The following is a 144,179-nucleotide window of genomic DNA, read 5'->3' as shown; positions in this document are numbered from 1 at the left end:
GGAGTCCCTTTTCCCACTCACCTCTGTTGAAAATAGTAGAGTGGGCGGGGCTTTGATAGCAAAAAACAGCTTGCTGTTCTCAGGTGTGGTGAAAGATGCTGTTGAAATTAGATTCAGTTGCCAATCCACCTGGGTTCTCTGTGTGGAATAAGGGGTGGAGTTGCCATGTTGTCCTTCACTTCAGGCAGAAAAATGTTTTGTGTCAGCAGTGGCAAAAACAGTCTACAAGGAAAGAGTGAATTACCCTTTCCTTCAGTGCTGCTGCTATTATCAACTTCATGACCCTCACACACTTGGTACCATCCCGTTAAAAAAAAAAGTTCTTTGAAACTCAAGGTTGTTACATTGTGTTTTAATATTAAGAAGTAGACGTTATTACTTCTCTTTTCTCCACCAGGGGTGCTTTCCAGATGCACAGCTGCTCACACCAAAAATCAAAAAGTACATTGTGCACCTATCCCTTTTTTCCTCCTTGATGGATTTGTTCCTGTTAAGAAGAGGGAAGATGAAAAAAATCATGGGAGGGTTACAAATAGAAGACAATGATGTTAAGGTTGCCAGAATCACCCATCAAAACACACCCCTTCTGTTTTCATATAGGCAATAATGGCAAAGTGTGTGTGTGTGTGTGCTTGTGTGCCTGCTTGCCTTTGTAACTTACCTGGAGATACTTTCAGCATTTCCTGGCTGGTTGTGCTCCCAACCTTCTTCCCCCTGTGTGCAACTGCCTATGGGAGGCAACACAGCTACCTGGGCGGCCCAGAACATGCTCTCCTTTTCCAACTCACTGCCTTACTTAACAAGTGCTTTTGCTGGAATACTCTGCACTGTGGCTTATGGTTACATAAATATAGTGATCATGATCTTAATAAGCACATATTAGTGCCAGGCTCTTTTCCATGAATGGTGCATTGTGGAGTCATTTGAGCTCTCTCCAAAGGACTGATTTGATTGTGGTGCCCCTTTGCTTGCCTTCTGCAGCCTCCTATGAGGTTCATCCCACGTACACTTTTGTTCTGGTTTACCCTTGAATTATCCCATTTTGGTTATATAGTGCTTATGTAGCATATGAAAACTTGTAAACTTACACCTCTGCTGTGGCGCGTTGCGGAGATCCGTTGAGGTTCATTCACACATGTTGTTATCCCCACCCCCCAGATCTTCTTTGTACCTCCTCCTGCCATTTATTGGTTGTTTGAAGTGGGGACAACTCCCCCTCAGACAACAGGGATTGGGATTTGTTTCTCTTGTTACTGAACACCAAGGTAGAACGTTAGGTAAGACTGCAGTCAACTCTTTTGCATGCTTACTCAGTAAATAAATCCCATTGAGTTCAACTGAATGCATTTCCAAATTAGAGCCCCTTGGATTGCAGTCTTAATTTTTGCAACTTCAAAAAGGAAAAAAATGGAGTGGGTGGCTGGGAGGGGGAGTGAAGCGAGGTAGGAAGTGGCATCTTAACTCCCAGTGTACGGAGGAGGAGACTTCAAATGCAGTGCCAGGACCTCCAATGACAGAGAAATCAAGAGGGAAATCACAGTTAGTGAGAGGTTTAAGCCATCCTTTCCCATGTGGTGGCTCCCAATAAAAACTGGACCCCCCATTGTTAAAAAAAAAGAAAAAAGAAAAAGGTGTGGAGATGCAGGATCCCCCCCATGGAGAATGTTCCCATCTCTGCTTACCCTGTTTGTGTCTCCTGCCATCCCCCACTCAGTGTCACATGCTCAAAGGTATGGAAGTACAATCTGTGTCCTTCCCCCACCAACTCCCGTTCAAATAAGAACAAGAGCAACACATGTTTTTAGGGAGACGAATCAATAATGGAAGAGACACACAGCCTGTGTCTGTGATGTTGGGAGGAGCCCCAACCCCATGGAGAGCGAGGAGGGGGAAGGGGAACGGGACAGAGTAGGATGGAAAAGTGTGTGTGTGTGTATATATATATATATACATATACACACACACACACACACACACACACACACACACACACACACAGAGGGATTCAGAAGCAGCCAAAGGACTTTGCTTGAAACTGACAAGACATTTGGGTGAAACTGACCAGCCTTGTATTGCTTTGAATAGTGCTCTTATGGACCTATGGACCAGTGGAAAACTATAAACTGTAAGGGTTTAAGGGAGGAAAATTTAAAAAATCATATATAATCTGATTAAAAATTGGTATACTGAAAGCCCTCCTTAAGACCTTCCACTGTGCCAATTTGGATCTCTTTATCTTTAAAAATGAGGGTGCTGCTGGCAAGAAGGGTGCATTTTCCACATGATTTGAAGCAAAGGCTCCATTAAAAACACACACAGAGATCTAAAGAGTCTCTTCCCCCCCCACACACACACCTTCCTTTCCTCCCTCACAGTCCTGTATATATGTGGGTGAGGGTTGTTGCTGCTGCTTTTTGCTTGTTAAACTGTGGATTAGCCGGTCCTGTTTCCCCCACAAGGAGAGAATGCAGGATTTTGGAAGCAGAAGAAGGAAAGGTTTTCAATTGGCACACCCCTCTCTTTCGTCAGCAGTACCCCCCTTGAAACCACACCCACAAAACAGCGCAATGGAACGATGTTTGAAAATACATTTTAAAGTTTGAGCGATGTGCTTTCGCACGACCGGAAGAACCAGACTTTCCGTGCACCAAAATATTTCACTATGAGGGGCAAAAGAACCGCAATCACAGCAGGACATAGTCGATGTCATCAGAGTCCTTCGCAGGGAAAGTAGACTATAACGTCTGCGTCATTTGAGTCCATTGCACAGAATTCGCTGCAGCAGCACAATATAAGGCTGGTGGGATGAAGCTTAGTGAGGGGGATTGTAACTCTTTCCTTCCCTGCTCAATCCTGAGGAAAAACCCTCTTTTTGCCTTGGAAGGAAATCCCTATTGGCACCAATTACTTGAGTTTTCTATAGATGTGGTGAAAATTTGAATGCCACAAAGAGAAAAATAAAACCAGCTGAAACGTCAAGAAAAATGTCGTCCTTGAAGACATTATTACCTAAGATTCAGAGAGAGGAGACTTCCACCATTTGATCTGGGGTGGGGGTGGGGTGGAATACAGAAAATGTACTGGAGAGAACATCTTGATGAATCAAGCAAGCTATTTGGATCAGACCTTTTCTTGGTTGGTATAAACTTTTTCTATTTAAGTGCTGTGAAATGTTTGTATCCGTTGTATAATCTCATTTGTATTATACCTCCAATAAAATATATTTTAATGAATAAATAGAAACATGTTTCTTTGTAACTGGCAAAGCAGCAGCCAAACTGAGTCAATGGCTCTGTGAGGAAACATTTGGCTGACTACTCAGTTTGTTTGAGCAGGGGCTTATAATTTTGCGGTTCTCCCATCATGCCTTTTTGGCTAAGAAGTCTTTGTTTATTGATGTGATGTCTGGAAAATTCCCATAGATGGTAGGTCACTAGAAAAGGTTGAATGTGTTATTTGCTAGGAAGGGTTTGTCACAGGGATTCTACACACTGGTGCAATATGTTCTCTTCGGAAGCACAGCCAGAGTTTCAGCTATGTTGGGGTTGCTTATACAAAAGTCTGGTTATGTGTGTCCTCCTGTGCCCTTCAACGTTACATTAATGAAAGGCAAATCACTATCATTATTATCTGCTGCAACCCAGGAATGGTCACTGGGTACTCTCTGAAACAATGGTTCTTTATTAAATAAGTGGAGGGTTTTCTTGGCAGGAGAAATGGAGAGACCGGTGCTAACAACGCCCTCACTGCAAGTGACAGTGGCATCCGCCCATTGTTGACAGGACCCGGCTGAACTGTTCCGTGCCAGTTAGCAGCTCCAGTTCTCTGTGAGGAAGCTAGAGTCCCCACTAAAGCTTCTGTAAACAGGGTAAACACGACCTTCCATGTTCCTGATGAAGCCACTAGAAGTAGTGGCACCATACAAGAAATTCAGAATGTGAACATGGCCAGTAGCAGATATAGTGTGAGGCTGATATCGCCCAAATCACAATACTCTTGAAAAATACAAAACTTCCACTATATCATGCATTTGTGTTGTGATTGCTGGGTGGAATGTGCATCTGTGGGTGGGTGGAGGTTTTCTGTGAGAACCGGAGACAAATAGTACAACTCATCCTTTCCTCCTCCTCCTCCTCCTCCTATTACTACACACACACATGCAACCTGCACCACACACTTCATAAGCTAAAAAACAACAACCAACAGTTTAGAGACTTTCCTCATTTACCCATTTTCTGTAGAAAAGCACAAAGGGTGCCCCGACTGTTACCATCCTTCGCATGGAGGTCCACTATGAAAACCTTTCCTTTTGTACAAATTCTTTGGAGGTTCTGCTACACACACACACACACACACACACACACACACTTTCCTAGAGACCATTTATAACTTAACTTTATTTTTAAAATATATTTATTTTAATAGTGTTCCCCACCATTCACCTGCACACAAAACACTTTGCACCCTACTGTCCTTCCAGAGTGTGTATTAACAACAGCAAGGCCACCTCCCTGCCCCACTTCAGTGTGTTGCCTGACGCTGTGATGTTCTACTATTGCAACTAAAAAGGGGGGAAATGAAGATGGGGTTGAGAGGCATGTTCTGGATTATAGAACCACCACCCCAAGCTTCAGCCTCGCCTCCCTCACAGGTTTAATGTCTAAATAAGCCAGTTTCCAACATTTTGAAAACGTTCAAGATAGGGGGAAATTGTGTTTGAAACGAGCTGAAACGACACGGGGACGACAGCAGCAACCATGTGGCTTGTATAGTTCCATGCAGTTCAATGGGACAGTACCCTCTAGTGGGAGTTTTATAGCGCAACTTCACCTGCAGACAGCAGGAAATCCTGACAAATCCTGACATATCTCAGAAGAGTTGGGTTTTCTGAGGATTAATTATCACTAAAACTGGGAAATGGAGTGAGAGCCTCACAGGAGCCTCACAGCGTCTCTCCCGGCAGGCCACTCCCAGACTGTGAAATGGCCTGCTGGGAGAGATCCACCGACTCAATAGTCTTTCTGAATATAAAAAAGCAATAAAGACTGATCTCTTCCGGCAGGCCTACTCAGTCAAATTTTAAGAAGTCTGTCTGTTATTTTAACAATGTATTAGTTTTATATGTTTTAATCAGTTTTATGTATTTTATAATAATTTTGTATTCTTTGCTGTTCCCCGCCTCAGTCCAGAAGGAGAGGCGGTAAGAAATAAAATTATTATTATTATTATTATTATTATTATTATTATTATTATTATTATTATTAAATGACCTGTGAGTAGCCAGTCACAAGCTTGCTATAAAATGCCCATTTAAAGAACCCCTCTGTCACCATCTAATACTTATTCAGTCACTAAAAAAGGGATTAAAATCAACTTGTGAAGGAATGTTCAGGCTTGGCCCTCGTTCTCATTGTGTTTGTTGCCCTCTACCCCTGTAGGGCAAGAGTCTGATGAGGAAAGCCTCCGCTTCGTGTAATTGAGAATCCTGACTTTCCAGCATTCACAATGGCAGGCAGAGCCCCCATTGAGGAGGTGAGCAGGGAGAGGGGCAGGGCTGGAGTCCTCACTGTCCTCACGGGTTGATTTTAACCCCCCTTTTCAACTCCTGAATAGGTCTCTATTGTGACTAAGAAACACAACATCTCCTCAGTGCCAATGGCCCTGTTCAGTTTGAGAGAGCAGCAGGGCATCAGGGCCTTTTTTCAGGAAAGCAAGTACTCCTTGGTGCTCTTGAATGCCTGAGACCTCAATGGTGGTTGAGAAAGCGGGTTGGAGGAGGAGGAGGAGGAGGAGGAATGGCAGCGAAGGGGCAGAAAGAGAAGCATTGCAAAAGCCTCTCTGTCTTTCAGGCCTGGGCTCCTCCAGGCTTCACTGATCAGGAATCCTCCAAATCTCTTCAAATTTTGTCTCAGTAATCCAGTTTTCAGACGGGGCTCCACAGTATGTGCTTATACTTGACTCTTATCAGAGAGGAGAAGTAACTTGACCTCTTTGTACTTTGCAGCCTTTGTATATTAGCTTAAAAGTTGAAAGCATTTTTATAAGGGATGCTACAAACATCTTGTGAATATAAGATAAGAAGTAGAAGATAAGCAGAAGATATATGAAGCAGTTTTAATGAAAAGCCTTCAAATTACAGACCGCTTTAACTACCTCCTTGTTTAAAACAGCCTTCACAATATTTGTGGCTCCCAGTGGTCACTTTTTGTATTTTGTCTGCTGCCAAAGGTAGTCATTGTAACAGCTGGCAGTCTGCACTGTCTCTGAAAGAGAGAAGAATCTTGCAACTCCAAAAATAGATAGCTGAATGTTTATGAATTCAGTTCTCAGTATTTATACGAGGGAGGGCAAAACACCAGCTAGTTGTGACCATGGGAGTACTTCTCCCAGAATGGGTTCTCCTTATGCAAGTAATTTTTCCCACACAAAAGTAAGCAAAGTGAATGAAAGGAGCACTGCCTTTGATAAATCCAGAAAGACTGCCTTTCAAGCTGGAAGTGAAGATATTGTTCACTTCCAAACATGCCAACATGTCACCAGCTCAACACATGTAGCAAGGCATACTCTAGACCTGTTTTTGCAACTAGACATGGAGATGGTGATCTGACTCAGATGTAGCCCAGAAGTTCGCAAGTGCTCACACCACGACAGAAGCAAGTGTGAACTCTGTGCTTGCACCACAGTCTGTGGAAAATGCCCTGCAAGCAATGAAAGACTACAACATACCATACTGCGAAGTTTCAATGGATGGAAGCAACCATGGTGCAGTGAAAATATTTCCAGTTGTAGTTCAATATTTTAACTGGAAGAATGGTGGTTTGCAGTCCAAGCTCATCGAAGTGAGCAACACACTTATCATGAAACAGAAGATACAATTGCTAACTATGTGAAGGACACTCTGGAGAAGAAAGGCTTGTTGGAGAAGTGCATAGCCTTCACAGGTGACAACTGCAATACCATGTTTGGTGGACTACAGTGTGCTGAGGAAGGGAGTAATGTCTTTGTAAACTTGAAAAGGCTGTTGCAGAAGACTACTCTGATTGGTGTGGGTTGCCCAGCACAGACAATTAAATAATAGCAAGCATTATGTGGAGTGTAAAAACAACAACAACTCACGGATGATATCAAGAGGGAAATGTTAGGATACTGGATGACAGCTTGCTGGAGGGACAAGTTTCCATATCTGCTTATGCTCTTTTTGTTAGACACTGAGGAAAGGGTCCCTCAATTCTACCTCCTACCAAAAATCTACAAAAAAGTACCTCCTGTACCAGGACGGCCGATCGTTTAGGGTTGTGGCTCCATTTTTGAGCCTTTGTGCAGTTTTGTTGATTATTTTCTTAAACCATTTATACCAACAACAGGCTCTTGCCTATGGGACACTATGCACTTTTTACAGTGTATAAATCAATTAGACTTAAAGGAACAAACAGTTGTACTGGTCACTATGGGTGTGGTGTCTCTGTACACCAACATTCCACAACCACAGACTATGGAAGTGATCGAATATATCCTTAACAAGAGAATGGCTGGTTCTTCTCCATCCGTGGCAATTTGTTCTTTGGCTGAATTAGTTCTTAAAAAAACTTTTTCTAATTCGAAGGGAAATATTATTGGCAGATATCAGGCACTGCTATGGGTTGCAGATTTGCCCCAGAATTGGCGAATCTATATATGAATCAATGGGAATGTCAACATATCCTATGAATATGTAGAATATATAGTACAATACAATAGATTTTTAGATTATATTTTCATGATTTGGGGTGGATCACAGGAACAACTTAAGGGATTTGAAAGGTATGTGAATCATATACAGGAGTCTATTCAGTTTGAGGTTAAGCACCATCATTCCAAAATCCATTTTTTGGATGTGGAGATTAGACTATGACAATGGCAGTTTTCATCCTGGTCACTTGAAAAGAAATCTGCCCTATTCCCAGATAATCAGATTACATAGGAACTGTAGCAATACAAGAGAATTTTGTGCACAAGCTATTATTCTTTCAGAACAACTTAAACAAAGGGGATATCCCAATAGGGTCCTAAAACATGCATTATATAAGAACTTGGACAGGAGGACGCTATTGGAGCTAAAGCTGGAACAAGTCAAGCAGGAGGGAGTGATAGTGCCCTTGATGGTTATACAACTCAAATAAGGGCAGTATTTTGCAAACACTGGCATCTTTTCAACAACAAAGTTGTGCTTTGTCCCATGTAAATGTGTTTTGTCCATTTTATTCTTGTACTCATGATGGTATTATGATTTAAGTTAGTTTAAGCAGCTGTAAAGCATAGAATGGCACACCTTATGGCATCTTGAAGGATCTATAGCAGTAATTCATATCCTTTTCATAAAACGACAAGGATAGTTCAACATAATGAAGCTGTGATCCAAATCACAGAACTGCTTTGAATTCTCCTAAGGTTTTCCAATGCATTTTGGATCTATTAGGTCTTGCACCTAATAGACACAACTATTTTTTTTATTTTATTTTTTTATTTTAAACATCACAAACACACTATCTTTACACCACATACAAAGGTATACACAAAACAACTACACTAAGATACAATAAAAAAAATTTAAGGATAAGGTTAAAGTATATTTTTGGCCCTCTTCATGCCAGAAATGCTAACTAACATTAATATGTTAATCAAATTCAATTCTTTCTTATGACTTATCTGAATCTCATGCATTGGATTCACAGAATCATACTCTATTTCTTTCTCTTTAATTACAATTGATACATCAATCAAATTTACTTCGTCTCTTTTTTTCTTTTCTCTTTTTTTCTCTTTTCTTTCCCTGTCTTAATACTAAAATCCACAAACAAAGATGTCATTTTTCTCTGTCTCTTGCAAATATTCTATTGAAGGTTTCCATTCCAACATAAACTAGGGTGACCATATTTTGGAAACCAAAAAGGAGGACAATGTGGCCAGTCCTCAAGGAGGTCATGCCCAGCCCCCAAGGGGGCATGCCCATCCTGACATAATCGCCCCCAAGGAGGCATGGCCTGGATCACATGTCTGATTTGACAGCTTACAATTAAGACAAAATTGTTCAACATAATATGTAGTCAGAGTTTGGATAAAGTGAGAAGAAGAGGCAGGACTATGACATAATGCCAAGTTCTACACTTAGGAAAAAGAAACCAAATGCACAGTTACAAGATGGGGGATACTTGGCTCAGTAATGCAATACTACAAGTGAGAAGGATCTTGGAATTGTTGTAGATCATAAGCTGAATACATATGAGCCAACATTGTGATGTGGTTGCATAAAAAGTAAATGCAACTTTGGGCTGCATTAATAGAACTACAGCTTCTAAATTGTGCAAGGTACTGGTTCCCCTCTATTCAGCACTGGGAAGGCCTCATCTTGAGTATTTCAAGAAGGATGCAAACAAGCTGGAGGGGTTTCAGAGGATGCACAAGTATCATGAAGATCATGCAATTTGGCCAAAACCTGTACATATTAAGAACATGCTGCACAGTAACAGTAATTTAGTCTGCATCCATATATTGAAAAGCCAGTCTCCATCATACTTCATCCTGACTCCAGTATGATCAAGAAGTAGAACATGAGATGGGTAGAACATGAAATGGGTCACTTGATTCTCAGTGACTAAGGTCACTAAGCATCTTAAGATCTGCCCTGCCATGCTGGAACTGATACTTGAACTAACAGGGGATTGATGTCACCTTTCTGCTATTTGGGGGCTAAAGCCAGTGGAGGAAAATGTAAACATTTCGTATCTGCCGTGATGCTATTGTTTGATCATTTTCTGGAAATTCATTATACCAGAGAAAATTTGGATTCAAGGAGAAAATGCACTTTGAAGCAAGGGATGCTCATAAGTTGCAGAATGATCCTTCTCTTCACATACATGATGAAAGATACATGATGACATCATCCCCATCCATGCATGGGCTGCCCTAGATGAGAAGAGGTTTGTTTAGCTGGAATTTTGTCCTCCCCTCACCTAACAACTGAGCATTCAGTTTATACATTTTAAAAGATTTTGTTCTTGCTGTTATAAACACATAGATTTTAAAAGCTGAAACATTTTGGTACCAAATGCCACCTTCAGTCTTCGGTGACTGAGGCATGGCATTTGATGCCAAAAGGTTTCACATTTTAAAATCTGTTCATTGAAGAAAAATCTTGTAAAATCTGTAAACTTCTCGATGATCCGATTTCTCGTGATCCGATTCCTTCTCGAGTCTTTATTAATCTTATTCCCGCTATCCTCCCTTCCTTGCTTCATATTATTAATTTTTCTCTGTCCTCTGGTTCATTTCCTTCTGCTTTTAAACATGCTACAGTCTCTCCTATTCTCAAGAAACCTACTCTTGATAGGCTATCTCTGTCTAACTACCGACCTGTCTCTTTGTTGCCTTTTGTTTCAAAGATCCTGGAGCGTGTGATCTACTCTCGTTGTCTTGATTTTCTTTCTACTAACTCTGCTCTGGATCCTTTTCAATCTGGATTCCGTCCTTTGCATTCCACTGAAACAGCCCTTACTAAGATCACCAATGATCTTCTTACTGCCAAGTCTAAAGGCCTTTAATCCGTTCTTATTCTCCTTGATCTAACTGCAGCCTTTGACACGGTTGATCACGATCTTCTCTTAGATTCCCTTCATGATCTTGGACTTTGTGGCTCTGTCTATAACTGGTTTGCCTCCTATCTAGCGGGTCGCTCTTTCAGCGTGTTGGCTAATGGCAGCTCGTCTTCCTCTTTTCCCCTTTCAGTAGGGGTTCCGCAAGGCTCGGTGCTTGGCGCGTTGTTATTTTCTTTATACATGTTGCCCTTGGGTAATCTCATTCAATCTCATGGCCTCCAGTATGCCGATGATACACAATTATATCTTTCATCTCCGGAACTTTCTCCTGATGTTCACGATCGTATCTCGGCATGTCTTTCAGATATCTCAGCTTGGCTGCTTCATCGTCGTTTGAAACTTAATATGGCAGAGACTGAATTGCTTGTTTTTCCTCCTAAACCTTCTCCTCATCTCTCATTCTCTCTTACTGTCAATGATGTCACGCTTACTCCAGTCAAGGAAGCTCGTAGTCTTGGCTTTATATTTGATTCCTCGCTCTCCTTTATTCCTCATATTGAGGCAGTAGCTAAATCCTGTCGTTTTTTCCTGTATAATATTGCCAGGATTTGATCATTTTTGTCTGTCTCTTCTGCCAAGACGCTTGTTCATGCACTGGTTATTTCTCGGTTGGACTACTGCAACCTTCTTCTCTCTGGCCTTCCTTCTTCTCACATCAGTCCGTTGGTTTCTGTTCACCACTCTGCCGCGAAGATCATCTTCTTGGCTCGCCACTCTGACCATGTTACTTCTGAAATCTCTTCATTGGCTTCCAATTCACTTCAGAATCCAATATAAACTTCTCCTGTTGACCTTCAAAGCTTTCCACGGTCTAGCTCCTTCCTATCTCTCCTCTCTCATCTCACACTATTGCCCCGCTCGTGCTCTTCGCTCCTCTGATGCCATGTTTCTCGCCTGCCCAAGGGTCTCTACTTCCCTTGCTCGGCTTCGTCCATTTTCTTCTGCTGCCCCTTACGCCTGGAACGCTCTTCCAGAACATTTGAAAACTACAAGTTCAATCGCAGCTTTTAAAGCTCAGCTAAAGACTTTTCTTTTTCCTAAAGCTTTTAAATCTTGATGTTGTTCGGACTTTATACTGTTAGTTTTACCCTACCCTGTGCCTGTTTACCCTACCCTGTGCCTGTTTGCATTCTCTTCCCCTCCTTATTGTTCTACTATGATTTTATTAGATTGTAAGCCTATGCGGCAGGGTCTTGCTATTTACTGTTTTACTCTGTACAGCACCATGTACATTGATGGTGCTATATAAATAAATAAATAAATAAATAAATAAATAATAATAAACTGGATGCTTGATTGCTGGTTGCTTATTGTGGTTTGGAGGAATGTATCATCTGAAAAGCACCAGGTTAGGGGAAACTGCCCTAAAAAAAAGAAAGTAAAAAAAGGGGCACTACATTGCCTAGGTTTCAGTTTTGGCACTTTTGGGAACACTCACACATGTTGCAATGAAGGCTGGTGGCTCTGATGTCAACGGGGTTGAGAAATTATCTCTGGATTTCAGTCAGAACTTTAAAGAAGTCTTCCAAGGTGTACCTAACATTCTTACTGGTTCTTACTGAAATCCACAGCAGATTCATTGCCTCACTGACATCGGATCCACCAGCTGAAGAGCTAGGAAATGAAGGCTTTAGTGGAGGGAGGCCAAACTGGTGAACGTGAGTGGTGAACCAAAGGCACTACAATCATCCTTAAAACATTTACCCAAGTCAAGGCCAAAGGCTTGCACATAATGAGTGCTGATTGGATCATTAATATAACTAGGGTGACCAAAAAGGAAGACAACATGGCCGCCCCATGGGGGGTGCCCACCAACATGCCCAGCCCCCAAGGGGGCATGCCCACCCAAATATGGCCTTGGTCACAGGTCTGATTTCACAGCACACAATTAAGACAAACCTGTTCTATTTATTTATTTATTTATTTATTACATTTCTGTACCGCCCAATAGCCGGAGCTCTCTGGGCGGTTCTACATAACATCTTAATGTTAAAATCACTGGAATAAAGTATAAGTGAGACATTCAATGTATCTGAAATTAACTTCACTCATTCCTACTTTTGTAACTTTTGCTGTACGTTGAAGATTTTGCTATACTGTGTGCTCAGCTACACCAAGCAGGGTATTCCACTATGAAAGCAGTATATAAAAGGCTGGAGCCATACTATTACTTTATAGAGGTCAAGAACTGCACTGCAGGATCTACACTACTGCGTTATAGTGGCACTGAAGTGCACTGACAACTGTTGGGGCCCATGACACATCGACACCAAGCAGGATATAGCACTATGAAAGTGGTATGAAAGTGGTATATGGTATGTGTCATGGGCCCCAATAGTACACTTCAATACTGCTATAAAGCAGTAGTGTGGCTCCTGGCTTTTCTATACCGCTTTCAAAGTGGAATTTCCTGCTTGGTGTAGATGAGCCCTGTGTGTAATACAGTCTTCCCTTCCCTCAAATATCTTTTCTGACTGCAAATCCTTCACTGGATGACCATAGTCTAACCTTTCCTAACATTTAACACTGTTTCCCCATCACCTTACTACATACTGCTACCACTGAACAAATGAAGCAGCTGACAAGTATACAACAACCAAACAACCAAGCATTCAGAAGGAGTATAAATAAAACTACTATTAGCTTGCAAACGTTAGCCATGGAACAAAATGGACTAAAGGCTACCACCTCTTAGCTTGTTTCAACTTCAACCAGACATAACAGTCAAAAACAACCGAGAAAAACACACCTACATTGAAATTGCAATACCTAACGACAAAAATGTTGCAGAAAAGGAAGAGGAAAAGAGAGAGAAATATACACCACTGGCTATGGAAGTTAAAGAACTATGGCAACAGGAAAAACTTACAATTATTTGTTAGTCACATCAGTCACCAGCATGACATCGTTGTTGTTTTTACAGAAAACCTTCAGAAATTAGGCCTACCAAAATACATGCATGCCAAAATCCAGAAAGAAGTCATACTTAAAACATGTTCAATAGTCAGGAAATTTCTGAATCAGTAAAAGACAGCATGACTTGGCAAAGCCCATCATGTTCATCTAGAAAAAACCACCACAAGCAAGAAAAGAGAGATAGATGATGATGATGATGATGACGATGATGACGATAGCAACCCTGTTAATTTTTTTTAAGTTTCTTTAAGAAGGATGAACAATTGTCAGCCAGTTACAAAATATACGTCATGCCAATTATAGCAAACAAATTGGAAAGAAGGTCTATGGGTCTAAAGTATAGCTTCCAAATCACGTGAGGTACTGGTTCCTCTCTATTCGGCCCTGGTTAGGCCTCATCTAGAGTATTGCGTCCAGTTCTGGGCTCCACAATTCAAGAAGGACGCAGACAAGCTGGAGCGTGTTCAGAAGAGGGCAACCAGGATGATCAGAGGTCTAGAAACAAAGCCCTATGAAGAGAGACTGAAAGAACTGGGCATGTTTAGCCTGGAGAAGAGAAGATTGAGGGGAGACATGATAGCACTCTTCAAATACTTAAAAGGTTGTCACACAGAGGAGGGCCAGGATCTCTTTTCGATTCTCCCAGAGTGCAGGACACGGAATAACGGGCTCAAGTTAAAGGAAGCCAGATTCCGGCTGGACATCAGGAAAAACTTCCTGACTGTTAGAGCAGTGCGACAGTGGAATCAGCTACCTAGGGAGGTTGTGGGCTCTCCCACACTAGAGGCATTCAAGAGGCAGCTGGACAACCATCTGTCAGGGATGCTTTAGGGTGGATTCCTGCATTGAGCAGGGGGTTGGACTCGATGGCCTTGTAGGCCCCTTCCAACTCTGCTATTCTATGATTCTATGATTCTATGAAATGCATTATTTAATAGGAACATCACCTCCAAATCATCCCCCCAACTCACAGAAAACTACAGCCACCCCCACTACAAACATTCACATGCATTCATTCAGTCGAACAACCAGGCATCCCATTCAGACATCAATACACTCACACTGCCAGCACACGTGTGCGTGTACGCGCACGCACACACACACACACTCAGTATCACTCACTCCAAAAACACGCATGCACACGTGCATTCACTTAAAGACCCCATGCACCCCATTCACCCATACATTCTCTCTCCCTCTCTCTCTCTCTCTCTCTTTCTCACACACACACACACAAACACACAAACCTCAGTCTTACCTCCTATTCGACTCTTCTCTTCCTTCTTCTTCTCCTCCTCCTCCTGCTGCTTGCTTCTCTTTGCTGCTTGCTGCTTCTTCTTCCTTCTTCTTCTTCTTCTTCTTCTTGCTCCTGCACGCAGCCCCCAACCACTCACCTCAGTCTCGCCACCCACCCCTCACGGCGGCCATCTTGAATCTCACCCGAACTCACGTGAGATCTCGGCTGTTGGCTGGGTCTCGCAAGAGTTCCCAGCCAGCTGCCGAGATCTCGCGTGAGTTTGGGCGAGATTCAAGATGGCCGCTGCCACTCGCCGGGAAACAAAGGCCCGGTAAGTTGGGGTTGTGATTGCTGCGGGCCCAGTAACCACAACCTCGGTATTTTGGGCCCTAACTCCGGTTCCTCCGGACCCCCAGATCTCCCCAGAGGTTTCCAGAATTTTCCGGAGGGTCTGGGCACCCTAATATAACACCCCCACCATGTACTCCAGCCACTTGGAAGATTGAAGGTAGGAGTTGTCTTCTCCTTTGCTTCCTTTCCTCTAAACAAGCTCAGGGAGTAGAGGCAGTCCCAGGGCTGTCCCAAGTCATTTTGCTGCCTGAAGCAATCCAGAAAATCCCCCAACCCACCCCAGCAATCAGTGCCAGTCATTCTTCCTCCTCTTAATCAGCCTTCCACAACCTGGTTCCCTCCAAATAGCCAATTAAACATGTTGGGGTTTACTTCTAAATAAACACCCATAGGATTGTGTGATAAATCCTAGAAAATGCCACAAACCAACTCTCAACAAAGCTCTCCAGGCATTTCAGTACAATTAAAACAACAAAATACATCATAAAATTAAATTATTTTTTAAAAAATGCAATTAGGAAGAGAGGAAGGATGGGGTGTTTAAAACCTATTGCTACCAGTCCCAGCCAGTCTGCCCCTAAATCAGACTTCCCCAACCTGGAGCCCTCCCAATTGCCAGTTAAACATGTTAGGGCTTACTTTTGAGTAAAGACACTGATCCTCTGCTCTTAAGCTGAATCTTGCCTTTGATAAAGCAGCACATGTGGCTCCTTCTCAAAAACTGCAGCAGCAGCAGGAGGAAGAGGATGACGAACAGCATCGGCGAGGGCTGTTAACCCTTGCCGACCAAGGCTGCCTTGCTCAAAAGGCAATAAAATAATTTTTAAAAACAGTTTTTTAAAACTGCTTGTGCTGATATGTACGTGGGGCAGGGGTGGGGGCGATTCACATGAGGTGCCCCCCCGATATAGGCATGTGGGGGGCAGGGCAGGGATGCCCCATGACCTTGGTTCCATATCTCATTCTCCTGCACACAATTAAGACAAACCTGTTCTACATAATATGCTAACACTAAAATCACTGAAATAAAGAACAAGAAAGGCATTCATTGTCTCAGAAATTAACATATATTTAGATAATTAGGTAGCAGCAACTTCTATTTTTATACAAGAAAAAGCAGTTTTCCGAGGGCAGTTCTTGGACCAGAGAGGAGACAAGCACTAATAATACAAAAAAGAGATGGAAGAGGGAGGGAGAAAGAGAAGAACGGGAAAAATGACGGGGTGGAGTGGGGAAGAAAGACCCATCTGCCACCTGCGCACATGCAGCACTCGCTCTCCTCTCCCTCAAACTCATGGGGCTACTCAGGAGGATGAAGAGCAGGAATCTCTTGTGCATGCATGGCAGCAGGGAGGGAGCCTGCATCCCAAGAAGAGCTTGGCCACCACCATTCTCGGGTCTCTCCTTGCCTGTCAGCCTGCACACACATGAAACTCACTCTCCCCTCCCTCAAACTCACAGGGCAGGCGGCCACTCACCCTTCTTGGAGAGGAAGCACATGTTGCTGGCAAAGGGGCTGGGCCCTTCCTGGATCCCTCCTGCGGCCAACTGCAGCCCTTGCCCAGCTGCTCTCCTCAGCTGGGTTGGCCCAAGAGGAAGTGGTGGCGGTGGGGACAGCCAGCAGCAGACAAGTAGCCTGAGAGCAAGAGGAAAATGTGTGCTGTGCAGCGATCCAGGCTTCCTCTTCTCTTTAGATGAGCCGTGGGAGGGGTGGGGAGGCAGAAGCAGGGCACCCCAGCCTCTCCCACACAGAGTTCCAGGAGGAAGCACGTCCTCCCATCACCTCCCCCACAATGCTGCAGGCATTTTCTTGCCCTGCGCAATTGCGCCGGGTAAGAAAGGGGGCAGAGCAGTGCTGCAAGGGGGTAAAGGCCGCGTTTCAGGCTGTGCCAGAAATGCGTCTTCCAAGCCTCTCCCCCGCACCACTCTGGGAGTTTTCTTGGCCTGCACGATTGTGCCAGCAAAGAAAAGGGCCAGAGCGGCGTGGGGGAGATCACAACTTCCTGGACATTTTAATAAATTATTGTATTTCCCACTGAACGCTGGATTTCTTTCTCATTTCCAGGCTTATCCGGCAGAAACTGGACGTTAAACATAGTTGTTGATCTTTCTTTCTATATCGCTGTGAGTTTTGCCATCTCTGCCAATTCCAGCATTTTCAATATCCATTCAACCATTATTGGTATTGTTTCATTTTTCCAGTTTTGTATGTATAACAGTCTCACTGCCGCTATCATGTACAAAAATAAAGTTTCCCCCTTCTCTTTTAGTTGTTTGTCCATTAATCTGAGTAAGAAAGCTTCCGGTTTCATTTCTATATTTGTCTTTAATTTTTTTTTGAATTGAAGAATGTATTTGGGTCTAAAATGTTTTGGCTTTTTTACAAGTCCACCAAAGATGATAAAAAGTCCCTTCTTCTTCGTTGCATTTCCAACATTTTCCTGAGGCAACCTTATACATTTTAGCTAATTTTACAGGTGACTTATGCCATCTGTACATCCTCTTATAAAAATTCTTTTAAAGTCAAATCAAAGCTGGAAGAGGATGTTGGTATCATGGGTGCCACAAGTAGAGAATGAGACTGTTTTTAAAACCAATTAATGATGGAGTACAAATTTTTAACATGGAACATGAATGGAGCAAAGAAAGAAAATATTTCATTATTTAAAAAAGTTAAAGCATTTGACTACAAGAGACTCACATCAGGAAAAAAGATACCAAATATATAATTAATGAAAAATTAGATGAAGAATTTATATCAGCAAGTGGAAAAAAGAAAAATGGAGTGGTCTTATATATTAAATCATATCTAAATTCTGAATTAGTATTGACAGATGAACAAGAATGATTTGTGGCAGTTAAAGTTCCCTTAAATGGAATGTCAACGTTGATGTGCTCCCAACAATCATATAGCGGAATTTTACGAGAACCTCCTGACCGATCTGACTGACTTATTATATGAAAATTGGTGTTTGATGGGGAATTGGAATGCAGTGATTTCACCACAAATAGACAGGACATCCGATAAAAAGATTAAAAGTCATCAAGGCAAATTACCCAAAAGTTTTTTTGATCTGATGGGCAATTTGGGGCTAGTAGATGTATGGAGACACAGAAATGGTAGCTCAAATGAGTATACCTATTTTTCAGAAAGGCATAAATCCTTTTCAAGAATAGATATGATCTTGATAAATAAAGAATTTCTTACAGAAGTTAGTAAAATAGAATTTTTGCCAAAATCTTTTTCAGATCATAACCCTATATCGATGGTATACAGGAAAAGAGGCAATATATTCAGATGGAAATTAAATGAAATTTTACTGCAAGATTAAAAAAAATAGTGGAAAATGGGAAAAGAAGATTGAAAGAATACTTTGAATTGAATTTGAATAAGGGAACTGATTTGCGAATGGTTTGGGATGCAAGTAAGGCTGATATACGAGGATATTTTATTCAACAAAACAGTCGATTGAAGAGGAAAAGGGAAAAGAAAACACAAAACATCTTGAATGAGTTTAAGAAAAAAGAAGAAGCTTTAAAGAAAACATCCAGAAAGACAAGTATTAAACGACAAATTAAAGTGCTTCAGCAACAACTATGAATGTTATCAACACAGGACATTGGGGGGGGGGGGGGATTACATTTTGTGAATCAGCAAATAAGCCAGGAAAATGGTTGGCCTATAAATTAAGAAAAGAAAAGAAAAGAATAGCTAATATAAAAGAGAGTGGAACAGAATTAACAGAGAACAAGAACTCATACATGAGGATCAAAGTGGATTTTTACCCAAGAGGCAGATGAGAGACAATGTAAGAATGGTTTTAAATGTGGTGGAATATTTGGGGAAACATCCAGAATAAGGCACCCTCAGGGATAATACTGGTACCTGAAGAGTACAATCAATGAAATGAAATGATGCTAAAACAAGTGGTAGAACTGGCCTGTACTGATGGCAAAGGAAACAAAAAAGAGTTCTGTAACCAACTGGAGGAAGTAAATGAGGACAGTACTTTGAAAGTACCATTTGCAAGTTGGTTTCTTTTGGTGAACATATTAAATCTTTTCTGACAGAATGCAACAACCTCCTAACAACATTGGTTGAAGTATACACAAAAGATGCCCCTGAGCTTGGATGAGTGGTTTCAGAAACGGAGATGAGTAAAATTGGGGCACAAACAAACAACTCTATGCTGAATTGGAAGGTGAGCAGGAGATTGGCTAAGAAGAAAAGGGGCAGTAATTTAAAGAAGACCAAAAATGTAAAAAATGCTAACCCTGCAAGATACAAGAAAATGGAATTCAAGAAACTTTTCAAACTGCTTGACAAAAGTCCTAAGCAGAAAGCAGGTCTAAAAGTTAAGAAGGAAACAAAGAACAAGGAAACTATTGGTGATACTGGCAAACACCAATCTGAACTTATATCTCATACCCCCCTACAGCCCATCTCTCTAACATCAGTACAGGATCAGATCCAAGTTTCTGATATGCAGGATCCTTGGACACTAGCCCCACTGAGAAAGAAGCTCCACCAGACAAAGAGTGTAAAATATTCTAATTAGAACTTAATATTGAATCGTCAAAAGTTGGTATTAGTGAATTATCCTAAGCCCGCAGGGCTTTTAACCCAGCACGAACACAAACTGCACTTAACGATAATCTTGGATGCAGTTCTCCCAGGGCTGGTTACTTTAGATAATATTGCCCACGTGGAATACTTATACTATAATTATACACATACTCATGCTGTGGTTACCTTCAGTGAGTGGGGCAAGGCCAAAACTGTATATGACAGCAGAGAAGCTTTCGCTGGGAGCAGTATTTTTATCTCAAGATTTTTTGAAAATCTGACACCTCCCCTGGCTTTACGTCCCTCCCGTTCTTTATACCCAAAAAATACCTATGAGAAGGAGACATGTGTCACTACAAATTTAATTGACTTTGATACCACAGAAGGAACCCTCTTTAGCCATAAAGGTATAAACACCCAGAAGTTCTCGGATAGTAACGAAGATCTTATTTATAAGAGAGGTCCGCCTGGCGCCTACACTGTACTGCTTTCGTCTCCAGCTGACGACCTTTTTATTCTCTCAGTATTTTAACACTTCATTTTAACTTAAATTTAAATTTTACTGTTCTAACTCTGTATTTTAATCTTATATCAATTTTGCTGCGTGGTTTTATCCTGGTTGTGCTTTTTATACTGTATTTTGTAATTGTGCTTTTAACATGTTGGTTGTTTTATTATGGTTTTAATTTTTGTGAACTGCCCAGAGAGCTTCGGCTATTGGGCGGTATAGAAATGTAATAAATAAATAAATAAATAAATAAAATTATAGCAGTATAAGGGTGTCAAGATCTCTTGAAAACCAAGAATCACTGCTGGACTTAAGAGGATATAATACAAAACACCCAGAGCACTGTGGAAAGAAGCAGGCCGACAACTCAAAAAGCTTGAATAATTCCACAGATCCAGTGGCGGCCCGTGGAACTCCCATTTTTCACATGGCCCATGAAGGGGCTCCTACTCTTAAAGGCCCAGCTGATCAAAAAACAGCATGGGATCAGTGGCACAGATGCTATAAGGATGATGAACCCTATACTAATGAGGAGATAGCTCTCTTGGACTCTTTCTGTGCGTTGGACCTAGAAGCACAGAAAGATATCCTGAGGCGTCTGACGTCTTTGAGAGAACATTTGATAATCAGGCAAGCAGAATGTGCAAGCCCGTTGGCTAAGAGAGAAGCACCCGAGTCAGTAGAGGACCGTGCCCTAATCCACCAGAAAAACGATCAAACCAGGGGGAGGGGAGTTGGAAATGGCTCCAATGGAGGGGAGAAAGGTTCGCAGAGAGGTCTGGGTATAGTAGAAATTACTCTCCAGGATAATAAACTTGTGCAACGTGACCCAGCAGCCAAAGAGATCACTGCAAGTGCCAGCAGACTAAAATCTCCAATATGGGCTGATATGCGATATTTGGAAGAAGAGGAACTAGGATCTCCGGAAAGGCCTGCTGAACCTGTATACCCCCTCATAAAGGTGATGGGACCAGTGAAAACTAATGTTAGCAAGATCATGACACAGATGGAATTGATTGAAGAGCTGGAGGAGGACTCGAAGCCATCAACAGGGGCTGAGGAAATTGCAAAGGAACACCAGTCACTTATAGGGGGAGTAACTTCATCTATTTGTCCCAGAGTGACTAACAACTCAGAGCTTCCCGCAAGGGGGGTCTGCACCAGTTTGACCAAAAAAGTGCCACTGTAACATGTCACAAATAAGTCTTCTTTCCTGGAATATTGCAGGTTGGCTACGTAAAGTGGTAGATCCCCCCTTTATAGAATTCATCAAAAAACACGAGATTTTACTTTTCCAAGAGGCATGGGCCAGAGAGCATCTATCCATAAATGGCTTTGCCTCCTACTCTTTAGAAGCAACTCCTAGTAACAAAGGCCCAAAGGAGGACTGGGTATTCTAATAGCTACAAGCATCAGGGCCTCCCTATCTAGATTGAAGCCCCTGACTTATTTGGTCACTGCATTAATTTTAAAGTGTAATTCATTTAATGTACTAGTAATTAATGTATATATGCCACCACATAGGGAAAAGCAATTGGTTAAAGAAGATTGGTTAAAGTTGGAGGAGTATATCAATAAGCTGACAGATTTGTATCCTGAAGCTTCGGTGATCTTAATGCTCAAACTGGTCAGAATGATGCTGCTTTGTATGCCCATTTCCATGAACACCCACCTGCACTAGACGAGGCCCACTCCCTGCCTGATAGGCAATCTAATGATAAGGGCTGTAATTACGCAGGCTTATGCCTTATGAAAATGATGAATAGACTTGATCTAGTCATTGAATGGCGGTGTAAAGGGTGATAGGAATGGGGAATTTACCTTCCTGTCTAGTTTGGGTGCATCAATGATTGATTATATCATAGTCTCTTACAATTTGTTAAATAGGGTGACTGGGTTCAAGGTGGGTAACTGTGTTGACGGTAACCACCTGCCCTTAATGCTATCCCTAAACCTGAAAAACCTTAATGAGCACGCTGATCACAGTTTTCCAATGATTGCAGAGGTAGAAATGAGATCCTCACAGATTAGGTGGTCTGCTAAACTAGACAAAGCAACATCTGAGATGTTATACTCAGATTGCATTCTCCACCTTAGAGATGTTTTGCTAAATGCAGTATCCCTCGAAAAAGCAGTATCATTATTCCAATTATTGATCTCTTCCCTTCAAAATTGCTTTAAGCATAAAAAGTGTGAATGACAATTTCCCTTATCCAAAAAATCTAAAAGGTGGTTTGACCATGGCTGCATTGCTTTAAAACACCATTTAGTTAAAAAAAAAATACAGGCAGTACAGGGAACAGAATCTGCCAGTACTTCCTAAGGAATGGTTTGAGCACAAAAGGAGATATAAAGCTCTGATTAAAAAGAAAAAGAAGCAAGCCCAAACGGAAGCATTTAATAGATGCATCGAGGGTGCGTGATTCTGCCACTTATTGGAAAGTTATTTCGAGGGGCTGACCAAATATAACAGCTGGACCAGAGTATCTTATCCCTGCTAAATTTTGGGACTCCCATTTCTATACTATGTATGCAAGTGGGCAAGTCTCCCAACAGTTTCAAAGAGCTTTAATTAATAGTGCTCCCAAGTGGCCCCCTGTATCTGTTTCTGAAATAACCTTATCCTGTAACTTAAACAGGTTAAAGCACCAGGTGGAGACAACATCCCTCCAGAACTGCTTAAAGTCAATAAAGAGTGTTCAGCTCCAGTTTTGGCAGCCCTATTCACTTGCATTGATAGTTCAGCTTGCATCCCAGAAGATTGGGGGCTTGCAATTATCATCCCAATATACAAAAAGGGAAAAGATCGGACCCCCGAATTATAGACCTATCAGCCTTCTAAGTATAATGAGTAAATTGTATGCCAGCCATCTTCATGAAAAACTAGTTATGTGGCTGGTTCAAGAAAATATTCTAGAAGATAAACAGGCAGGATTTAGGTCTGGGCGATCTACTATTGACCAGGGCTTGGTTCTCCAACACCTAGTTGAAAAATATGCATCAAAAACTAGAGGAGCTCTTTATGCAGCCTTTATAGATTTCAAATCAGCCTTTGACCTAATTTCAAGAGAGGGGTTATGGGGAAAATTTGTGGATACAAATATTGATCGACGTCTCTTAACTCTCATATGCTGCTTATATGAGAACACTCATCTTCGGATAAGTTGCGATCGGGTGGGACACTTAACTGATCAAATCCCAACTTTTAACGGAGTAAAGCAAGGTTGTATACTTGCACCTACTCTATTTAATTTCTATATCAATTCATTAGTTAAAAATGTGAGGGAAGTATGTTCCCATCCCCCAAATTTGGCAAATAAGCCCGTCAGTACTTTTGTATGCCGACGATGCTGTGCTGCTTTCTTTAACAATCATAGGATTAAGACGTCTCTTAAAAGCGTTAGACGTCTATTGTAAAACCGAATTACTGTTGATTAACCATCTTAAATCTAAGGTTATGGTTTTTTCCAGAAGAAGGTTAAAGCATAAATGGCAGATTAACAACCACTCCATTGAACAAGTTTCATTCTTTAGATACTTGGGTATAACATTTCATTCTTCTGGTTTATGGAGTTTACAAACTAAAAATGCTATTGAGAATGCACAGAGAAGCATCAAGGCTCTCCTCCACTTTTTCTATATGAAAGGAGGCCAATATATTCCTCCAGCCATTCAAGTTTTCAAGGCAAAGGCCATCTCCCAGATGTTATATGGTTCACAGTTCTGTGCATACAAAAGTTTTGCCCCCTTTGAAATCACTCAGACTAAATTTTTGCGTTTAGTGTTGGGAGTCCCAAGTTGGGTTCCCAATGTAATTGTCTGTTTAGAGACAGGGCAAATCTCTATTGAGGCCCGTATATGGATGCTTAGGATTCATTACTGGCTGAAGTTGATTTTCTCCCCAGTGGGCCTGGCTCCGTTGACATTAATTGATACATTCCAGACAAAATGGAAATCTACACTATATGAAAAACTGAGAAATCTGGTCTTCTCACCAAATGCCCTAGTTGCTCTTGGTTATGAAACAGATAAAATGACAATTCAACAATGTATTTGGGATATGGAATTGCAAAATCATTTGAGTTTGGCCTCAAGGTACCCTGAATTTAGAGATAATGGGATGATATTTGCTTATGCAAAATATCAGGTGGACTTGAATATTCCTAAATTCAGGAAAGCTTTCACTCTGGCCAGGTTTAATGTTCTGCCTTCAGCCCTTTTGGATGGAAGGTTTGGAAATATGCCCTACCAAGAACGGGTATGTCCCTGTGAGATGGGTAAAGTGGAAACAGTAGGCCACGTTCTGCTGTATTGTTCCTTTTACCAAGATTTGCACCAAACATTTATAATCTCTGTCTTGCAGCGAACTCCCGGTAGATCAGATGAATATTATATAAAACATCTTCTATTGGATCAGAATCCTCAGGTTACACTAAAAGTGGCCAGTTTCTATGTGGCTGCCATAAGCCAACAGAAATTGATGTTGAAGAATTTTATTGCACCTTAGACTCAGGCTGAGACTGCCGTGTTTTTTGTATTTTATTGTATATACCTTGTTGGGGTTTTCTAATATTAGTGCTGATTATGTTTTCTGCTGTGCTGGTCGATGACTGAAATAAATAAACAGTCTACAGTCTATCTATTGTAACATCAGACTTACCATTTAAGCAGTGAGAGAGAGAGATCTAAATTTATTTGGCAAGCAAAAAACCCAAGAGTTAAAATTAAAATATTGCAAGATATTTATATAAGATATCTGCTTATATTCAGAAAAAGTATTCTCCTCTCATCTTTTTGCCATTTTTGCCTTTTGCCTTGTCTGTTACGTTCAGTCAAATCTGGCAGGCCAATTTGATGGGCTCCAATAGAACCAGTCTCGTCTCTCTGACCCTTAATGAAAGCAAGTTCATTCACAGGGTTCTTAAACTCTGTACGATATATACATTGAATATGAGCTACCTTTTTGCAGTCTGCAGCACAGCCTGCTTCACAACAAAGCACAATTTTACACTTGCAGTTAAGCATGTCAAAAAGCTTGTCAAGTTTTAATGTGAAAGCCTCTTTGGTTTCTAGCTTTCCCCTACCGAGCGATATATTCTTAGCCTGCTTCCAGCTGTCTTAAATCTTATGTAAGATTCTAATTTTTGAATGTATAACAAGGACTACAAAAGCACTGTTAGCAAGTTCCCACTTCTCAGTCACTTTGGGATAAATGTCCTTTGCAAGACTGATTGCTGGATAGTTTCTAGCATCATCAGCACTTTGTTCTTGTAGCAATAATCCATATATCAGGACATCTCGCAGAGTTGGTAGTTCAGAAGGCAAGAGGACTTGACCAGTTCAAATAAATTTGCTCATATGAGTGAATGTTCCTTGTCTAGTTTTTCTTTTTGAAGCCATTTTATCACTCCAAACAAAGATTTCAATACAGTCACACTAATAAAATTTTCACTTGCATTTCCCCTATCACGCAGACATGCATTTAGACACGCGTGTCCGCACATGTGTACACGTAAGCACCCACTCACATACACGCACAAGCACCCCCACCGGACACTCTACTGAGAGCTGTGTCCATCTCCCCTTTCGTGTTTTCCCCTTCATGTTTTCCCCTTTAGCACACCCCGTTCCTGTCAATTTCCCATTTGCGGTTTGGCTCCCCTCTAACCATAAACAAAGCTGATACAAAGTATCCTCCTGCCACACACTCTTATCTGTTGTTAGGGAACACCTCCATGGCCAATTAGCTCGATTCCAGGGAGGACCAGTCTACTACCATCGGAAGCCTGCGCAGGAGAGAAAATGGGGACACCTGGAGAAGATGAACAGGTGAATGAAGCAGGGAGGGGGAGTGGCCAGGTGCCCCCCATAAGAACTCCATTTACTCCCATGTAAGCAGCACATAGGCAGATATCAAGCCCCTTAGCCTTGTCAGCCCCAGAAGACACTGATTAAGTTAATCCTGCCAAATCCACTCCACCAGCTAGCAGCCCAGACATCGCCATATAAGGGAAGGGTTACGTGCAGGTCTGCGGTGCAAAGCACATCTGGGAACAGGTATTTCACACGTGGTGATGGTGGCAGCCAGATGTTTTCTCTGCTGCAGTTCCTTCCCTGATCACCGCTCCAGCACACCAACACACCTGTGTTTGCCTGGGTGATGTGACTAGTGAGGTGGACCAATAAGATGTGGGCAGATGACATGTAACATCTGGACTATATATGCTGTGGTTTGAATGTAGCACACTGTGATCCTGCCTTTGCTGCATGAGCGCCAGGTCATCACCCTATTCTCAAGAATAAATGTTTGGAGCCCAACGCCTTGCCTGTGATCTTTTGCAAGTGTCTCAATATTGATTTGAACACACTCGGAATTAGCATAATTTATGCAACAGGATTTGCAGTCAGAAAAGATCTTTGAAGGAAGGGGAGGCTGTACCACACAGAGTATAGCAAAAACTTCAAAACACAGCAAAAGCTACAAAAATAGGAGTGAAGTTAATTTCAGATACATTGAATGTCTCATTTGTCCTTTAACATTAAGATGTTATGTAGAACACGTTTGTCTTAATTGTATGCTGTGAAATTAGACATGTGACCAAGGTCATGTTTCTGTGGGAATGCCTCCTTGGGGGCTGGACATGTTGGTGGGCACGTCCCCTTGGGGGGTGGTCATGTTGTCCTCCTTTTGGTTTCCAAAATATGGTCACCCTACTGGAGAGAGATTCCCAACAACCCTGTTCATTAAGGACCATTCAGATTCTTTTGTTAAAAGTTACTAGATGCTCATCAGTGTGCTGTGCATTCAAAGATGTCCTGACAGTGGCGAGAGCATATTTGATGTTACACAAAGGCATCCAATGCAAATGTGTGTTTTCAAAGTGCCAGATGATATACCAGGAAATGGAGAATCATGGTAGCTGCTTCCTTTCCTCCTTTTAGAGCATGCTGCCATTTGCCTGTGAAACTGTAGCTTCCAATCTGTATTATTTTACAGATTCGGCTCCTTTTCAGAATAGTGTTACTTCTTGAATATTGTGCAACATGCTGACAGATTCACCCTGGATTCAGATTACTTTGCAAGTGATTAATTTACGTCACCCAAATTACATTGAAAGCATCCTGAAGCTTAAATAAATTATTATACAGTAGTGGGTCTCTGTGAGCTGTCTGACAGAAAATCTTGTCTGAACCTGCCTGTAAGTTTTTAGAAATGCTTTTAAAGTTGCAGCCCAAGTTGAGTCAAGCCCAGTTGCCACACAGCACAGACCGTTTCTCAGGTGGAGGGGAGGGGAGGTGGGAGGTGAAAACGGCAGGCCCCAGCATGAAGAGAATCCAGCTAACCGGAGTTATTCCTGTGTCAGCCAGACAGAGCCCTGTTTGGTCAGGAAGTTATATCCCCCCCTACAGGTCTTTCCCCTGAAACAATTAATTGTCAACTGCGTGAAGCAGAATGCTTGAATGGCGCTAGAAAAGCCAGGAAGCCAGGCAAGAGGGTGGGTCTCTAGGGAAAGAAAGGCTTGTAGTGTATCCCAGCACATAGGCAGTGGCACTCACGGCAGCGGGTGGAACGGCTGCAGGCTGGCATTCTGTGTTTTGGCCCAATCAGGACACAGCCACAAGAGCCTTCATCAGTCCAGATTGATGTGCTCACTTCCAGCACACTCCCACTTGTCCGTAGAATATATATTCAGTTATGCAAATCTTTTGGGAGACAAGCCTTTAGTATGTTTTTCACATAATGAGCATGGAATTCCCTGCCACAAGATATGGGAATGACCACTAGCTAAGGTGACTTTTTCAAAAGATAGCGCCCTTTCAATGCCTAATGCCTATGATAGCTGAATGACTACCAGCAGTGAAGACCAGATCTGAGTACCAGCTGTTGGGGACAAACAGCATGGGAGAATGGTTGCTTTTTGGTGAACTTTCCAGAGAAGTATGGTTAGCAGTAGTTGACAAAGATAGTTCTGGACTAAATGGACCTTGGTTTGATCCAGCAGAGCTGTTCTTACATGTTCATTAACATTTGTATAGGTGTATAAATTAGTGTGAATTCTTCCATGCTTGTGCTTTTAATTAAGATGATATGGACAGTCTTTTTTGGCAATGAAATGAAAATCATAGAACAATAGAATAGTAGAGTTGGAAGGGGCCAATAAGGCCATTGAGTCCAACCCCCTGCTCAATGCAAGAATTCTCTAAAAGCATTCCTGACAGATGGCTGTCCAGCTGCATCTTGAATGCTTCTATATGGGAGAGCCCATAAACTCCCTAGGTAATGGGTTCCATTGTTGTACTGCTCAGGAAGTACAGATGTCCAGCCGGAATCTGGCTTCCTGTAACTGGAGCTCATTATTCCATGTCCTGCACTCAGGGAAGACCGAGAAGAGATCCTGGCCCTCCTCTGTGTGACAACTTTTCAAATACTTGAAGAGTGCTATCATGTCCCCCTTCAGTCTTCTCTTCTCCAGGCTAAACATGCCCAGTTCTTTTAGTCTCTCCTCATAGGTTTTTGTTTCCAGACCCCTGATCATCTTTGTTGCCCTCCTCTTAACCCTCTCCAGTTTGCCTCCATCCTTCTTGAAGTGTGATGCCCAGAACTGGACACAATACTCAAGATGAGGCCTAACCAGTGCTGAATAGAGGGGAACCAGTACCTCACACAATTTGGAAGCTATCCTTCTATTAATGCAGCATGCACATAAATGACATCTGCCCACTCCCAGCATGTATTTCAGGGATCTTTGTAACACAACTCATCTATACTCCTGATGTAATGAGATTCTTCTTTCCACTACCCTTGTGAAACATTTGCATTGACATAGGTAGCACACACACACACACACACACCACATAATGTCTGTGAAATAGTAATACCTTTAGATTAGAGAGGGTGGCTTAACAAGGGTGAACATATGGAAAGGAGGAAAAGGCTCCTGCATCTTTAACAGTTGTATAGAAAAGGGAATTTCAGCACTCCAGCTATACTAGAGTGACCAGATACAAAAGAGGGCAGGGCTACTCCAGCTGTAGCTGCTGTGATGAAGAGGGAATTTCCCCAGGTTCCCCATATATACAGATGACACCTGCTAAAATTCCCTTTTCTAGACCACTGTTAAAGATGCAGGAGCCCTGCCCTCTTTTTCATATGGTCACCCTACCTTAACTTACTTTTTAGGATGAGGTGGCGGAGGGGGTTATTTCCTTTAATACTTAAAAAAAAAAAAGCTTCCTTGTCTGCTCCTCTCAACTGGGAATGAGCGATGTTCCTCATCCTGGCACAGCAACATGTATAAGCATGATTGAGTTATCTCTATGAAAGTGTGCACAGCCCGAATTTGGGATCATGACAATTGAGGAGGGGGCATTTAAGCTTTCCCCCTTCTATTTCCATGCTGAAATCCCCTCCACACAGAGGCGATTTAAAAAATAAAATGAGTCTTTTTCTTTCTTTTTTAACTGCCTCCCGTGTGTGTGTGTGTGGGGAGAATTTCAGGGAAGCCTAAATGCCCCCTCCTAGGGTGACCATATGAAAAAGAGGACAGGGCTCCTCTTCGCTGCGGAGCTCCGGATACGGATCGGAGCTCCGCTTTCCCCCTCATAGACTTGCATTGAAATCCAAAAATGCCTACAACTTTTTTTCTGTTAATGTTAGAAACCGCAAACTCGGCACCATGATAGCTTATCTATGTATACACATGCATGCCAAGCCTCAAGCAAATCCAAGCATCCCCTGATTTTTGCAGGATTTTTGAAAATCAGACACCCTATTTTCAGAAATGGGATTTACTCCGACATTTTTACAGATAAAAACTTTGAAGCAGGCACCCTCACAGATGCCATCTAGATCCACATTCATGGCAAGTTTCAAGCAAATCCCATCATCCCCTGATTTTTGGTGGGGGTTTTAACCTTTGAAACATCACCCTTAACCCCAATTCACACCCCTTTTGATATCTCTGTCAATTTTCATGTTAGAAATGTCGAATTAGGCACCATGACACCTGATCCATGTATACACATGCATGCCAAGCCTCAAGCAACTCCAAGCCTCCCCTGATTATTGGGGGATTTTTGAAAATCTGACACCCCAGTATCTCAGGGATTTTTAAAGCTGCAGACAGCTCAATGGGCTTTATTCATGGCCATTTCAAAGGAAATCCCAACATGCCATGAATTGGGGAGTAGATAAACCTAAATATGAATCTTCTTCCACACTTGAAAAATTTATTTGGAATTTCAAAAAGTCTAAGTGAGCGCAGGAAGGACTTATCCCTTGAGTCAAAGCAAGACACACACAAACCATCCCTGCGAGGCAGGCACAAGGGAGGACAGGCAGCAATGGGAGCAAGCATGCCAGAGGCTTGTGGGGTTGAACCACAAAGTCCATCATGTAGTACAGCTCCCAGGCACCAGGCGGGCAGAGAGGCAGGCAGAGATGCCATAGATCTATGGGGAAGTCAGTCCCAGCAGATGCCCCACCACAACAGCACCCAGGCAGAGGAGAGAAGGCAGGCATGCAGCAGACATTTCTGGGGGCACAACGAAGTGAGCCAAGGATTGTTTCAAAGCCAGTAATGCAAACCATCCCTGCGAGGCGGGCACAGAAGAGGACAGGCAGCACTGGGAGCAAGCATGCTGGAGGCTTGTGGGCACGAACCACAAAGCCCATCATGTAGTACAGCTCCCAGGCACCAGGCGGGCAGAGAGGCAGGCAGAGATATGCCATAGATCTATGGGGAAGTCAGTCCCAACAGATGCCCCACCACAACAGCACCCAGGCAGAGGAGGGAAGGCAGGCATGGAGCAGATATTTCTGGGGGCACAACAAAGTGAGCCAAGGATTGTTTCAAAGCCAGTAATGCAAACCATCCCTGTGAGGTGGGAGCAGCACAGAGAGATGCCTTTTCTTCTGCATCCCATAGCTAGGAGGCTAGGAGGATAAGAGTAAAGCTTTGTGATCCTTGCTTCAGAGTTGATTGACTGCATTATAATCACAGCCATTATTAAAGAACAACAAAATAATAACATTAATAATAGCAGTACTAATTAATATTAATAGCAATAACAACAACAACAACAACAATAAGGAGTTGAACCACAATGAAAGCCTGCTTGACTTCACTGAAGAGGAAAAGCCAGGAGAGCTTGGGCTATAGGGTGTATAAATATAAAATGTAATAGATAAATAAATAAACAAAGGAGGGGTGCAATTAAAAGCAGTAGTGTTGCTGAATAAACAACAAGAAGATTTTTTTTAAAAAAAGGCTATGTCTGCCTTTTACCAGTAAGAGGAAAGTGGACGTGCCCAGGGGGAGGGGGAATTATGCCAATTTGACTGGCCCTAAGTAAGTACCAGTCTTTGAGAAGCTACCTGACACTTCAACTCATGACAGGCATAGCTTCTCCACTGGTTAATCTTTGGATGACCCTCCAAGGACAGGAGTGTGTGCACTGGGCACGTCCACATGCCCTAGGGGACCTCATCCCCTTGCACCACATCTATTCAGTTGTTCACCAAGGTTAGGGTGGGTAGCAGTGCTGTGTTTCCTATCTGTTATTTATTTGCTTAGTATATGATTTCAGGTTGTGTTTGTGCGTTTGGTGTGGTTACTGTTTAAAAAAACACTGGGAAAAGTCCGTTCAGATACTAAGAAAGAAAAGTTTCCCAGTATCCCAAGTTACTAAGTATCCCATTTTGCTTATCCCCCACCCTCCAACTTTGGGATTGGAGGATGCTTCATCAGGCGATCATGATTGGGAGTTGAATCTGCCTCTCAGCACTTCAAAAAGGTACCTCTCCCGCTTTTTTTACCCTATTTAAAAAAAAATTATAGCAAGCAAACTGCAGCACGCAAAGTGCTGAAAATAGGCTAAAAATGACCCCCACCCACATCTCTCTAAGCACAGCGAGTTTCAAATAGATAGCTTGAAAAACAAAAAAAGGTTATCCACTAATCTTTTCTGCAATGCAATCCTATGGGCGAAAAAATCCGAAATGGCAGGCAGAGCACTCCGCGAAAAGAGAAGCGATCCGCTTATGGTTGCTTCTCTTCGCCATGCTTTTCCAGCCCCTCGATCCGCTTCTCCTCCGCCTGTAGCAGAGGCAGATCACCCCGATCCGCTTCTGCTTCTCCGATCCGAGGAGAAGTGGATCACACCCCTAAATACAATACAACTGTTAAAGATACAGGAGCCCTGTCCTCATTTTCATATGGTCCCCCTACCCCCTCCTGAATTGCCATCATCCCAAATTGTGCTTATTACCCAGAGGTAATTTGGGTAACTTGGTTCACAAGTGGAGTTAGGTCTCAAATGAAACAGTAAGCTGGAGGAGGACGGGCAGAGGGCACTGAGAAAAGAAGTTGGGCTTTTCACTATTCTTGCCAGGCACCTCTGTATCTTTTTCAAACAAACCATACAGAACCCATAATGCTCAGTTCATACTTCATGACAAGCCACCCTGGACAAGCCAACAACAAGTCATGGATTCTAAAGGTGGCTTGTGTGTGCTTAACAACCCATGCTTAAGCCATCGTGTCAGGTTCAGACAATACTTCATGCCACAAGGGTGACAACCCACCATTGGTTGTCATATCATGCAGACCAGGTTGTCTGAGGGTGAGTTTGCATGACACAATAACTCAGCCTATATGTAAGCTATGCAATATGGGTTATTTTCAGAACAATCCATGGTGCCCCCAATAGATTATTGGGCTCCCCTTCCTTCTCCCTCAGGTACGCCAGGGTCCTGCATGGCAAAAGTCATTTTGCCTGCCTGTTACATCTCCCTCTCTGCTCTGATCACAACCCCATTTTCCTTACCTGGCTTTTTTAAAAGGCTTTCAATAGTTGTTCAAATGATATATCAAACCCAGGAATTTGTGCAAATGTCTTTGTAATTTTTAAAATTATTGTTTGGGGTTGGTCTTTCATGGTTATGCAAGTGGGCACTTGGAGCTGTCAAATTTTGTATACTTTTAATGCTTACTGTTTTTAGCTTTTGAGAACCGCCTAGAGAGCTTCGGCTGTGGGGTGGTATATAAATGTAATAAATAAATAAATAAATATAGATGGCCTTGCCTTGTAAATGGAAAGGAAATATGAAACTTATGAGGAAACTGACAAAACAAGGCTGCTTATTTGACAGCCATTGACAGTGATCACTTAGTAATGTGATCTGCAGGATTTTAAGCACTGAACTGACAGTTATGGGTGCTCTGCTTCCGTTCCACAATTCCCTGGGTCTCCTGCAAATCCTGAAGCAGAATTAAGCAACTTGTGGCCCTCCAGATGTTTTATCAAAACAACAAAAGATAAAATGTTCTCAAGTGCCAGAAAAGTTTTTCAAAAATGTTATTTCCCTCCTTGGGGCCACTTGTCTTTCTCCATGTATGTCTTGACAAATCTTGCTACTTCTTCCTCTGTTTTAAACTACTTGACAAACTTCCTCCAAATGTTTTGGTCTATAACTCCCTCACAATCTATGACCATTTACTATACTGGCCAGGACTGATGAGAATTGTAGACCAAAACATCTGCAGGACCATAAGTTGCCCACCTCTGCCCCAAAGCTTTATGAGGAGAAAATAGAGATACTAGTATTGTGCAAATTCATCAACATAAGATTAGCAAAACTGCCTTCCTCCAAGGCATGTCATCACCCAGCTTGTGTAGCATCTGTAGAAATCCATATTCTAGAAGTAGACATTTGCATAACCATGTGGGAAAAATACTAGATTGGGCCCAAACGAGGTTCTACTTGGCAATAATGCATGCTTGCTCAACAAGATGGAGATTTATGTGTGAGGGTGACAGAGCCCATGACATACCATATATCGCTTTCATAGTGCTATATCCTGCTTGGTGCAGATCTAGCCAAAGTCAGAAAACGGGAAGAGGTCTCTACTGCCCTGTGGCTGCTTAAATGGCAGGCCAGGCAGGGTCCTGTATAAAGAGTTAGCAATGTAATCATAGCGACATTATCTGTATACTGAATATAAACTCTGGAGTCATGAGTGTGTATAGAGAAATCTGACCCGGAAAAGGCTGCACCTTTGTTTAAACACATGCTTCAGCTGTGTGGAAATCCCAAGCTTGGCAAACTCCAACTGGTCCCTGAGGGCCAACTGGTTATTGTTCTGAGCTCAAAAATTGTGCTGCCTTTATTCATTCATTGGGAATTGGGAGAGGGCATTGCTCGTATTTTAAGCATTATAGTTGCGTATTTTCTTCAAGTGATCCAGAAATCTTTATTTAAGGAAGTATTTCTGCTGCAACAAATGAAACTACATTTCCCCAGCACTCAAATCCCAGGCTTTCATTGTTGGCAAAGTGCCCACAGCTACAGCTTCCATTGCCACCAGGTTGCCCTGTTTCCAGAGAGAGGGTTCCCTCCACTTCCAGTCAAAAATGGCTGAACTATTCTCTCCTTAATGGATTTTGTTTTGTAGGGAAAAAGACAAGACGTGGTGGGTTATAGGAGGCTTACAAATGGACAAGAAGACATTGACTGGGTTTGGATGACACAATAGTCAACGATTGATTAAATAGTCCATGGTAGAGTAAATAGTGCTGGCAATTACAAGAGGATATCGCTCCCCCACCTCCTTCTTGCTGCGGTGACAGCAACAGTGAAAGACGTGCCACAGTAGTCACCACAGCAACAAGTGGCATCTCTCCAGACCTCCTCACAGAATGGTGGTGCCCCGATATGATAAGCAGGAACCAGCAGTGCTATTCGATGGGGGAAGTGACGAATAGTCAACCCTGTGGGCTCAGTGTAGACCACGGCTGAGTATTAGCAAGTCACGTTTAATTATTTTGCCTAATCAATGGATTTTTGCCCTAGCATCTGTATCTGAAGCTTCTAGGGATCTTAGGCTATGCATTACTCAGCAAAAACAAAAATTGTTTTGGGTTTATTGGACTCCACAAATTTTTTTTTAATAAGAGTTTATCTACCTTGCATAATTGTTGGAGATGCAATGCACCTAATACTTCTTTAATGCATATGTTTTGGCAATGCCCCATAGTTGCCCCCTTTTGGGAGGAGTTTATAATAAGGATAAGCTTTGAACTGAAACAATTTTTAATATGGAACGATGTACATGTCCTCTTAAACTACCGGCTTCTTGGAAGTTAACTCAGGGTCAGCACAAATGGAATTTCAAAGCCCTTCTGACAGCTAAAAGACTTATATTAGCACATTGGAAAGACAATGTGGGACAACCTCCCATAATGCAATGGACTGAGGACTTAACAACACTATCAACATTTGAACGGTTATTATATAGATGCAACTTGCAAATAGATTAAGTACGTGGATATTTGGTCTGTTTTTCTTGAAACCTATACATAACTCCCTCCTTTTTTTATGAATGGTATATCTGATGAAAAAAATGATGATATTCCTAGGTATGTAACGTTTCTTTGTTTTTGTTTTTCATGATTTATTTTTGTTCTGTTTTGTTAAATTCACAATAAAAAAGAGAAAAGAAGGGGGGAAATACTCAGCTGTGGAGTGGACTATGCCCATAGGTTTGACTATTGTGTCGTCCAAACTTGGCCATTGTCTGGACCTCCACCAGTAAAACTCCCTGAATAAAGCAGGGCTATTTTAAAATAAATAGCTGTCTGGAATCACAATTGTTGCCAGTGCCATTCATACTGATAAATAACACAACCTTTTCCCTACCAGAATGTGAAGTTTTAATGTGACTTTTTGTGTAGTGCTATTCTCTTCAGTGGCTCTTTTCTAGCAGACAGTGTAAAAGCTGGAATGGAACAGTTCAGAAAGAACCCTTTATTTAAGAAAAATCATACTGAAAACAGTGGCATGTGTTAGACACATGGCAAAACAACACTGAAACCTTTGCAATATTATATTATTATTAATGTCGTAATGTACAGAACCTAGAACAGAATAATAATAATAATAATAATAATAATAATAATAATAATAATAATAATAGCTACCCGCCTCTCCCTTTGGATCGAGGCGAGGCACAACACAAGTGCAACATCATACAACTAATTAAAACATTTAAAACAAATACAACATCACTAAAAGCAGCACATCATTAAAAGGCAAATTTAAAATTCAAGTGGGTAGGCCTGCCGGAAGAGATCAGTCTTTATGGCTTTCTTAAATTCCGGAAGACTATTAAGTTGATGAATCTCTCCCGGCAAGCCATTCCACAAACTGGGAGCAGCAGAAGAAAAGGTCCTTTGGGTAATAGTTGTCAGTCTTGTTTTTGCTGGCTGGAGTAAATTCTTCCCGGAGGACCTGAATGTGCGGGGTGGATTGTACGGGAGAAGGTGATCCCGCAGGTAGCCTGAACCCAAACCATGTAAGGCTTTAAAGGTGATAAAAAACACTTTATAGTTCACCTGGAAACTAATTGGCAGCCAGTGAAGAGATTTTAAAACTGGACAGGAACACCAATTTTCAAGTAAGTCAAGTCAATGAAATTCAGTAGACCCACATAGCTAGATGGGAGTGATGCAATAAGCCCTCAATTCTCCACAGAAACCACATTCTGATACCCATATTCTGGACACTGACCCGGACCATTTTCCGGAATACAGACTATTGCCTGGAACAGATACCAAAACATGGTTTCTGTGGATGTTTTGCAACTTATTGCATCAGTCCCAAATAGTTATGTGTGACAGATGAATTTGGTTAATTTAGTTCACTTGTAAGTTGCCCTTCTGAGCCTTTTTTCCAGAATATGAACTATTGGGACATGATTTCTGTGGAGATTTTGTGGCTTATTGCATCAGTTCCATGCAGTCATGTGCAACTGGTGAATTTGGTTGGCTTGGCTCACCTGGAAATATTCCAGGCCATTCCAAATGGGTTCTGGACATTATGGGAAAGATAATATAATATTGTAAAGTTTTCAGTCCTAAAATTTTGTTCTCAAGTGACTCTAATATATTGCCATTGTTTCTGGCGCCTGTTTGTTCTCTTCCAGCTTTTACACCATCCCTTGTGGGGTGGGGGAATCAGCAGAGAACACTCATAAAATTTACATCTTTCTCTCTTCTCATCTTCCCTGGAAAAGTTATCAAGGATACAATCCTATACACACTTACCTGGGAGTAAGACCCATTGAATTAAGTGGGTCTTACTTCTGAGTAGATCAACAATAATTTGTGTCCTAATTGTTTAACCACAGGAACAGTTAACATGCACACAAACAAAAGAAACAGAAAGCTTTGTTGAAAAACGATGAGCGGATTTTTGTGTGAAAGGATTATAAACTCAATTTTGGAACTGAAAATAAATTATTGGGTGAGCATGTTCAGCTCACTTGTTTATTTGTTTTTTGTTTTTTTCAAAATGTTATTATACAGACAACAAACACAGACAAAAAGGACGTCATCAGATGGATAACAAAAAGGGTACCAAACTACATGCGTAAGGTGACCACACACCCAGATTGGGGGGGTGGGGAACTGGGGTCCAGGGGGAATTCTTGGCATGTGCTAAAAGGCAAAAGCTCCCTGATCCCCCATTGCAATACTCGTTTTTATGCTGAAAAATGTGCCACTTGGCATATTTGGAACCAGGTGTAAAAAGTATCACCAAGCTGCATCCAGATTTGTTCCCCAGATTTAGGATAAGACCCAACATATAGATACTGAAGCTTGTTTCCAAAGTCAAAACTGTAAACATTGATATGTATCACAAAAGAGCCAGTGATTGAGGAAAGGGTTGAGGATGATGGTGTAGGAATCAAATATTTCTGCATGCTTTCCAAATCCCAAAATCATTACAAAGGAATGGATTTGGGATTTTTTTTCTAGTTTAATTTTTTTTGGGATGGCAGAAAGGAAAGACCTATAATCTACAACTTCCAAAGGTGCCCAAGCACATTTCTGGGAATGCGCTATAACTTTTCAGGACCAGGTAAAGGCCTTTCTGTTCATCCAGACTTTTCGAATAACTCATGTAGTCCGGGAAACTCTCTGCTTTAAAATCAGGGTGTTTAATTATGGAATGCATCTTGTTTCATTGTATTTTATGTTGCTTCTGAATTTATGCTTTTATTTTTCATTCTGTATTTAAATTGTTTCATGTTTGTTTATTGTAAGCCATCAAGATAACTTTGTTATGAGATGACATACAAATGGCATAAATAAAAATAAATACTGGGCTACTCTGATTTGCGAGCAGGACAGCCATGAAAATTAGGTTGAAGAAAATGCAAAGCAAGTTGGAAAATGTGCATTGAGCTGTCACAAAGATAAGGAGAGGAAGAGTGAAAGTGACCTTCCATTTATGGAGGGTTACCTCTTTCAAATCATGTTCGACCACTTGCAAAAGGGATGGTGCGGTGCAAGCTTCATAATTCATAATTATGTATTCATAATTCTCTTTTAGTTTGTTTTTATTACACATCAATCCCTATGCTAGAGAAAGTAAAATACTGCCCATAGAATTGGTGTGTGTGTCAGCACCTTATTTTGTAATTAAATGAAACAAACTGACAACTACAAGGTGTGTTGGCTGGTAGATTTGATTCTGTGTTATCTCAGGAGGCCTTGGTCTTGCCTGCTTTGGGTAATTCAGAAAATGATTTTTTAGACTGTGAACACTTAAAAAAACAACAGGCTGGAACTGCCCCAAGCTGCATGAAAGCAGAATCAGCCTGAACAGGCAGAGGCCTATGAACGATTGCCTAGCAACAGGGTAATTGGGAACATACACCCAGCCAGGTCTGAACAATAGGTTCTAATATGAACGGCAGAATGGCCTGAGGCAAAGGCTCAACTCACTCACAAGTAGCGTTCAGATTTCAAATAATGGGAGTGAGAGAAAAGAAAGGAGGCAAGAGGAGCAACAAAACAAGTCCAGGAATGCTCAAGCCCTGTTCTATCTATTAGCATGAATGCCTGCGGTAGTCTGATTGCCCAGCCTCGAATGTGCATGCCCAACCTTGCGTATGGCCAGCCACTAATTATGCACTATGAAGAAGGAGAGACAAATGTGTTGGGGGAAATGTGGACCAAAGGATAACTTGGTATATATGTGGTGATTTTGCCCCTTCGACATAAGCATTTTGGAGATAGCAAGATAGATAAAAGAAATAAGTGCCCATGACATACCATTGGACATAAGAACATAACAAGAGCTCTAATGCTTAATCAGACCAAGGGTCCATCCAGTCCAACATCACACAGTGGCCAACCAGCTTTTGAACCGGAACCCACAAGCAGAACACGAGTGAAAGAGCACCCTCCTATCCATGTTCCCCAGCAACTAGTCTATGCTTACTGCCCGATACTGAAGGCATCACATAGTCATCAGTACTAGTAGCCATTGATAGCCATCTCCTCCAGGAATTTATCCAACCCCATTTTAAAGCCATCCAAATTGGTGGACGTCACCACATCTAGTGGTAGTGAATTCCATAGTTTCACTGTGTGAAGAAGTACTTCCTTTGATCTGTCCTGAATCTCTCACCAATCGGCTTCATGAGATGACCCCAGGTTCTAGTATTTCTCTCTATCCACATTCTCCACACTGTGCATAATTTTGTACACATATATCATGTCCCTGCGTAGTCTCCTTTTTGCCAAGCTAAACAATCACAGCTGTTGTAACCTTCCCTCATAGGGAAGATGTTCCAGTTCCTTGATCATTTTAGTTGCCTTTTCCTGCCTTTTCCAGCTCACAATTTTTTTTTTTTTTTTAAGTATGGTGACCAGAACTTTACACGGTAGTCCAAGTGTGGTAGCACTATAGATTTGTATAAAGGCAATATGATATTGGCAATTTTATTATCAATTATTTTCTAATTATGCCTAAGAGAGCTCCGGCTATTGGGCGGTATAGAAATGAAATAAATAAATAAATAAATAAATAAATAAATAAATAAGAGGGAGTTAGCCTTCTTGACAGCAGCTTTTCCACCACAACCCCAAGATCTCTTTTTTGGTTGGTTATGTCTAGCTCAGATCCTATCAAGTTATACTTGAAGTTGGGATTTTTACCCCAACGTGCTTTATATATGCTTACATTGAAGTGCATTTGCCATCTAGATGACCATTCTCCCAGTTTGAAGAGCTCTTCACAGTCCCTTTTTGTTTTTATCACCATAAATATTTTGGTGTCAACAGCAAACTTGGCCACTTAACTGCTCAATCCAATTCCAGATCATTTTTGAACAAGTTGAAAAGCATAGTTCCTAATACAGTTCCCAAGTCATGCTGCCTTTTACAGATTCAGGAATTTCCTGACAATTGAGCATGATTTAATTATGACTGCTTTCTGGATGTTGTTGTGGATGTATTTTGGTAGGCCCAGTTTCTGAACTTTTTCTGTATAGTTTTTTTGATGTGATGCTGGTGACTGATGTGACTAATGGAATAATTGTGACCTTTTCCTGTTGCCATAGTTGTTTGACTTCCATGGCCGGTGGTGTATATTTTACTCACTTTTCCTCTTCCTTTTCTACAACATTTTTGTCATTAGGTACATGTGGCAATGTGGTACATGTGTTTTCTTTTTTGTCTATGACCGTTATGTCTGGTCGGTTGCAAGGTATTATCTTGTCTGTATGAAGTTTTGTCCCAGTATATTTTATGACCTGCACTTTCCAAGATTGTTTTAAGTATGTATATAGTGTAGGTTGTTTGATGAGGTTGAATTTGATGGCCAGTTGTTGAATTATTTTTCTAGTTGTATTGTGTCTGTCTGTGTAATCCATTCCTGCCAGAATTTTACATAGTCTATGGTTTCTTAGAACTGATGGCATTTCCTACTTTCTATTTTCCATGCGAGTGTGAGTGGTCATGTTTGGTCTTTGTGTTTTGCAGTGCTAGGTTGAGTAGGGTGTAATTTTTATCTGCTTTTACTATGGCTTTATGAATGGGGTTGTTTTTAGTGTGAAAGAATTCTCTGAGTGATTTTATTTGTTTAGCATGCATTGTGTTAATGTCCAGCAGACCTCTTCCTCCTTCTTTCCTGCTGATTCTTATTCTTTCAGTGCATGAATTGGGATGGAGCATGTGGTGTTTCGTGTGTTTGGTGAGATTGAGTCTGTTTATTTCTTTGAGCGATGATGATGATGAGTGGCTTTGTGAACCCCCCCTTTTTTTGTACTCATGCTTTTAAAGTCATAGAATCATAGAATAGCAGAGTTGGAAGGGGCCTACAAGGCCATTGAGTCCAACCCCCTGCTCAATGCAGGAATCCACCCTAAAGCATCCCTGACAGGTGGTTGTCCAGCTGCCTCTTGAAGGCCTCTAGTGTGGGAGAGCCATTTGATTCTTTGTGCAATGGAGGTTGTTGGTTAATCAAGCTCCAAAGGAGCACTTTTGTGTGGCTGTGTGGATCTCCTCTTCCTTCCCCCTGCACTCATGTTCCTCAACGTTATTTCCTTTTAAAAAAAAATAAGAGTTAGTAGTTTGGTAGACCATGGGAATGTTGTGGATATAGCCTCGTCCTACTTTCCACCTTAAGACTGTAACCAAGTACAGACATCAGGGCTTTTACATCAGCCACTTTTACCTGCTTCTCTCCCCACTTTTGCTTTATTTAACATCTTACCTGATGCAGAGTTCTAAAGACCTTAAAAGCTTGCACAGTATTTTGTGAGCTTTGAGTTGGCTTAATGAAGGTATTAGGCACACCCTTATATCTTCGGGTTTCTGCTTCCACCACCCCCACTCCCATTGGCAGCGACATGAGGCACTTTCCGGAACTAAAGCCATTTCGGCAGCCATCCCTGCCAGTCTGCACTGCCTCTTTAAGACCTGGGAAGCAGGAGGCTCATTCCCAATGCAGGGCCTCCGGCAGCCCTCAGTCCCCTCCACTCATCCTCCCTCCCGCATGCGTCCAAAGGTGCAGTCTGCAGCCAGCTACTCGAGGCGGGCGCCATGGCTTGTCTCGTCGCCTCCTGACCCTGCCTGCCTGCTGCCAGGCAATTGTCTACTGCGCGCTTGAGTTCTCTGCACACTTTTCCAGGAGAAATGCTTCTCAGGGTGTTACTTCCAAGCCAACATTTAGAAGGTGAAGCTGCAAAGGTCTCCTTTCCAGAGCTTTATGGAGATTTAGGTTTCTTGATCCTAAGCTCAGTAGCAAATCCTGAGTTTGCCCAATTTTGAATAAATTACATTAAAAGCATGGAATAACCCCCAAATTTCTGTCTATGAAAATAGGAGCTCCTTAAGTATACAGTTCACTCTATTGCAAAGGCTTGATAATAGCAGCCTTTATTTTGGGAAGATGTGATATGATGATGATGATTTTCAAATTCTTCTGTCCAACTCCATAAATGATGACTTGAATGTCTCATTCAGCCTTCTGATTCTAGTGGGAAATATTAGGCTATTAGGCTGAATGCACCTTTTACATATCTGAATGAAAATAGTGGGACTTGTACCACCAATTTTGTTCCAAGGTAGGAGGTACCATCTGCCCACATCTTCAGCTAGGCAGTAGCATCTTGGAAGATTTTTACTCACAGGATTGAAAAGTAAGTTTCCATGTGAGATATATGTAGTAGATACAAATTTGTATATATAAAAATAGAGGCAATGTGATGTAAACCTAATTCCCACTGACATTTTCATGCAGACACTATATTGGTACTCTTTAGCTGGTTGAAATTAATGTGGATGTAAAGTGTATAGGCACATTATTTCTAGATGGCTTGTTATTTCTATAATGTTCTAAGTGGTTTATAATACTTAAAATTCCCAACTGTTCCTAGTCTTAATCTAATGAGATGAAGTCAAAAGGAACAGAGAAATAAAGGGAATAAAAAGATGTGATGTCAATGCTAGGCAAAAAAGTAAAAAAAGGGGGATTCTGAATTTCAGTTCTCGCGCAGAGATAAGGAGACACAAGTTCATCTAAAGATTTACAGATGAGAAGAATATTCTTAAAACTTTATACAATATAAATAAATATCTAATAATGGAAGCCAGGAAAGAGAATAATAAAGGGGGGGGTCATATTGGAAAACAGTGGTTCCCAATTGGTGGTCTGCGGACCCCAGGGGGTCCACGTAACCCACCCAGGGGGTCCATGGCACCATTCACCTATTAGCTCTGCAAGGTCTGCATTTTAATAAAAGAAAATACAATACGCCGTCTCCCGCACTCTGTTTGCTTCGATGGTGACATCATGCGCAAAAGCACCTGTGTGATTTAGTGACTAGCTTCAGAGATTACTTCCTTGCACCTAATCCTGAAAACTCATGGATAAGGAATCGTTTTGAATGTGGTGATGTACAACTAACAACTCTATCTGTGGAAGAACAAGATGCACTTGTTGACGTGACTTGTGATGGTTCATTGAAATTATTTTTCAAAGAATATAGACTGGACCAATTGTGAAGGTTTTTCCTGATTATAAGAAGTTAGGTGAAAAAGCTTTGAAACATCTAGTTCCCTTTTGTTCCACATATCTTTGTGAACAAACATTTTCGACATTTTGTTATATGAAGAACAAGCATAGAAATCAGCTCGATGTTGATCCAGATTTGAGATTAAAAGTAGGAAATATTGAACCGGATGTGGAAGGGATTGTTTGGGACAAAAAGAAGCATGATTTCCCCCATCACTTTTAGGTTTAGTAGCTGCTAGACATGTCATAATTTGTTCAATTGTAAACTAGACATTAGTAAAATTAAATTCATCTTTATATTTCTAACGAAATCATTGTCGTTGTTGCGTGGTAATATCACAAATATCACAAATTTTATGGTGTTTTTTAGTATCCCTAAAACCCTTTGCTTATTAGGAGCTACCCCTTATTTTCTCCAAAAAATTGCTTGGCACAGGTAAATACCATAGAGATAAAAAAAAAAATTCAAATGTAGGGGGTCCATGGCTTGGCATTTGAAAAACAAGGGGTCCACAGTACTTAGCTAATTGGAAACCACTGGTGTAAAACATTAGAAACTGTTAAAAAATTAGAAAGAATCCTTTTTGGTAAACATTTCCAATTTAAAGCAAACAAAAAGAAATAAGAAAAGTAAATTTTCCATGGGGATGCAAACTTAATTTAGGACGGAGCTTTTAAATTGTGCTCCTATTGACCTTACAGTTACAAGATAGGGGATACTTGGCTCAGCAATACTACAAGTGAGAAGGATCTTGGAATTGTAGATCACAACTTGAATATGTTGAGCCAACAGTGTGATGGAGCAGCAAAAACAGCTAATGCTATTTTGGGCTGTATTAATAGAAGTATAGCTTCCAAATCGCGCGAGGTACTGGGTCCCCTCTATTCGGCACTGGTTAGACCTCATCTTGAGTATTGTGTCCAGTTCTGGGCACCATACTTCAAGAAGGATGCAGACAAGCTGGAGGGGGATCAGAGGAGGGCAACGAGGATGATCAGGGGTCTGAAACAAAGCTCTACGAGGAGAGACTGAAAGAATTGGGCATGTTCAGCCTCGAGAAGAAAAGAATGAGGGGAGACATGATAGCACTCTTCAAATACTTGAAAGGTTGTCACACAGAGGAGGGCCAGGATCTCTTCTCGATCATCCCAGAGTGCAGGACACAGAATAATGGGCTCAAGTTACTGGAAGCGAGATTCCAGCTGGACATCAGGAAAAACTTCCTGACTATTAGAGCAGTACAACAATGGAACCAATTTCCTAAGGAGGCAGGGGGCTGTCCCACACTAGAGGCATTCAAGAGGCAGCGGGACAGACATCTGTCAGGCATGCTTTAATGTAGAGCAGGGGGTTGGACTTAAGGGCCTTATAGGCCCCTTCCAACTCTACGATTCTTTGAAAAATTACTGAGCTTTGTTTTCTTGTTTTCCAGCCGTTCATGCCCTATTTTCAGTTTGTACTCTTCTTCCAGGCACATTAAAAATAATAAATAAAATTCCCTGGGGGCACACCCTAATGAAATGTGCTGCGCATATCTATGAAACTACAGCTGTCCATGCTCTGATAACCTCTCATCTGTATTACTGTAACATGTTATATGTACGGCTGCCTTTGAAAATGGTCTGAAAGCTTCAACTATTATTATTATTATTATTTATTATTATTATTTATTTATATAGCACCATCAATGTACATGGTGCTGTACAGAGTAAAACAGTACAGGGCAGTGAGATTGTTAACGGGGACAAGCCAATGAGATTATATTATGCCAGTACTTTTCCAGCTGCACTGGCTGTCATTCCATGCATGGCTGGGCCCGATTCAAAGTGCTGGTATTAACATTCAAAGCCCTAAATGGCTTGGGGCTAGGTTATCTGAAGATCATCTCTTTGTACCTGCCCAGGCCCTGAGACCATCTTCAGGAGTCCTTCTCCCAGAAACCCTGCCAACGGAAGGGAAGCAGGTGGCTCCCAGACAGAGGGCCTTTCCTTCTGTTCCACACTGGCTGCAAAATGAGCTTCGTAGAGAGGTTCTTGCACTCCTTTCAGCACCAGCATTCTAGTCTTTTAGCTGTGCTGTTTTAAATTTGTATTTTGAATCTTTGCATTGCTGCTAGGTTTTATTCTGGTATTTTTATACTGTAGTTTTGAGCTTTTATATTTTATGTTGTTTTACTCTGTACCTTGAGGTTTTAATTTTTGTGAACCACCAGAGAACTTCAGCTATGGGGGAAATATGGGGCAGAATAGAGATGTAATAAATAAATAACACTCAAAAGTGCACAGGTGTGTTGTAGCAGGACACACTATGCATGTGAGCTGCAACCACAAACTGCCGTGCAGCTTCCCTCCCACCCCCCAGAAAAGTTCTTGTGGATGCCCATCTTACAGACGTTGTTTAACTGGCTGAATTAAAAGAATACAAACCATCAGGGTCCAGAGCTGAGATCAGTGGGCTTGACACCAGCTAGTTGTTGTACACAGCATGGAAGAGGTTGAAGCTCTAGCAAGGCTACAAGGCCACAGAGGGAAGGCTGCCGTGCTTTGACTGTCTCACAATAGACACTGCTCTCTGCTTAAAAGTATGCAGCAGCAACTCGTGCCAGGCTACGGATTATGAGAGATAACAGAAGCTGGGAAACGAAGTGGAGGAAAGATCAAAAGGAGCCAGCAGCCATTTCAAGTTCTGCCCATTCAGAGGATCAACAGAGAAACAATCACTGTCTGGTACCTCTCGGACTAGATTCATTGCTCACTCGGTTGGGAAAACTTTATTGGCTGCTGCTGAGCCACACTAAGCTTTCTATATTAGCAGTGCCTGAAAAAAGAATACACCTAAGGATTTGATTCAGGGTGATTGCTCTCTCTCTCTCTCTCTCTCTCTCTCTCTCTCTCTGTGTGTGTGTATAGTACTCTCCACCATACAGAAAACTGATTTGCAAAGGGCAGTTTGCTTGAAAACTTCAGCAAAACGTCAGAGCTTCTCCCATAAACTGCTTGCAAAATCTATTAATTTAAGGAGTAGAATAATAAGTTTGTGCACTCAGAACTAGTAAAAGTGCTGGGTCTTCAGCATCGCGCCGTAATATATTAAGACATGTTGGTACAGTAGGATTTGCCAATGCTTTGTGACCACCATATTCTTGATAATAACACTTAACATTGAAATTTTATTTGTATTTTATTTGGAAGCCCTGAGTGTGATTTTACTCATATATGGCTCCTAGACAGTGTTGGGGGTGGGGGCATAGGATAGCTCAGATTCCTGGAATCAGGCAGGAAGCACCGCTCTGATGATGATGATGATGATGATGATGATGATATTTATTTGTATCCCACCTTTTGCCCAATACTGGGCCTCAAGGCAGCCTTACAAAATCTAAAACATATACATTTTAAAACCTATAAAAATAAATATACAAAAGACATATATATATATATAATTTTAAACCTTTAAAATACACACAACACAATAACCAATGGTGGTTGGAACAGCCAACTCTGCACTGCATTTGTTATTTAAATCATAGAATTGTTGAGTTGGAAGGAACCACAAGGATCTACCCTCTGCAATGTGCAGGAAAACCAATTAAACTTTCCATGAGAGGTGGCTCTCTGGCCTCTTCTTAAAAATCTCCAGAGATAGAGAAGCCACACTCTCCATAGGTAGACTGTTCCACTGTCTTACCATCAGACCTTACCATCAGGAAGTTCTTTCTTATATTTAATTGAAATCTAGGTAGTTGTAACTTATACCCATTATTTCGGGTCCTAATTTCTGTGGCCATGGAAAAATAGTTCTTGACTGTCTTCTCTGTGGCATCCTAACACATCTCCCCTCAGTCTCCTTTTCTCCAGACTGAATATCCCAAGTTCCTTTATCCTGTCTTCATAGGACATGTCCACAAGTCCCTGTATCATCTTTGTTGCCCTCCTCTGAACCTGTTCTAACCTGGTGATGTCCTTCTGGAAATGTGGTACCCAGAATCATAAACAATACTCCAAGTGTATTCTCACTAGTGCCAAGTAGAGAGGAATAAGGGCTTCACGCATCTTTGATGCAATGCTTCTTCTAATGCAGCCCAGAACTGTGCTAGCCCTTCTAACAGCTATCTCACACTGTTGACTCATGTTCAGATTGCTTTCAATGACCACACCCAAATCCTTCTTTGATGTAGTGCTTCCAAGCCATGAATCCCCCATCTTGTATGTGTACCCTACATTTTTCCTCCCTAAGTGTAATACCTTACATTTCTCTCTGTTAAACGACGTGTTGTTCCTCTCAGCCCAGTCTTCCAACCCATCCAAATCAGATTGCAGTCTCATTCTGTTGTCATGGGTGTTGGCTAGACCACCCAGTTTTGTATCATCCTCAAATCTGATATTTATTTATTTATTATTGCATTTATATCCCGCCTTTTTCCCTGCAAGCAACCTAAGGCGGTATACATAATTATCCTCCTCTCCACTTTAGCCTCACAACAACAACCCTGTGAGGTGGGATGGGCTGAGAGTCACCCAGTGAGTTTCCATGGCCGACTGGGGACTAGAACCTGGATCTCCCGACTCCCAGGCCTTAGCTAGACCTACTTTATAATCCAGGACGGAGGAGGGAAGATCTCGCATCGGGTTTAACGTGAGATCCCTCCTCTGTTTACACATGAGGTGCAATGACCTCAGGAGGAGAGGCATTGCACCCGCCATTTTTTTTTATTTTCTAAAGGAGAAGCAGTGCACGAATGCCTGTGCGCTGAAGGTAAGTTTTTTTAAATTTAATTTAATCCCGGGACTGCGGAAAAAGCGGTCCCAAAGGTGAGGGCTCTATCCCGGGGCAAGGGAGGCATGATCCCTCCCTGATCCCGGGATCCCCTGTGCGTCATGTGGATGCACAGGGACGATCCCAGGGTTCGCCCCGTGATAAAGCCCGGTCTAGCTAAGGCCCCAGTCCAACACTCTAGCTACTACACCACACTGGCTATGAAGCCCATCAATCCTGTCATCTAGGTCATTAATAAAAATGTTGAATAATGTCAAAATAATAATAATAATAAAATAAATGTTGAAAAATACTGGCCATGCGGGTTACTGCTCTTGAATAGTTAACCCTGTTAAATATTGTCTTGAATATTTAACCCTGTTAATTCTGCTTGATCTCTCATTGGCTTTTGATCCATCGTCTATGGCATCCTCCTCAATCAATTCTGTGGGGTGGGTGTTGGGGGCACTGTGTTACAGTGGTTCCAGTCCTACCTACAGGGTCAATCTCAGAGAGCAAGATTGGGTGACAAATCATCAGCCCCTTGCCAATTGAGCTACGGCGGTCAGGCAGGCACCAACACTGTGCTGCTTCTGGCCTCCTGTCCTGCACTGACTGTAGCATTCTTGGTTATACAGCCAAGTAACACCCCGGACTGATGTTCCAGCAGACAAGCTTTAAGGTCAGGCAAATGCAGAAGTAGTCCAGCTAACAGGCACAGGGTCAAGGAACAGGGAACCAGTCCAAGATATAGAGTCAGGCAAGGCAGGAGTGGTCAAACAGGCAAAGGGTCAAAAACAGTGAGGCAGTCCAAGACATGCATACTCCAGTAGCAGAGTCAAGCAGAGGTCCAAGGTTGTAGCATAGAGGCTCAGGCACAGAGGTCAGGAGACAAGGCAAGAGAAATTACTCTCAAAGTCGCAGTTTAACATTTCTTATTGTGCATTAAATCATAAGTATATATTCAACAAAAGACATCAATATAACCAAAAATATAACTAAAGGAGAAATTACAGCACCCATTCTCTTCATTTATAAAGGAAAAGAAAGAAACAATGTTCATGCTAAGTTTGTAGCCAAAGATATGAATTATATCCACGGAATGTCTAGCTTCACAGTTCATAGAATAGTAGCGTTGGAAGGAGCCTATAAGGCTATTGAGTCCAACACCCTGCTCAATGAAGGAATCTACCTTAAAGCATTATTTGGAGCAGAATGGTCACTCATTCTGCGTCTGCCTACTATTTATTATCTGTTCTGCCCATCTGCCTACTATTTATTATCTGTTCTGCCCAATCTATACATGGATTCAGCTGATTAGCATCCTGTTTGCTGTTAGACCACCTGTGCCGGTCAGTACCTGTTCTGGAATACTTTCCCCATTTCTGGTTCTACTTCTGTTCAAAGGACTGGCAAGCTAACAAAAGCCAGCTTTAAAAACTCAATTCAAATCAGGCATCCCTAACAAGCAGGAGTCAGAACAGGTGAAAGGAACTCCTTCTCAGCCCTACTTCAGGAGAGCTTTTGGTTTGCAGAATTTGCCCTGTATCGGTAAGGACTACAGATTTGGGAGCCTTTTGTTTTTTAAAAAAATCAAAGCTAGGATTCTCACGATTTTGTTAGTCATTAGATTATATGTTCTTGAGACAAGTCCAACTACCTACAACTAGATGTCCAAGCAACTGACAAACCTCAACAGACAATCTTAGGCTTCCATTGATGCCTACTCTTCCCTCTAACTCCCCTCCCGAAAAACTGTTTGACCTGTTTTGAGTGTCCCCAAATTCCTTTTGGGATATAGAGGCAAGTGTAGGAGTCTGAGTAATCCTCTGTGTGCTTCATCCTGACCTACTTAGTCTGTGGAGTATGTTTCAGAGTCCATAATCTTAATTTTGCTACTAAGAATGTAGTGCCTGAATTTGCTTCGCTTTCCCCCCTCCTCCTCCCTCCCCATCCCCTTTCCTTTTGTGTCATGTTTTTTCAGATTGTAAGCCTATTGGCAAGGACTGTCAAAAAATGTTTTTGCAAGCCGCCTTGACAGCCTTTTTGGCTGAAGGGCGGGATAAAAATGCTTAAATAAATAAATAAATAAAGCATCCCTGACAGTTGGCTGTCCAGCTGCCTCTTGAATGCCTCTAGTGTAGGAGAGCCCACTGCCTCCCTTCCATTGTCATACTGCTCTAACAATTAGGAAGTTTTTTCCTGATATCCAGCTGCAATCTGGCTTTTTGTAACTTGAGCCCATTATTCCGTGTCCTGCACTCTGGGAGGATCAAGAAGAGTTCCTGGCCCTCCTCTGTGTGACAACCTTTCAAGTATTTGAAGAGTGCTCTCATGTCTCCCCTCAATCTTCTCTTCTCAAGGCAAGACATGTCCAGTTCTATCAGTCTCTCCTCATAGGGCATTGTTTCCTATGAGGAGAGACTGAAAGGACTGGACATGTCTTGCCTTGAGAAGAAAAGATTGAGAATAAGCCTTAGCGTGTCAGTTTAATAATGTAGTTCTCCAGATAAATTCATACTTAGAAGGTATTTGCCAATTCATGTGATTGACGACTCAGATATAATAAAGTCCCACCAGGTTGCTGTAAAATCTGATAGATCAATCTCACCCTGGGAAGCACATATTGTATGAGTCAATTTCTCAGAGATGGCAATAAACCATAAATCCATAAACCATAAACCCATAAATCTATGGAGTAGAAGGACTCATTTTTCCAACCTTGAGCGATGACTAATTGTGCAGCAATTAAGAAATAGGTCACTAGGGAAAGAAAAGTTCAAATTAGACCCCTCAAACAATGATAATAAAGACAAGTTGGGGATAATTCTGTGTGTTGATCTGTGATCATACTAATCACTAACCTTTCCCCCAAAATCTTTGGACATGAGTGCAACTCCACCACATGTGCCAGTACGTCCCCCTTGCCTGGCAGCCTCGCCATAAGGCATAGTTGCTGCCTGATCTAGTAATATAAGCCAAGTGGAGTTCTTACTGATATATGCCAATGCTGAATGAAATAGATGGAAGGACCAGAGATTGGAGCATTTGACAGGGGCCTCGTCTATATGAGGTTGTATTGGCTCCTCGTTATCTGACATCCTGCCATTGTGCCCCTCCGCGGTAATACCCATGGAAAGGAGTGCAAATGTGGGTTTTGGAGGCTCACAGGGCTGTTGCTGCCGCCACCCCTAGCGCCACCCGTTCCGACACAGACACAAACACACATCGTTGTTTCCCTCCTCCTCCCAATGTGTGAAAATGAAGGAGTCGTGGAGGGGAGTCATGGATAGTAACAAATTAGCAGCCTCATCAAAGTTAGAAGATGCAAGTTTGCATGCTTCAATATATCTCATAGCTGTCCAATTACTGGAAGTTGGTGAATTCAAAAGTTTCCTAATCCAGTCTTACCCAGATGGATGAAGGTTCAGAGAAGAACAATCAATAATCCGTTCTTCAGCCGTAGTGTGAGATTCTAGCTTCTTATCTAGAACTTCCATAAGATTAGGGTGACCAGATGACCCTGAAAACTCCAGAGACCTCTGGAAAAATGGGGATCTCTGGAGCAACTGTGACTGGGCCACAATTTACTGAGGAAAAGGCCCAGAGGATGCATTTCCGGACTTCCGGGAACGCGTCCTCCAGCCCCCCTGCCCCCCAGCGCTGATCTGGCCTGAGAATAAACAAGAGAAGCAAGAGGAGAAGCAGCAAGTAGAAAGTGAGACTAAGGTGTGTGTGTGAGAGAGTGTATGGATGAATAGGGTGCCTAGTTGTTTGAGTGAATGGGTGGGTGGGTGGGTGTGTTTTGGAGTGGGTGATCCTGAGTGAGTGAGTGTGTGTGTGTGTGTGTGTGTGTGTGTGCTTAAACATCTTTAAAAAAATTAAGAGGGTTGCAATTATGATCATCATCATCATCATCATCATCTATCTCTCTTTTCTTGCTCATGGTGGTTTTTCTAGATGAACATGATGGGCTTTGCCAAGTCATGCTGTCTTTTACTGATTCAGAAATTTCCTGACTATTGAACATGTTTTAAGTATGGCTGCTTTCTGGATTTTGGCATGCATGTATTTTAGTAGACCTAATTTCTGAAGGTTTTCTGATAATAATAATAATAATAATAATAATAATAATAATAATAATAATGATGTTGTTATGCTGGTGACTGATGTGACTAATGGAATAATTGTTATTTTTCCTGTTGCCATAGTTCTTTAACTTCTATAGCCAGTGGTGTATATTTTCTCTCTTGTCGTCTTCCTTTTCTGCAACATTTTTGTCATTAGGTATTGCTATGTCAATTAGATAGGTATGTGTTTTTTTTACTGTTATGTCTAGTTGAAGTTGAAACAAGCTAAAAGGTGCTAGCCTTTAGTCCATTTTGTTCCATGGCTAATGATTGCAGGGTAAAAGCAGTTTATACTCTTTCTGAATACTTGTTTGCTTGTTTGTTGTACTAGATTTTTCTGTACTTGTCATCTGCTTCATTTGTTGCAAAACCTACGAAAGTAGGAATGAGTGAAGTTAATTTCAGATATATTGAATGTCTCACTTGTTCTTTATTCCAGTAATTTTAACATTATGTTATGTAGAACAGGTTTGTCTTAATTGTATGCTGTGAAATCAGACATGTGACCAAGGCCATGTTTGGGTGGGAACGCCCCCTTGGGGGCTGTGCATGTTGGTGGGCATGGCTGGTCATGTTGGTGGGCATGCCCCTTTGGGGGCTGGTCATGTTGGTGGGCATGTCCCTTTGGGGGCTATGCATGTTGGTGGGCATGCCCCCTTGTACAAGAAAGCATTTGTACAATTGTACAATTTGTACAATTAAGCCATTGTCAGCCTGCTGTCAGCCAGCACAATGGCAATAAACAAATTCTGTAGGAAGGATATATGATTTTGTTAAATCTGTTCCATATGTGTTTCCCACATAGTCACACATCTTTTATTCCATCAGACACTCATTGATACAATAGGATTTTTTAAAATGGAGTTTCGTTCTGCATGTGCTACTTCACATTAACTTAAAAAAAAGAAGAAAGACAAAAAAAACCTGAGTTGCTGTCATGTGTGAACCCAAGCCTCTCCATGTGTCTGTGTGCTTACAGTACCATTCCCTTCCCAAGTTAGAACCTGGCCCATTGCCCTTATTCTGAGAGAACCTTTCCAGTCCAGATCAGTAAAGGATTAGAGGTCCCTAATCACCTCAGGATATATTAATTTAATTGGTCGGAATGAAAGGGAATAATTGGGGCAGGTGGCATGCCAGTTGTTTAGGGAACAGCCTCAAAATTGAAAAGTGAGATGTCTCCCCCACCTCCTCCAGCTGTTGTTCAAAGTTAGGGCAATAATGTCCACAGGATTTGTAGGAGGGAGGAACCAATAGGATACCTAATTGAGCATCAAAGCCTACTAGGCCGAGCCTACTTTTTTTTACACCAAATAAGAGTGTCATCCTGTGGGGACTGCCGGCAGCCTCCAAACGTGAAGGCTGTCAAGTATCCGATGTGGGGTGGGAATACAGCAGAGGAGATCTTGGCCTTGGCGCTCCAGCTGCCCTGCATTTCTGCTAGATGGGTGATTTCACCCAACTAGGTTGGGGAGGGGTTGGGGTGAGGGAGAAGAAGAGTTGCAGTTGTAGAGGCCTTCTCTCTGCTGTTCCACCCCCTACCTGTGCAGCATCAGCTGACCAGCTGCTCTATCTTCCTCTTGCAGGTACTAAAGGGCAAGGCTGCCAAAAGCAGCACACTTAGCATCACATAGAGGAGCCCACCATAGACCTGCCCTATTGCCTGTGCGATCGCATAAAAAGGAGTTATTTTCGAGAATATCTCCATTAACACCTGTGATAGTGTTAAGGAATTTCCCTTGGAATTTAAAAGAAAGATTGAGTAAAATTTTAATAGAGAAAAAAATAATGAGGTTAAAAGATTGGTTGAGAGAGACGAAAACAGGTGGGAAATTAGAAGAGGTGTTTAAGGGGGAGAACTTAACTTGGTTAAATTATTGCCAATTGGAGCAATGGTCGAAAAAATGGGTAAGAGATAATGGAGAATGCAGTAAAATGACGAAGTTTGAAGAGTTGATTTTAAAGAAAGAAATTGAGAAAGGAGAAAATAAAAGGATAAAAGGTTTAACAAGTGAAATATATAGAATTTTGGTTGAAAAGAGGGAGATAGAAAAAATGGGGAAGATGGTTTGGGAAACTGATTTGAGGGTGCAGATAGGGCAGCAGAGTTGGGAGGGAATATGGAGACAAAGAGTGTTGAGAATATGTCTGTGAGAATAAAAGAAAATTATTATAAAATTGTATGGAGGTGGTATCTGACCCCGGTGAGATTAAATAGAATAAATAAGATGAATTCAGCAAATTGTTGGAGAGGATGTGGGGGGAAAGGAACATATTTGCATATGTGGTGGGAATGCGAATTTGTGCAAAAATTGTGGAAAATGGTGTTTATTGAGATAAAAAAAAATGTTGGAATAGAGATTGAAGAGACACCTACAGTGGTATTACTATCATTATATGGAAATTTAAAGTGTAATAAAGAGACTAAAAAATTGATTTGTTGACTGCAGCAAGGTTAATCATATCTAGGAACTGGAAGGTTCAAGGAGACTATCATATTGAAGAGTGGTATAAGGAAATTTGGGATATAGCTATTAATGATAAACTGACATGCAATATAAAGTTAAGAAAAGGTATAACAAATGTAAATGAATTTGAGGGAATTTGGAAACAGTTCCTAGAATATGTATTCTCTAAGAGGGGCGGAAAACCACCACCAGAAGAAACAATGAGATTTTGGAAGTAGGAGTAGATCCCGAAGGGTGGAGGGGAGCACTTATGTTATGTTATGTGATTATGTAAAAATGATAATTATAAATGTGGAATTGTAAGCAATTTATGTTTTGATTTATGTGTTTTAATTAGTATTATGTTGTTGTATTTTAAGATGTGAAATTAATAAAAAATAATAATAAAAAGACACATATACTGTATTTTTAGTGTACATTATATTTTATGTGTGTGCATATATTACATATTAGAAGGCTTACAAAGCTTTCAAATGAAAACTCGATGACCTTAATAAACAATGGCAAGCCACTGTCTACAAGCTAATTAATGCCCCCATTACATAAGTGCATTAAAAAATACTTATAGCAGACTTATTTTGTGCACGTGTATGTGCCCAAACCAAAATGCAGACATGACTGGACTTAAATACGCAGCAGAGGAAGGAGTTTGATGACTGTGTCTCAAATGTAGTCTGAAAATGAGTATAGAGTCAGAACCATTCCAGGTCCAGCTCTGCCTCTAGAGCAGAATCTTTCAATAAGCTTCTGAAATATTCTTATCATTCCCCCAGATAAATCTCTAGTGTATACTTTCCCCCTCTGTCATCTACTTGTTTATTTTTTACCATTATTATGGCCTCCCAAAAACCATTTAGGAGCCTGGAACTCAGATTCTTCAGCACATATTTCTTTTGCACTGCAGATGTGTAGCCAAGAAGCTGTGTTGATTCCTAGGCATATTTCACAGAAACTCATCTACAAAAAGCCAGTGTCAAAGTACACTGGAAAAGTACATAGGATAGATGCACTGGGTGATATTATATATATATATATATATATATATATATACACACACACACACACACACACACACGTTTTAATTGCATTGCTAATTTATTCCAGAGCTTTGTGACCTAAAGGCCAGGAAAGAAAACACTTCTCTGTGAGAAACAGCCTGATGTACAGCTGCTCTGCCCTTTACAAATGCAACTACTTCACCTTGTAAGTGATGCTAATTATCAGATCGGATCGCAAATACAAATGTGGCTCTGTGTATGAAATGTGTTAGCCTTGGAAAGTGGGAAGGGGGGTAACTATTTTTAAAGCTGATTTACAGCTCCAAGGAAACTCTGTCCGCCCTTGGATTCAATGCAAACTTGGATTCAATGCAAACCTTGGATTCAATGCAAAATTGCTTTAGTTTTCTTTATTCTAGCCAGCCATGCAAGTATGTTTAAAAAATTGGTTATTCTTTAACCATGCATTGGTTATTTCTCGGCAAATAACCATGTATTGGTTATTTCTCGGTTGGACTACTGCAACCTTCTTCTCACTGGCCTTCCTTCTTCTCACATCAGTCCATTGGTTTCTGTTCACCACTCTGCTGCTAAGATCATCTTCTTGGCTCGCCGCTCTGACCATGTTGCTCCACTTCTGAAATCTCTTCATTGGCTTCCAATTCACTTCAGAATCCAATATAAACTTCTCCTGTTGACCTACAAAGCTTTTCACTGTCTAGCTCCTTCCTATTTTTCCTCTCTCATCTCACACTATTGCCCCGCTCGTGCTCTTCGCTCCTCTGATGCCATGTTTCTCGCCTGCCCAAGGGTCTCTCCTTCCCTTGCTCGGCTTCGTCCATTTTCTTCGGCTGCCCCTTACGCCTGGAACGCTCTTCCAGAACATTTGAGAACTACAAGTTCAATCGCAGCTTTTAAAGCTCAGCTAAAAACTTTTCTTTTTCCTAAAGCTTTTAAAACTTGATTTTGTTCTGACTTTTATACTGCCTGTTTGGTGCATTCTCTTCCCCTCCTTATTGTTTTATTATGACTTTATTAGAATGTAAGCCTATGCGGCAGGGTCCTGCTATTTATTGTTTTACTCTGTACAGCACCATGTACATTGATGGTGCTATTTAAATAAATAATAATAAATAATAATTGTAAGAGCAGAGCTATAAATGAACAAAGAAAGAGGAAAATGCAATCTTGACTGGGATTGTTCCAGACAATCATTTTGTAAGATTATTTGCTGCGCTTGGTATTTTGGAGTGACTGGGATGTCCAACGAAGTGCTCTCTTCTGATAGTGACATAAGCCTCAGCCACAAGGAGGAAAGCACACAATCGAGTCATCAGATGAACTGTATATGTACGTACAATACTGAAGATATTGTGGGACCCTAAGAAAGTACAGCGACACGGTGATGGGAGGTGCTGGAAGAGCACTTTCCGGAAACACAGAAAAGAGTCCTCCGAGCCCCTCCCACACAGCAATCCGGGCCTTTTCTTGCCTGATGCAATTGCACTGGCCAAGAAGCAGCCTGGATGGGCAATGGGAGGGACTGGGACAATGCGTTTCCAGAAATGTAGCAATGCGCCCTCCAAGCCCCCCCGCCATGTGGCCATTCAGGCTTCTTCGTAGCTATCGCTATGACAACAGCCACAAAAAGGCCCAGATGGCCATGTGAGAGGAGGGTGCAACTTTCCTGGACATTACAAATAAAGGTTGGAATTTTCCCCTGGACCCTGGTTTGCCCCCCCACACACACATTTTCCAGAATCCCTAATCTGTCCTGTGTACCCAACACAATGTACAGACACTCAAGACCTGCATTTCAATGAACAGGAAGCCAAGAGAGGGAGATCATATTCCTACAGATCTCAGTAAAAAAAAACCACCTCCCTCCAACCCTTGAGTCGGTGTTGGTGCTGCATTGAATGTCCAGGAGAGCACAGCTTGGAGAGAGTAGCCATTGATCTTATTAATGTTTTGTTATGTTTTATGGTTTTAAATCTTTTTATACACTGCCTTGTGGCAGTGTATAACAAGGCGGCTTATGAACCATCTGGTTTATAAACCTTTCAAACAAACAAAATTTGCTCTTTATTGCTTCAGAGGGTAGTCCCCAAACTTAAGAAGTTTGAATTACAGGAAGGGGGATTTAAAATCAACATTAGGAAGAATTGATGGCAGTGGAACAGATTGCCTCAGAGCCCCGTGCATTCTCCTTGGCTGGAGGTTTTCAAGCGGAGGTAGGGTGCTATAGTAGTGGATTTTCAGCATTGATGCAGGTCAGAGTAAATGACCTTTATGGTCAACTCTATGGTTCTATGCTCCACCGTTGCCTTTTCAGAGGATTAATCTATAAAACACACACCCCTAAATCATTTAAGGGTATGCATGTTTAGACAGAAATCCAATGCATGTTTAAGACAGAAAAAAGTCCTTAAACTCCCAGAATGGCTGGCTGGGTAATCCTGGGAGTTGTAGGACTTTTTTTTATTAACATAACATAACAGCAATAACAACGTCCATAGAACAAGCATGCATGTGACGGTAATGAATAATTGTGAGAGTAAAGTTTTGACATACACAGGTGGGAGATGCTGTCTAGGCGGCAAGTGTCTAGGTCCAGCTCCACGGGGTCTTAGCAGTGTGGAGCAGGAGCCCCTTAATTACATGGCTAAAAGGAGAGGGTGGCCCAAATGATAAAGACACTTTGATGTTCAGTTCACTGTTCCTCCTCAGGCAATGCCTCTTGGATTACATTTTAGTCCTTTATAACCTGGAGAACCTGAAATACAACAAAGCTACCCAGCCAGTTTTAACAATAATCAGGGATTCTTTTCTCTAGTTATTACATTAACATTGCAAAGCTAGAAGATTGTGTATCAACAAATAACTGATGCGATTGGTCACTGTTCTTACTTAGTATAATTTGAGCTTTGCATAGGAATGTTGCAGGCCTCCTGTACTACTTGCCTTTCTTTATGACAGTAAATCTATTAGTGTTTGTGTGCGTAGGCCAGGTGGTGCAGAGGTTACTGCTTAGCGGGGATGAAAGTTACCTTAGCAATTACGTTGTTCCCAGTAAGGTTTTTACTGATTTATATAGAGCACATTTGAAGATATGTTATTAATGCATTATTGAATGTATATTATGAACATATAACATGATTTAATTTTAAAATCTGAAGTAGAAATTGTCAAGTGTTGAAGGGCCTTCACTGCCATGAAAGAAATGGGATTTTCAAGATGTCACAAGAGTCTTTAAGGTGCTACAAGACTCTTAGTTGTTTTTGCTATAACAGACAAACAAAGAGATTGCAGACAAACCTCACTGAATTTTTAATAAAGACAACTCATGGGATAACTATTGCAGGGTTTTCTAACGACTTGAGGATCTTTAACTAAACAAAGGTTTACCTATAGATGAAGACTGCAGGGATCAAACATCTCCAGCTTTCTTGCAGATCCTAGAGGCATAATAGATTTCTCTTTACTTTGAACCCCATAATCCATAATCCTCCTCATCCAAAGTAGCTTTTCTGACCTTGGAAGGCCACACTAGTGGCAAGGAGGCAGGAGAGGAGGATCAGATTTTTGACTCCCCCTTCTGAAATCAGAGCACTGTCTCCAACTTTGAACGAGGAATCTGAACAATCCTATGATACCTGGGATACTCGCAAAGGGAAAATAGGATTGTTCTCCTACAGATTTTAAAACAGAAACTAAAAGACTAAAAACATATGAGAAAATAACTTCACCTGGTGCTGAAAAAAACTACCCTGTAGGCATCAGGTAAGTCTCTCTGAGGTCACTCCACGACGAGGGCCATGCAACAGAAGCAGGCCTCTCCATGGTTGCTGCCCAGTGGGGGCACCAGAAGAAGGGCCTCTGAAGTAGAGAATGCTTCCTTTGCCTATGCTGGAAGTTGGGCGGCACTTAGATTTCGGTGGTACTTTTACCCTGCACTTCGCTCACATGCAAAAGAAGCCATTCTTCAAGATGGCATGGAATTGCAGTCTAAGAAAGTTGATATGTTTCTATCCAGAAACCACATAAAGCCTTTTCAGAGGAGAGGCTTGCAAATACTATGATTCGAAGGAGTTAAATATTACTGCAGTAAATTAAATTAAAATAAAGCAGTAGCTTTTAAAACAGTAGGTAACTTTGTTGTTGTTTATTCGTTCAGTCGCTTCCAACTCTTCGTGACTTCATGGACCAGCCCACGCCAGAGCTTTCTGTCGGCCGTCGTCACCCACAGCTCCCCCAAGGTCAAGTCTGTCACCTCCAGAATATCATCCATCCATCTTGCCCTTGGTCGGCCCCTCTTCCTTTTTCCTTCCACTTTCCCTAGCATCAGCCTCTTCTCCAGGGTATCCTGTCTTCTCATTATGGCCACAGCTAGACCTAAGGTTTATCCTGGGATCATCCAGGGTTCACCCCTGCCTGAGCACTGGATCCCCTTTGTGTCACCTAGATGAACAGGTTTGACCCCTGGATGATCCAGGGATAAACCTTAGGTCTAGCTATGGCCTATGTGGTCAAAGTACTTCAGTTTTGCCTTTAATACCATTCCCTCAAGTGAGCAGTCTGGCTTTATTTCCTGGAGTATGGACTGGTTTGATCTTCTTGCAGTCCAAGGCACTCTCAGAATTTTCCTCCAACACCACAGTTCAAAAGCATCTATCTTCCTTCGCTCAGCTTTCCTTATGGTCCAGCTCTCGCAGCCATAGGTTACTACGGGGAATACCATTGCTTTAACTATGCGGACCTTTGTTGTCAGTGTGGTGTCTCTGCTCTTAACTATTTTATCAAGATTTGTCATTGCTCTCCTCCCAAGAAGTAAACGTCTTCTGATTTCCTGGCTGCAGTCAGCGTCTGCAGTAATCTTTGCGCCCAGAAATACAAAGTCTGTCACTGCCTCCACGTTTTCTCCTCAGCTCCTCCTCGCTTTCAGCCATCAAAGTGGTGTCATCTGCATATCTGAGATTGTTAATGTTTCTTCCTGCGATTTTAACACCAGCCTTGGATTCGTCAAGCCCAGCACGTCGCATGATGTGTTCTGCATACAAGTTGAATAGTTAAGGTGAGAGTATACAGCCCTGCCGTACTCCTTTCCCCATCTTAAACCAGTTCGTTGTTTCGTGGTCTGTTCTTACCGTTGCTACTTGTTCGTTATACAGATTCCTCAGGAGGCAGACAAGATGACTTGGTATCCCCATACCACCAAGAACTTGCCACAGTTTGTTATGATCCACACAGTCAAAGGCTTTAGAATAGTCAATAAAACAGAAATAGATGTTTTTCTGGAACTCCCTGGCTTTCTCCATTATCCAGCGGATATTGGCAATTTGATCTCTAGTTCCTCTGCCTTTTCTAAACCCAGCTTGTACATCTGGCAATTCTCGCTCCATGTATTGCTGAAGTCTACCTTGCAGGATCTTGAGCATTACCTTGCTGGCATGAGAAATAAGTGCCACTGTACGATAGTTGGAACATTGGACAATGTTGCGAACTTCTATCCATAGTTCTTCCGGGACCCTATCTACTAAATCTAGTCCCTTAAATCTATTCTTCACTTCCACTGCATGTTCATTAGGAATATTAGTGAGCTCATATCTAACTGATCTGTGGGTCTTCCCTATTCTCTTTAGTTTGATTCTAAATTGTGCAATAAGAAGTTTGTGATCTGAACTACAGTCAGCTCCAGGTCTTGTTTTTACTGTCTGTATAGATGTCCGCCACCTTTGGCTGCAAAGGATGTAGTCAATCTGATTTCGGTGTCGGCCATCTGGTGAAGTCCATGTATAAAGCTGTCTTTTCGGTTGTTGGAAGAGAGTGTTTGTTATGCACAGTGAGTTGTCCTGGCAGAATTCTATCAGCCTATGCCCCGCTTCATTTTGTTCTCCTAGACCATGCTTACCTGTAATTCCAGATGTCATTTGACTGCCCACCTTAGCATTCCAGTCTCCTGTAACGAAAATAACATCTCTTTTTGGTGTATTATCCAGTAGGTGCTGCAGATCCTCATAGAAGTGATCTACTTCTGCTTCTTCAGCATCTGTGGTTGGGGCATATATTTGGATCACTGTGATGTTAAATGGCTTACCCTGAATTCGAATTGAGATCATTCTATCATTTTTTGGATTGTATCCAAGCACTGCTTTAGCCACTTTATTATTAATTATGAAGGCTACTCCATTTCTTCTGTGATCCTCTTGTCCACAGTAGTAGATCTGGTGGTGATCTGATGTGAAGTGGCCCATTCCAGTCCATTTCAGTTCACTGACACCCAATATATCTATATTTAATCTTGACATCTCACCAATAACCACATCCAATTTGTCCTGGCTCATAGATCTTACATTCCAGGTTCCTATGGTGTGTTGATCTTTAGAACATCGGATTCGTCGTTCACCACCAGCACTGTCGGCTGCTAGCCGTCCTTTCGGCTTTGAGCTAGCTGCATCATCACATCTGGGGCTAGTTGAACTTATCCTCTGTTCCTCCCCAGTAGCATTTTGACCATCTTCCGACCTGGGGGTCCCATATTCCGATGGTATACCGACATATCTCTGGTTGTACTGATCCATTTAGTTTTAATTAATTTTAATTAAATTTAGTTTTAATTAAATTTAGTAAATTTAATTAAAATAAAGCAGTAGCTTTTAAAACAGAGCAGGTAACTATGAAATGTCTTTTTATTCCTTTAAAACTCTGGCTGCTATCTTGAGCAACTGTTTTCACATGGAAGAATATATAGATAACAGGGATTCTAGATTTTCTTCTATGCATGCTAGTTATATGGAAACAAAAAGTCAGGCTGAATTGTTATACATAGACCTGGTTCACATGATCTCTTTGCTAAACAAGCCACAGTGGCTTGTTTAAGCCATGTCGTATGCCAGACACTATTTGCCTAATCACCTGTCCACATGCAGCTTGTCACATTATCCAAACCGAAATGGCATTGCTTTGTTGGAGGAGGAAACTACCTTCAAATAACCCATCAGCAGTCCATTAGGCACCATGGCTTCTTTAACCCTCAATGATTGTACAAACTGGTCCTTAGACAGTGAAAATAAAGAAACGCTTAGGGTTGGAGTATGTTTATGAAAAGGAAAAATTTTTCTCATCCCCCCCCCAATCCAAACTGGAACTATTACAGGTAAAAGCATTTCTGGAGTGGGGCGCAGATCTATTATTTTTCTGTAGGTTCCAGACCTGGTCCAAAATTAAAAGCCTCTAGTTATAGTAATGGGAGATGTTTTTGCTTCATCTCAGAGGTCTTGTGGCATGTGTGAATGTGTGCATCTATCACTGCTCCTTACCTTGCTTTCCAAGATTTTTCTGATCCCATGTTTTCACCTCCCTCCGCATCTCATGATGGAAAATCTCTGATCTAGTGAGGGGTAGTGGAAGCACCAGATTATAAAGCCATCGGGGTGCAAGACTAGGACAGCAGTGTGGGGAGGTGGTTAGCACAATCTAAGAACTCTGATTCAATGATTGAGTATGGTGTCATTACTCAACCTTCACTGCATCATATTTTCCATCCTGATCCATATTCCATAAAAGAAAGTCTATGCTTTTATTTGGATTACTGACAATGGGAGGAGTCTGAAGATGAAGGATGTACAGAGGGATACAAAACTGAGAGGAGATGTGCATTGAAGCAAGCAACATATTAGCCAGCAAAAAAAGGGGGGAAGAAACACAAGTATCACATTTATATTTGTAAATGCAAACATTTATAGGATAAGCCTGAGCCAAAGTTTTGCTCTTTTCTAAATTAATTAAAAATCTTTAGAATTTATAAACAGAACAAGTTTGATAATGATTGATTTGCTGGTTTTGCTTCTATTTATTTACTTTATTACATTAATACTATGACTTTCTTTCATCACAGACCTCAGGGCAGCGCAAACAGGACTCCCAGACAACCTCTCGTCCAGGCACTGATCAGACCTAGACTTCACTTCATCAAAATGCACCACCACATGCTCCCCGGCCTAGCTCTGAAGCTTAAGATAAACTTTGCAAGGAGTTGGATATCAGAATTAAAAGCTTAGAATTTAGATTAAATATTGTTCCCTTCCTGAGTCCCCACCCCCACCCCCAGGAAATATTTCCTAATCGCTTGACTCCTTAGCTCCATCCTCTCCTCACCAATCAGATCATCTCCCCCTTCTTTAGGAAGATTCCTGTCTCCCAATTGTCACACTCCCTCTCCTCTGGAGGATTAGGTCTGAAACAGAAAGGGGAAAGTTTAGGTCAATAGAGTTTGAGTTGCAAGCAAGTACAATGTGTGAGACAGTAGAACAGCCCTTCCCTGTCTTGGTAGCCCCTCCAGATGCGTTGACCTAGAGCTCTCATAATTCCCAGCCAGCCTGGTGATTGGCTGAGGTTTCCACATGGGAAAGATGGCCACTGGGTATACTGGCTGGGGATTATGGAAGCTGCAATCCAACATATCTGGGGGTAGCCAGTCCATGTGCTGCATTTGCACTTCTCACTGCTGCTCTCAGAATGCCCACTTGATATCCATTGTATAACTTTCCTCTTCAACCATTTCCTTTTTTAAATGGGAGCTTTATAACTATAAGTTTAAATCCTCATATCTTTAGGAATGTACTTTTTTTTCCAGAACAGCAAATATCCTTCAATAATAATAATATAATGACATATATAGAAAAAATGGGAGGCTATGGCCTAATCTACACCTGCAGCCCTTTCTCAAGGGAGGAGGGATAATTGCAAGGTTTCCTGCTTCTGTGATCGTTGTTCACGGGGGGCACACGTGAGGGACGTTTCCCGCAAGTAAAGGAGAGACATTGCTGAAGGACGTGCGCCCTGTGTGACGGCTCCGAATGGGTATCAGCAAAGTGGGTGGGACTAGGCAGATGGCTACGGGGCACGGATTTACTTTTTAATAAATCCCCCAAGATGCACAGCAGCACAGACACACAGCAGTGTGTGTGTGGGGAATAGGAACTTGGCTGAAGATGTGCTCCTGCGCATCGATACATTTGTGTAAAAAAAATAATACACAGGGTTGGCGCCAAAATTGTGCCGAAAATGGCGGCCGCCCACTCCCGCACATGACTGAAACCGCTGGATGTGCCCGACAGTGCGTTGGCTGTTCTCCCAGCTGGGCACCGAACAGCAACAACTTCGGACTTTGGGATTGTAGCAAGAGAAGGGAAAAACCCGCTACAAATCTAGTCAGTGGTATTCCTGAATCACCGAATGGGATCAGCTGTGGCCCGGTAGGGATGACTTTGATATAACCCCTGAATAAACAGCGGGTGTTGACGTAACCCCTACGGAGTAGATGGTTTAGTCCCTTGGGCAGGGCTCTCACTGAGAGGGAGGGCCAGAGAAGAAACAACTGGCGGGGAAAGAGAATCAGTTGTTCTGCTGAAAGCTGAATATTAGAAGAATTTCTGTTTAATCATAGGTTCTTATCACCTTGTATAAGGTAAATTGAACTGTTAATTGTGTACAGCTGAATTTCAAGGAGATGGGGAATCATTTTTTCTTTTTTTTTTGCATCCTTGATATTTGTCCTAATTATATTATTGCAGGGCTAATACTTTGCACTACAATGTTGAGTTACTGATTGGGGATTGCCCTGTGAAATTCAAGTTAAGAAAAATCTACAAAAGGGATTTCCGAAATACTCAGCGCCTGGAGATACAGAACCACATGGGACTGGGTTACAAGCAAGAGATCCATATATGTTTTGGTTTGCACACAGAAGGACAATTTGTGGCATATTTTTGTAAACTGATGTTTACTAAAGACATATTTTGTTCAAATTATATATATTTTTTTGTAAGTTTATTCTAATTAAGCAACATAGAACCCACATGAGTGAAAGTTATATAGACATGGCCTATTTTTTGATGGGCATAAAAATTGTTAAATATAGCAGACATCTGTCATTCAAAACAAAATACTGCAACTGCTATAACTCTGCCATTCTACATTGGGTTTTTTTAATTGGACAGGACCTTCACTAGGTATATACTCCAAGCTAAGTTTAATACATATAAGACAAACTACCTTGATTTTATGTTGAATCAAATGTTTACATGTTGTAATCAGGGATCGAGACCATTTGTCCCTCCTGATGTTGGCCAGCTAGGGCTGATGGAAATTGCAGTCCAACAATATCTAAAGGGCCATATATTTTACATCCCTCCTGTACATGTTCAGGAAACTGGGAATAGCTCCCGCTTTATGTTCTCATGAACAAACTCATCTTTGTTGAAAAAAGCAGTGGTACGGCCGCTTCTAAAAAAGCCCTCCCTGGACCCCCTGGACCTTAATAATTACAGACCAGCATCAAATTTTCCATTTTTGGGCAAGGTGATTGAGAGGGCAGTTGCCTTCCAACTCCAAGCAGTCTTGGATGATACAGATTTTCTAGACCCATTTCAAACTGGCTTTAGGGCAGGATACGGAGTTGAGACAGCTATGGTCACCTTAGTGGACGATCTCTGCATGAGTATTGACAGGGGGAGTGTATCCCTGCTGGTACTTTTGGATCTTTCAGCAGCTTTCGATACCATTGACCATGGTATCCTTCTGGAACGCCTAAGGGGTTTGGGAATCGGGGGCATTGTGCTCTGGTGGTCCAGGTCCTACCTCTCAGGTAGATTCCAGATGGTGATGCTTGGAGATAGTTGCTCCTCAAAAAAGGAGCTGTTGTATGGTGCCATCCTATCCCCAATGCTGTTTAATATCTACACTGGGAGAGATCATCCAGAGGCATGGGGCGGGGTGCTATCAATATGCTGATGACACTCAAATATATTTCTCTATGCCTTCAATAACAGCATCAGCTAAGGATAGTGTGTCTCCTCTGAGTGAATGCTTGGAGGCGGTAATGGGCTGGATGAGGAAAAACAAACTGAAGCTGAATCCAGACAAAATAGAAGTGCTTACTGTCAAGGGCTCTGACCTAGGTTTGGAGGTGTGTCAACCAGTTCTGGATGGGGGTACACTCCCCTGAAAGACTGTGTTTGCACTTTAGGGGTGCTCCTGGATCCATCGCTCCAAATGACAGCCCAGATAGATGCGACAGCCAGGAGTGCCTACTATCAGCTTCAGTTGATAAGCCAGCTGCGCCCCTTCGTAGAGTCAGAAGACCTAAAGACAGTAGTGCATGCGCTGGTAACTTCAAGGCTTGACTTCTGCAATGCGCTCTACATAGGGCTACCATTGTACCCAGTTCGGAAACTTCAACTAGTTCAAAATATGGCAGCCAGGTTGGTCACCGGTACATCTATTACCCCAACATTAAAACCACTCCACTGGCTGCCAATTAGTTTCCGGGCAAAGTAGAAAGTGTTGGTCATTACCTTTAAAGCCCTACATGGTTTGGGTCCAGCTTACCTGCGGGGTCGCCTTCTCCCATATAGTCCCCCCCCCCCCGCACACTAAGGTCCTCTGAGTTGAACTTACTTCAGTTAGCTAAAACTAGGCTGACATCAGTTTCCCAGAGGACCTTTTCTTCTGTCGTCCCCAGATTGCGGAATGGCCTGCCGGAGGAGATTTGTAAAATTAACTCTCTGTGTTATTTTAAGGCAGCTTTAAAGACTAGCCTTTTCCGGCAGGCCTATCCAGATCAATGTAAAATCAAGAATTTTTAAGATGTGTTGATTCCTGTTCTAATGTTGTTCCCCGCCTCGATCCAAAGGGAGAGGTGGGTAAGAAATAAATAAAATTATTATTATTATTATTATTATTATTGTTGTTATATCTTTTGCCTGATGTAAACAAGCACGCTTGGTTGTTCAAAAGCAACTTTCTAGTGAGCATATGCTGTTCGCTGTGACTTATTCAAGAATTTAAGGATTCAGTTTCATTCAAGTTTCTGCACAGTTCGGTAGAACCTTGACGTTAGTATATTTTTAAAGATTTCATACAGAGGAGGGAATCAGTCTATACAGATGAAATCGGAGCATACATCAGCTGTTCTACTGGTAATGGCCAGCTATTTTCATGTCTCATTTATTGCATTCTAGGACCCTGAGTTACTCACTTGGGAGTTTTTTGAAAAATCTATTCCAGTCATCTAGCAAAAGCCAAAATTAGAGGGTAAAGTGGACGAGAACTTCACGTACCTTTCTCTCCCTCACGCCCTATCCGTTGCCTGACTATTGCGCAGGGCCGGCCCACGCCGCATTTGGGCCCCAGGCAAGGGTTTTCTTGCTCCGGCTCTTTCTGCCCCAACCTAGCGCTCGCTGTGCACGTGAAACCTGACCCCACCCCCACCCCTAGCGCGCGCTATGCGCGTGAAAGGGCTCCCGGCAAAGCGCGAGCACAGCCGCCCCCGGGGGAACGGCGCCGGGCGCCTTTTCTCTTCCCCGCCCTCGATCCGCTGGGCGGCGCCAGCGCGGGAGTCGGGGGCGGGCTCCCCGGGCGGGGCTTTATACGGCGCCAAGAGGAAGCTGCGCGGCCACTTCGACTGAGCTCCGCTCGCGTTCGTGCAACAGGACGAGGAACAGGGCGGCCCGTCAAGCGTCGCCCAGCCGGCTTCTTCGTGGCACTTGCTCTTCGCTTCGTTGCCGCCGCCGCCGCCGCCGCCGCCTCCACAGAGACCGAGGGCAGCGCCAGAAAGAAGGACCGTCGGCGCCATGGGCAAGGGGGTGAGCGACGGACGGCGGGTGGGCGGACGGACGGGTGGGGGCGCGGGGCCCGGGCGCGCCAGGCTGCTGCGGGGGAAGAAGGCGCATGGCGCGCCTCCCCGGCGCCTTCTCCGCGCCTAGGCGGCTCCGCCTGCCGGTGCCTTAAGACGGCTGGATCCCGCCCAGCGCGGGCGGGCGGGCGGGCGAGCGAGCAAGCGAGGCAGCGCCGCCTCCTCCGCTCGCTCCCTCCCGCGCGGAGTCCGCCGGAGTCTTCGTGGCTCCCGCTCCCGGCCGCCTGGCTGGCTGGCTGAGAAGCGCGAGGGCGCGGCGGGCCGTCGGGGGCTGCCTGGGCAGGAGCTGCGCGGCTGCTTCCGAGCCTGCTGGGTGTAGACCTGGCCTGGAGGAGGAGGGAGGCAGGCAAGCAAGCAAGCAAGCGGGGCCTCGGGAGCGAGGGGGTGGAATTTGGACCGGGACCTTCCCTCCACGGGAGAAGGGTGAGACCGCGGGAGGGGAAGGTGAGGCGGCTTCCTTGTGCCGGGGGAGGGGACGGGGCGGGCGGTGCGTGGGAAATTCCGCGTTGAGATCGCCGCTGCTGGGCTTTAACCCGGGTGCCCACGAGGGTGTGAGTCGGAGCGGCACGTGGAGGCTTCGCTCGCCCTTCCCAGAGCACGGCGGCGGCTCTGCTCAGTACTAGGACCGCGGATGGGAGCCACTTTTTGAAGGTCACCCTACGTTTAAAAGTACTAAACATACAGGTTTAGATGTAGCTCTAACCGCAGCCGCCCCCGACCTGGGAACCTCCAGATATTTTCGACTGAAACTCCCACTGGCCCAGCCGTTATGGTCAGTGGTTAGGAATGCTGGGAATTGGGCAAACATCTCGAGGGCGCCAGGTTGGGGAAGACTGCTTTACCCCAATCTCTTCAAAATAGGACTCTTCCACTCCAATCTGTGGTGGTACAATCCAGAATTCTGCCATCTGATGTGTAGATTGGTACTGTAATGGGTGGATTGGTGGTGTTTTGGCATCTCGGTGAGGGGGGGGGGCTGCAGTAGGGCTCTGCAGTGTTCTCGCCAGGAGATGGAATAATCCTCACCTTCGTTTACTGGACTGTGGTTTAGCTTCCTTTCTATGGCACAAAGCCCTTTCATTTCCGTTCAAGTTGCACTCGAACTGTTGCACTCAGATGCGTGTAAACTTGGTCATCTGCTTTCCAATGGGGAACTTCACGGATGAGAAAGAATAAATTCTATTTATTTCCATGTATTGCCTTTAGGACAGGGATGGGGGACTTGTAGGCCAAAAAACAAATCAAACCCCCACAACCCTCTGGAGGGCTACAGCTCCCCAAATCCCTCACTGTTGGATACGTAGGCTGATGGTAGTTGTAGGCCAAAACATCCAGAAGGCCATACTTTGCCCACTCCTGGTTTAGAATAAGGTTGCCATCTTCTTAATAATAAAGAAACTAACAAAATGGGGGATATTGTGGATTTAAAAAGTGAAAATAAATAATATAAGGGCTAGTTTGGAAATATTATCCTATGCTTTCCTATTGTTATTTCTAAACCAGCTTAGAGTCTAGATAGTAGAAAAGGAAAAGAATTGCCTGTATGAATTTTAAAAATTGTGGATACTACAAATGGATAGAGGTTGTTTGTTTGTTTTAAAAAGTTAGGTAACAACTTTTGTCCTTGATGTCCAACGATGGCTTTAGACTGAACGTGCAAATTATTTGTGCATCTGATTTGTTGCTTTCTATTCCTTCCAGCATATCAGTTCTGTGTTATGCTCCACTGACTAGGTGTTAAATGTTTAACTTCCTAGGAGTGTGATCCTGTTTTATCTAGTGAAACTTCCCTTCTCTTCCCCTCTCATTTTATTCATGCAACAACCTGTGAGGTTAGGCTGAGAAGGATGATTGGCACAGAGAAGTGAGTAATCCTTTTGGTATATGATGTTGAAATATCCTTCAAACGTTGAATTTAAATGCAGAGCAGTTTTCCTTAATTCTCAATCTCTAGAGGCCTTAGGGGCCAAGTTCTGCATGATGATTGCTAATTACAGTTGCTTATTAAGCAGGACAGGTGGAAACAGGAGAGGCTGTTGCCTAATTGAGGAAACTTCTGTATCCGTAAGATCCTGCAGTTTGATGCAATAGTTTGCATAGTTTTCAGCATGGTGTGTGATTATCAGAGGGTATGCTGACATTCTGGTGTCTTTTTGGTTGTAGTTTCAGGCCAGAAGACAGTCCAGTTCTCCCATTCTCATGAATCTGAACCCATCCTGGGTGTCTTCCTTTTTCTTGACAAATGTAAATCATGAACACATCACTTAGTTTTAAAACTAAGTTGTTTGTGGTGACTTTTTTGGGAATAGTTCTGCTTGCTTTTCATACAACTGCAACTTTTAGCAACAGGAGATCCTCTATATTAAGTTTTAAAACTAAGTTGCTTGTTTGGTGCTTCAGCTCTCTTGCCCTTCCTAGTCAAATCCTAAACATGTTTAACTTAGAAATAAGCCTTAGTGAGTTCAGTGGGATTTACTGCCTCAACTGTCTTCTTAGGCTGCAGCCTTATTGTGTACCTTGCAGCCCACAACAGTCATGCTGTCTTGAAGTACGTTAACAGCCTGATGGCACTTGGTTAGCTCCTTGTAGCAAGATATCGGAGGATAAATGCCTGGAGAGATCACAATGGAGAGGCTGGCCTGTAAGATTTTTAGCATATTCATATGCTGTGCTATACTTCCAACTGCACAGTTCTGGATGTATAGGTGCAGTTGGCAGTTTCCCAGGATAAACGAGTTAGAATGAGGAGCTCATGGTGTGAATCAGTTTGAACTGGCTTTTACCAGTAACAACTAGGTATTTTGTTAATTCATTGCTATTTGCACTCATGGAGCTGTAACCTGAATTGTAACAATGTAAGAGCTTTGATTGTACACTGTTATTGCCTTGGCTATGTTAAAACAAACAAAGCTGAGAATCTGCAGTCTGGGAATTCTCCTTGTGGGCACTGGCTTCATCGAGCAAACCACAGAGGGATTTCATATTCAGAAGTCATTTTGAATTTCAAGTAAAAAAAACACACACCCCGAAACCACCATGTTGCACTGAATACAGTGGTTCCAATGAATGTATTTCAACATCAGAAAAATGGAAAATTACTTGGATCTGTTTTATTGCTCTGAGTGATTTAGACCTTTGGGTTTGGTGCTTACGTAACTAGCGATTCCAGTGTAGCTGCAAGGCATAACCTGCTCACACCAGATTATTACTATGAATGCCAGCAGAACGCTTCCAGTTTAATTGGCCTTACCTTTTCTAATTGGCCTTATCTTGCCATTTTCAGTTTTAAGAATTATATGAAGTTGGAATGGCTATTCCATCTTCACTGCTTGGTAAAAATGAACAGCCCTGTAGTGATGTAACTAAAATCCCTTTGTAAAAAAAAACCCCAAAACAGTAGCCAATGTATGCATGGTGCATCTTAAAGAGCTTTTGATAGGAACTACATTTTAAAATCCCATTTAAAACCTTCAGATTTGTCCTTGTGTAGCAACAATGTTGTACAATACTGGTAAATAATTTTGCAATAGCCATACTGTTTATTTTCCTTTAATTGGCTTTTAAGGATTTCAGGGTTATTTTCTTAACATAGGTACAAAGGAGAACATTTCCATAAATAATGATCCAAGGCCTTCTATATTATCCAAGCCACATGGGCAGGTTCTGTCAGGAAGGTGTACTTTTCCATCGCCCTGCTAGAGCCGCTGACTTCCATCTGAGAAATCAAAATGGTCTGAGTGGGCATGTCTACATGGGGCAATATCCCGGGGATCGCCCCTGGATCATCCCTGTGTGTCCACATGATGCACAGGGGATCCTGGGATCAGGGAGGGATGAACCCTCCCTTTCCCTGGGGGATCGCCCTATCCTTTAATCACGTTTTTTCCCGCAGTCTCGGGAGGTGTGGCCCGCCGTTGCAGTTTCATCCTGGCTCTTTACGAATAACCGTGGGGGCACAGAGCTCTTCAAAAGCTCCATGCCCGTCAGGGGTGGGGTGGAGTGGTGGGAGCGGGAATATTTTTTTAAAAAACAACTCAATTTTTTGTTCTTGCACTCGAGCACTCATCTTCATAAAAAAAAATTAAAAGATGGTGGGTGTGACGTCCTCTGTCCTCCGGAGACATCGTGCGCTGCGTATAGACTGAGGGGGAGGATCTCGCAAGCATAATACTGCGAGATCCTCCCCCCTCCCTCCCTCCCGGAAAGCCAGGAGGTCTAGATATGCCCAGTGTTTCTTGTGCGTATCTCACATGTAGTCAGTTTTTTTAAAAAAAGCTTTATTTCCATGAGAGTTTTTTTTACCAGTAGTTTTATTATCTTTATTTGATATTTAAAAACTCATAATTTGAATATCCAGAATAAGGGAATTAAATTTATTTACTTTTAACAATATACATGAAATACAACAAAAGTGGCCAACAAATCTATCATATGGGGGGAAAATGCTAATATGCAAGGAAAGATAAAAGAAGAAAAAGAGGGAGGGGGAAATTTTCCACAGTAATTCAAAGAGCATATGGAGATTTAATACAAAATATAATCATAAAAGATGAATAAAAATCTTGGGGGATATTACGAACGCAAGTATAACCATAGACAAATGCAAGTATAACCATAGACATTGTATTTAAAGGAAATACTGAAGCCTTTTGGACTAAACGTGTATTACTACCTTTATTTATATATACAATTTTACCACTCGGCCATAAAAGTATCTATTTTTCCTTTGTCGTTTTCCTATACATAGCAGTTTAGTCAATTTTTTTCTATTAGCACTTTTTACCATACCATACCACTTAGTTACCGAAATTCCTTGTAAATCTTTTCAATATCTGGAAATAAGTGCTTGTGCTGCTATTAAAAGATATCCCACCAGTTTCTTATGTAATAGGTCTTTATGCTGTCCATGTTTAAAAGTCCCAGTTCTGGAGAACTGGTTATAGTTGTTCTCATTATGTTTGCAGTTTCCAAAAAGATTTGGTCCCAAAAATCTGAGGCCTTTTAACAATCTCACCACATATGTGGGAAAGACCCCACCATAGCACATCCTCACCAGCATTTAGAAGAACTGGTCCTGGACATACAAGAAATCCTCAAAGGAGTGAGATACCACATCTGAGCTATTTTTATCAGTGTTTCTTGCAACATGACTGACATGGACATATAAGGGAATTGCGTCCAATATTCCAGTCCCTTTCCAAAACTTTTTAAATAATGCGTAGAGCACGTTTCTGTACTTGATAAAATGTCATCCATGGAAATTACTCCCTTTCCCATATCGGTAGAGTCTGCTACCAACCTTTCAAACTGAGTAAGGGTTCTTTGCTTTTTGATATTGGGTTGCCTTATAAAGGTACCCAAGTGGTACCACATTAACCAAGTTACATTAAATGGGCATAATTGAAGCCTGCAGGTCTATCATGCTATTGGCTGCGGATTTTCATAATCCCTTATCTACATAAATTCTGTTCTTGAAGTGATTTTACCTTGATTCTCCTATCTTTATTTTTAAACTCAGGAAGGATATAAATTGGAATCAGAGGTGAAGTTACCAGCATTAATTATTCTTTATCACATTTCCAGATCCTAAAAATTGGAAGCATGCCAGAGTTTTGATTCATTAAAGTTTTTTTGAGTTCCTTTTTAACGAATAGAATACAATGAGCATCTTCCTGATTTAATAAAGCCATTTCGATAGTTGACCAATGTTTACCTTGAATATCAGCCATGAATGTCTTAACATTTCCCCCCCTCCATAAAACTCCATAATTAACTTTCTGAAGCTTGTGTATATTTCTAGGTACATGTACACCAAGGTATCTAAAAGTGGGATTTACCAATGGTATTTTGACTGTTTCCATATGCTCAGTTGTGTATTAGCGGGATGGTTACTTTTATCATTGCAGGGATTACATTAATGTTTTTATTTTGCTTGTGGCCTATAAATTATTACATTGTTACAAATGGAGTTTGTGGTATAGGACTTTTTTAAAATTTTGTGTACTAAGTGAAATAGATAATAGATATATATGTAAGTGTATAAAACTACCCTTCAATTACCTTTCTTCTTCCACACTTAAAGGGAACTCTCAAAATTGTTTTCACTTTCCAATGCTGAACTTCGGAAACAGTACTGATCCACACTCCCTTTGTTGGGTTCCCATGTGTGACCTAGTTGGTGTACCTCCAGCTAGAAGTGGGATAGCAAGTAAAGATATAAGATTTTTTGAGGACCCAGAACAAGTGATCCCAGTTAATTAGAATCGAAGTTTGTGACCTTGGTCCACTATGTGTGTGTTCCTCCGGGGTCTGAATTGGTAGGAGCACAGTGTGTGTGTGTGTGTGTGTGTGTGTGTGTGTGTTTTACAACTCTAAACTCTTTGTTTTAAATAAACTGGGTTTCATCCATTGGGGTCATTACACTAATGGGAACAGTTCCATCAGAAGAACAGGGAGGGGTGATCTGCTTCTCCACAGCTTTCAAAATGTGCTCTGAGGGTGGGAATCCCTCCAAGCAGATTTTTTGGCTGCACAGAAGGCTCCAGGGAAGGAGAGAGGGAGAAAGTCACGTCCATGAATAATGTTTATAACGTTTATTTGATAAATAATACATTTTTCTGCAACATATTCATCTTTCGGTTGGTTGGTTTTTTTTAGTTTGGTTGTGTTAGTAAATTATGCCACTGCTATGGAGCCACATAGAGGATAAAGCAATTTTCAATATCTCCTGCTGAAGAAATTTTATTTATGGAATGGAATAATAACAATTTGTACTGTTCATGACCATGAGGCATAGTTTGGTGGCACCCAAGGCATGCTGGGAAATGTAGGATTTTTATTCAAAAATATTTAAAATCCAAAATTTCATGTTTTCAGATTTTTCTGGTACATTGTACAGCCAGACCTATCAGTGTGCCAAATTTCAAGTTTCTATCCAGTGTTGCTCAGGCCCCTTAAGATACATGTCTGCGGGGTAATCATCTTAAAGTAGCAGGCTGGTGCTAGGCCTGTGAGTTAACCTTTAAACAAATTAAATTCATTTCATTTTCCCCCCTCTTACCCTCTTGACAACCTTGCAAGGTAGGCCAATCTTAGGCCTGTGAGATAACTTTAAAACAAATTAAATTAGCTTCTTCTCTCTTCCCCCCCCCCCCCTCAACACCTGGCCAGGGCCACCTTGAAGCTGTCGTCATGATTTTCCTTATTCCCACAGAAAACCAAAACTACAGCTCCCAGCATGCCTTTTGCCCAGAGCTGTGACGTCTTTCCCTTCTGCACCCGATGGTGCCTAGTAACCGAGGCAGCCAACCCAGGCACTCTCCCTTCAGGCCCAGGATGGCAAGCCACTTCCAGATGGCTGTCAAAGCCTGATAAATCTTCCCTCCCGCCAAAGGCATGCTGGGAGTTGTAGGCATAAGCCTAGGTCCCTGGATAATGTGTTATTCTTTGAACACCTTCTGAGGTATGGTGGAAGGCAACTGGAGAGCAGGCCATCTTAGTTGTGGCACTCTGCTTATGGATTTCTTTTTCCCAGGCAGGCTTGCCTAGTCACTGCACTAATGACTTTTAAGTGCCAAGTGAATTTTTTTAAAAAAATATTTTCTAAGACCTTTTAACTTGATGGGTTTTTTTATGCTGTGTTTTTTCTCTCTGTTATAACTAAACCACAACATTCCAAGAGAGAAATACATGAATTACTGAATAAAGTTTATGATTTTTATGTAAAAGCCTGACTTTACTATTGAAACAGAAGAGTGGATGGAGGAATGACTGACAGCTGAGGCTAGAATGGAATGGTGGGCGAGGTGAGTGGCGGTTGGGGAAAGTCAGTTAGAAGGAGAACAAAGACAGAAAGAGGTCAGGAAAGTGGGGGCTGAGTTGGGACTGAGATAGTGACATCGTTTGCTCACCCATGCTTTATTTTAAAGCAGCCACTCTACATGCCAGTAATACACCTCCCAGCATGCCTTTGGTGGCCCGTTGGTGCCCACGTCCTCTGAGATCTCTTCTTGTTGTCAATGCTGCTCATTGACAGAGCATCCAGGAGTACCATCGCCAAGGAGGGGTGGATGCGCCCAGCTCTCACCAATCCTGCGGGGACTGCCCTGGCCTGCACTTCTCAACCACCAAGTGCTCCATTAGGAGCCTGCACTGAAGGGATGGGCCAGGCACTTCGCCCCCCTTTGTCAGGTCTGTTTCTGGCCATGCGCAGAGTGCCTCCCCTTCCTCCTGCTTAAGGGTGAAGGCTGTGCATGTGTACTTCCCTCAGTTTCTGAGAAAATAGCGATATCAGGACGGGGTGCTTTTGAGCATGTCCAGAGTTTAGCTTCTCAAATACACACTGTTGTATCTAGTTATGATTTTAAAACCACACATGGCAGGTGGGAGGAAAGAACCGCAAATGGATGCAGCCCATTTATATGGGTTGTTTCCTTTTATGTGGAATTGGGTTGACTGCTTGAGACTGACCTTAGGAATCACAATGGCTGTGAAAGGCCAGTAAGTCTGGCCTCCCACCCAAGCTATGCTGGGAGTTCCATCCAAGGCATGCTGGGAGTTGTAGGCATAACCTAGGTTTTTATTCTTTTTAAAAAATACTTAAAACTCAAAATTCATGTTTTTATATATTTTTTTCTGATCCATGTACACGAAGACCTTTCTGGGTGAACAGTATTAAGGCAGTACCATATGTAGAAGTGGGTAAACATTTCAGGACATACGTGACACACACATACTTCCCGCTTTGTAGGTAGAGATTACACTTAGGAAGCAGTCTTCTATACTTGGTCCATCCAGCCCATTTTTGTTGATGCTGGCTGGCAGCAAGCACTCTAGGACTTCAGACAGGAGTTTTTCCTGCCCTACCTGGAGATGCGAAATATCAAACCTGGGACTTTCTACATGCAAGGCAAGTGCTCTATCCTTGAGCTACAGTCCCTCCACAGGGGTAAAGAAAGTATTATATCATTCATGCCATTTTATTCTTAATCTAACCTAATTGTTCCCTTGGTTAGCAACATGCAAGTATGAAGTAATAAATAAAACCATTGTCAGGATGTTTGTGCCACCAGTTGTAACTAAGTATTTCTCTGCATAGAAGCTTGTGGCCAATGGCTATGTGCCGAGGGAACACTTTTGTCAGGGGAATAGGAGACTGTATCGCTCATCATGCTGTGGTTTTGAGTAGGCAAAAGCAGTGAGACTCTTTCACGGCTTCTTTGTGCTCCAAGGCAAAATGACTAGAGAGAGGGAAGGAGCTTTTAAAGTTGTGCTTGTGAGAGGCACCCTCAAATGCATTGTCCCTGGTGAGGTTGTAAGGAGATTTGTGGAAGGCTGCCATGTGAAAACTTCCAGTGGGAATGAAGGACGCAACTGGTACACAAAAAGTGGTGTGTATGCAATACATTCAAGTAGCAGAGGTGGTCGTCTGCCTGCATTAAACTTGTCACAACGAGCTTCCCAGTTGGTGGCAGGCTCTCCCCCACCTCTTTGGGGGTGGGAGGAAGTTCAGATCCACTCCCAATGTTACTTAAAACATACAAAACCAAGGGCTTGGCTGATGAGTTTTCCTGGGCTTGGGATGGCAGATCACAAGGAAAAGATTATGATTATGGCATATCAATATGGGTTGCCTTCACACTTTCTAAGGGAGGGAACAAGCAGCAAAATGGGGGAGTAGTATGGCTGTTCATGTTGACCTACGCAAGCATGCTCCTGCCCATCAATTCAGACAGTATCTTCTAAGGAAAAGTGCCTTCTTGGGGATGCCCACTCTGTTCTTGGAAAAGTGATAGCAGCTTGGTTTGGATTTATACCAAGTTCATGGGAAAAGGTCCTGTGGCCCCATATCACGAGTGAAAGGCTTGATGAGAGAGAGAAGCTTGTCAAAGTAGCCAGACTTTCTCTGAAATTGTCAAGTAACAAAGGCAGTTGCTGCCTGCCTGGCTTTGCAGTCCCAGTTCTGGAATTAATTGAGTGAGTTTACAGGCACACAGAAGTTGTCTTGTACAGGAATGGGGAGGAGCAGTTGTGAACAATGATCTTCGCCTTGGCCCTGTCTTCCTAAGTAACATGCTTGCAGTATCAAATGTATTTGAACCGAAGCAGGCTATACATCTTCAAAGCGGGTAGGAACTTAAACTTAAAAGCAAAATGTGGTAAGCCTTATTTTAGTTAAGTTGAAGTTCAATTCTAAGTATGCACTAGATATAGAGACTGTAGCCACATTGAGAAGCTTGCCTAGTGGTTGGAAGACACACTCTTTCTTGCATGGATGAAGTTCCATTGTTAAGTGGTAGGTCTTCATCCAGTTCAAGTATTTCCTTTCTGGATGACTAAAACATTCAAAACGATAACTTGCATATACACAAGTAGGTGGTTTGTTGCAGAAGTTTCATAGAGTTGTAACCCCAATTGAGAAGTTAAAGAAATATTGGCTCTAGCATTAAAACATGCCCTTCCTTCCCTCCATGATGGCTAAATACTGATAACCAAATGGTAACTCAAAAGTTGCTTGGCCTTTGGGATTGTCATCGTGGGGTAGCCATTGAACTACATTTAGTTCAAAATGGTATCATTGCAAGTTGTAAAGGGCTTTGTTAATGTATTAGATTCCCCCCTTTTAATCTGTTACTGGTTTTTTTTAAAAAAATTAACATGTTTTTAATTTTACTGTAGGTTTAATTCTATTTTAACTTCTGTAATTTATATTTATATGTTTTAATTGTACATGTTTTACTCTTGTAAACCACCTTGAGTCCCAGTACTGGGGAAAAGGGAGGATATAAATAATAATTAATAATTTGTAGTACAAAGCCAGTGCCTTGAATTGTGCTTGTAATGGAAGGCCAAAGGAGCCAGTGCAGATTCTGGAGTGGTGGTGCAGTAAGCTCACATCTGTCCAGAAATGGGACAGCCACTGCTTTCTAGACTGTAAAGATAGGTAGCCTTGGAGCTCATGACAGTAAGTGTGGTTCCCTGTGCTGTAAGAAATGTGCACTCTTTATTTATCCTTGAAATATCTAGGCCATGTTTGCCTAAGGGCTTGGGGGTGAGTAGCAAAAGATGGTATAATGTTTGCAAAATGACCTTAAGGCAGGGGTAGTGCCAATTTGGTACTGTCCAGTTGTTTTGGATAACTCCTACATTTTCTGACCATTACCCATGCTGTCTGAGGTAGATGAGAATGGTAGTCCAAAAATCTGGAGGGCATCAGCTTGCTTACTCCTGATCTAAGGTATGTTTAATGTTGATCTCAAAGACAAGTCCAAAGAAGGAGATGGCTAGTGATTGACTGAACTGAACAAAGGATCTCTCCCCCCCCCCAAATTCTCAGCATGCAACCTTGCCCCTTCCCAAATAATAGTTTAGAAACTGGGGTGGCAGCTGGCTGGGTATTCAAACATCAAGGTTTGGCTTCTAGAGCAAGCAGCGTCCTGCTTGCATATTGATCGTGCCAGATAGTAAAGGGTTGGGGCATTTTTCCAGACTTGGCAGGGGAACAGTTCATTGCCCAGGACTTGCCTGCCCATGAAGGTAATTGTTGTTCTGCATCTGTTGCTGAAACCACAGAACTGTTAGCAGCTCTAGCTCTCCTTGAAATGCTCTTTTAATGAGGTCACTATAATAGCAGAACAGATTCCCAGGGACTTTGTTTTATGTACTCTTGTTTTATCTTGTCCAGATTGAAAGAACAGCACTCCTACTTGTCCAACCCTCAGCTTTCTCTTGTGTTTGGAATATGGCACAAGCAGTGCTAGTTGTCCAAGGCCCCAATATATGGAGAAGCTCTTGGCAATTTTACAGGAGGCAGTCCAGAAACCAGAAGGAGGGTGGGGAAGAGAAGTGTCACTTTTATAAAACATCATCACAACTTTATTTTTCACTAAGATTCTTAATAATGCTTACACCAACTCTGTAAGCTGCAAGTGAGGGCTGAAATTGAGAGTGTTTCGTGTGAGGCGTATTAATCTTCAGTGCTCTTCTTAACTAAGCATAATGCTCTTTCATCTGCCTGTCCATTCACCCATTACTCATAGCTCAATCCTACATGTCTGGTCAAAAGTAATCCCATTGAGTTTGATGGAGCTTATACTCAGGTAGAGTTGTAGTCTTAACAGAGCTTCAGAATGTTGTGTATTGCAACAGTACTAGCTTTTTAGAAGTGCTAACAGTTAAAATAAATGTGCTTACTTTAGCATTGTTTAGCATTACATGAGTTATTGACAAAATGTTTGACATCGGTAACTGTTTACTTTGCGCAGAACTTGAGAATTGTGCATGTGGTAGAACTTGCCCTTTTGGTTCACAGATCAACATGGCTAAGTACATCCCTTAATATTTGAAGGCTTGAGTTTTCCTTACTCAATTAACAGTTGTGCTCAGGGACTGGCAATTCCATGTCATTGCTTGGTTGCTTGATCACAAGTGTTTAGAAAAAAGCATGTATGGCATCTTAAGTAGAAACACTGATAGTTTTAATATGTAGCAATGTTTCTCTTGGGCAAGTATCTGGATAATTTCGATGGATACTTGTCGTTTATGACATTGACTCATCCTCCCTTTCTCACCCGCAATCATAGTTAACTGTTCTTGCCTTTTTTAAAAGCTTATGGGAATATACAGCCCATTTCCCAGCCTGACTCCTGTTCCTGCTCAGGTTTGCTCTTAATTGAAGTTTCTTGTATATCTCTAAGTTATTCTTGTAGAATTGTTTCAAGTACTCTGACTTATTATGGATTGGAGTAGGTGGTAAGGAAGCGGGTTAATGTTTCCCAACATACATGAAAACCTACACTAAAAACAGGAAGTATGTGTCCAGCTGCAACTCTGATCTGTGGAGACAGCAGCAGAGGCAGACCAGGATGTGTAAGCAGAACACTTAAGTACATTTCAATAATTGACAAAGAAATTGGGGGTGGGAGGGTGGAATTCCAGAATTTTCCAAGCATGTGAATGAACTAGATTGCTGGGGAAGGGAGATCACTGAAATGTGCAAAGCACTTTTTAAGAGTGAGTGAGAGAAGAACCTAACTGATATGGAAAGAATAAAGCAGTTTTATTGTTCTCTGCCCTCATCACGATTTGTAAATTGTACTTCCTTTTAGCTTGAAAAAGAAGGCGTAATGAAAAACGCCCTTGAACAAACAGTCTTTAGTGTACTTATCTGGGGTTAATCTAAGATTTCTAGCATTTCAGTTGTATTAAAACCAAGAGTCTGGCAAAGCTGAAGTGGGGCTTTTCTGAATTTTTGTGCTAGATTTTTGTTTTCTCTACTAACCTGACTTCTTCTTTTTTAAAAAAAAAAAAAAAAAGGGAGGTGGAAACAGTACAGTGAAGAGTACATGAAGAATGTTGAGTATTTTTTCTGTCCAGCTTCTGCGCAGATAAGAGGCAGAAAGAACAAAAGCTTCATTCCAAATCCTAAAAACAGCCTGTGCTGTTCTTCCAAATGTTGTACAGCCCAAAGCACACTGTTACCTCTGTTTTCCACCAGTTGTATGAACTCCAAAGCTTTAAATCCCCCAGATATTCCACAGTTAATGCGACTATTGTTCATTGTTATTGGTTTGGTCTAGTTAGTCCGCTCAGGCACCAAGTACAACATAGAACTTTATTTTACTACTATGCTTTTTTTCCTGCCTTAGGTTCATAGTGGGGTGGCGGAACTGTTTTGGCTCCCCACTTAATCTGCCAAGAAGTGACCAGCCCATGGCTGTTTGGGACATGAAGGGAGTTGTGCCCTGAGTGTGGGTAGAATGGGCGTAGACCAAGTTTTCTATGCCTTCACCCACTTGATTTGTTGCAGGAAGGGAGGAGGGGGCAAAGGCATAAAGACCCATCTTTCATGGGTCCCTCTTGTCCCTCCTTCCCCCCCAGTCATCACTAATCACAGCATTAATTTTTCACCTTTATCAGATCATAAAGTAGCTTGTGTTCAAATAAGATTATTATGCAAGTCGGTGTGGGTGGGAAAGAGATGGACAAGAACCAAAAGTTGTCCAGTGGATTCTTGAGGTGTGGGGGTAAAATGCATTCTTGAAGGCATTTGATCTGTCATGACTGGCTGTAATCCTTTTGTTGTGTTGAAAGCTCTGATACCATACCCAAATACATGAAAAGGTGTACTTCTTCCCACCTCCAGAACATGTAGGTCAGAAGTTCTGGAAGTGATTAGCTGATGGTCAGTTTCCTCTCTTATGAATCTACTTATTTGTGTTTTATGTGGGGTTTTTTAAATTACATTTTTAGACTGTCCCAATTCTGTGCTGAGCAAGTCACAAAAATTAAAACCTCAAGGTACAGCATAAAACAATATAAAAAAATAAAAATAAAAAAAAATATAAAAGTACAACCAGAATAAAACTAGCAGCAATGTAGATATTTAAAACTGCAGAGTTATAGCCACAGAGTTTAATCTAGAACACTAAAATGCTGGGAAATGCTAAAATGCTTAGCATCATCTTCAGCTGCTTCTTGCAGAATTCTCACTTTGGGGCTAAGTGAAAACTTAGCAAGCAGGAGCTGAAGGAAGGAGCCCCTAAGTTCTTTTCTCTCAGGCAGTGCCTAGAAATGTTGCCAGACTGTGAGAAAGGGAATACAGTGAAGGTGCAGAGCACTCCTGCTAACATCTTTTTAATTCGCCCTCTCATGTGGTAGAATGCAGGCAACAGTCTTGGCTCAGTCCTCTTCTTATAGCTGCCTGGAGTGAGGAATGAGCTCCTCAAAGTAGAATAAGTGTAGAAGAGGAGCCGAGTTCCATAAGTTAAATTGAATGAGTGGGGGTGGGGGGTGTCTTCCCCTGTAGTCCATTTCATAAAGTCTGAAACATTTTGAAACAACCCTATAATAATTGTTCCGTGATGTAGCAACATGTAATGGATGGGTTGTGCTAATCATGTGATAAGACTTGTACAAAACATTCTTAGAAACCACCAAAATTAGGTGTGTGGATTTTTTTTTCTAATGGAACCATTGTATGTATACACAATCCCCTTTTATAAATCTAAGTAGGTTCTTTGGCTGTAGCTAGAGTAATTGACAGAGCAAGTGCAAATGTCTGTAGGGGAGCTTCCTCCAGTGCAAAATATTAAATAGAGTAATTATGCGCTCACGTCAGCTCAATTCAGGCATAACCTTTAACTGTATTCTGAACCTAAACCATGGTTTTAACTTCAGCAAAAAAACAAAAACAAAATTAGGGCTGCTTCTCTGCTTTTGTTTTCCTACCTCACACAATTATGTTTTAATGTTACAGCTTTATTTAACTTCTCAGTTGGGGATAGAACTCTACAAACAGAATAACAGATGCCTTTTACACCAAACCACCTACTTCAGTAAATACAAGTCATTGTTCTGAATGTTTATGTTTTCCTAACTTGATGAGTCGACTTCCAAATCCATGGTGCAGCACCCTTCCGCACAGAGTGATAGCTATAACTGTGGCTTGTCAATTCAGATACCGCACCAAATCATAGTTAGTATGTATCCACTTTAAACCATCTAATTAAAGTGTAGTTTATTCATTGCTAGTTGATTGTAAACCATAGGTTATCAGTTCAGACATCATGCTAAACCATAGTTAAAATTACACAATTGAGCTTCTATTAAACCCCCAGAAGTTCATAAGGAGTAGTTGTTTGGGTTTGCAGTGTGACAACATATGAGGGCAGTCCAACAAATCGTTGACTATGGATTTGGGTGGGCTTTATTTATTTTATTATTTATTAATTAATTACATTTCTACACTGCCCAATAGCCTGAGTTCTCTGGGCGGTTCACAAAAAACTTTCCTCCTTCAGGTTAACAATGTCTCCCCAAGGATATTGTCTCCTTTCTTTCTTTATATTTTTCTCTCTCTCTCAAGATTATGCTTCCTTCCCCTAGAAGTTGTATCAATCAACTTTTTTTTCCTTTTTGCATGTTATACATATTCACATAACTGTTGGCTTGATGTTAATTGTTAGGGGATTGTTTGTATTCATTCCTTATTTTTGTATCACTTTAAATAAAAATATTTTTATTAAATCTGCCCAAAGAGACTTGCCCTGCACCTTTTAAGAAGTGAATTAGGTGTTTAGCCCTTGTTGAGTGGGTCTGGTTGTGTTTGGCTTGTTAAGCTATAAATTGCATTGTGTTGTGCTTTGCTGTAAACTGCTCAAGTTTTGCTGTGGACCAGCATGAATGGCGGATGAAAACATTTTAAAACTTTTTTTAAAAAAATTGCATTCTTGGTCCTGTGATTTGTAGTGAAATTTTGTGCATATTTACTCAAAAGTAAGTCCCACCCTAGTCAATAAGCCTTCGTGCTCCTCAAGGATTCAGGTTGCTTCTAGGGTATATAGAGGATCAACTATAGCTGTTTGATGGAAAGAATGATAGCAAACAAGTAGAGAACATGCGTTGTCTCTGGAAGGTTCCAAGGACAAACCCTTCAGTTAAAGGGTGCCTGGTAGCAGGGTGGGGGGCCTTCTGCCCAAGACCCTGAAGAACTGCTTCCGGTCAGTTCTGACAATACTGAATTAGGTAGGCCAATAGCCTGATTCAGTGCAGGGCTGAATCCTCATGTCTCCATTTTTCTTGTAGACCGGACGTGACAAGTATGAGCCTGCAGCTACTTCTGAGCATGGAGCCAAGAAGAAGAAGGGGAAGAAAGAGAAGGATATGGACGAACTGAAAAAGGAAGTTTCACTGGTAAGAACAACTTCTGACATGTGGGAGAAGTTCAGCACATGAAATAAGGTTGTGGGTGTAGCTATCCAGTCTTTTTGTTTCAGACTTCTCAAAGATTCTTACCCTCCTCTTCTGCGAATGGAGCCTCAAGTCCAGTGGATGATGTTGATCTGCAACAGCCTTGTCCAGCTTGATTATTATTATTTATTATTTGTTTATTGAATTTATATACCACCCCATAGCCAAAGCTCTCTGGGCAGTTTACAAAAGTTAAAAATAGTGAACATTAAAAAGTACACAAAATTTAAAACCATCAAAAACATAAAAACAACAGTATAAAACAACACTATCCATTTAAACAACAGTTCTGGGGTCCATTAAAAAACAATCAAACTTCGCATATGTTGTTAAATGCCTGGGAGAAGAGAAAAGTCTTGACCTGGCGCTGAAAAGATAACAATATTGGTGCCAGGCAAGCCTCATTGGGGAGATCATTCCATAATTGGGGGGCCACCACTGAAAAGGCCCTCTCCCTTGTTGCCATCCTCTGAACTTCCCTCGGAGTAGGCACTCGGAGGAGGACCTTAGATGTTGAGCACAGTGTACAGGTAGGTTCAGGACGGGAGAGGTGTTCCGTCAGGTATTGTGGTCCCAAGCCGTGTAAGGCTTTATAGGTTAAAACCAGCACCTTGAATTGGGTTCGGAAGCGTATAGGCAGCCAATGCAAGCAGGCCAGAATCAGTGTTATATGTTCAAACCTTCTGGTTCCAGTTATCAATCTGGCCGCTGCATTTTGCACAAGCTGCAGCTTCCGAACCCTCTTCAAAGGCTGCCCCATGTAGAGGGCATTGCAGAAATCTAATTTGGAGGTTACCAGAGCATGGACGACTGAAGCTAGATTATCCCTGTCCAGATAGGGGCGTAGGTGGGCCACCAAACGGAGTTGGAAGGCACTCTGTACCGCTGGGGCCATCTGAGCCTCAAGTGACAGAGATGGTTCTAAGAGAGTGCAACTCCATCCAGAACAGGTTGAACACCCACAATTCAGCCAGAAGAACCACCCACCAGCAGCAGCTCAGTCTTGTCTGGATTGAATTTCAGTTTATTAGCCCTCATCCAGTCCATTGTCACAGCCAGGCACCAGTTCAGCACATCCACAGCCTCACCTGATGAAGATGAAAAGGAGAAGTAGAGCTGTGTGTCATCAGCGTACTGATGACAACGCGCTCCAAAACTCCGGATGACCACACCCAATGGTTCCATGTACATGTTAAACAGCATGGGGGACAAGACTGACTCCTGCAGAGCCTTATACTGGAGAATCCACGGGGCCAGTTGTGCTGAACTACAACCCCATCACCCCAGCCAGTATGGCCTGGATGGGAATTGTAATTCAATACATTTGAAGAGCACCAGGATGGGAAAGTCTGATCTAGAAGATCTATTTAAGCTCCTAAACTCTAATGACAGTCTGTCCTCTTTTTAAGACTGCTTACATTACTGGGAATAAGTTGCTGCTAAAAACTCCTGCTTTTGCAACAAAAACGGTGTGTGTTCCAATTTAGCTGTCTCTGTGCCATAAACCTAAATTTCTGCCTCTCATTATGCTCTGGCAATTGCACTCCTAACTTTCTCTTCCTCCCACCTCTCCGTTTTGGAGGGTGTGTGTTTGTGTGACTTGATGATAATGCTAGATGGCATTTTGTTTTATCTATGTGTTAACCCTGGGATGGGGAGGACAGAGTGAAGTTTTTATTGTTGATCGTAGCCTAAAATGGATAACAAGGAAGCTACCTTGAATATAATAATATTAATGCTAACTGTTATAGTGCTTTTAGAGCAGGGGGGACACTTCAAGAGGTCAGGGGGCCATTTTTGTCACCTCTTAACTTTCCCTCAGAGGCCACAGCTCATTCCCCCCTCCCCCGGAGAGAATAAATAAATAATTTTTTAAAATGGTGTCCAGAGCATGAAAAAGCGCCTTTACACCAAGCCCTCCCCCCACCCAGTGTAGTGTCGTTGTTGCACTGGGACTCCAGAGACCCGGGTTCTAGCCCCCACTTGGCCATGAAGCTCACTGGGTGTCTTTGGGCCAAGCATTGACTCCCAGCCTAACCTACCTCACAGGCTTGTGGTGAGGATAAAGTGTGGAGGGGGGAGAACTATGTAAGCTGCTTTGAGTTCCTTACAAGAAGAAAAAATCTGGAATATAAATGTAGTGAATGAATAAACAAAATGGCAGGGTTGATTTGATTTAAATAAAGTTGATTTAAATCAGGGTTTAAATCACTTTTCTGAAGGATTTAATTTTAAATCTGTACTGAGAAATTCTATTTAATCATCAATTTTAGTAGAAGTACGTTATAGTTCCTTAGATCTGTTGGAGGAGCCTTTCTCCGCATCCCACCAATGCAACATACATGTTATGATGGGACAAGGGAGAGGGCTTTCTCTGCGGTGGCACCCCAGCTGTGGAATGCCCTCCCCTTGGAGGCCCGACTGGCGCCAACGCTGATTGCATTTCGACGCCAAGTAAAAACATGGCTTTTTAACAAAGCCTTTGATGGTTAAACTCACTGGCACATTGTTTTAACTGTATCTATTGCTTTTAAATTATATATTGTTTTAACTTGGATCATGGTTTAATTGGTTTTTAACTGTTTGTGTTTAACTGTATATTTATAGTTTTATATTGTATGTTTTTACCTGTACGCCACCCTGAGAGCTTAGTGATATAGGGTGGGATATAAATATTTTAAATAAATAAATAATTCCCTCTGTAGCTTTGGGGGAAAGGGCACGTGAACCCAATTCTTGCCCCTGTATGTTGAACAGGGTTGGGCAACTTGTGGTCAATCATCATCACTCCGCTACATAGGACTGATGGAAGTTGTAGGCCAAAACATCTGGAGGGCCAGATGATTGTACATCCCTGATGTAGAAGCTACATGCCCTACTCGAAGCAGCCATTTTTTGTTCTTTATCCTTGCAGCAACCTTCTGAAATTGTCAATCATGACATGAGGGATAGAGGAGAGTGAGTCCATACAGATTGAGGTTGCTTAGGCTACAGAAATAGTTTCTTGCTGCATAACAAGGATTTTAATATCCAGTCTCAATCCACCACTGGATAACACTGATTTGCTGGTAGAAATCTGAGAAAGATGCACTTCCCTGTGGGTTTTGTAAGTGTAGAAGGGTGCAACTAATGAAGCTGTTATTTGGCTGGGATCTACGATCTAGTAGCAGAAAGTTCTGGAAAATTTAACTTGCTCTGTCTGGAACCCTGTTCAGCTACAGTCATGAACATCATCATCGTATTGACAATATTCTCAGGTGCCTGGATCAAGTCTCATTAATTTTCTTGGCTTTGCAGGATGACCACAAACTCAGCCTTGATGAACTTCATCGGAAATATGGAACGGACCTCAGCCGGGTAAGCTGGCCAACTTTCTGTTGTGGTTTGCAAGAGTGGAGAACCTATGGTGAATAAGAAGTCCCTTTGTGCTTAATATTAACCCACATTGGGGAAGGTGCCAATGCACCTTGTTTGTACCCCACTGCACTCTTCCACTCAAAAGTTGCCATTCCCTTCTGAGTTTTAGCAGAGCTGTGGGCATTGCTGTAATTCAGTGTATAAGCATGGGCCCCTTTAAATGATGCTGGAAGATCATACAGGGGTGAGGGCTATTGCATACTTATAGCAGATAATATAATGGAGGATTGATTAAAAGATTGCAAACTTTAATAGCTTTAAATATATATTTTAATAGACAAAGAGGTCATTGATTAATTGAGCAACATTTTTAAATCAGTAATTTTTTTTTAAAAAAATAATTGGCTATAACAACTGTAGGTGACCTATACCTCCTTGGAGCCTTTCACTCACTATTATATAACACTCTAATCCACATTCAATGATTGGGTGGGGGTTGTTTGAACTGTGGGTTGTTTGTTGAATCATAGGTTAGTCTGAACAGAGCCAAGGTTCAAAACAACCCACACTCAAGCACTGAGTGTGGATTAGCATGTTGTGTGAACAGTCTGAGAGGCAGGAATGCCTCTTCTAAGAAAGCACCTACTGCAACATATACGTGCATCATCTAAAAACAAAGTATATGAAATTTTAGTAATATGCAGATTTATGCAGATTCAAATAATTATTAGGTGACAACTACTTGATCACTAATAAGGGAGTGAATTAATGTAAAATGTATTTCAGAAAAAACTAGATTGAAGAAAAACTGACATTTTTGCATTGCTTAAAAAACAACACAGCTACATATTTGAGGACAGTCTAGTAGAGATGTAAAATTTCTGGATTTTTGTTCTGGGTTTTTTGGCCTTTTTTTGAAAAAACAATTTTGGGTGGGGAGAAATTGAAAAATGCAATATTAGCACTTTTTACAGATTGAAAGTCACTATGTACAAGTTGGTTTGGCATAAAATTATCACATTTGGCATATTAAAAGTACAGTGTATTCAAGTACAGTATATTCAAACAATTATTACAAATAGAATTTACTTTGTTAAATTTTTACTTCTTTTGGTAATAAATGGAGCTAGAAGCTCCTGAACTGTCAGAAACACCTGAACTGTAAGGAACCTCTTTGGTTTTTCCAGTTTATGAGGAACAGGCAAAAAACAATGAAAAAAATGTGTCTTGCTCTTGAATTTGAGAGTGGTAGTCTCAGTTTGCAACCTAGGACTTGCTTGTCCTTGGTGCACAGAAACTACATAGTTTTTAGAAATTATTTGGAAAAGGAAATATATGAACAACTTGTCTTAAACATTTTATTCATCATACTAAAAACGTTCCATAATCCATCTTTTCTTCATTTTTTTTTCAAATTTTTGGAAAAACAAAGAAAGGCTACAGAAAATGTTTTTTCCCCAGTTTTTCCCCAAACCTTCACATTTGTATTCCTGAGTGAGGCAAAGCTATGATATACCTTAAGCACAGTGTTGTGCCTGATTTCTCTTTTTCCCATCTCTGCATTTAGGGTCTGACTCCTTCAAGGGCTGCAGAGATCTTGGCTCGTGATGGCCCCAACACGCTCACCCCGCCTCCCACAACCCCAGAATGGGTTAAATTCTGCAGGCAGCTCTTTGGGGGGTTCTCCCTTCTGCTGTGGATTGGAGCCATTCTGTGTTTTCTGGCATATGGTATTCAAGCTGCAACAGAGGAGGAGCCAAATAATGACAATGTAAGTAAATGTATGTGGGTGAGGGAATGAGGAGACTTTGTTGTGGTGTTAAGCTGCACAGCACTTTTTACTTGTCTAAATTGTATGGTCCAGTTCAGACATACCAGTAAACCATGATCTCCCACTAGGTGAACAAGCCATGGCAAACTTGAATGAGTTGGAGCTGCTAAAATGGGGGTGGGGGTGGTTTGATTATGTTAGGAGCAAGAAAATGATCAAGGAACGGGTAGGTCCTCTTCTTAGGGAAAATGGTAAATTATTAACAGGTGACCGCTACTCAACTATTTTGCTTCAGTCTTCTTCTTTGAGATACAACAGGTGATTGGTGGGGATGCCCAGCAAGCCAAGGACAACTTTCTTTTGCATTAAGGTTTTATTGTTTTGACTATTTTGCTAAGGTTTGTAAAATCACAGTCAAGTGCTTTTTTCCTCAGCTCCTGATGAAGGATATTTTCTGAAACTCATAGAGCAGATTGAAAAGCTCATTAAAGAATAAAGAAAAAGATCGTTTTATAGCTCCAGAGCTTGACTCTCTTTCCCCCCCTTGATTTGGTGGTGCTGTTTTCCCTCTCTTTTGCACTTGTTAGGAATAGATCTTGCCAGATCAACATCTCCTTTTTTGACAGAGTTACTAGTTACATGGGAATGCTGTGGATATAGTATATCTTGATTTTAGCAAAGGATTTGACAGTGCTTCTCAAAATGTGGGTTGGACAATACTACAGTTAGGTGCATCCACAGCTGTTTGAGCAACCATACTCAACAAGTGATAATTAATGGTTCAGCCTCCTCTTGGAAGGAGGTCTCAGATACCTATGATATTCAACATTTTTTATAAATGACTTGGATGAGTGTGTAGAGGAGTTGCTTATCAAATTTGGAGAAGACACAAATCTTGGAGGCATAGCCAACACAATAGAAGACAGGATCAGGATACAAAAGGATCTCAACAGGCTGGATCACTGACCTAAATCTAACAAGATGAGATTCAATAGAGACAAATGTAAAGCTGTATTTAGATACAAAAATATAAAACACAAGTATAGGATGGGGGAGACCTGACTTGGCAGCAGTACATGTGAAAAGGACCTAGCTATCGTAGTGGAGCATCGTGTCGAGATCGTGGAAAATAATAGTTCCACTCTACTCTGCATTAGTCAGGCCACGTTTGGAGTTCTGTGTCCAGTTCTGGGTGCCCCATTTTAAGAAGGATACTGACCAGTTGAAACACATCCAGAGAAGAACAACATAGATATGGTGAGGGGGAGAGATCTGTAAACCAAGTCCTATATGGAATGGTTGAAAGAGCTGGATATGTTTAGCCTGGAGAAGAGAGGATTAAAGGAAGACATGGTAACAATCTTAAAATACCTAAAATTGTAATGCAGAAAGAAGGAGCAGACTTGTTCTCTTGCTGCAGAGGCACAGTCTAGAACCAATGGGCGGAACTTGCAGGGAATTTTGACTAAATATTGGAGAAATATCCTAACAGTGACAGCTGTTCAGCAGTGGAACAGTTTGCCTTGGGAGGTGGTGAGTTCTCCTTCACTGGAGTTATTTAAGCAGAGGCTTGATGGCCATCTATCAACAACAACAGAGCTGCACAGCCTGCATTGAGGCTGCATGTACACAACCTGCATTGAGGAAGTGGTTGAACTAGATGGTCTGCAAGGTCCCTTCCAACTCTGTGGTTCTATAAGCCTCAGACATATATGCTCCCTCCTTTCCCTCTCCTGTTTCACATGCCAGAGGAGGAGATTGGAAGATCTTGCTTCCCTGTAATGTCCAAATTCAGAATAGTGATTTGTTTAAACTCTGCTTAGTGAGAGCAAACAGGAACTGAAACCATGGTTTGATCTTGGTTTGTTCTCACTAATCATAGTTCCCCATAATATCTGAACTGGGCCTCTGTTAACTACAAGACAAGGTGGCGATAATGTGCCGTAGTTTCACTATTTTCATATATAGGTTGTTGGAAATTATCTAACATCTTAGTCTGTGTTGTAGCCTGCTTGTAATGCTTTTAGTGCACTCCGGCTGTGATCTTCAGGATGGGCCGATTTCACTACCAAGGTCTTCATTTTACAATCCCATAATGAGTTGTTTCAAACTCTTTTACTCTGGGGCAATCTGGATCAAATTGTGACCATTGTTGCACTGCTTACAACTAATTTTATAACACCAGACCCACTGTTTGGAACCATTGTCGTTCAAAAGATTCTCACTTAAACTGATCAAATATATGTTTCTACTTGTAGTTGTATCTCGGTGTTGTGCTGTCTGCTGTTGTCATCATAACTGGTTGCTTCTCTTACTACCAAGAAGCGAAGAGTTCAAAGATCATGGAGTCCTTCAAAAATATGGTGCCTCAGGTATGTAAGTGCAGCATGTTCAGCTTTTTGTGCAGGTGGTTGGTGGGTACTGCTGTTACTGGTAGCTATCTACAGGCACAAGCAAGTGAAGGGTTTGCTCAAGAGTTCCAAGGTATCATATTTGAAAGATGCTCCTTTCTCTTGCAGCAAGCTCTGGTGATCCGAAATGGCGAGAAATTGAGCATCAATGCTGAAGGGGTCGTTGCTGGCGATCTCGTGGAGGTGAAGGGCGGAGACAGAATCCCAGCAGATCTGAGGATTATTTCGGCCCATGGCTGTAAGGTATGTATGTGCCAGCAGTAAGACTGAAGGGGCCAAAGTGCACCTGCAAAGTAACCAAGCTTGCCACAGCCTCCTTGAAACCTTCTGGGCTCTTCCTCTAACGCGATCGCTTACACAGGTGGACAACTCTTCTCTCACGGGCGAATCAGAACCTCAGACAAGATCTCCAGACTTCACGAATGAGAACCCACTGGAGACAAGAAATATTGCTTTCTTCTCTACCAATTGTGTGGAAGGTAAAAACCGCTTACGATATTTAATCAAATGAGTCCATAAAACACTGAAGTGCTCAGATCTCAAGTGTTGGATAATTCAAAGCAAGGAGAAATAAGAGAAGCTCTGGGTAAGTGACCTTCTCTATCAGGACAGTGGAGCTTTGCATGACAAAACCAGCATGTAGTTGCTTATGTTTGCATTTGACAACAGCGTCAGCTAAGGATAGTGTGTCTCCTCTGAATGAATGCTTAATGGGCTGTATGAAGAAAAACAAACTGAAGCTGAATCCAGACAAGACGGAGGTGCTTGCTGTCAAAGGCCATAACCTGGGTTTGGAGGTGTGTCAACCAGTTCTGGATGGGGTTATACTCCCTCTGAAAGACTGCGTTCACAGCTTGGAGGTGCTTCTGGATCTGTCGCTCCAAATGACAGCCCAGATAGATACGACGGCCAGGAGGGCCTACTATCAGCTTCGGCTGATACGTGAGCTGCACCCCTTCCTAGAGTCGGAAGACTTAAAGATGGTAGTGCACGCGCTGGTAACTTCAAGGCTCGACTTCTGCAATGCGCTCTACATAGGGCTATCTTTGTGCCTAGTCCAGAAACTTCAACTAGTTCAAAATATGGCAGTCAGGCTGGTCACCGGTACACCTAGGAGTGACCACATTACACCAGTTTAAAAATCTCTTCACTGATTGCAAATTAGTTTCAGGCAAAGTGTAAAGTGTTGGTTATCACCTTTAAAGCCCTACATGGTTTGGGCCCAGGCTACCTGCAGCATCACCTTCTCCTATACAATCCGCCCCACGCACTCAGGTCCTCTGGGGAGAATTTACTCCAGTCAACAAAAACAAGGCTGACAACTAGTACCCAGAGGACCTTTTCCTCTGCTGCTCCCAGATTATGGAATGACCTGCTTAACCAGTCTTCCAGATGAAGACTGATCTCTTCCGGCAGGCCTACCCAGTTAAATTTTAAGATGCCTTTTAATAATGTGCTGCTTTTAATGATATATTAGTTTTGAATGTTTTAATTATATGTATTTTATGGCGTTTGTATTTGTGTTGTACCCTGCCTCGATCCGGAGCGAGAGGCGGGTAACAAATTATTGTTGTTGTTGTTGCTGTTGTTGTTGTTGGAGCTAAACATGGTTTGGGGAGCTTAATTCCAGTCATGGCTGAGCCCAAATTACAACAGCCCCCTATTATTTTGTGTAGGCACACTTGTTTTGTGATGAGCTTGCCAAGAAGGTCCAGAAACTTGCCGTTGAGATTTGCTACACAGACAGGGTATTCTTGTACTAGAAAGCAGCCTTTGCAGGGGGGAGCAGGTGGAGAAGCAGGCATGGGTATCTGCCAGCTGTTTGTTTATTTATTTATTTATTTATTTATTTATTTATTTATTACATTTTTATACTGCCCAATAGCTGAAGCTCTCTGTTTGCTAAAGGAAAGGGCAGTGGTACTTCTACCACAATACATTGTGCAGCCCCAGAGGAAAGAATGAACAACCATTGTGTTGTGCGCAGACAGAAAACGTTCTTACTAAGAGTAGGATGGGAATTAGTGTGCCACCAGTCTTAATGAGAGTTGCAGTACCTTAGAATGGCTTGACTGGAAGGCAGCTAAAGGACTTATCTGCATATACTGAAATATGTACAAAATAATCTTACAGATAGATCTTAGTTGTGCAGATAAATGTTGTTTTTAACCATCGTCTTTAACTGTTTCCAGGTACTGCCCGTGGTGTAGTCATTAACACTGGTGACCGTACTGTAATGGGACGAATTGCCTCATTGGCCTCTGGACTGGAAGGGGGACAGACACCCATTTCTAGAGAGATCGAGCACTTTATCCACATAATTACGGGTGTGGCTGTGTTCCTTGGTGTTTCCTTCTTCATCCTTTCACTGATCCTTGAGTACACTTGGCTGGAGGCTGTCATCTTTCTTATTGGCATCATTGTGGCCAATGTCCCCGAGGGTCTGCTTGCTACTGTCACAGTAAGTTGGGTGCAAATACCACGTGTTCGAAGAGGAGCTGCAGTGACTGCTGGCCCACAGATTTTCTTGCTCTTTTTAACAAGAGGCGTGGAAGACAGGATTGCCGTGAATAGAAGCATCCCTCTCTTTTTGTCATTCTCTAGGTATGTCTGACACTAACAGCTAAGCGCATGGCTCGTAAGAATTGTCTTGTGAAGAATTTGGAAGCAGTGGAAACTCTGGGCTCCACATCTACAATCTGCTCTGACAAAACAGGCACCTTGACTCAGAACCGCATGACAGTCGCTCATATGTGGTTTGATAATCAGATCCATGAGGCTGATACTACAGAAAACCAGAGTGGTAAGCTGGCTGATCTTCTGGTCAGATCAGTAGAAGCTGCCTTCTGCTCATGGGCAGAATATGTAAACCAACATGACCCCCTGCCCATGGTGCATAAGCTCATTCCTCTGTCCCCAGGGTGACAAAGGAAAAAGCATTCATAGTACTTCTAACCCTGGCTGATGTGGGCCATCTTGGCCTGATAAATGGTCTGGGAACATCTGAAGTGGAGCCTAAGCAAGTCTGGAGCTGGTCATCTCCTTAGGTGGAAGCCCCCTGGGAGCCCAGTGCAAGAGCAGGATAGGAAAGATAATAAATCAAAATATATTTTAGAAAAGTGGGCCAACTCTTGAAGAGGCATTGATGGCTGTATATTTGCAAGGAAGGTATCTGAAAAGCTCATTTATTCCTGCCAGCAGAAGCAGTCATGATAGTTACCTCTGCTTCTCAAGGTCGGAGGTGGCAGCTAAGTGGGCGGGGGGGGGGGGGGCATAATGAAGGGCTGAAGAGCTGGGAATGCACCTGCACTACTTTGGATGGCGATGCCTCCCACCTTTGGCTCCTTGTGCTCCAGGAGCTCTGTGTCACTCCTGCCCACTTTTTAGGACTTGCAGCGGAGGCATTTTTCTCCCCACTCCCACCATGTGTTATGGAGAATCCTATATTCTTTGTTATACAGAGGGGGTGGGAATAGCCAGCTGCTCTTTTTCTGGTTCTCGCCCACCCCGTTCCGTACCCTCTCAGAAATGCATTAAGAATTTACCTACCATTTGGTCTGAAAGAAACACTCACGGACCCGGTTCGCACAATCATTGTGGCTTAAACACAAGCCCCAGTGGCCAGGTGCTATTGGCCTAAATAGCACCCAGATATCCATGTGTGGCTTGTCATGTTGTCCAAACTTGGAGGGTGTAGTTAGTTTGAGGGTTATTTCCCCCTTCAACAAGCCATGTTTGCCCGGGTCCAGACGACATGACAAACCACGTTGGTGGGTGATTAGGTAAGTGGTGCCTGGCATGCGCTGCCAGGCACCGTTTGGTCTGAAAGAAACATGCAAATGCCTGGCCCTCTGCCTGGCCATAGGGTACTTCAGGTTCCTGGATCCAAGGCCGGAAACGGTGCTCCAGCCTCAGACTCAGGGGTTCGAGCTCCCTGCCCCCCTCCCAGCCAGCACAGAGAGAACCACACCAGCTGCATTTATGAGTTCATAAACGCAAGCTTGGGGAAGAAGGAAAGGGGCCAGGAGTGGAGGAGACTGGGGCAGGTGGCTTACCGAGAATCCTCCAGCTGCCCCCTCCCCCACTCTGCAGAGCCCCAGCCTGACTAATGAAAATGCAGGGCAAGAGCAGAGGCCATGGTCACCTCTGGACTTCTCCCGCCCTCTGCATTAGATGCCCATCAGTAGACATCCAGATAGGATTGCACTCTACATGATTTTGGGTGATCTCGTTACATACTGGGACGTGAATCAAAGGTCATGGTCCCTTTGAAAATATAAAAATGAAAAGTGGAGCAAAGCAAATGAATCTGGAACTAAAATGCACCTTATTCTTGCTCTTCCCAAGGTGCGTCTTTTGACAAGACATCTCAAACATGGAATTCTTTAGCCAGGGTTGCGGGACTCTGCAACCGGGCAGTGTTTCAGGCTAGCCAGGAAAGTGTTCCCATTTTGAAGGTGAGTAATTCCCCTGGCTTAGTTACCGTAGCTTTTCATTGGCCTAGCATGTCTTGGCTTTACATTCAATGTGAAGCATGAAGAGGAGAAAGCAACTTGAGGAAGAACAGGGTTTTGCTGCTGGAAAAGGTCGTGCAGCATACTCTCTAATACCAGTGAGCAGATCTTATTCATATATTTTCAATGAATAGTTTTGTTGGTTCTTCAAGTACAGCTTGGTGTAACCAGGTTTTTCTATTACACAAGCAAACAGAAGAAGAGCTGTAGCAACACACTCTTGCCCCCCTCCCCAAACAAATTATAGTAGAAATCCTATCAAAGGTACAAAACTGCTGGTTTCAATAGTAAAACTAGCCCAATGTGATACGAGCAGGTCTGCACAATTTGTGCCTCCTAAACTGAACACAACACTCCGGCCATGTTCATGTGGTTAGTAAGGCCCTGGATAAACTGTCTGAGGCAAGCAGCAATGTCATACTTGGCTGCTGGTCTGCATTAAGTTGGTGGGTTGGAAATTATGCAGGCTTGTTAAACAATTTCTGTGGTTTTTCATAAAAAAAATTCTTGTTCTGTTTTTAAGAGAAACCTGCTGTCAATCATTGGGTTTCTGCATAGAATGGGATATGTATCTTACCTGTAAAGAAGTGATATTTAAGTTGGATCATCTTTAAAGGACTTCAGATACTCACTGTGAACCACTTTTATTTGCCAGAGGGCGGTGGCAGGAGATGCCTCTGAATCTGCACTCCTAAAATGCATTGAACTCTGCTGTGGGTCTGTCAAGGCGCTGAGGGAGAAGAACCCCAAAGTGGTGGAGATACCATTCAACTCTACCAACAAATACCAAGTAAGAAATATGAGCTCGGTTTTGCATTAACAAAAACTGCATCTTTCATACTGGGCTAGGTCAGTTTTGGTTTAACCCTGGCGGATTTGTATTACTTGCCAGTCAGATTGCTGTTTTGTGTGTCAGAGCTTTGAGCATGGTGGAGGCTGAATGCAAATCTTCAGAGTGCATTCCACACCAGTTTTGTAGATAAAACGCTGTCCAAAAGGACATTTTCTAACACTATTCCAAAAATGCAGCTATCGATCCACAAGAACGCAAACCCATCGGAATCACGCTACCTGCTTGTGATGAAAGGAGCCCCAGAAAGAATCCTGGACCGCTGCAGCACCATCCTGATCCATGGAAAAGAACAGTCCTTAGATGAAGAAGCCAAAGATGCATTTCAGAATGCCTACCTTGAATTAGGAGGCCTGGGGGAGAGAGTATTGGGTAAGGTGGTCTGTTGAATTAGTCTTGCCTTACATTAATGCCAATGCTTAATCAAGCCTTACTACAGCCAAGAAATCACTGGAAGTGCTTGCAACGTGTTTGAGTTGAGTGGAGCAGTGCATGCTGAGATCTGTCGATTTTCATAGACAAAATATTAATAAGGCTTTATTACAAGCTTCAAGTGCTTGCTGCAGCCTTATGCAGGGTAGAGAGTCTGGATCTAGAAGAAGCATATTTTCCATTGGCTTCTCAGGTGCCAAATTCTCCAAGTGCTTCTCAAATGTAGCCGGGCAATTTGGCAATCCCAGTAGCCCCATTGAGCATCTCCTCCCTAATGTGTGGAATCTCTTGGATGTGTTGCAGGCTTTTGCCACTTGGCTCTGCCTGATGAGCAGTTCCCCGAAGACTTCCAGTTTGATACAGATGAAGTGAACTTCCCAGTAGACAAACTCTGTTTTGTTGGGTTGATTTCTATGATTGACCCTCCTCGCGCTGCTGTTCCTGACGCTGTTGGCAAATGCAGAAGTGCTGGCATAAAGGTAAAATAGCTCTTCGACCCACCCCTCCAAATATTTAACCTGAGTCCTCTGTAAACACAGCACCAAAGAATACAGAAAAGCAGCAATATTTGAGAGGGTTCCATGCAAAGGGAGTGGTGGTGGTGGTGGTGGTACAGACTAGACAAAACTGTAAACTGCTTTTCCATCTCCGGAAGTTGCTGTTGATGCTTCTGTCTCTCTTGGATAATCCACAGGAATAACCAGCCCCTTTGACACTGCTTAAGGGCTCCTGACTGATGTTGCCTTTTTTGCCTTGTAGGTTATCATGGTGACAGGAGACCATCCAATCACGGCTAAGGCCATCGCCAAGGGAGTTGGCATCATCTCTGAAGGCAATGAGACCGTGGAAGATATTGCTGTTCGCCTCAACATTCCTGTCAGCCAGGTGAACCCCAGGTACTGAACAGGAGCATGGTTAGAAACAGACTGTGTAGCTTGTCTGGAGGAGGGTGGGGAGGACCAGCTACTTGTCTTCTAAATGCTAGTGTTTAACAGAAAATATCTATGCTAGCAAGATTTGGAGGAAACAGATAAACAAGATTGGGGCCAAGTTTGTTTAAACAGTGCTTCTGCTTGATCCCACACTTGAACTGGATGCATCCATTTTGCTTGCTTATTTTCAAGTTGACAGCTTACCAAGAACAAATTCCAAAGCTTTTTCATCAGCATTCTCTGGCTGTAGTGAGAGCAGCCATTCCATCTTCGTTGCCCCATCAGAGGGAAAGGTTTACTCCATCGAGTTAAAAAGAGTTGGAGCAATATTCTGAAGTTCTCAACTCACCTTCTCTCAAATTGCAGAGATGCCAAAGCCTGTGTGATTCATGGCTCAGACTTGAAGGACATGAGCGGTGAGGAGCTAGATGATATTCTGAGATACCATACGGAAATAGTCTTTGCCAGAACTTCTCCTCAACAGAAGCTTATCATTGTGGAAGGCTGCCAACGGCAGGTAAGAAGAGGAGATCCCCTGCAGTGTGGTTCAGTGAGCTGTGTCATAGAAGGTGTTTTGTAGGACACCTAGTCCAACCCACTGCTCCAATGTAGGGTCTACAGTGCATCCTCAGCATCCCTGAGAAATGACTGTCCAGTCTCTACTCAAATTCCTTCAGGACTGTTCCACTGTGCAACAGTTCTTGCCATTAGGATGTTTCTCCTAATATTTAGCCAAGATCTGCTTCCCTGCCACATGCAGTTTGTTCCTGCATTGATCTGTAGTTACATATCAAGTCTTATACTATCTAGCCCAGTACAGTCTACTCTGATAGAAGACCTTTCCCACCCTGATCTATGAGATCATTTTAGTGGGACTTCTGAATGCAAATGATATGCTATCACATTGAACTTGGGTCCTGATTCTATAGAGTGTAATGGGAGGCACTGGCACTTCTTCTTCGTGGTCTCTGTGCGTCACACGTATGGGCTCTGCGCCTGCTTGGAGCCCGTTTTGGAAACTTCTGTAGCTGAGGCAAACGGTTTTGGCAGGAACCCCTCCCCCACCATCCACTGACTCTGGGTCCCTGCCCTTCTCAGTTTTCTTTCAACAAGCAAAGGATGTCTCATTGGGAACTTCTGTCTTTCTCATGAGGAGAAATCATTCTTTAGCGTGCTGAGGTTTTTCGTTGTTTTTAGTTTGTTTTCAGTTTTTGTTAAGTCTTAATTGATTATTGTTAGTATTTTTCGCTATTTTACCCTCCAGCGATCTGGGATCGCATCAGGGAGGGCTCGCATGGCTATTAAGGCCTTTTTTTCTGAAGGTGTCAGCAAGCTTCCCCAACAGACAGATATTCTCTCTGATTTGTTTGGGAGAGGCTCGCATCATCGAGACCTGTTGCTTAAGCCTTCTGAGGGCTAAACACGTAATGGCGATTCTGAGGCGAAATGCTCTAGAAGCCACGGATTCTCCAAAGCAATCAATATAGCCACTTATGGCGGAGGCTCCTCAACCTATGTCCCCTCAGCGTCATCGGACCCTGACTCTAACCATGGGTCATTCCGATCTTCAAATACTGGACGTGCTCTAGCTGTATCCGCAGCAAAAGAGATATCTAAGAAGGCCGGATCACTTAAGCCTTCTGGGACTGATTGTTTGGGGCGTTTCTGCAGAGAAAAACTCTAGAAGCCATGGATTCTCCGAAGTGCTTTATCCATGTGTCGTTCCAATCTTGCAGAAATCTGGACTCTCTCTAGCTGCAGCAAAAGAGATATCTAGGAAGGCCAGATCCTTAAGCCTTTGGGATATACAACAACAACAAAAGCCTCATGCCAAGGCTACTGTATCGAAGCCAGATCTAACCACTACTGTTAGAGTCCCCACGGGTGGCCTCCTCGGTAGCAATAACATAACTGGCTTTTTCAGTACCAAGGCTGGAACCCTTGATACCAAGACTGGCAATAACATAAATAGCTTCTTTGGTACAGAGGCTGGAACTCCTGATACCAAGAGTGGCAATAATATAACTAACTAACTTTGGTACAGAGGCTGGAATCCTTGATACCAAGAGTGGCAATAACATAACAAGCTTCTTAGGTACAGAGGCTGGAACTCTTGATACCAAGAGTGGCATCTCGCATGCAGCTTCAATGTCAGAGGGTGAGATGTGATATATCTCCCCTCCAAAGCCAATGGACATCTGTCCACCACGTCAGGCAGTATATCCCTTGCAGGCTAACCACCAATTTCAGGGTCTCCCTCCAGAGTCTCTACGCAGTGCTCTGCTTTCAGTGGAAAGAGTTTTATTACCATGATGTCTGATGTCATCATTTTTGCCCCCCCCCCCCCCCCCCCCGTGAAAGGAGGGGACACAATGTCAAATGGGCCATGTGTCTGAGAATACCATACAAGCACGGATACTGGCATCAGTACTGTGATGGGGACACATACAACCGAGATCGCTGTTACAGCCACAATGCATCAGTACAGTTACTTAGCTCTTCCCCATTCCACCCCCATTCCATGGGGCATCAGGAGATCAACTTGGGGAAGATGAGTTGGAGCATAAGAATAGACCTGATTCCCCTCAGTCCTTTGAGGACTATCAATCTGTCTCAACATTGCTCTGTTCTGCGTCACTTCATGATGTAGTGCTTCCACAGGGCAGAACCTCCTTCGGAGGACTTATACCACTTCCCGGTCATTGAGGATGACCAGGCTCGGTATCAAGACACATAACCCTGTAAATAAAATGCAGGATTTTGTATCTCACGCTGCATGTACTAAGAAGCCGACTCCAGTGCCGATATTTTTTCTCCCAACACTGCTTCTGACAGTTAAAAATTCTTGGAAGGCCCCTTCTTTGATGGCTCTGACATTGGAAAGGGCAGAATCTTTATATAAGGTCCATTAATGGACACTGGGTTTTTTCTTTACGCACCCATGTCCCAATTCTATATTAGTCCAGTTATTCCCATGGGGAGTTTTTAGAACATATATGTTGGACCTACCAGGCCACCAAACATATTCATCTGCTTTGGGCCCCAGAGTCATACACTATCTAGTTACGATGTCCAGATAACAACTTTTCCTCTCGTCAGCAACTTAACATGATCCATCACCTCACCGACTGTGAGTCGAGAGCAGTGGTGGACGTTCTGGCGCTTTGCATACATACCTATGATTAGCAGGTCTCACTCTGTAAGCTAGATTGAGGACCTGCCATTCGACGGCGAAGAGTTGTTCAATCCCATCGCTCATCTCGTTTCCTGCATCAGAACCAGCAAATTACAGATGACACACTGTCCTTCTTAATGCTGCTTCTCAGAAGGGAGTATGTTTTGCCTCCATACACTTAAAGTATCCATACTTCCCTGTAGCCATTCAGAACACTCACCAGAGGTACCTTGGGTTTATCATAGGTACCGATATGTTCCAATTTGGGTCCTTCCATTGGACCTAAGCACAGCCCCCCAAATATTTGCAAAATATATGGCAGTTTGTACCACGACAAACTGAAATTTCGGGCAAGCAGTTCTGTCTTCCATCTTGAGATGGCACATTGAACTGCACCTACCCTCCACCAGGGAGTAAGCTTGTTAATCGCCCATATGTGTGATGCACAGAGACCATGAAGAAAAAATGCAGGTTGCTTACCTGTAGCCATAGTTCTTCGTGTGGTCATCTGTGCATTCACACAACCCACCCACCGTCCCCACTTTGGTGTCAATATCAATGTGCCGTTGATACCAGGTGGTTTCTCTCCTGGTTAAGAGGCCAGCAATTCGGTCTCAAGGAACTGAGGAGAAGGGTGGGGACCCAGAGTCAGTGGATAGTGGGGGAGGGGTTCCCGCCAAAACCATTTGCCTCAGCTATAGAAGTTTCCGAAACAAGCTCCACACAGGCGCAGAGCCCGTATGAGTGAATGCACAGACGACCACTCGAAGAACTATGGTTATAGGTAAGCAACCTACATATTTAGGAGTTTGTAGTTGCTCTCCAGGTACTGGGGCAGACTTAAAGCTGTCAGAAACTGAACTCGTCTGGGAAAGGAAGGAGTTATTTCAGACTGCTTGAAATGACTTTCATAAACCAAAGCTCCTTTTTCCTTCCAGGGTGCTATTGTTGCTGTCACAGGTGATGGTGTGAACGATTCTCCTGCTTTGAAGAAGGCAGACATTGGTGTTGCAATGGGTATTGCTGGTTCAGATGTCTCCAAACAGGCAGCTGACATGATTCTGTTGGATGACAACTTTGCCTCTATTGTTACTGGGGTTGAAGAGGGTGAGTTCCTGATTCATCTCGGCCACTTTTGTGTTGCCAATATTACAAAAAGAACACTTCTATTTCCTCCCATAACAAATCCCAAGTGTCGAAGAATGTTCTGTGTGTGTGTGAAGAGAGACTGAAAGAACTGGGCATGTTTAGCCTGGAGAAGAGAAGAGGGGAGACATGATAGCACTCTTCAAATACTTAAAAGGTTGTCACACAGAGGAGGTCCAGGATCTCTTCTCGATCCTCCCAGAGTGCAGGACACGGAATAACGGGCTCAAGTTAAAGGAAGCCAGATTCCGGCTGGACATCAGGAAAAACTTCCTAACTGTTAGAGCAGTACGACAATGGAACCAGTTACCTAGGGAGGTTGTGGGCTCTCCCACACTAGAGGCATTGAAGAGGCAGCTGGACAACCATCTGTCAAGTATGCTTTAGGGTGGATTCCTGCATTGAGTAGTGGGTTGGATTCGATGGCCTTGTAGGCCCCTTCCAACTCTACTATTCTATGTTTCTATGATACACATGCATGCACATCTGTGTGCATGGAAAGCTTCCTTGTTTAGTCCTTGGAAATTAATGTTGTCTACTAGAGAACCATAAAACTGTAGCTAGCCCCCTTTCCCCAGTTTAAATAATTTGAATGTCCTCCTGCTTTAGTTAAATGATGCCCTACCTCTTGTTGCCTTTCCACATCCGTATGAACTTAAAACTGTTCTGTATGGAACTTACTCAGGAGTACTTGGTAGTCTATCTTCATGTCACAGCCAACATGGTTGCTTTATTTAAAAACAGTGCTCTTTTCTCTTAGGTCGCCTGATTTTTGATAACCTGAAGAAATCAATTGCTTACACCTTGACCAGTAACATCCCTGAGATTACACCTTTCCTCATCTTCATAATAGCCAACATCCCCCTACCACTGGGGACAGTTACCATCTTATGCATTGATTTGGGCACTGACATGGTTAGTAAAACAATCTAGCAGACTTTATTTCTACCATAAATAAATCTCCCACCCATGCATAGACTGGGTGTCCTAAAATGCTTGCTATGGAAACCAAATGTTTCTCTTTTGTTGAGAGGGCAAAGGGTGTAGACTATATAGGTTAATGCAAGAAATGTAACCAGTGAAGTGGTATCTAATCTTTCTACATCGCTCTCCTACTTTAAAGGTTCCTGCGATCTCTCTGGCATATGAGCAAGCAGAAAGTGATATTATGAAGAGACAACCCAGAAACCCTAAGACAGACAAACTAGTAAATGAAAGGCTGATCAGCATGGCTTATGGTCAGATTGGTAAGTGCACACACCTCTTTTTAATGAACAGATGTGGGCGTTTTAGGACTATGAGCAGGAGGGGAAATTTGCCTGTAGAACAGGGATGTGCCATCTTTTTAAAATTGTGGGCTGCATTCCTTTGAGGGGAAAGTGGGCTACCCATTCACTCATTAACCCCCCCCCCCAGTTCACATATATCCATGTACTCTCCATGTCAAACAGTCATTTAAACCTCCTCCTTCACTTTCCTTCCTCCCACACACCCTTTCAGTAGAATTTTAGGAATTTCCCCCTAAGCCTTATTGCCTTGCGATTTCCATGGGGCTGGCAATGCACAGGGAGGGTTGGAATTCCCCTCCCTTGACACAGAAGGTCTTGGGCTCTATCCCCGGCATTTCCAAATAGGGCTGAGCAATGTGAAGAGCTGCTGCCAGTCAGTGCAGACAATTCTGAACTAAGTAGGTATCAGACAGTTTTCTTTCTTCCCACATATTGATTGGGTCCATCCCAAACATTTGCTCATCGCCAGCCCTGTGCCTCTTTGTGCAGTGGAATGGAGGAGACTTTACATGGCATTTTGGAGGCATTCCCAGAGTCTTTGAGGCCCAGCACAGCTGGAAGTACAAGGCCCTCTTCTTCTCCCTAGTTTGGGGGTGGGGAATCCCTGTGGTGCTGAACTTCAGAAACCCTTAGACAGTAGTATGATGTGTTGCTGACACTTAGTGCAATACTGGGTAGAGCCCCTGTCCTTCCTCGGGTTCTCAAAGTTGGCAAGCTGACAAATCTGTAGTGGAACCCGGGCTAGTTTAGAGTCTGAGTGGTCACAGCCTGTATACTGTGGAATCAGAGCTCCCTGTGTTGTTGTCAATGCTGTCCCTGAAACATTGTCATTTTGAAGAACCATGTAACAAATGCCAGTGGTTTCAGGCCTGAAGTCTGTGAGTATAAACCACAAGTGGAACTTGAGGGACATGGAGACCAACACAAAATGGCTGAAGTAAGACCCATGAGGGAGGGGGCAGAGTAGTCATTGGACCAAAGGTTCTTACTATTTTTAAAGAAAGCAGCAAAAAAAAAAACCCCATAATTGAGGCAGACTCAGCTCAAAACTTTTCTTTTCCCTATAGCCTTCAAATATTGAGTTTGTTCTGACTTTACACTGTTGGTTTTGCCCTACCCTGTGCCTGTTTACACTTCCCTGTGCCTGTTTGCATTCTCCTTCCCTCTTTATTGTTTACTACAACTTATTAGATTGTAAGCCTATGCGGCAGGGTCTTGTTATTTACTGTGTTATCTGTACAGCACCATGTACATTGATGGTGCTATATAAATAAATAATAATAAATAATATGATTTCCTGGATAAGGTGTAAGGTGTTTCTACATAAGAAAAGTGTGTGGAGTCCCCCCTTGGCATGTTAGAATATAGAGCTTGGAATGCATTTTCTGTGGCATTTCCTGCACTGACCTGAGACTTAAGAGTGGAGTAAGCGAAGGCCTAAAGGGGATACAGAAGTGCATTCTTAAGGAGACGAGCCAAGCAGGAGCCAAGCTGGCTGCAGGACCTCGGGAATGAGAGGCCTGTGAGCTGTTCGTGGGGAAGGAGCGGACAGGCACAGGCAAATGGCTTTGGCAGGGTAGGTCTCTAGTAGCTGGGACTTAGAGGGGTCATCTTGTATACAGCGTCTTGTACCAGTTACTTTCCAGTCGCTTAGTAAAACTATAGTGCTTCCAACTGCCTGATAATCTCCGTTTATCATATAGTTGAGGAGTACTAATTTAGGAGCAGTTTGTTTCTCTGCAAGTGCAGAGGACAATAGTAGGCTTGGCCGGAATTCAGAAAGTGTGTAGGCTGATGCTGGAAGGAGCACAGCAAAGCCAGAGCAGAGCAGAGCATTGGGAATAGCTGGTAGTGTGTCCTTGATGTGCTTTTGTGCAATAAATTACCATAGAGAAAGCTTGCTACAAAACTGCTTTTGTCAGCAAGGAGGTGGTGAACTGAGACAGACATGGCTTCAGCCTCTTACCTTTTTGAAGTCAGTTAAAACAAAAAAGAGACCTCTTGAATGAATATAGACGCATGTGTATTATTCATAAAATGACTTCTAGCATCTGCTCAAGGTGAAGTAAAGTTTTTCCCATTTTGTTTAGGAATGATTCAAGCACTGGGAGGCTTCTTCACCTATTTTGTGATCCTTGCAGAAAATGGCTTTTTGCCATCATCCTTGTTAGGGATTAGAGTGTCATGGGATGACCGATGGATCAATGATGTAGAAGACAGCTATGGACAGCAGTGGGTGAGTTTCCTAGTGACCTAACATAACTGTTAAAAGGCATGTTAGCCCCATTCCATGAGCAAAAAGATGCAAGCATGAAAACTCTTTCTACTGCACTTTTTTTCCAGACTTATGAACAAAGGAAAATTGTGGAGTTCACTTGTCACACATCCTTCTTTGTCAGTATTGTGGTGGTTCAGTGGGCAGATTTGGTTATCTGTAAGACCAGAAGGAACTCTGTCTTCCAGCAAGGAATGAAGTGAGTAGCAAGTTGTCATTCCACTCTTAAATTGCCATTGATGCTCCCCAAAGGAATCAAGCAGCTGGAAATGAAAATGGATGGGTGCTTTAGATGCTAGAAGCAATATGTATTAGGCTTCATGTGAAATGGGGCCACGTAGCCAACAATTTTTTTTTTGGGGGGGGGATGCTTACAGTCCCAAAAGGTTGTGCTAGCTTCCACCCAGGATCCAGGGTTGAGAAAGAAGGTAGTTTCCTCTTGGAGCTGACTTTCATTAATACTTCTGCAGGAACAAGATCCTAATATTTGGTCTCTTTGAAGAGACGGCTCTAGCTGCCTTCCTGTCCTACTGCCCAGGAATGGATGTTGCCCTGAGGATGTATCCTCTCAAGTAAGTATTAAATACAGTTGACCTTTTGGTGATCCTGAAACTGAAAATTCTCTCAACTTTCCCTCTGCTGCTATGGCTGGGCTTGGCATAATCTCTACCACGCTTAAATTCCTCTTCAAAGTGTGGATGTAGGCTTCCCCTAAATTGCTTTTGAAGACACTGGGCTCTTGCTAAACCACAATTGTGCCATGCAACTATGTTGTACAATTGAATTTCTTCCCTTGCAGGCCAACATGGTGGTTCTGTGCTTTCCCCTACTCTCTCCTCATCTTTGTGTATGATGAAGTAAGAAAACTCATCCTGAGACGCAGCCCAGGGGGTAAGAATCTACTGTTCATAGCATTCTTGGAAGCTGTGACATAGGGCGGGATACAAAGGTCTTAATAAATAAATAAATATGTTGTAGTGGTCTGGAGGCCGCCTAGTTGTCAAGGTCTCCATTCCGTGAAGCACAAGTATAATCTAACATAACCTGTAATGTAATGTAATGGCAGGGCCATGGGTGCTGGTGGCATCTTGCATTTGGAAATGTTTTTTGGATTGCCATGGATCCTGCTACTAAAATGGAGAAGAACCCTCAAGGTCTATGGCCTGGGTATTAGTCATAATAGATGATAAATATGAACACTGTTAGATGGAGAAATATATTGTGCATAATCTGTACTTGTGTAACTCATGGATATTGCTATTTTCTTCAACACATGCAGTTACTTAACCCCTCTGCTTCTGATATTGAGGGCTTGAATCTGACTTAAGAAATAGGAAAAACAACTTAATATATATATATATATATATATATATATATATATATATATATATCATCTTTCTTCTCTCTCCATTCCTTATGTAGGCTGGGTGGAAAAGGAAAGCTATTATTAAAGTACTGCTGGACCAGATCTGGTTGTATTCTCCCCTGCATGAGTTTCTGGAAAGCAGGAAGATCCCATCCTTGTAACATGGAAGCAAGTGGAAAAAGCTAGAATAACGTGGAGTTGAAGGTGGGGGGGAATGTCAAACATAGTCAATGATGAGGGTGGAAGATGGCGTAGTTTTTAATGTGCCTCTGTGGGGGGCGGTTAACGAAACAATAAGATTTTATATCTGGACTTTTACAAATAAAGGTGAAACATCAAGAGGACTTTGTTTGTCTTGCTCATGGATTTTGTGTGTGTGTGTGTGTGTGTGTGTGTGTGTGTGAGAGAGAGAGAGAGAGAGAGAGAGAGAGAGAGGGAGTGTGCCCATGGAGGAGCATATTGCAGGAATCTTCTGTAGAGGAAGCTTCAGTAAGGTGGGAGTCACTAAGGTTTCTTCCATTGGTGGAGTCCACAGGAAGCCTCTGTGGCTTCCTGTGCATGGCCTGTTTTGGTGTCATTTTGTGTGCAAGAGTACAAGCATTTGAAAAGCAAGTGTATTAAGCTTGATGGCCCTTCAAATAACAGTATATTAGGAATAAATCCTATCTCCCCTAGACAGTGTTTGGGGGTCCACTGGATACTTCAGATTCATAGAATAGTAGAGTTGGAAGGGACCTATAAGGCCATTTGAGTCCAACACCCTGGTCAGTGCAGGAATCCACCTTAACACATCCCTGACTGATGGCTTTCCAGCTGCCTCTTGAAGGTCTCTAGTGTGGGAGAGCCCACCACCTCCCTAGGTAATTAGAGCAGTATGACAATGGAACCAACAGGAAGTTTTTCCTGATGTCCAGCCAGAATCTGGCTTCCTGTAACTTGAGCCCATTATTTCATGTCCTGCACTCTGAGATGATCGAGAAGAGATCCTAGCCCTCATCTGTCTGACAACCTTTCAAGTATTTGAAGAGTGCTATCATGCCTCCCCTCAAACTTCTCCAGGCTAAACATGCCCAGTTGTTTCAGTCTCTCTTCATAGGGCCTTGTTTCCAGACCCCCCCCCCTCCCTGATCAACCTCATTGGCCTCCTCTGAACATGCCCCAGCTTGTCTGCATCCTCCTTGAAGTGTTGTGCCCAGAACTGGATGCAGTACTCAACGTGAGGCCTAACTAGTGCTGAAAAGAGGGGAACCAGTACCTCGTCCGATTTGGAAGCTATACTTCTATTAATGCAGCCCCAAATAGCATTTGTTTTTTTTATAGCCACATCACCCTGTTGGCTCATTTTCAACTTTTCGTCTACAACAACTCCAAGATCCTTCTCACTTGTAGTATTGCTGAGCCAAGTATCCCCATCTTCTAACCGTGTATTTGGTTTCTTTTTCCTACATGTAGAACTTGGCATTTATCTCTATTAAATTTCATTTTGTTTTCAGCCCAGCACTCCAGCCTATCAAGATCACTTTGAAGTTTGTTTCTGTCCTCCAGGGTATTAGCTATCCTACCCAATTTTGTGTCATCTGCAAATTTGATAAGTGTTCCCTGCACCTCCTCGTCCAAATATTAATAAAAATGTTGAAGAGCACCGGTACCAGGACTGAGCTCTGCAGTACCCCGCTAGTTACCTCCCCTGATAAGCACTCTTTGAGTCCAATTCTGTACCAACTGTGGATCCACCTAATAGTTCTTCCATTTAGCCCACTTTTAGCTAGTTTGCTAATCAGAATGTCATGGGGCACTTTGTCAAAAGCTTTGCTGAAGAACCTCCCTTATGTATTGTGGGAATGCTGTGGACATAATATATCTTTATTCTTAGATCCAAGGTTAGGGACAGTGCTCTGACCTCATATCCAGAAATCCATGCTATGTCTCCCCTTCACAGCCAGAGCAGGGGAGAAAACCCACACCAGTTGCCTCTCCAACGTCAGGAACTTGACCTCAAGAAAGAGGTAAATGGGGTGTTCTGGTGGGCAGGGACGGGAGAGGCTTAGACATGAGCTATCCTGAGGCCTCCTTCCCTCCACCTCTGATGTGCCCCAGCTAGACCGGCAAAAAAGAACAGCTAGTGAAATGCAGTGCTCTGCACGGTATATTCGTAAGCCCCTGAGTTGAGAGGTTTACGAGCACCGAGGATGTAAGTCATAGGATTATACCCTTGGTTGCCTATTTAGTTGGGTGCTTCATATTCCCTTTTCAACAAACAGAAATCAAAATTTAATGATACATAGCACAAACGTGCACTATTTGTCTGAAACATGGTAGATATAATCTCCTCCTAAGGGGCAACTATGCCTGCAATTTTAATCCAAATCTGATAAACAGAAAAGTTATTTTTTGTTGATTTTCAATGGTAGTCAACAGGTGGCATGAAGATTTGGATTTCCAAATCAAGATTTGGAACAAAAGCCCAAGCAGGCATTCTCCAAATTGTTCTGAGCCAAAATGAGCTGTTTTTCAAATTGCCAAACAGGTCCAAACCAATCTAGTGGTTGGTGCATGCCCCTACTATTTTAGCCTTTCTTCTGGGCAGGAGGTGCTGCTTGAGCCAAGGGAGCTCCTGAAAATTGTAGTGAAGCCCTACCATCTTGGATAAAATCACATTTCTTTTACTGACCGAGCCTATGGAGACATGGACAGATAAAAATTGGAGGGGTAGGAATAGAAATAGATAGGAGAGCTCAAGTTGGCCCATTGGTCTGAGATTCACTTACATGCTGAAATGGAGATCAGTGACAGTTGACTGCTTAACTTCAGCGGCAGGGTCAACGTGGAATTCTCTCCCTTGACAAAGCCTTCCCCTAATCTGCAATAATTGAAGAGTGCTGTCATGTGTTTTCCAAGTGTCAAGTTTGGGCAGTGTGTGCTCCTATCTTCCACTCCTCCAGTATAAAGTGATCCCTCCTACTGATCCTCTAATACAGAGAATTGGCCTTTGGGTTAATGTTGCAAACAGCTCGTTTGCAATACATTTGGAAGTTTAATTCAAAAGGGGCACCTTGCAATCCATTCGAACATCCCTTCCCCTAAGTGAAAGTTTTTTGAACCCCCTGTGGCATATAGATACTGTGGGCCAGTTGGGAGTCCTGCTGTTTTTGTGGTCTAACATAAAAGCTTCAGATGATTCCAGAATGAGCTGGAATGCCATCTCAGAAAGATGTCCAGGAAAGCTGCCCCAAAGCCTGAGACTCTCAAAGGACAAGGAGTGAAGTCTCCCTAGTAGGGCATATCACTTTGGAAGTTAAATGGGATCACCAAAAAAGAATACAGATGGTTTTACAGATTTGGGAGGCACCATAGGTATACAGAAATATATTGACTTTTAAGGACCACACTAACTGGTAATTGTGGACCAATTTCACTAATAAATGTTGATATTAAAATAGTCATGGTAATTTTCGCTTATAGATTGCAACAGGTTATTAGAACATTGGTTGGTCCAGATTAAGTGGTATTTATTAAAAACAAGCAGGGGCTGATAATTTGGGATTAGTTGTGGATTTGATAGCTTTAAATAGAGAAAGAACGGACCAGGCGGCCATTGTCTCTTTGGATGCTGAGAAGGCCTTCGACAAAATACATTGGAAGTTTATGCTTGCTTCACTGAGTCATTTTGGCTTTCCAATGGAATTTTTTAACTGGGTTAGAATTTTATATTCGACTCCAAGCACAAGAGTAATGACCAACGGTTGGTTGTCGGCAATGTCTGCTTTCCCCATTGATATTTGATCTATGTTTGGAACCCCTTAGAGCCTTGTGTGGCGCAGAGTGGTAAGTGGCAGATACTGCAGCCGAAACTCCACAGCCTGAGTTCGATCACAGCAGAAGCTTGCTCTCAGGCAGCCGGCTCAGGTCGACTCAGCCTTCCATCCTTCTGAGGTTGGTAAAATGAGTACCCAGCTAGCTGGGGGAAAGGTAACTGCAACTGGGATAGGCAATGGCAAACCACCCCACTACAAAGTCGCCAAGAAAATGTCAGCAAAAGCAGGCGTCCCTCTAGGAGTCAGCAATGACTCGAGTGCTTGCATGAGAGGTTCCTTCCTTTCCTTTCCCTTGGAACCCCTTGCCTGTGCAATTAGATACAATAGGTTTGTTCACAGGTTTGTACATGCTGACCTAGAATTTAAATTTATTCTGTATGCTGATTATCTTTTATTGTTTATTTCTAAACTCCATGCATCTATTCCTGCTTTGATGGAATTGATTAATACCTCCAGTGATCTTTCTGGTTACTCAATTAATTGGTCAAAGTCAGAGTTGATGCCGATTAGAGATAGTATATTTCCTAGTGTGTTGGCTAATGGCCAATTTTGGTGGTGCCCTGATTTTAACATCTATCTGGGATATATCTCAATTGATCAAAATAAACTTAAATAAACTTATTGAGATTACATGAGATATAGACAGATGGGCACTGTTCAAGTTGAGTTTGTGGGGTAAAGTCAAATCACTTAAAATGGACCTTATACTTTGAATTCTTTGTTATGCATGAGATTTCTTTACTTATACCTGGCAAATACTTTCAGCAACTTAATGTTTTGTTTTGTAAATTCTTCTGAGGTTCTTCCCCACCCCGAATATCTTTGAAACAGATGCAGCTTCCAATTAAAGAAGGTTTGGTTTTATCAGACCTAGCTTTGCACCATCGGGCTTACCTATTGGCTTGTGCTAAGTTTTGGTCTTCTGCTCCTTCAGAACTGTCACTGTGGTCGGTTCTGGAAGCCTTATGGTTAGAACTTCTTCCCAAATGGATAGCACTCGGTTCTCATCATATCAGAATAAGTAACCCCCCTCTTACAATTTTGGCTGCTAGAGAGATATGGCGTATAATATCACATCAATTACAGTTTGATCCATTCTCTCATGCAAAATTGACTATGTGGGGAAACCCAGATTTAAGAATTGGAAGGAAACCATTTCTGTGGAGGACATGGACGGATTAGATTATTTTTACTTTGGATCAAATAGGCTCATACGGTGAGTTTTTGCCCTTTTCAGACTCATGTGTTAAATTTAATTTACCTGCTACTGCTCAGTGGCAATACTTGCAATTGCAACACCTGCTGGAATCTAGCTTCGGTCCAGCTGCTTTTCATAGAATCATAGAATAGCAGAGTTGGAAGGGGCCTACAAGGCCATCGAGTCCAACCCCCTGCTCAATGCAGGAATCCACCCTAAAGCATCCCTGACAGATGGTTGTCCAGCTGCCTCTTGAATGCCTCTAGTGTGGGAGAGCCCACAACCTCCCTAGGTAGCTGATTCCACCGTCGCACTGCTCTAACAGTCAGGAAGTTTTTCCTGATGTCCAGCCGGAATCTGGCTTCCTTTAACTTGAGGCCGTTATTCCGTGTCCTGCACTTTTACAGCTTTGGAGTCTCTAGCACTGTTAGAAAAACTTATAACAGATGAACTGACACGTCGTTCCATGACACACACATATATAAGTATTTAGTAGCCGTAAGTAAATATGATAGCCATAGTTTAAGATTGGAATGGAATAGAGAATTGGAGTGCCCTATCTTGCCTAACCAATGAACGGTTGCCCTAGCATCTGTATCTGACGCTTCTATGGATCTCAGGTTATGTTTTATTCAGTTAAAAAAAACATCTTTTCAATAAAGGTTTGTCTAACTTGCACAATTGTTGGAGATGGAATGCATCTAATGCTTCTTTAACTCATATGTTTGGGCAATGCCCCGTAGTTGCCCCTTTTTCTTCTTTCACCTGCAGTGCTTTAGAATTTAATAAATTGCAGTGGACACAAGGGGAGTGGGCAGTAAATGTATGAAGGGTTCAAGTGGTTTGGGGTTTATGCAGGAACAACTCTTTAACTATGTCATGAATTCTGTTCCTAGTAACTCATTTCCACCAAGAGGTGAGCTCCATTCTGCGTCAGCTGAAGCTTCCAAACCCTATTCCATGACAGCATATATGTAATACAAAAGGGATCAGCAACTAGTAATCCTGAGCTCAAAGTCACCTGTTTACCTGTTAATTTAAGTCCACCTTCTCCTGATCGCAGACAGACACTTTAGGTGAGGGGGCACCTAGCAAGCAAGTGCTACCCATTTAAGGTTAAATGCAAGCTCTTCTCTATCCTGTTGGATGCTAACAGTCTGCAGAACTCACCCTTCTTGGAATCTGAGCTCTGTTGTGGAATTGGAGACTTTGGATTTCCAAGCAGTCCTGAGCTCTCTTTCACAAGTTTATTTATTTATTTTATTTATTTATTTATTTAGAATATTTATATACCGCTCCTCATTGAAAAAAAAATTCGGAGCGGTGTACAAGGTAAAATGAAAATAAAAACAGAATAAAACAGTTAAAACAAAATTTAAAAAGAAGCAAACAACAACAACACAGAAATCCAAGGCTGCATATTAAAGAAAGTCTTCTTGGAATAAAGATGTTTTCAGGAGGTGCCAAAAGGAGTACAAGGTTGGAGCCTGTCTGACCTCCAGAGGCAGGGAATTCCATAGGAGGGGGGCCACCACGCTGAAGGCTCTTCCCCTGGTGGATTCCAATCGGAGGATGGATCTAGGTGGAACCACCAGGAGCAGGCCCTCGGATGACCTCAGTGACCGGGCAGGTTGGTAAGGGAGAAGGCGCTTTCTCAGGTATCCTGGTCCCAAGTTGTTTAAGGCTTTGTACACAAGTCCAAGAACCTTAAACCTGGCCCGGTAGCGAATAGGCAGCCAGTGTAGTTCCCTCAGCAGAGGAGTTCCATGCTGGAAAGGGGCAGCTCCAGACAACAGCCGAGCTGCAGCATTCTGCACTAGCTCCAGCTTCCGGAGCAGCTTCAAGGGCAGCCCCACATAGAGCCCGTTGCAGTAATCCAATCTTGAGGTTACCAATGCCTGTACCACCGTGGTCAAGCTATCCCTGTCCAGAAGAGGCCGTAGTTGGCGAACCAACCGAAGATGGTAAAAGGCACTCCGAGCTGTGGTGGCTACTTGAGCCTCCAACTACAGAAATGGGTCTAAGAGTACCCCGAAACTACGAACCTGTTCTTTCAGAGGCAGAGCAACCCCATCCAGAACAGGCAATGAGCCTGTTTCCCGGACTCGGGAACCACTCACCCACAGGGCTTCCGTCTTGCCAGGATTTAGTCTCAGTTTATTGGCCCTCATCCAGCCCATTACTGAGTCTAGGCACTGGTCCAGGACTTGCACAGCCTCACCTGATTCAGTTGTCACAGGGAGATAGAGCTGCATGTCATCAGCGTATTGATGGCGTTTAGCTCCAAATCCCCTAATGACCGCTCCCAACGGCTTCATATAGATGTTAAATAACATTGGGGACAAGATGGTGCCCTGCGGCACTCCATAGCTCAATTGCCAGGAGGCCAAGGACTGGTCACCCAATGCTACTCTCTGAAAACGACCCCGTAGGTAGGACTGGAACCACTGTAAAACACTGCCTCCGATGCCCATCCCACAGAGTCGATCCAGGAGGATACCATGGTCAATGGTATCAAAAGCCGCCAAGAGATCAAGCAGGATTAACAGGGTTGCATTCCCCCTGTCCCTCTCTCGATAAAGGTCATCCATCAGGGCGACCAAGGCTGATTCAGTCCCGTAACCAGATCGGAACCCAGACTGGAATGGATCTAGATAATCAGTATCCTCCAAGAGTGCCTGCAGTTGCTCCGCCACAACCCTCTCAAGTACCTTCCCTAAAAAAGGAGTGTTAGCAACTGGGAGGTAGTTGTCTAATACCATCGGGTCCAGGGTGGGCTTCTTCAGGAGTGGTCGCACTACTGCCTCCTTAAGGACAGCAGGGACCACCCCTTCCCAGAGGGAAGCATTTATCACCCCCTGGACCCACCCAGTCAGACCCCCTCAGCTTGCTTTTATAAGCCAGGAGGGACAGGGATTGAGAGGGCAAGTGGTCGGTCGCACTGCTGCAAGCACCTTGTCCACATCATCAGGCAGCAATAACTGGAACTGATCCCACAAAATTGGGCAGATGGTGGCATCGGACACCTCAACTGGAGCTGCACTAAACGTCAAGCTCGCTGCGGAGAGAAGCGATCTTGTCCTCAAAGTGTGATGCAAAAAGGTCACAGCGGGTCCTTGACGGAGCCAGGGCCCCATTTGCTGGGGAGGATGTTAGCAGCCCCCGGACCACCCGGAAGAGCTCCGCTGGGCGGCTACTCGAGGACACAATGGAGGCAGCAAAATAAGCCTTCTTTGCTGCCCGCACTAGGCACGATTATGCGCTCTACAGCGTGCTCGGTCATCTTCGCTTCAAGTCTTGCGCCATTTGCGCTCCAGCCAACGTCCGGCCTGTTTCACTGACCACAACTCCTTAGTATACCAAGGAGCAGAGCGGGCTCTACAGGACCGGAAAGGACACTCGGGTGCAATCAAGTCGATGGCCCTCCGCATCTCACCATTCCACAGTGAGGCTAGGGCCTCAGCTGGATCACTAGCTCTCTCCACTGGAAAATCCCCAAGAGCATTCAGAAATCCATTGGATTCCATCAGTCTCCTGGGGCGGACCATCCGAATGGGTCCCTCACCCTTGCAGGAGGGTAGTAACGCCGTGAGTTCAAATCTCACCAAGAAATGGTCTGACCATGACAATGGGGTTACTTGGACCCCCCCCCCCATCTCACAGCTTGGAGCAAAAACCAAATCAAGGGTATGCCCTGCTTTATGTGTTGGGCCAATGACAAACTGAGACAGCCCAATGGTTGTCATGGAGGTCATAAAGTCCCGAGCCGGAGCCCCAGAGACAACCTCAGCATGAAAGTTGAAGTTGCCCAGAACCACCGTCCTGGGTTCCTCCAACACCACACTCGAGACTGCCTCCGCCAGCTCGGTCAGGGAGGATGCCGGGCAGCAGGGTGGGCGGTATACCAGAAGCATCCCCAATCTGTCTCTCTGGCCCAACACCAGGTGCAAACCCTCAAGGCCCGCTCCAAGATGGAGTGGTTTCCTGGTGATAGAGATGGAAGATCTATGAATCATGGCGACTCCCCCACCCCGTCCCTTCAATCTATGTTGGTGCTGCACTGAGTACCCAGATGGGCAGAGCTGAGTCAGATCAACCCCACCCAGCTCACCCACCCAAGTCTCAGTAATGCACGCCAGGTCAGCCCTCTCATCCAGGATTAAATCATGAATAAGAGAGGTCTTATTGCGGACCGACCTGGCATTAAAGTGTAGCACCACAAGGAAGGAGGGCTCAGTGGATGAGCTACCAGGTACATGAGAACTAGAGGAGGAGGGTAGAAGAGGAACAGTGTGAAGACACCTGAAACCCGTTCTACGCTGATGTTGCAACCCCTTCCTCCTGCCATACCAAGTTTAGAAATGGCCCTCTGGATAAAACAGAGAAGTTTTTTTCACAAACACAGAAGTCAGTTCTGCACAACCACCGAGTATTTTTCTTTCTCTGTTTGTGGGGATCCGTCCTCACATCAACTAAGATCTCATGAGCACAAGCCACCATATTGCCAAGCTTTGCAAATCCTCAACATGGGAGTTGAAAAATGGCTTAAAGTAGTCAAAGGACCTGTTTGCTACAGCCACTTCAGCGACAGAGTGTCTTGGGAGGCAGCAGTGTTCCTTTACTGGTTTTTGAATGCTGCCATTTCTGATATCAGATTTGTGTCCATTTATTCTTCTGCATAGAGACTGGCCTGTGTGTCCTTTGTAGTATGAAGTAGGGCATTGCTGGCTAATGTGATTATCCCAGTGGAAAATAGCAGGTGTATGAATACTTCGACCTCCACTGACTTTATTTATTTTTTTATTACATTTTTATACCTCCCAATAGCTCTCTGGGCGGTTCACAAAAATTAAAACCATGAAAAGCATAAAAACAACCAACAATTTAAAAACATGAATACAGAATACAATATAAAAAGCACAGAATACAATATAAAAATCACTTTGAGGTGGCCATTCTTGAAGAAACTTCAAGACAGGTTTTAATACAAAACAGCTGAGCTACAATTGATCAGGAGGTTATCTCTTGTAGTTTAAATACGGACAAAGGGTTTTAAAATGATTAATTTTGTCAATCAGCTCACCAATGCAACTCAACTGTTTTGTGAATGGCCACTGTAAATAAGATAATTATCATTGTCTGTACTCTCAACATTTCAGTTCCCTCTGAACCTGCCAGTTTACAGATCCTGCTCCCTTCCAAACCTTGCCATGCTAATTATGCATCTGATGAAGTGATGTGTAATCCATGAAAGTTTACCCCATAATAAATTCATTACTTTAAGGTGGCAAAAGATTATTTGATCTTTTTGCTGCAACAGACTAACTCAGGCTAACTTATTTAGGTAGTCTCTGGCTTAGTATTTGTTGTCCATAAGATAAGTTTATCATTTCTTTTCATCCACATTCTTGGTGAGGTGCAACTTTACAAGTTTAGTAGTAAACCCTTTGAAATTGTAATAATTTTACACGACTTACTATAAGGCCACAATTCTATGTACACTTACTTTGAACACAATTTTTACTTTGGAGTAAAAATGGATAGCACAGGGCTGCAAGATTTAGCCAGTTTGCTACTACTAGCATTTAATTTGGCCAGTTTATTGTTTGCCTATTGTATATAGACTAAAGCTACATCAATTACTTTCTAGTCCTCTGGAACAGATACTGAAGTTACTTTGCTGCCTCCATTGCATCCTCAAGTAGCTGTCCACTGGAGCTCTTTCAGGTGGTCTGGGGGCTGTTAACAAATGGGACTTTAGTCTCCTCAAGGATGTGCTGTGACCTTTTTTTTCATTGTACTTGAGCAAAATTGCTCATCTCCACAGTGCACCACCATCTGCCTGATTTTATGGGATCAGTTTTTGTTGCTGTGGCCTGATGATGTGGGCAAAGTGCTTGCAGCAATGCAACTGACCATGTACCTTCTCGATATTTGTCCTTCCTGGCTAATAAAAGCTAGCTGAGGGAGTATCACTGGGTAAATCCAGGGTGTGGGGGATACCTTCTACATGAAGGGGTGGTTCCTGCTGTAGTGTGAGGCAGTAGTGTGACCACTACTGAAGAAGCCCACTCTCGACCCAATGATTTTAGACAACTACTGCCCAAGTTGCAAAAATAGGGAAGGAACAACCACAGTGACTCTTGGATGATACTGATTATCTGGACTCATTCAAATCTGGGTTTCAACCTGGTTCCAGGACTGATCAACTTTGGTTGCCCTGATGGATAATCCTTATTGAGGGAGGAATATAGGGAGTGCAACCCTGCTAATTCTGCTCAATCTCTCATCAGCTTTTGATACCATCAACCAAGTTATTCTCCTGTATCAACTCCATGGGATGGGCATAGGAGACACTGATTTATTTATTTATTTATTTATTTATTTATTTATTTATTTATTACATTTATATACCGCCCCATAGCCCAAGCTCTCCGGGCGGTTTACAAAAGTTATAGTGGTTCTGCTGCTACCTTCAGGGCCAATTTCAGAAAGTAACACTGGATGACCATTCCTCAGCCCCTTGACAATTGAGCTATGGGGTTACACAATGTTGTTTAACATCTACATGAAGCCGCTGGAAGGAGTCGTTAGGGGATTTGGAGCCAATGCCATCAGTATGCTGATAACACACACCTCCAGCTCACTGTGTCTCTGAATCAGATGAGGCTGTGCAAGTTCTGGATCACTGCCTAAATGCAGTAATGGGCTGGATGAGAGCAAATAAACTGAAGCTGGCAAGATGGAAGCCCTGTGGGTGAGTGGTTCTCAAGTCCAGGAGAGAGGATCATTGTTTATTCTGGATGGGGTTGCACTCCCTCTGAAAGATTAGGTTTGTAGCCTGGGGGTACTCATGGATCCATCACTGTTGCTGATTATCCAAGTGACCATGGCAGCTCAGAGTGCTTTTTACCAGCTTTAGTTGGTTCACTAGCTACAGCCTTTTCTTGGTCGCAGTGGTACAGGTGCTAGTAACCTCAAGACTTGATTCCTGCAATGTGCTCTGTGTGGGGCTGCTTTAAAAGCTGCTCCAGAAGCTGGAGTTAGTACAGTTGGTGCTGTTACTGGGAACGCCCCGTTTCAGAATGCAACTCCTTTGCTGAGGGAACTGCACTGGCTGCCAGGTTTAAGGTTTTAAGGTACAAAGCAACTTCTCCCTTACCAACCTGTCTGGTCCCTAAGGACATGGTCCTGGTGGTTCAACATGGACCTAGTGCCCGACAGGGGAAGGGCCTTCAGTGTGGTGACTCCCTTCCTCTGGAACTCTTTGCCCCTGGAGGTCAGGCTGGCACCAACACTGCTTTGTTTTTGGTGTCTCCTGAAAACAGCTATTTTTCATGACCTCCTTGGTTGACCAGCTTGGTTTTATTGGCACTGTTTTTTTCAAGAATAATTTTAATATGTTCCTTCTTTTTATCTTTTATTCATTTTATCTCTTGTTGCTCACTGCTCTGGAGCAGTATAGAAATGTTGTAAATGAAAGAAAGATAGTGCTTTTAAAAACATCTAAATTAACATTTGGCACCAAGGAAAGCTGAATTCTGGCATGAATAAATTATGCAAATTAAATGGGTTTGCACATTTTGGGTTTGCTTATTTTGTATAATACATTCCGTTTCTGCTCTTTTTGGAAAAGATCAAGTAGTTAATTATGCAAGACTTCATTTGTAAATTGCCCAGAGAGCTTTGGCTACGGGGCGGTATATAAATGTAATAAACAAACAAATAAAAGACGCTAAAGACCATTGGACATCCTAATGAGCTCCTCTATCAGGTTTCAAAAGACATTTGTCCAGATATTTTCAAGTCTGTCCTTGAAAAATGAGAAACTTCTTTAAAAAACAGTACTGACATTTTCAAGGTGTGCTTAATCGAGAAATCTACATGTTGCAGGGGACCCTGACCATTTAAATGTATGGGTGCCACTCACCACTGACAGCATGTATTCTCTTAATTGAAATCACAAACAGTTTCGTACCCACTTTTCAAAAAGTACCATATGTATTGGCTTCCATTACATCTGATCCAACCCTCTTCTCTGCTGCTTTGCATTCCTCTTGACAAGGAGAACATATTTGATATATGAATCGAGCTCCTCAGTGACCCTGAGCCACCATCTCATAAACCTTTGGAATCCTTAAATTCTTTTGCCTGCTAGTAACTATGCCTTGTATAATTGCAACACAGGGGACCAGGCCAGCTGAACTCTGCTGTGTCACTGTTGCCCACATGCTCACAGGCAGGCCTTTGTTCCCACTGGTTAGACAAAGAGCTCTGTTCTTTCCTTACCTCGATCAAGCTGTTCACTGACATGCCGTAAGAGTACATTTTAGAAAGATAAATCAACTATGGATCAGATATCTTGGCCTCCAGTTCCACATCTCCTTCCCTCCCAACGCGGACACACTGCTCAGGCTATGTGCTAAGCTGGCAAGTAACAGCTACGGTGACTGACCTCCGCAGAGGAACACAAAGCCAAAACCTATCTTTTCTTGTTATCATGGAGCAGGCTACTGCCTGCTCCGTATTGCAAGCAACCAGAGGCAGGTGGCGAATGTTGAGGTGATACCAGATTCCCTTTCAGTGTATTGTGTGTCAAGCCCTTATAACATGTTAATCCAAGCAAAGGAAAAGGTCTGTTTTACTTCCATATTGAGTTTCTTTCGAATCTCAGCAGACAAATAGTCTGCTTCAACCTAAAGAAAGGCAAATAATTTAGTGAAGTCTTCAGTCTGCGGGGCCTATGAATCCATTAGGAGTTTACCATTGTCTTCATTAAAGACAAGAGAGTGATCCTGGAATTGGCTATCAGAGAGCTTCACAAGTGGCTTATGAGGGACACAGCCAGCTGTGTATTTCAAGATCAGGAAGAATTTTGCAACTGAGACATCATTTATAGAAGTGTGAAATGCGAATAAGGGTTCTGCAATATGTTCTACAGGACGGTGATTAAAGGAAATAATGTATAGCCATGCAAGAGAGAGATGCTATTCTGTCTCCAACATTTTGGGGCTGGTGGGCACCACTGGAATTTTGAGGAAGTGTCATGGATGGCTGCTATAGGGTGCCCATTCATAGAATGGCTGTCATTACAGGTATAGCCAGTCCAAAAACAACAACACCCCACCCATTTTGCACAAAGGCAAACTACTAAAATACAAGTAATTTACCTAAGAACCTGAGTACATGGCAGAAGTGGGATCTGAGCCCCAAAGCCTAAAACCCTTCCTTGGAATTCAGTTCTCTGTCTCTGTCTCTGTCTCTCTCTCTTTCAGAGCGTGTTCAGAGGAGGGCAACTAGGATGATCAGGGATCTGGAAACAAAGCTCTATGAGGAGAGACTGAAAGAACTGGGCATGTTTAGTCTGGAGAAGAGAAGATTGAGGGGAGACATGATAGCACTCTTCAAATACTTATAAGGTTGTCATACAGAGGAGGGCCAGGATCTCTTCTCGATCATCTCAGAGTGCAGGATATGGAATAATGGGCTGAAGTTACAGGAAGCCAGATTCCGGCTGGATATCAGGAAAAACTTCCTCACAGAGCAGTATGACAATGGAACCCATTGCCTAGGGAGGTCGTGGGCTCTCCCACATTCAAGAAGCAGCTGGACAACCATCTGTCAGGTATGCTTTGAGGTGGATTCATAGGCCCCTTCCAACTCAATTTTTCTATGATTCCAGATTGCCAACGACAGCTTTCCGCAACCTGATGTTCTTCAGATGTTTTTGGACTTCAACTCCTATCAGCCCTAATGATGAGGAATGGTGGGAGTTGAAGTCTAACATATCTGGAGTGCACCAAGTTGGAGAAGTCTGGCCTATAATAACCCTGCAATGTCTGTCCCCAAAATCAAGATCAATTTATACAGAAGTGAATCTCCTTTGATTGTAGAATGTGAGCTTAGACTCCCGTGTTCAATAAGCCGTCTGCCCCCTGCTGGTGTGATTCCTATACATCCGGGCAGAATCTCTCCAAATTTTTGGCCTACAATGCCCATTGGCTGAGCTGGCTAGGTCTGAGGGAAGTTGTAGGCAAAAGCATCTGGAAGGCCACAAGCTGCCCACTTCTGCTCTATAGCAAAGATAGGCGATCCTGCATGAATTTGTCTAGCCTTTTGAAGCTGCCTAAGCCAGTGGTCATCGCCACAACTTATGGAGATTTAAAGAATTGGGACTAATTCTGACAAATTTCCACCCTCGCTATTCTCTTCCTCCCCTCCCCCACACCTATCTGGCCCTGACAGCATCTTAGATTTTTTTGATGTATGCAGCGGGGTCCCCCGCCTGGTAAAATTCTGTGTATGAGGGAAAGCGATTGCATAATAAAATCACTGTCTGTAAGCATACCCTGAAAGTCTTCCAAAACCAGTTCATGGTTCTGTAAGGTAGGGGGTGGGAAGAAAGTAGATCTTCAGAAGTTTTGGGCTTCAACTTCCAGTATTCCTGACAATTGGCCTGGCTAGAGATCTCCCTTCTGCCCACCTCTGCTCAAAAGAATATATGGTTCATGGATAACTTGCAAATTGCATGCTTCAAAGAATCTGTATCAGGTGCCAAGTTCCATGCAAAACCATTGCAAAACCTCAGCAATGAAGACAGGACGCTGAATATTGTCAGAAGGTATATGCTCTTGCTGGATGAAAGTGTCTTTAGAAAGGGTTCAAAGTTAGGGTTAAGGTACAAACATGTTCCTTTGAATACTACGGACAGTTGAATACTACGACAGAATCATTCTCATATATATTGATTTACTGCCTTTTTCTTTTGCTTATTTCTTAGATACATTACCAAAACGTCCAAAAATCCTTTTTCAAATGAGTTGTGGCAATTATTAGAGGCAAGAGCATAAGCAATTAGGGGGGGGGACTTGTTTATTGGCACTTATTCACTGGCCTCTGCATATACTTGCATTTTTCTTTTAAATTGGCATATGGTGATAGCTTTGAGTACATGTATCATTTTTGGAGCACTGGAATGACTGAAAAGCATAAATGCATTCAAAAAACCATTAAAAATATTATAAATAAACTCTAATAATAAACTATATAACATACACACAAAAACTCTCTAAACACACACACTGCCACAAACAAATCCCCAGCTAACCTGCCATTTTTAAACCCCAGCCAAAACTAAGAAGTCACAGACTATGTCCATAAATGCTCAGACTGTTATACAGATTGACTGTTATACCCAGTCACAATTGTCCTTGGAAGTGTGCAATACAGCTAGGAATGGGTAGATATGATTGCAGGGCAACCCAAGGCCTGGTCTAAACTACCCCAAAGAGAAGCAACATATTAGGTTGCATAACTGCTGAGTGAGAGATTTGCTTTTATAATGACCACATCATAGACAAGGCATGAAAGATACTACTAACATTGATAGAATAATATATACAGTTATCTCCTTTAATGGCACTGAAAGCATTCCTTAGCTTGCACCGTAAAGTAGAACAACATCCAGGGGCATTGCTAGGTACTTAAAAGATCCAGGGCATAAGCTCATGACAGAAATTTGCATGTGTCTGCATATCTATATCTATAGAAGCATTTTCCTGCTGTAGAAAATGCCGTAGGAACAGAGTGGCTGGCACAGCCCTTTCAGAGTGCTGCCCTGAGAGGGGGGCAACAGGTAAAAGTGTTGACTGGCATCAGATAGAAGAGTCTCTAAGACACACACACCCTGGGCTGCTTCCTTGCTGTGGCATTTGCCTTACCTTCCTTAGATGGGGAACCGCCTCAGAGTGAAGCCTACTAGGCGAGATGGCCCTGGAGATTGCCTGTGCTGCCACAGCATCAATAGTCTTCATGGCCAACTTCCTGCCAATGCTTTACTCTGAAGAAGAACCAATTGTGAGACTCTCAATTTAGCAGGGGTAGGATTCCTCCCCAAGCAAAGGAAGCTGCCCAAATACTTTAGGTATGGATATTCCCCACATCTCATCCTTGCTTTCCCTTGTCAGCAACTTTCCAGCCTGCAACACAAATTAAGGGGGGGGGGGGAGCCTTGAAAAGCCAAAGGTGGCCCTTGTTCCTCATAAACCTTTAGTAACGTACTTTCTGATAAGAAAATTGCTCTATACCCAGAAGCATATTCATTTGGCTTTCCCAGTCGTTGGCTTTATGAGAGTCTAATCTGGTTACTCAATCAGGCATAAAGAATGGAAAAGTACAAACAGTCCCACAGCAAAGAAATACTGATCAGAGCAAACAAGGTTTCTTCTCTCATCATCCAGGAAACTCTCTGCCTCACCTCTTGGTCAGCTGATGAACAAATACTAAGGAGATAATGAGCAATTAAGCCTCTCTATTAATACTTGCACTTAGATTTTTTTTTTCATTCAGAGGAGTTCCAGAGGACTGTGCCGGGTTTTTTTTTAGTGTGCAGTTGGACACAAAATGTGCAGTTGGGTGGGGTGGGGGGAATGTGCAGTTGGAAATCTGATAAAGTGCTGGGGGAAATGACATGTGTTATGTATATATGCTTATTAAGAACTTAATAGACAAAGTCAGGGGTGGCACATAACACACATTATATAAGGATGCAGGCGAAAGAGCCCTTGATGATGTGACTGAGGTTGTTGGGTCCTGTGACCGTGTTGCTTGAATAGATGTGGGGGCAGAGTTGGCACTTGGGTTTATTGCATGGTCTGTGTCTCTGTCCTGTGCACGATTACTGGTCAGCATCTGCTTCAAGTTGGGAGGTGGTCTGTAGGCCAGGACTGCTCTGCCTCCCAAGGCTTGTGAGAGAGAAGCATCTGTGATGATGATGGGCTGGAGTTCACAGATGATCCGTTGCCATGGTTTCAATTGGGGGCTGTAGATGACCACCAGTGGTGTTCTTCTCTTGGTCAGCTGTCCTTCCTGGGCCCTGTCAATCTGTCTTTAAATTTAAAGTGCAACTAGTGTTGGTGATCATCTGTCCAGTTGTGAAAGAGAAATAATGTGTTTGGCTTGGGTGGGGGCAGCGGTGTGTGTGTGTCAGACAGGGCATTTGTGCAGTTGGAAAATTTGCTTAAAAAAAACCCCCTGGACTGTGCTCTGGACACTACTGACCACATGTAAAACAAAACAATTTGGAGAATTGCAAATTTGCACGCATTGGTCCATTAACTCTGTATGTTCTTCTCCAGCAATTCCTGTGCTGAATATTAAACTGGGGAACTTGAGTTCAAGGTCTAAGAGCCAGTGAGGTGCACTGACCCATGGATGTTGCCTTTGGACAAGTGACGCCCAGGCTCAAATTACCTCTTTCTTTAAAGACAAAGTAGATTAGATAGAGCAGACATGTTTGTTGCTCGTGTGTCTACCCTACTAAAAAAAAAAAAGGAGAGTTCTTGGATTTTCAAAAAACTTTTGACAAAGTCCTTAATCAAAGGCTCCTGAGCAGTCATGGAATAAGAGAACAGAACCTTTTATTGATCTTTCACAATGATTTCTCTGAACTTTGAGAATGGGCAATAAAATGACAAACTTGGTAAGGAAATTAAAGTGGGGCAAATTTCCCCCCCCCCACTTCATATATACACTAATAGGGGGCTCATCCACATGGGCACTTTGCCCCTGGATCGCTTCGGAGTGATCTAGATGACGCAGGTGCCACTCTGAATCAATCAAGTAGCAAAGCCCCAAAGCTCCGCACTGAAGAAGTTGGGTACTTACCCCAACTTTTTTAGATTGGAGCAAGGCTCTGTGCCTCTGTGGAGCCTTGTTTAGAACAAATAAATAAATTTTAAAGGGGGTGGTGGAAATCCCACCAGGGAGGGAGCACCCCATTCCTCACCCCTTGTTTCCCCCCAGTTAGCTGTAAATGCGATCCTTCACATTTACAGCTTAACAAAACAAAAAACAAAAACAAAAAAAATATTCCCCCTTAAAACCCCCACTAACCATAGAAGAGGGCACACGGATGCTCCCAAGTGCCCCCAGACCAGCCTCATGAGTGCTCGGGTGGGCAGGCATGGTGACGGTGGTGCCTGGCCACAGCACGAAGAACTTCATCAGGAGGGCTTTAAACTAAATCCTATGGGGGAGGGAGACATATACTTAGAGGCAACAATGGATGAAGACTTAAGGTCCCATCACATCTAAGTCAAACGTGCAGCTCCTGTTGCTTCTCTGTTGCCGCTCTGACATCGCTTCCTGAAAACAGAAAGTAATTAGCCCCATTCAGTCCAGTGGGACCTTACTTATCATAGGTCTGAGTTCATTAAAATCAGCTTTCCTAAAATCTAGAGTATGTGTATGGTTACACTAAGCTTCTGCTCCTTTAAAATCAAGAACGCAAGTATGATGTGGTTACTTTCCCCCAGAGTTCCTGTCACTGCCACTTTATCCACTAAGTCATCCCTATTTTTTTATTACATTTCCATGCCGCCCAACAGCCGGAGCTCTCTGGGCGGTTCACAAAAATTAAAAACATTCAAAGTATAAAACAACAGTATAAAACCATAGTACAAAATACAATATAAAAGCTCAACCAGATAAAAACAGCAGCAATGCAAAATTACAAATTTAAAACACCAAGTTAAAATTTATTTATAGACTGTTAAAATGCTGGGAGAATAAAAAGGTCTCCACCTGGCGTCTAAAAGCATATAATGTAGGTGCCAAGTGAACCTCCTTAGGGAGCTCATTCCACAGTTCATTCCATACTGACCCTATTGGTCAGTATCATGTCATTAATAGCCAATCCTCTAGTTCCTTCCTCCACTTTCTGTTGGAGAATTCCTGACATATGTCTCTCAACAGATAGGGTAATTGAAGTCCCCCATCACTACTACTACATCACACTTCCTTGAAACACTAGTAATTTGCTTTCCAAAAGTTTCATCCTCGTCTTCTCCTTGATTGGGTGGTCAGTAGTAGACTCTGACTATCATGTTCCTTTTATTCCTTGCCCCATTTATTTTAATCCAGATGCTCTCGATGGGGCTCCCAGGCTCATCATCCTATGCAGGAATAAGTATTTTAAACATATAGTGCAACTCCACCTCTATTCCTATTTCTTCTGTTCTTTTTGAACAACTTATACCCTTCAATTGCTGTATTCCACTCATGCAAGTCATCCCACCAAATTTCAGTTATACCTATGAAGTCATATTTGCCTTCATGTATTAAGAGTTCAAGTTGGTTCTGTTTGTTTCCCATTAGTATATAGACATTGAAGACCATTTTTTCTTTATCATTTTATTCCTCTTCCAAGAACTGGGGGGATGGATGAGAAAATCATCTGGGCCCCAAAGTTCTTATGTTTCCTTCAGAAAGCTTCAAAGTCTGATGAGATTTCTTCGTAGCTCCGCTTGGCAGTATCATTTGTGCCCACATGATTCAAAAGGCAGCTGGAGTGACAAAACCCAAGCCAAAGGAGTCTTATTCATACTTGTCTTGCCACCACTATGATCTCCTCATGATCTGCAAGTTCTTAGCCTACCTGTAGTTGCTGATAGGCTGCACTGCAGTCAGTAAAAGAAATAAGTACACCTCAATGAGGAATATCATAAAATGGATTTGGATAGGTGGAATATGTTGCAGTTGCCTTATTTGGTAGAAAATCTGTAACTGAACTCATGTACCCTATGACTGATGATGACAAGTTGGTACGATGGCTGAGGGCATGAAGGAAAGCATGCTGCAAGTCTGGCTCTTTTGGCAATATTGGTTTGAAAATAAAGGAAATATCTTTAAAATTTAAGATTCAACAGTAACAGTACTCTGTGTACAAAGGCAGAGTTTGTAGCCACTGAGTTGGTTTGCTGTATTAGGAGGCTTCATTGAATACTTTCTACTTCTGTTGCCTGTTATCTGTGGAAGTTAATAGCATTTACAAGTGCAGCAAAAATTCCGTAACACTCAGACGAAAAACAGTCTGTCATCACCCATGCATTCTTTCCAGAGCTATGGAGATTTCACACACATTAACAAATGTGAGGGGGGGGGGGCAGAACAAAAGCGGGCTTTGGTCAATAGAAAGGTCAGTCATGGATTACTAGCATGACAGCCTTAGTGCAGGATGAACCTCAGTTTATTCCAGGATTTGATGGCCTTATAGGCCCCTTCCAACTCTACTATTCTATGATTCTACATAATCATAGAATAGTAGAGATGGAAGGGGCCTGTAAGGCCATCAATCCAACCCCCCTGCTCAATGCAGGAATCTACCTTAAAGCATACCTGAAAGATAGCTGTAGAGCTGCATCTTGGATGCCTCTTGTGTGGGTGAGCCCATGACCTCCCTAGGTAATTGGTTCCATTGTGGTACTGCTCTAACAGCTAGGAAGTTTTTCCTGATGTCCAGACAGAATCTCATTTCCTGTAATGTGAGTCCATTATTCCGTGCCCTGCACTCTGGGATGATCGAGAAGAGGTCCTGGCCCTCTTCTGTGTGACAACCTTTCAAGTATTTGAAGAGTACTATCATGTCTCTCCTCAGTCTTATCTTCTCCAGGCTAAATATGCCCAGTTCTTTCACTGTTAAGGGAGCGTATACTGAGTGATACTTGGCATAATCACTGGTCCTAAAAAAGCATTAAATGCAAATTTGGTAAGTACACAGCAACTAAAGAATTCCCATAAATCCTCAAGTGTGTGCTACCATTTGCATGCACTGGTTCCCCTGAAGCTACAAAGAGCTGACAGCTTGGAATGCAGCACTTGGTATTCCTTCCCAGAGTACTTTGGCCTTGTGAGCTAGGGGAGTTGACCTCCGACCCAAACTTGAAGGCAGTTATGCGCCAGCACGTTCAGTGGGAGTGAGTGAGGCAAACAATAGTCTGATTATAGAATGATTTTTACTTTTTAGTGATGAGAATTCATTTCAAACAGGGAAGTACCTTACTGAACTTTTTGTTCTTTATGTCACTTCATCAGTTGGGTGAATGTTTAACTGGTGGAGGAACATTACCTTTCAAAGACTGAAGCTGCCAGGTTAATCAGTTTCTAGAATGTCTTTAAAGCCACAGGTGCCAGAAAGCTTGAACCTTTGTCAAGAGCCTCTCTTAGTTTTGGAAAGAGGTATCAGAGCCTTGTAGGGTGACCATATTTTGGAAACCAAAAAGGAGGACAACATGGCCACCCCGAAGGGGTCGTGTCCACCCAAACATGGCGTTGGTCACATGTCTGATTTCACAGCACACAATTAAGACAAACCTGTTCTACATAACATCTTAATTTTAAAATAAAGAAAAAGTGAGACATTCAACATATCTGAAATTAACTCCACTTCTTCTTACCTTTGAAGCTTTTGCTATACTCTGTGTGATACAGTCCGCCCTTCCCTGAAAGATCTTTTTTGACTGCAAATCCTTCTCTGAAGCCAGTTTTCTGTTCAAGCAAACCCCCTGGTTTCCAGAAAGCTAAGCCAATTTCTTCAAATCATCTCAAAATGAATTCTTAGAAAATTAATTTGCTCAAATTTATTTTCTATAAATAGGAATATCACTTCCAAGTCATTCCCCCCAACTCTCACACACAAAACTACAGCCTTCTCCACACACATACCCCAAAACATATGCATACACATCCACTCATAGACATTCATAGACATTCATAGACTCAAGGAGGCATGCCCACCCCAACATGCCCAGCCCCAAAGTTGGGCCCATCTTGACAAGACTGCCTCCAAGGGGGCATGGCCTTGGTCACATGTCTAATTCTACACCTCACAATTAGGGCATATCTGTTCTATATAATATGTTAATATTAAAATCACTGAAACAAAGAACAAGTGAGACAGTCAATGTATCAGAAATTAACATTTAGTTTTAGTTGCTATACAAATTTTAAGACTCTTCCTCCCGATGTGCCTAGGTATATCTTTGGTATATCTTAAATATACCAAAGTGTATCTTAAATATTTCAGTGGACTCCACTGGGACCCAGCAATGTACACAGCTAAGATAGTACATAGAAATTAGTGCTGTTGTTATTTATTGGTACCTGGAGATGAGCTTGTTATGAACCATTTTATGCTGTGATTTGTGAGTTGTTGCACATTATTGTTGATTTATTTCCCTTATGTGTTGATCTTTTTGCTATTTAAAAAAATGTGAACTGCTTTGAGCACCAAATACCTGGAAGGGCAGTATAAAAACAAAATAACAATACAAACAAACAGCAAGCCAGGCCTGAGAAAACACACTATAGCAACAGGGGAAATACTAGAATATGATGTTTTGGTGATGACAATAGTGGCACAGAGAATCCAAGACTATAGGACACAGTATGCATAAAAACTGCATAAGATAATTTATATCTCTATATGCAATTTTGAAAATATTCTTCTTTCGATGATTGACGTCGCTTGCTTGCTTGACAGGCAGGGAGCCAGTGAGCAGATAAGCAGTGGTATCTCCGGATGCTCCTTCTCACCACCCCACTGTGAGACAGATTGCAATGATGAAGACAAGGAGCCAGGCCTGTGGGTTCTCGTTAGTGGGCCCTTGCTGAGGTACGGGCCATCCATGGGGTCGCACTGTGGCCCTCCAAGGTGCCACAGGAAGTCAAGCCCATTTCTCCCTGACGGCCAACCACTTGATAGTTTCACATTTTCCCCCATTCTAACCCTTTGAAACGCCTCTTCTAAGACTCAATTACTGGCAGCAAGAGCTCTCTCGGCTCATCCAGGACCAGCGGGGCAGCAAGCGAGGTCTTCGAGGTCGCGCAAGTCCGAGGAAACCACGGAGCCCAACAGCGAGCCCAGCGGCAGCGGCATGCTCCTCGAGCGCCGAAACCAGACGCAGGCAGGACCGAACCCGCTCCGGCGCAAGCCCAGTGGAAGGGAAGGAAAAGGCGGAGCGTCGCCCGACCGCGGCCATGTTGGGTGTGAGGGGAGAGGCGGTACTTCCGGGCAGGAAGGGAAGGAAAAGGCGGGACGTCGTCCGACTGCGGCCATGTTGGGTGTGAGGAGGGAAGACGGTACTTCCGGGCAGGAAGGGAAGGAAAAGGCGGAGCGTCCACTGAAGGCGGCCATGTTGGGAGTGAGGAGGGAAGACGGTACTTCCGGGCAGGAAGGGAAGGAAAAGGCGGAGCGTCCACTGAAGGCGGCCATGTTGGGTGTGAGGAGGGAAGACGAAACTTCCGGGCAGGAAGGGAAGGAAAAGGCGGGACGTCGTCCTACTGCGGCCATGTTGGGTGTGAGGAAGGAAGACGGTACTTCCGGGCAGGAAGGGAAGGAAAAGGCGGGACGTCGTCCGACTGCGGCCATGTTGGGTGTGAGGAGGGAAGACGGTACTTCCGGGCAGGAAGGGAAGGAAAAGGCGGAGCGTCCACTGAAGGCGGCCATGTTGGGAGTGAGGAGGGAAGACGGTACTTCCGGGCAGGAAGGGAAGGAAAAGGCGGAGCGTCCACTGAAGGCGGCCATGTTGGGTGTGAGGAGGGAAGACGAAACTTCCGGGCAGGAAGGGAAGGAAAAGGCGGGACGTCGTCCTACTGCGGCCATGTTGGGTGTGAGGAGGAAGGCGGTACTTTCTCTTAATAATAATAGAAAGGAAGTTATTGAACGATACATAACAGCACGATCAGCAAGAGCACCGTTTCGTCCTTAACGTACAAACAGGCGTCGCTTGCCAGCTCCCCTCCACCCTCCCGCCGGAGCTGGCCTCTTACCGGCGGGCGGGCAACCTCCTCTCTATCCCACGGCGAGGGCTCGCGGCTGGCAAGGGGCAGAAGCCCGAGGGGGGCGGCTCCCTCTCTGAAGGCGCCCAACCACCCTTCACCCGGCTGCCCTCGTTGCCTCCGCGGCGGGTCTTTAAAGCTAGCGGCGCTGGCGGAAGCCAGGCAGAGAACCACAGGCCGCCCCCCTCAGGCCTCCAAAGGGTCCAAACGGTCCCTCCTGGCAGGAAGACCTTCCAGCTGGATTGGGAGGGGGGGTGGAACCCGACCCCCTCTCCCGCAGGGCAGAGCTCCTCTTTCACGCAGCCCGGCCTCCGGGGAGGGAAGAGGCTCCGCCGCAGTGCTCAGGAGGAGCCTCTGCCCCCTGCGCTCCGGCCACAGTCCTCGCGGGTTGGGGGGAAGGCGGAACTTCCGGGCAGGAAGGGAAGAAAAAAGCGGAGCGTCCACTGAAGGCGGCCATGTTGGGTGTGAGGGCGAAGGCGGTACTTCCGGGCAGGAAAGGAAGGAAAAGGCGGAGCGTCGCCCGACCGCGGCCATGTTGGGTGTGAGGGGAAAGGCGGTACTTCCGGGCAGGGAGGGAAGGAAAAGGCGGAGCGTCCACTGAAGGCGGCCATGTTGGGTGTGAGGGCGAAGGCGGTATTTCCCGGCAGTAAGGGAAGGAAAAGGCGGAGCGTCCACTGAAGGCGGCCATGTTGGGTGTGAGGGGAAAGGCGGTACTTCCGGGCAGGGAGGGAAGGAAAAGGCGGAGCGTCCACTGAAGGCGGCCATGTTGGGTGTGAGGGCGAAGGCGGTATTTCCTGGCAGTAAGGGAAGGAAAAGGCGGAGCGTCCACTGAAGGCGGCCATGTTGGGTGTGAGGGCGAAGGCGGTACTTCCGGGCAGGAAGGAAAGGAAAAGGCGGGACGTCGCCCGACCGCGCCAATGTTGGGTGTGAGGATGGACCCCACAGGCCCCTACGAAAGCCGCTTGGCACTCTTTATTTCCTGGGCTGAGGCAGCAAGACGCCCTGTGTTCTTTCAGGGCAGGGGAGGCGACAGCCCCCCGCCCCCCCCCTTTAGGCAGGCAAAGGAAGCTGGCCGTGGTAGAAACCGCTGAGGCCGCGCGGAGGAGCAGCGCCTGACCTCTCTGGCCTGGCTCGGCAGTGTGGGAGCCGCCGCCGCCGCCGCCTCCCCCCTCTGCGCTCTCGCAGGGCGCGCGCGCGTGGGGTAGCCAGGGACTTCTGGATGTAAACAGTGGCTGCTGGGCCCCTTCCAACCCAAGGGACAAATGTCCCTTCGGAGAAGGCTAGCCATGGCTACTAGCCCTGCTGGCTATGTGCTACCAGTTGCTGGGGAACATGGGTGGGAAGGTGCTGTTGCACCGTGTCCTGCTTTGTTGGTCCCTGGCTGACAGCTGGGTGGCCGCTGTGTGAACAGTGTTCTGTATGAAAATGCACTTGAACTACTTTTTTAAAGAGTCGTTTGGCGGGGGGGGGGGGGGGAGAGGAAGAGCAGGAAGAAGACCCCCACACGCACACACACACATGGGTAGGAAGACCCACACGGCAGAGCTCTTGTTCTCTTCTATCCCCAGGCCTGGCTGGAGCACCAGAGGGACCAGTTCCAAATCCATGAGAACAACTTCCTGGCCTTTGATGCCATGTGGCACGCAGCGCAGGGCATGGGCCAGGTGATCCAGGGCAAGACCGACTATGGCCTCATGGCCTTTGCTGACAAGGTGTGTCGAGGGGCAAATCATGATGGATGAAGGAGGGACGGGAGCTGCGGGGCAGGGGGTGGGTTTGACCTCTGTGGTAAGAGGTGGGTTGGTGAATGGCTGCTCCCCATGCCGGCACCATTCACACGGCTCCCCTGTAATCCTCAGCAGCGTTTCGCCTGGGCTGACAAGCGAGGCAGCTGGGGATTACGTGGCTGCAAGACAAGAATTATGGAAAAATACACCGTTAGCTAGGCAAAAAGTGGATCCCGATGTTAAGGGATAAGATGTGATCCGTGCAGCTTTAATATTTAAGCCAGCCTTCCCCAAATTGGTGCTCTTCCAAGATTTTGGACCACAATCCCCAGCTTTCCATTGGCCCTTCAGGCTGGAATTGATGGGTGCTGAACTCCAAAACATCTGGAGGGCACCAGGTTGGGGCAGGCTGATCTAAACCTACGATTATAGACAAATATACCGGTTTCTAGACCACAGCTTCCTATTCCTTGATACTCAAAATTTTCAGCGTAGAATGAGCCAAAAGAGAAATGCCACTTCAAACAAGTAGAAATTCAGATTACAATCTTCTCTTCCTCATTTATTAGAATCATAGAATAGCAGAGTTGGAAGGGGCCTACAAGGCCATCGAGTCCAACCCCCTGCTCAATGCAGGAATCCACCCTAAAGCATCCCTGACAGATGCTTGTCCAGCTGCCTCTTGAAGGCCTCTAGTGTGGGAGAGCCCACAACCTCCCTAGGTAGCTGATTCCATTGTCGTACTGCTCTAACAGTCAGGAAGTTTTTCCTGATGTCCAGCCGGAATCTGGCTTCCTTTAACTTGAGCCCGTTATTCCGTGTCCTGCACTCTGGGAGAATTGAGAAGAGATCCTGGCCCTCCTCTGTGTGACAACCTTTCAAGTATTTGAAGAGTGCTCTCATGTCTCCCCTCAATCTTCTCTTCTCCAGGCTAAACATGCCCAGTTCTTTCAGTCTCTCTTCATAGGGCTTTGTTTCTAGACCTCTGATCATCCTCGTTGCCCTCCTCTGAACACGCTCCAGCTTGTCTGCGTCCTTCTTGAATTGTGGAGCCCAGAACTGGACGCAATACTCTAGATGAGGCCTAACCAGGGCCGAATAGAGAGGAACCAGTACCTCACGCGATTTGGACGCTATACTTCTATTAATGCAGCCCAAAATAGCATTGGCCTTTCCTGCAGCCATATCGCACTGTTGGCTCATATTCAGCTTGTGATCTACAACAATTCCAAGATCTTTCTCATTTGTAGTATTGCTGAGCCAAGTGTCCCCCATCTTGTAACTGTGCCTTTGGTTTCTATTCCCTAAATGTAGAACTTGGCATTTATCCCTATTAAATTTCATTCTGTTGTTTTCAGCCCAGTGCTCCAGCCTATCAAGATCACTTTGAAGTTTGTTTCTGTCTTCCAGGGTATTAGCTATCCCACCCAATTTTGTGTCATCTGCAAATTTGATCAGCGTTCCCTGCACCTCCTCGTCCAAATCATTAATAAAAATGTTGAAGAGCACTGGGCCCAGGACTGAGCCCTGCGGCACCCCACTCGTTGCCCCTCCCCAGTTTGAAAAGGTTCCATTGATAAGTTCTCTTTGAGTCCGATTCTGTAGCCAACTGTGGATCCACCTAATAGTTGTTCCATCTAGCCCACTTTTAGCTAGTTTGTTAATCAGAATGTCATGTGGTACTTTGTCAAAGGCTTTGCTGAAGTCAAGATATATGACATCCACAGCATTCCCACAGTCCACAAGGGAGGTTATCCTATCAAAAAATGAGATCAAATTAGTCTGACAGGATTTGTTCCTGACAAATCCATGTTGGCTTCTAGTAATCACTGCATTGATTTCAAGGTGTTTACAGATTGACTTCTTTATAATCTGCTCCAGAATTTTCCCAGGGATGGATGTCAGGCTGACTGGTCTGTAGTTCCCAGTGTTAGCAGAACCACCTCCATTTTTAACAGGAAACTGTAAAATCTCCATTGCACTCCAAGCAAAATGTCAAAATGCCCTGTATGAGAATGTCTCCTTGTGTGCGTCCTTGCATCCTTGATTACTAATATAAACAAGAGTCCTGGCTCCAGCTGTCTGTGTTGAAGTTAACTCTCTGTAACTTACTGTCAGGCCAAAGGTATTGTTTACAGGACTGTTTAGCATAATTAGCTATGCCTCAGTGTTATGTTCTGATTGGTTAATGCTGCTACTGGGCCCTGCCCCTTGAAAGCTTTAATACTGTACCATATTCCCTATGTCTTTTGTCTGATTGCTCCCTTTGAAGAGACCAGGCCTTGATTACTAATCAATAAAGCGCTTTTGAACCCTCTGTCGTTGGAATGGTGGAGTCGTGCTTAAGGGCTGTTTGGATCTCGTCCTTGGGTGAAAAGAACATTGATCTAACACCAGGTCCTCCTTTTTGCCCTTTTTGAAGATAGGGACAACGTTAGCCCTCCTCCAGTCGTCCGGCACCTCACCCGTCTTCCATGATTTTGCAAAGATAATAGACAAAGGTTCTGAGAGTTCTTCCGCTAGCTCCTTCATTACTCTTGGATGCAGTTCATCGGGCCCTGGGGATTTGAACTCATTCAAGGAAATTAGGTGTTCTTTGACCATTTGTTTATCAATCTCAAACTGCAATCCTGCCCCCTCAACTTCTGCTTCACTTTTTCCAGGGGGGTCATAGACCCGCTTTTGGGAGAAGACTGAGGCAAAGTAGGAATTGAGCACTTCAGCCTTTTGTTTGTTGTCTGTTATCAATTTGCCATCCTCATTAAGCAGTTGAACCACCATTTCTTTCCTCTGTCTTTTACTACTCACGTATATGAAGAAAGCCTTTTTATTGCTTTTAGCATCCCTCGCTAATCTCAGCTCATTCACAGCTTTAGCCTTCCTGACGCCATTTCGGCACTTCTGCGCCACTTGTCTGTACTCTTCTTTTGTAGCCTGGCCTTCCTTCCACTTCCAATATGTATCCCTTTTTGTTTTCAGTTCATCAATAAGCTTTTTGTGGAGCCACATTGGTTTCCTCTGTTGTCTTCTATCTTTTCTCCTTGTTGGAATTGTTTGTAACTGTGTCTTTAAAATTTCATTTTTTAGATACTCCGACCCATCCTGCACTCCTTTTCTTTTTAGGCTCCCTTGCCACGGGACCTTACTTATTATAGTTCTGAGTTTATTAAAATCAGCTTTCCTAAAATCCAGAGTACGTGTATGGCTACGCTCGACTTTTGTCTCCTTCATAATCAAGAATTCAAGTATGACGTGGTCACTTTCCCCCAGAGTTCCCGTAACTGCCACTTTATCCACTAAGTCATCCCTGTTGGTCAATAACAAGTCAAGGATTGCTGACCCTCTAGTTTCTTCCACCACTTTCTGTAGGAGAAAGTTATCACCCATACATGTCAGGAATTTCTTGGAAGGGCCGCTTTTGGCAGTAATGGTCTCCCAACAGATATCAGGGTAATTGAAGTCCCCCATCACTACTACATCACACTTCCTTGAAACACTGGCAATTTGTTTCTCAAAAGTTTCGTCCTCGTCTTCTCCTTGATTGGGTGGTCGGTAGTAGACTCCGATTATCATATTCTTTTTATTCCTAGCCCCATTTATTTTAATCCAGACGCTCTCGACGGGGCTCCCAATCTCATCCGCCTGTATTTCTGTGCAGGGATAGGTATTTTTAACATATAGTGCAACTCCACCTCCCTTTCTATTTCTTCTGTTCTTTTTGAACAAGTTATATCCTTCAATTGCTATATTCCAGTCATGGGAGTCATCCCACCAAGTTTCAGTTATACCTATCAAGTCGTATTTGCCTTCATGTAATAAGAGTTCAAGTTCATTCTGTTTGTTTCCCATGCTCTGGGCATTAGTATATAGACATCGAAGACCATGTGTTTTATAGTCTGGCTTTGTTCCTACCTTGTTGCAGACACTATTTTGGGACTCTGTTGGAGCTGTTCTCTGTACTGTGGTGCATTGGCCTTCATCCATTGTTGCCTCAAAATTTACGTCTCCCACCCCCGCAAGATTCAGTTTAAAGCCCTCCTGATGAAGTTCTTCATGCTGTGGCCGAACTTGCTTAAGGCAAAAAAGAGTCTAGAAGAGACTGGCAAAAAAAACCTAGTTGCTGTCTAGGAAAAACACAAGCAAAGTTGAGTACCATCCCAACGTACAAGAGAAGCGCAATAGCGCCAGCAACCCTCAGTGGCTTTCAAAAAGAACACTGATACTGCAATCGCTGAATCAGCCCACTATGACCAGGTTGGCATGATCGCAAGCTGCAGCTCATGCCTCATCATCCGTGTGGGCAGGGCTTGTTTTGTCATCTGAATCCAGGTGGCAAGGTTGTTAGAGAGGGAGATGAAATTCCAGAGACCCAACAACCCATGGGTTATTGTTGTTTTTATGTTTCTGATGATTTTTGAATTTTGTACGCTTTTTTTAATGTTTGCTGTTTTAAACCTTTGTAAACCGCCCAGAGAACTTCAGGTATGGGGCGGCATATAAATGTAACAAATAAATTATTGGAGGATTTTTTCCCCATCCAACAAGCCAAGACCGCCTGGGCTCCGACCACACGACAAGCGCAGGATGGGGGATTAGGCAACCGGTACCCAGCATGAGCCGCTGCATAAACAAAGCACCCACCATGGCTTGTTGAAGGGATGGTGATCGTGCGAACTGGCTCAATGGCTTGGATCCTAAAGATCACTTATGGAGTTAACAGTCCTTTGCTCTCTCCCCCCCCCCGCAGCCATCTGTGCCCCTAACAAAAAGCTCTCCCCAAAATTGTTGGATATGGTACAGGGGGGCGTCACACAAGTATCAGTGATACGGCTAAGTCCCCTCTGCTTCAGGCAGCCTCCCACATTTTTTTCAGGAGTCCCCACCCTCCAGAAAGGCTTTTCAGGAGTACAGGTGGGTGCAGAATAAAACCAGTGTATTTTGCCAAGCACTCAGCTGGCCCAGCCAAGCAGGGCTTGGAGAACCTGCAGGGCGAGCGCCTTGCACGGTCTGCAATCGCAAGTGGCATCTGCCAGGTGCTTGTCAGGGCAGTGGGCTGATGATGGCTGTACCCTGAAACCAAGGGTCAGGTTCAAGGCCTTTCTGATTTCTTCTGATTTGATGTAATGACATGGGGCCCCAGCTAGGCCCATGCCTGTGTTGGTGGTGGGTAGAACTTCATGATCCGTGATGTTTGGGACCAAAAACAGGCAAGGCCAGGGTTAGGGGTTAAGATATATTTTGGGGGGTGGGGGGGGGGAAAGATAATTTTTTTTATTTAAAAATATACTACCAGATCATATTACAAAAATTATACAAAAACACGTACAAAGCATATACATTTCACATGCAATAATTTCTAAAAAATTACGCATAAAGCATTTGTTTAACTTTTACGTTATGTATACAAACTACAATGTGTTAAACTGAAAACCAACCTTTATTAACTTTAATTTCCTTTTATTGGCTATTTTCACTTTTATTGAATCATGCGATCCCTGGTGTTGTCCTTTTTTTCCAGGGCCAGAATTTTTGCCACTGTGCGCTACTCATTCTTTCTCGTTCTACCATGGCTAAAGTATCTATTTTATTTATAATAAATCCTACTGTGTGTTGTATATTTTGTTCTGACTTTTTTGTTCTTTGTACAGATAAGGCGAGGATAACCATAAGTTTAATTAATCTTATTGTCGTCTATGGTACATTCCTCCATTCTACCCCTTTCTTTTTTGAGCTGAGTTTTATAGGGCCCTTGATTGCATTTGGAGGGGGGAGGCCAGACACCATAGTCTCCCAATGTTGGTCCTTTAGAGAAGGCCATTGTAGCACCACCGATAATTGTTCCCATGTTCTCCTAGCTGACGGACATTGTTTTACAAAATGCTCTACTGTTTCTTTACAGGGACAGTCAGCAAAAGTGACTCGTTTCCTGCATTCAAGCCTTGGACAAAGTTGTTCAATTTCTTTAAACCACGGGTTAGCTGCGTTTACGTTTAAAACCTGATGATACGCTCTCCATCTGCTTTCCCACAAATGGTACGGCACCCTTTTATCAATAAAAGTCAGGAGAGGGTATTGTGGCTTTTTTAGATAAAGCGACGAAGACTGTTTTTGTTGTTTTTTCCCTTCTTCTTGCTTATAGAGGTTAGAGGAAGAGTTAGGTTGAATATTTTTTTAGGTTGAATTTTTTTATTAAATTAAAATCTTTCTACATATAATTTTACAACTACATTCAAGATACCATCACAAACATGATACTCTCTCTTGACTTTTGGTTTTACTCATACACTTGCTCAGTCCCTAAAGTTACCACTAATATATCATTCAAGTTATATTCACTAATGACATTTCTGTATAACCTTAAGTAATCAGTGCATCGGCATTGGATAAACAAGGCCAAAGTTTCCTCCATTGAACTGGGGAAATCCTTCCTTTCTCTTCTCTACTAATGTTTTTAATTTTTGTCTGAACAAAAGTTACAGCACTTACTTCATTCACCAAATACTTTTCCTTAATCTCCCTTTGTCTTTGGTAAACTAATGCCGTAATTATAAACAGGTTAATCAACCTTATTATTATTATTATTTATTTATATAGCACCATCAATGTACATGGTGCTGTACAGAGTAAAACAGTAAATAGAAAGACTCTGCCGCATAGGCTTACAATCTAATAAAATCATAGTAAAACAATGAGGAGGGGAAGAGAATGCAAACAGGCACAGGGTAGGGTAAGCAGGCACAGGGTAGGGTAAAACTAACAGTATAAAGTCTGCACAACATCAAGTTTTAAAAGCTTTAGGAAAAAGAAAAGTTTTTAGTTGAGCTTTAAAAGCTGTGATTGAACTTGTAGTTCTCAAATGTTCTGGAAGAGCGTTCCAGGCGTAAGGGGCAGCAGAAGAAAATGGACGGAGCCGAGCAAGGGAAGTAGAGGCCCTTGGGCAGGCGAGAAACATGGCATCAGAGGAGCGAAGAGCACGAGCGGGGCAATAGTGTGAGATGAGAGAGGAGAGATAGGAAGGAGCTAGACCCTGAAAAGCTTTGAAGGTTAACAGGAGAAGTTTATATTGGATTCTGAAGTGAATTGGAAGCCAATGAAGAGATTTCAGAAGCGGAGTATTGTAGTCCACGGTACTGTAAAAAAGGATCGCACCACCTTTTTATCCTCTTCCCATCTTCTTTTCCGAGGTACTTGTTTCCTGGGTCCATTCAAAGGAGGCGGGGGCTCATTGCCTGATGTGATCGTTTCCCAATCTTGAGAAGCAAGATCAGCCCAGTCCAGGGCTGTGGATATCGCTTTCCATGTCGCAAGTGATGCAGGGCAGTCTTTGACAAAGTGTTGCACTGTCCCTTTTACAATAGCTGTTCTTTGACATTGTAGCCTTGGGCAGGTTTGTGCCGACTCAGCCAGCCACGGTCTCGTCCCTTGTAGATTATACACTTGATGGTATAAACTCCAACTCAAATCCCATAACTTAAACGGTACCCTCTTATCCTTAAAATAGTCAATAGGATACATCGGTTACACATAATTATAGCTAATTATACATTACAATTACAGATGTCCATACAGGCAATAATCCCTAAGCATATCCAGTTTAAGTTGAACCAGTCTTCTGGCCAAAAGTAGACTCACATAGATGGGTGCGGACAGGTGGCATAGAAATGACATTCTGTATCATGTGGAAACGCAGCCCTGGGCTTTGTCACCCGATAGGTCAACCAGGGCCAGGAGAAGGATGGGGGGCGTACCACCCCGTGGACTCCCTTGGACCTCTGACGCTGTCCTTCTGGGAAGGCTGCCTTGAAGTTGCGTATTACAACGGTTCCACTCCCGCCTAGAATGCCTCTTAGACAAAGTGGGCGTAGGGGAGAATGGATCTCTCCTAGGGCACCATTTCACCCCATGCTTTTCGACAGCTACATGAAACCGCCGGGAGAGGTTCTCCAAGGGAGCGGGCTGAGGCAGCAACCAGGACACCTCGCTTCGCCTCTCCTTCTCAGCTCAAGAGAGCTGAGGCCGTGGAAGCTCTGAACCAGCGCCTGGGCAGGAGAGTGGGCTGGATGAGGGCCCGTGAACCGAGACTCAAGCCAGATGTAAGTGCTATTTGTGGGCGGTTCATCGATCCGGTTAAGGGACAGTCGCCCTGCTCTGGAAGGGGGGTTACAGGCCTTCTAAAGAGTGAGGTAAGCCGTGCGGAGATGATGGCGGATCCGTCCTCGCCTGCAGAGGCACAGGCTCCCTCGGGGGCTCAGAGCACCACCTGTTCAAGGAATCCTTTTTTACTTCTGATTAGTAGTTATTTTAATTATTATTAGACACTTAGTGATTTTCTCTCCTGTTGCTTTTAGTTTAGTGAATTTATTTCCATTGTCTTGGCCGGTTTTATTCTGTATTAGCTGTATTCTCTTTTAATTTCTTATTCTTTTAAATATTTTTGTACACCAACTTTGGGCTTTGTGGGGAGGTAAAGTGCAGTAAATAAAAAATTAGAACTAAATTAAAATAAGCTACAACTGAAATACAAAGGGAAATAAAAAAAACTGTGACCCCCATTGAAAGCTGCTCTGAGCCACTGTGGGAGCCTGTGCTTCTACGGACAACGGTGGAACCGTGACCATCCCCACCACAGACGTCACCCTTTAGGAAGTGTGTAACTCCTCCCTTTCCAGAATAGGGTGAATGTCACTAAGCCGGAACGATGACCCACCTGCAAACAGTACGTCTGTTCTGTCTGGATAGAATCTGAGTTTCTTGGCCCTCATCCAGTCCATTCTCCTGCCCGTGAGCCTGTTCAGAGCTTCCACTGCCTCAACCCTATGAGCTGAGAAGGAGAAGCACTGGTGAGGCCTCAGGCCGTGGCCCCGGTTAACGTCTCCTGGCGGTTTGATGTAGATGTTGAGAAGAATGGGAGTCAAATACAATGCT

General features: G+C 43.1%; 1 protein-coding gene across 1 annotated transcript; it reads left to right on the top strand.

The window, feature by feature from the left end:
• Positions 1-68,416: 68,416 nt before the first annotated feature.
• Positions 68,417-109,241, top strand: ATP1A1 (ATPase Na+/K+ transporting subunit alpha 1). The gene is made up of 23 exons (XM_063118982.1): positions 68,417-68,580; positions 85,215-85,322; positions 88,677-88,736; positions 90,304-90,507; positions 92,766-92,879; positions 93,027-93,161; positions 93,280-93,397; positions 95,111-95,379; positions 95,523-95,721; positions 97,266-97,375; positions 98,088-98,222; positions 98,462-98,654; positions 99,018-99,193; positions 99,474-99,610; positions 100,013-100,163; positions 103,760-103,928; positions 104,728-104,882; positions 105,091-105,214; positions 107,347-107,492; positions 107,600-107,730; positions 108,002-108,103; positions 108,331-108,422; positions 108,954-109,241. Exons 1-23 carry the CDS (start codon positions 68,569-68,571, stop codon positions 108,980-108,982), a joined length of 3,069 nt encoding a protein of 1,022 aa, XP_062975052.1. The 5' UTR covers positions 68,417-68,568; the 3' UTR covers positions 108,983-109,241.
• Positions 109,242-144,179: the final 34,938 nt, after the last annotated feature.

The sequence above is a fragment of the Elgaria multicarinata genome, chromosome 3 (assembly GCF_023053635.1).
Source record: "Elgaria multicarinata webbii isolate HBS135686 ecotype San Diego chromosome 3, rElgMul1.1.pri, whole genome shotgun sequence".
Lineage (NCBI taxonomy): Eukaryota > Metazoa > Chordata > Lepidosauria > Squamata > Anguidae > Elgaria > Elgaria multicarinata.
The sequence above is the reverse complement of the archived record's forward strand: the minus strand, read 5'-3'. Positions and strand labels throughout refer to the sequence as shown.

Bases quoted from the DNA above. Each gene is read 5' to 3' on its own strand.
- ATP1A1 (XM_063118982.1), top strand. The intron at 99,194-99,473 runs GTAAAATAGCTC...TTTGCCTTGTAG, and splicing joins GCAGAAGTGCTGGCATAAAG to GTTATCATGGTGACAGGAGA. The intron at 105,215-107,346 runs GTAAGTGCACAC...CATTTTGTTTAG, and splicing joins CATGGCTTATGGTCAGATTG to GAATGATTCAAGCACTGGGA.